Source organism: Trachinotus anak, unplaced genomic scaffold (genome assembly GCF_046630095.1).
Source record: "Trachinotus anak isolate AG129_WGS33_773 ecotype Australia unplaced genomic scaffold, CSIRO_AGI_Tana_v1 ptg000012l, whole genome shotgun sequence".
NCBI classification, from domain to species: Eukaryota; Metazoa; Chordata; class Actinopteri; order Carangiformes; family Carangidae; genus Trachinotus; species Trachinotus anak.
Genome location: NW_027273863.1, coordinates 7,035,010 through 7,170,000, shown reverse-complemented (window position 1 = coordinate 7,170,000; position 134,991 = coordinate 7,035,010). Strand labels below are relative to the sequence as shown.

At 42.2% G+C, this 134,991-nt stretch overlaps 6 protein-coding genes across 11 annotated transcripts; 4 read left to right on the top strand and 2 right to left on the bottom strand.

Moving 5' to 3' along the window:
- The first annotated feature begins 21,037 nt into the window (after positions 1 to 21,037).
- On the top strand, positions 21,038 to 26,914 carry LOC139629381 (kidney mitochondrial carrier protein 1). Its single transcript, XM_071491961.1, has 9 exons — positions 21,038 to 21,249; positions 21,364 to 21,511; positions 21,906 to 22,000; positions 22,255 to 22,340; positions 23,169 to 23,264; positions 23,368 to 23,492; positions 24,264 to 24,387; positions 24,957 to 25,037; positions 25,628 to 26,914. Exons 1-9 carry the CDS (start codon positions 21,186 to 21,188, stop codon positions 25,667 to 25,669), a joined length of 861 nt encoding a protein of 286 aa, XP_071348062.1. The 5' UTR covers positions 21,038 to 21,185; the 3' UTR covers positions 25,670 to 26,914.
- A 24,690-nt stretch (positions 26,915 to 51,604) lies between these two features.
- Positions 51,605 to 59,033, top strand: ednrba (endothelin receptor Ba). The gene is made up of 8 exons (XM_071490305.1): positions 51,605 to 51,869; positions 52,619 to 53,097; positions 54,007 to 54,119; positions 55,144 to 55,348; positions 56,270 to 56,419; positions 56,764 to 56,897; positions 57,017 to 57,125; positions 58,032 to 59,033. Exons 2-8 carry the CDS (start codon positions 52,654 to 52,656, stop codon positions 58,167 to 58,169), a joined length of 1,293 nt encoding a protein of 430 aa, XP_071346406.1. The 5' UTR covers positions 51,605 to 51,869; positions 52,619 to 52,653; the 3' UTR covers positions 58,170 to 59,033.
- Positions 59,034 to 65,608: 6,575 nt separating this feature from the next.
- Positions 65,609 to 78,802, top strand: LOC139628553 (ETS-related transcription factor Elf-1-like). 3 transcript variants are annotated; one of them, XM_071490302.1, is made up of 8 exons: positions 65,609 to 65,872; positions 69,618 to 70,026; positions 70,219 to 70,345; positions 72,864 to 72,971; positions 73,169 to 73,324; positions 73,415 to 73,489; positions 75,631 to 75,826; positions 76,680 to 78,802. In XM_071490302.1, the coding sequence occupies exons 2-8, from the start codon at positions 69,967 to 69,969 to the stop codon at positions 77,299 to 77,301; spliced, it is 1,344 nt and encodes a 447-aa protein (XP_071346403.1). In that variant the 5' UTR covers positions 65,609 to 65,872; positions 69,618 to 69,966; the 3' UTR covers positions 77,302 to 78,802. The 3 variants fall into 3 exon arrangements, with proteins under 3 accessions (XP_071346403.1, XP_071346404.1, XP_071346405.1); XM_071490303.1 differs by lacking the exon at positions 65,609 to 65,872 and adding an exon at positions 68,667 to 68,896; XM_071490304.1 differs by lacking the exons at positions 65,609 to 65,872; positions 69,618 to 70,026; positions 70,219 to 70,345 and adding an exon at positions 70,644 to 70,785.
- A 516-nt stretch (positions 78,803 to 79,318) lies between these two features.
- Positions 79,319 to 102,624, top strand: sugt1 (SGT1 homolog, MIS12 kinetochore complex assembly cochaperone). 4 transcript variants are annotated; one of them, XM_071490309.1, is made up of 13 exons: positions 79,319 to 79,474; positions 79,582 to 79,627; positions 80,356 to 80,446; positions 80,610 to 80,679; positions 81,109 to 81,179; positions 84,938 to 84,991; positions 86,194 to 86,222; positions 86,440 to 86,465; positions 86,782 to 86,878; positions 88,290 to 88,397; positions 98,395 to 98,485; positions 99,563 to 99,735; positions 101,813 to 101,915. In XM_071490309.1, the coding sequence occupies exons 1-13, from the start codon at positions 79,461 to 79,463 to the stop codon at positions 101,912 to 101,914; spliced, it is 972 nt and encodes a 323-aa protein (XP_071346410.1). In that variant the 5' UTR covers positions 79,319 to 79,460; the 3' UTR covers position 101,915. The 4 variants fall into 4 exon arrangements, with proteins under 4 accessions (XP_071346410.1, XP_071346411.1, XP_071346407.1 ...); XM_071490310.1 differs by having other exon boundaries at positions 79,320 to 79,474; positions 86,443 to 86,465; positions 101,813 to 102,624; XM_071490306.1 differs by having other exon boundaries at positions 79,321 to 79,474; positions 79,579 to 79,627; positions 101,813 to 102,624.
- A 960-nt stretch (positions 102,625 to 103,584) lies between these two features.
- Positions 103,585 to 111,405, bottom strand: LOC139629598 (leukocyte cell-derived chemotaxin 1-like). The gene is made up of 7 exons (XM_071492317.1): positions 111,261 to 111,405; positions 110,811 to 110,951; positions 109,253 to 109,393; positions 108,601 to 108,714; positions 105,765 to 105,915; positions 105,282 to 105,394; positions 103,585 to 104,585 (listed from the first exon to the last, which is right to left on the bottom strand). The coding sequence occupies exons 1-7, from the start codon at positions 111,330 to 111,332 to the stop codon at positions 104,361 to 104,363; spliced, it is 957 nt and encodes a 318-aa protein (XP_071348418.1). The 5' UTR covers positions 111,333 to 111,405; the 3' UTR covers positions 103,585 to 104,360.
- A 1,119-nt stretch (positions 111,406 to 112,524) lies between these two features.
- On the bottom strand, positions 112,525 to 116,576 carry LOC139629636 (protocadherin-8-like). The gene is made up of 3 exons (XM_071492380.1): positions 113,871 to 116,576; positions 113,498 to 113,723; positions 112,525 to 113,402 (listed from the first exon to the last, which is right to left on the bottom strand). Exons 1-3 carry the CDS (start codon positions 116,325 to 116,327, stop codon positions 113,050 to 113,052), a joined length of 3,036 nt encoding a protein of 1,011 aa, XP_071348481.1. The 5' UTR covers positions 116,328 to 116,576; the 3' UTR covers positions 112,525 to 113,049.
- Positions 116,577 to 134,991: the final 18,415 nt, after the last annotated feature.

Genomic DNA, 134,991 nt, shown 5'->3' with positions numbered 1-134,991 from the left:
ATCAAAATAAAGGCAGAAAGGTCCAGATATAACACTCAGCTCCTGAATGCCTCTGCCTGTGTTTGATGTACAAATTGTGTAAACACTGTGTGAAGTCCATGTGATTTACAGAGAAGGCATGTGAGAATCATTACATCATTTCCCATGGAATATAATCAACTAGGATTTTCATTAGTTTTGTCCAAACAGAGGCTGGGCTTGAAAATCCCATTCAGCACATCATGACATCTTATCACAATTGAGAAAAAACAGACAAACTCAATTTAAAAACAAAAACAACAAAAACAACAAAAAATAAAGAAATAACACAAAAAATGCTCCAAAACTGAAATACTTCACTTAGCTTGTCATTTTTACACTTCAGTAATTGTACAGATGAAACGAACAAGATATAACATGTTAATCATTGAGCTTCAGAGGTGCTGTTTCCAGTCTTTATGCTAAGCTAATCACCTGCTGGTTGAATCTATATGAAGCTAGTTCTACCTTTGTATTTACCGTACAGAAATGAGAGTGGTATCAATCCTCTAATCTAACTCAGCAAACAAGAAAACCAATAACGAAATCTGCCAATCATCACAAAACTCACTAAACTTGTTTCCTTTGTTTAACGAGGTCAAAACTGAAGTCTAAAAATGTCAAGTTTTGTTAGTAGGTGGTTTGTTTTTATCTTTGGACAGAGCCAGGCCAGTGGTTTCCCTCTGTTCCTACACTAAGTGATCTATCACAAAGACAGAGTCAAATCAATATTTTTATCAAAATATAGAGCAAAAAGTGTATTTCCCTAAATGTTGAAAAATGTTCTTTTACATGAGCGTGATATAATGATATATAATTTCGTATTATAAACATACCTGTATGTAAAATTATACAATGAGCCAGGAGGTGATGAATTACATCCACAGGTGAAGATTTGCATGAATCCATGGCTCTATACACAACAGTATTTTTCTATGTTTGCAGATTTGTTAATGCAGATTTACTTCCACTAGCATGTCTGATCCTGTCCATCCAAACCAAAAGTATGTTTGTATAATATTCCTGGCAACTTTTTCAACAAAATGTTTCTGGTATAACTAAATGGTGAAACTTTAAGCCAAGATAAACGTTAATGCGTGTCTCCGACATTCACCACTGATTGTCTACTTTCAAATAACTAAATAATCTTAACTGTAGCTACCTACCGCAGAAAATCATACAAAGGGTCTCCAGTTTTCTCACACCCTCTAATTTGATTCACATTAGCAGTTCATTTCCTCCATTTAGACGTCATGGAAATAGCCTCAACCTCTCTGTCTTCTTTCCTTCCTTCATTTTACTTCTCAAAATTATTGTGTTGGCACACACACACAAACACACACACATATAGAAACACATGCTGAACTGACACATCGGTTTATTGTATTTGCTCTATTAAATCTCTCTCTTGTTTGAGTCCTCGTAACATGAGCCAAGGGGTTTTACTGCTAATATTTATATTATTACAAATGCTGTACTTTTAATGTGAAATCTATTTAAGAGGATCACTCCAGCCTCTAGGCACTTCATTATGTGTGTGTGTGTGTGTGTGTGTGTGTGTGTGTGTTTCTATATGTCATTGTCGTCATCATAATCACCATCATCTTTGGCTTCATAGGCTCTTTTGCTTACTCTCCCCATTTTTCTGCCACACAACTCTGTGATGGAGCCGACCCCATCTGTCTCTCTTTCAGCCCATTCATCATTTCCTCACTCATCAACTCTGTATTTCTTCATTTTCTCTCCTCACTCCATCTCTGTCTCTCACTAACTCATCACCCATTTCAGGGGGTTTTTCATTCCACCTCTTCCTTCCGTTCCATCCATCTGCCTCTCACTTTTGTCTTTTCCCCGCTCCATTTTCTGCCTCTGTCGTTTCTGCTGGCCGTCCATCCGTAGAGGAAGATATTTTCACGAACAAGTTAGTAATGTGTGCGTTCAAGGAACCCTATGTATGAGCTCATTCGATCAAAGGATCAGCTTGTCAGGGCACCCAGTGATCAGAAAAAAGTTCAATAATTGTCTTGCTATTAGGAAATGAAAGTGATCTGTACATATCACTTGCCTTTTTATACCTCCTCTATTTTTAATTCTTGTGTTCTCTTTAGGGTCTTATTTATTTTATTTAATTTAGCATTGTTTGCACCAAGGGAGCAGCGCTCAAATTTCGTTGTACTATGTATAATGACAATAAAGGCGATTCTGATTCTGATTCTGATTCTGATCAATGAATCTGCAGTAAGGATACAAAAAACAGAAAACTTGTACAACAAGCTTTTAACAATTAAAAAAGACATACACATATTCACTCCATTTAAAAGTGCAAGGGAGCCATTTAAATGTGGCAAAATTTGGTTGCTCAGTATAAAGATGCAGAAGAGCGGCACAGCAGAATAGAAGGCAGATTAAACCAGATCCACAAGGCTGGTTTTACACCTTCAGGGGGAATTGCTTCAGAAAATATGTTTGTGTGAATGTGGAATTTCTTCTCTCTCACTCCTGCAGTACAATAATATTACAATTACTATTACAATAATAACAAAGTGGTGAACTTTGTTGAATGGTCAAGGATAATAGAAACAACATAAACTGCTAATTTCACATAGGAATCAAACACCGTTCTCCTGAGTTTTGTTCACCATCCGTCCACCCCAACCTCTTCCTGACATCACTCTATATCCTGTCCTTTGTCCTATATCCTTTGTCAGATGGCCATTTGGTGGTAGACATGTAGGTACAGTTGAATTTGCTAAAACCACCTGGCTGCTGTGGCTGATTAGTCTGATGTGCCCAGAAGCCCAAAACCAGAACAGTGAGCTAAAAGAGGCTAAAGGGCTCCATAGAGCTGAGGGCCTCTGCAGAGTTCAGTGATAATTCTCTGTGGGTTAGTGACTATGAGTGGACCTTTTCTCATTGCACAAACCATTTAGGCTTAGTCCTTACAGCAGCAGCCCGGGTTTGAGTCTGACTCTGTCTCTCCCCAATTTTCCTGTGTCTCGCTCTCACTGTCACTGTGATAAAGGCAAAAAAACAATAAAACAAAAAAATATTGATCAGCACAGCTTTAAAGAAACATGCTTGGGATTCAAAACAACATTTTCAGGTGCTTTACCATGTTTACATTTGCCTTCAGCGTGCCATCACTCACCAGCCCCTGTAGCCTGACAGGAGAGATGGTGTGGTTTCACCTGAGGAGGAACACTTTCTCCTCTCTCTCTCCTCCGCCCCCTCCCTCTGTGACGCAGTTGAGTGATGAAGGAATTTGAGTGACAGCTGAAGCAGCCATTTGAAGCAGCGTGAAGGAGAGAGGCCTGAGCAGCGGCAGCCGCTCAGCTGCATCTCCTGGTGAATCATGTGGCTGGGGGGGGGCAGGGGAGGGGGGGAGGATTTATTCCCCGGGCGCTTCAGTGGCACTGGCATGATTATGATACCATAACACAAGGTGCCATAAAGAAAATGTTGTCAGCTAAATGAAGAGCAGAGCGCTGAAATGTGCTCGGCATTATGTGATCAATCACACCTGTCAAGCACGTAGCCCTCGATCAAGAACGCTGTCACTGTCAGCTGTTGCCCGTTTCTCCCTCGTCTCTGACTTTCTTTAATTTCTGCATGTTTTCTGGTCGTCTGTGTGTGTGTGTGTGTGTGAGTGTGTCTCTGGGTCATTTTACCTCTTTTCCCAGGCGGCCACAAGTCTCCCACCCACAATACCTCATGTGAGCACTGATAAGAGGTGAGGAATTACCAAACATGTTGGCCACATGCTGGCGGAGATCACACACACACAGGGCCTCTTTCTAATATTTCACAGGGAGGAAGAAAGGAGTGCATACATCATTCTGACAGAGCCAGAATGGAGAGAGACATCCCTCTGTTATCTCCACACACACACGCACTGTCAGAGATTTATAGTACAAGGCTTTAATGGCGCCCTCACACACCTCTCTCTCTCTGTATACCTCTCCCCTCTCCCGCACAGACACACAAACACACATCCATCTATCATTCACCTTGCTCTTCCTTTGTTTTCCTCCTCTTCTCCATCTTTTCTCTATCTGCTGTCCATCTCACATCTCCCTTTACTTCTCATTTCTCTCCTCCATTTTCCCCTTTCTTTCTCTTTCTTCCTCCTCTCTCCCAAGACAGCTCAGCCCGTTTTCTCTCCCTTCACTCAGTTAATTGAAAGAACAGTAAAAAATAAAGATGTCAAAGTCTGGTTCAGTTGTAGATGCTGTCAGGTGAAAAGAAAGGAAAGCAAACCCGACTCACACTGTATGTGTTTTTATAAATAGCTTTACGTTCCCAATAAACAGCCTGCTGACAGCCATACATGACTCTCTCTAATGGGGAGTGGTTAAACCTTAAACACAGACCATTTACCCATGTGATTTATAGAGCACAGCTCGCAGCCACACTATGCAAGGTTGATCCCAGTTTGTCCCAGGTAAAAGTTGTTCACTGTCTTGCTCATATGGTGTATACATCTACTGTCTCTGGTTTGTAAGTTTAACACAAACATCATCATCAACTGTGTTGTGATTTCAGGAATTTAAATCCAAGATGTTTCCACTTAAGGAAATAGTAGTTTATTTTTAAGTAGCTGTAGTTTAACACATGCACGAAAAAGCAGATACTTTATCTTAAGATCCAAGATTCAAGATGGAGGTGATCCCATCAGTTAGATCAGTTTATAGAGGTAAAACAAAAGAGAGACTAAATAAGATACTGTGGTTTACATCCTTCAGTTTTCACAGTACGTCGCCTTAAAGGAAAAACAGTCCCAGTGAGATCAGTGGATACTAACTGACCTATAGTGACTTGAGAGGGTGTGATGACAAAATTAGAATAATAATTGACTTCCTGCTTCATCTATGACTAAAAACTTCATATGATGGTGGTTTAACATCAACGCCTGTGTGTTTACACGTACAGATACAAAGTAGTTAGCAGTTTCTGGCCTTTTATTTTCATGCTATGTAATTTTCATGCTATGCTCCAAACATCGTTATTTTTTTTATGTAGCAGTAACTCATTGAAGACAAGTCAGAAAAAAAGTTAAATTTTAGTTCATTTGTGGAGCAGAGAGTTGTAGCGAACGTCTCTGTGCTTCTGTTTCCGCTGCGCTCAAGCTGATGACTGTAGTGTAGCTGCACTGGAGCTGGGTACAGGGATGCGAAGCCAGATCTCATTCACAATGAAAAGCAGTTTTTGCTGTCCCAACTTTTTGAATTTGTATGTGTGAACGGCCCATAAAGGTTTTCTCTTCAGTTATTTTGTAGGTGGTGCAAATAACCAAGTTGTTGCACTTAAAGCAACACTGATCAATATTTTCATTTGAACAGTGGATCATATGGAGTGTAGCGTGAGGGGAGTCAGTAGTGACCAACTCACTCTATGGAGCTTTTTTAGCATCTTTAAGCTTATTGTTTTGATTTTCTGGCCTACAAGTTTACTGTATTGGTTTGGTCTCACATCCCTAATTTCAGACACAGCAGGAACCAGCTTTCTGATTAAACCCACAGCACAGAACCTGCCAAGCACCAAACAAGAGACAAAGTTAGAAATGGGTTGATCAGGTCACCTGAAACACAAGGATGCTAATGTTGTGTTAACAGCCTGTTGAACTGCCCCAAAAATCAGTTAAGGCACCAAGTACTTCAGTATTTTCATTATGTTACTTATTACTTATGCTTAAGTCAAATTTTTACTTTTACTTGTGATGTTGTATTTTTATATTGTGGAATACTAAAAACCCTGAGTGACTCTTACACTGAAAATAATTCTGATAAAATAAATTACTATAAAGTCTGGTTGAGCTTATTTCTGACAATCATAATATAATAATAATATAATAATCAAATGCACCTATTCACCTTCAGTGTGTGTGTACTGGCAGATGTATCTTGGTGTGCTATGATTATGTTTGAGTCCATCGCCCAGCGCTGCATAAAATCACTGGAAGGGAACAGTTGTTTCCTCTTGACCTTCTTTTACAGTGTTTATATAATAGCAAAGAGGAGGGTGTTTGTAACGTCCCCACATGAGAAATGTATCATCTGAACCCCTTTGTTCTTGCTCCTCATACCTGTTCACCCTTCATCTTTAATGCAGAGGTGACAGGAGGTTATTGCAAGGTCACCCTCTCCCTCCGTCTTTGTCTCCATTCACTCGTCCACAGCAAAGTCATAAAACATCAGTACAGAGCTGCTGTCTGGGAGGACAGCATCTCAACACACTCTGAGTTTTAGAGTATAATAACTGGTATTAATGACCCAGACTATGTGTGTTTTTGTGTGTTTTGTGTGTCAGTGTGAGTGTGTGAGTGCATACTGCCTTACCTGATATTGATTGGCTTCAAAATAATAATCGATCATCCATATTTCCTTTTCATTTTCACCTGAACATCAGGTTTTGTATGCAGGAGAGGTTCACACTCTCCTACAATCACACACACACACACACGCACACACACAGCAACACACATTTTACACTCTCACGTACACACACACATCCTCGCGCCCTTCAATACAACCCTATAATTTGCCAGATGCAGCGAATCGCTGGTTACTATGGCAACTACAGTGGGGAGAGTTTTTCGTTTTTCTCAATTTTGGCAATAGGGCTGCACACACAGATGCACACAGTCATCATGTGATCATGGCTGAGGTGCTGAGTGGAGGCATGAGTCACAAACCAGCTCTAAATCTGCAGCCAATGGATGATAACTTCAGATGTTGATGACAGCTGTGATTGGTCATGTGAAATCATCCCATAATGAAGTGAAGGGTGTTAATTTTCACGTGCAGGTGGACTGAAATGAATTTGCTTAATGGAAACACACACACATACACACACACACACACACACACACACACACACACACAAACACTCATAGAATGGAGGGTATCACCAATATGGATGAGGAAAGCAAATTCTTTGGAGGAGCAAGCTGGTGAAAACAGAATGAGCTGAACTGACACTAATGTTCTTAGACAAGCTCAGTGAGTCACTATACTCATACAATACACACTTACACACACACACACACACACACACACACACACACACACACTCACACATTGATGTTCTAATACAGTCAGTGGATGCAAAGACAATCTGATTAACCAGGAGTTAGGACTTTATAATGAATTTTCTGAAATGCCACTCTCAGATGTTTCATGTTGTAATTACTGCTGCGCCATTTAAAAGACACAACCTTTAAAATGTGAAAAAGAAACACTGCTATTTCTAGAATAAACCCCAAGTCATCAGCTTCACCAAAAAACGGGTTAGTGCTGAGCCAATAAAAGCAAGGCAAGGGATTATCCTCACACATGCGCACACACACACATTTACACACACTGCTGCATCTGGTTGGGGCTGATAAGGGGAATTTTCCTCCCCTCAGGGAATCAAGCAAAAGGAAAACACGATGGAAGAAGATGTGGAGTGAGGGGTCGGCCCCGTGGGGGAGGAGGGAGAGAAGAGTGGGAGGGTGACAGTTAAAAGTTAAAGTGTGAATGTGAGTGGCGCCCCCGTCATCGCCTACAGTAACACCAGGTCAGACACGTTGTTTCAAACCCACATCTGTGTGTGTGCATGTGTGTGTCTCTGCGTGTGTGTGTGTGTGTGTGAGATTACTGCTACTTTAGGCCTCCTCTCAGGCTGGTTTAGGGAAATGGCAGCTAATCAATAAACACATGTAGACACACACACACACACACACACACACACACACACACACACACACACACACAGCTGCATCCTAGTTTGGAAAAGGTATGGCTTTTATTTTGAAAGGATCTAGAATTATCTAATCTATAATAATAATAATAATGTAGAATAATGAAGAATGAACTGAAGTGTGTGTGTTATGTTGCAGTGGAAACCAAAATAATTTTGCCCATATCTTTGAATTTCATTTTGGGTGGCCCTTGAGATTTTGGACAAATCTTTACATCTAGAATTGAACATTTTACATGTTTTATGTGTAAAAGAAGATCATGAGGCTGTAGGTTTGTCATTGATTTGCCCTTCAGAAATCCATGACGAGGCCTCAAAGCCTGTGCCGCCCATACATGTTTTTGTCTGAATCTTGCGTGGGTGTCTTACGTATGTCTGACGATTACCACATCAGCTGACAAAAAGCTACTCCACTCTGCCTCCCCTTTCGCTTCCTGTCAAGCTATGCAAATTTGGATTTAAGCTCCCAGCCTCCTTTGTAGGGGCGTAGAGCTCCAGCCAATCAGGAACCAAACACTGTGGCAGGAATTTACATAAATCTGCATGGCTAATGTGCTGTGCAAATTGAAGGAGTGACACTGTGACTTCACCTTTTCTCAGTGATAATACAACAGCCTGACCTTAAACTAAAAACGTAATGGCCTGATAAATCCATTCATTTGCAGAGTGGAAAACAAACTGCATTTGTTTGTGTAATTGCCCATGAGCAGAGAGAGATGGAGGGAGAAGGAGATGGAGAGACAGTGTGTGTGTGTGAGAGAGAGAGAGGGAAACTAGTGAATAAACAGAGGAGATGGATGAGTCTATTAAAGCAGTGGCTAATCCAGGCTATTAGGAAGCAGAGTGAAGGAGTGTGGAAGAAGAGGATACATACATTGGGTTAATGGCTCTAAATACAGACCTAAACGGAGCAAAGGACAGTTAGAGATTATTATTAATGTACCCAAGGGCATCACTAGGAATTATGGGCCTTCTGCACTCGAGATGACACTGGACCGTCCCCCCATGTTCCTCTTTGTCATCGACTTCCACATGTGGAGAACATCTACATCCGACAGTCTGCAACTCAACCCACCTTCACATATTCACTCATGATCAACTCTCACCCACACGTAATTGAAAACTGCACCAATCAGCTGTTGCAATACTTTCACTGTACCTGTCTAAGGAGGATCATCTTTCTGTGAAACAAAATGACGTTTGCTGTATCATATTCTTGACATTTCATTTCATTTGAGACGTGTCGCGTCACCCTGAAACAAAACCATCGCCTTTGACTTTTCAGTAAAAAAACGCACTAAGAAAGTCTGTCTCTGTATCTGTCTCGCATCTGACAGGCAACATAAAGTTAAACCGACAGGTTTTTTTTTTTTTTGCCTTCATAGCTACTTCTGCAAACAGAAAACAGAAGTTTGCAGAAGTAACAGAAGTTCCACACAAAAAGATCTCTACACATAAATTTAATTAATAATAGCCTATGTTCTTCATGTGAGGCTTATTCCGGTTGTGCAAATTGGTTTGCACAACCGAGTCAGTCCACACAATACTTAGAAATGTCTCTTGTCCCTTGAGGCTTTTTTCCCTGCTCAGAATTCAGCACAGTGCTGTTAGAAAATGATGTTTTCTTTGTGGTCAATTATAATTCTTAGCTGTTTTCAGACTCTTGCCCTTTCACATCTTTGTTTTTTGAAAGACCTGAATGAAATAAAACCTATAAGCTTAGAATCGCACAGGGTGTTTTGGTCAAGAACAGAGATGAAACCACAGACATGGTTTTTGATAAGATGTTTTTTTCTGGGCTGAACCACCTATGTTTAGAACTATAACACTGGAAGGGGCCTATTACAGCTGGGACGCACTTGTTCAATGCTGTGTGACTATGAAGATGGCTACGGCTTCCTCACTTTTTGTGTCCCCTAGAAACACATTGTCTGTGCTGCACAGCAGGTATGTGTATTTGGTTGTGTTGTGTGTATTTGCAGCGCATGCATTGTCAAATTGATGAAGATGTTTTCTGAATTTGCTTGTGTTGTGTTTATTTGCATGTGTTTTCTAAAGCTGCAGTGCACTGAGCTCTCAGGGCCAAATCAGTTAGGACTGAAATCTTTAGGACTGGAGCTTTGAGGTGAGCACAGATTCTGCAGATGAACGGGACAGCAGCCTAGCAGTGTCACACTCTGCACATGCATCACACACATCCAAGAGATGTAACACGGAAAATACATTTTAAATATAAGAAATGCAATTGTTGCTTTGTCCAGAACTTCAGATAATAACAGCTTGTTCCCACCTATATCACATCATGTGATAATTTTGCAACCAGTCAATTACCTCTATTCATTTTATTTATGATGTTTCAGTCCTCTGGCCTGTATCAGATAAAACTTAATTGCATTAAATTGCAGGTTATTTTTGGTTCTTTCCCAGTCACAGTTCCTGTCTATAAGATGTTCTGGTTTTCAAGAACATAGTAGGTACTATTGTCTACTTTTAAACCTCTCTCTGTACAGCATGTTTTCTAATAGTTTCATTATCCAGAAATGTAATGCATGTTGTTGCTCACACTTCCTAAATCTCAAAGGAATCAGCACCTCAGCAGAGTTATTTGAGGAGAGCTACTCTAGTCACTTTCCATATTTCATATCTAGTCCTCAGACTCAAGCTGCTGACGTCACTGTCACCAGCCTGCTCCTCTTCAGAGTCAGTCGTTCTTACAAGTCATTAACTGGGGGTTGAGGTCAACCTTAAAGGCCTTGGCAAAGTTAAGCGTTCATTCTAGTTTCTTACAGTTTCTCCAATTTGAGCATTTTAAGAGAATTTTCTATCACTGAGCGACCTTCCACCTTAAGCTGTTTGGAGGCCTTGATAAAGGAGTACTGCTGACAGGGCAGTGACCCTGAGGAGGTGGATGCTGAGTGGACAACCAGAAATCTCAACCTAGGAATCACACAAAGCTTACTTCTGCAGGTGTTCAGGTGCGGTACTTTATATGGTTTCAATATGAATCCACACAAGCACTCTGACAGCAGGAAGTATTAACAGATGGAGTCTCAGTGATGCAAAGGGATTTGCGATGACGTCTTAGCCTAATTCCTTATATGGTGTCAAAATAAAAATTCAAACCATGGATGGGAAAAGAAATGTGACAATAAGAAATATAGGTCTGGAAAAACACTGTTATTTTTGCGTCACTGTGATGTGAGTGTTTTCTGTCGTTGAGGCTCACCTCTCATATTCAGTCTGGATGCAGATTGGAGGAGCAGGCAGGCCACAGCTCACGTCCAGCCAATCAGAATGCAGCATGTCACATTCATCATCGAAGCGATGAGACCATGTTCTCAGAGCTGGAGGGTGTGAGGAGCAGAGTGAGAGGGCCAGGGCATGGTAAACAACTAGGACACACAGACTCACACACAAACACACACACTAACCATAGTGGACAAGCCTTCGCTTCCCATTAAGTTCAGTGCTGCCCTGAGGATGGGGTAAAAATACTTCACCACAAAGAGCGGGACCAAAACACAGTGTGTGTGTGTGTGTGTAAGACAGGCAGTGTTCATCAGTGTACCTTGCACTTATTATCCTTAGCAAATAAATTAATTAAGGAAACACAATTATCACACTCTTGATGGGTTCAATTTAATGCTGTATTAAAGAAATGTAATATTCATTGAAACAAGAATTAAAATAAATTGTCATGTAACAGGCAAAAGCCTGGTTTAGTCATGTAATCTCTTTACAGTATCTCAACAATAACTGGATGCAATTAGGATTTCCAGGGCTCTCCGAGTCTGGAGGAAAAAGAGGAGCGATCGTGGTTTCCTCTATGTAGGACGTGTGTGGGTGTTTAAATCCTTCAGCATCAACGTGCCTTAACACCCCCGCCTGACTTCCATATGCGTCACCAGCATCAGCATATTCCCATTTTAGGAGCTTAAAGGAAAACTCAGATTTTATGGGAAATTAGCGTATATGCTTTCTAGCCGAGAGCAAGGAGGCGGTTAGCTTAGCTTAACAGTTAATCGAAGTGAAGTGCAAAAATGGCAAGTAGTGGTTTTACCAAACTAAGCTAGGCTAAGCTAAGTGACCCCTGGCTGTAGGTTCATATTAACCTGACAGACATTAGTGTTTTTTGTTTGGTTGTTTGTTTGTTTTTGTATGGATTAAACAAACAAGATATAATGTGTTAATTAGAGAGCTTTGGAGGTGCTGGTACTCAGAGTTTGTTCCCTTTGGACCAAGCCACGCTAGCTGTTTGTTCTTTGTGCTAAGCTAAGTGAAATGACTGCTAGCTGTAGCTTCATATTTCGCATAAAGACATGTAATGAGAGTGGTTCTCATCTAACCCATGGCAAGAAAGTGAAGTGTCCTTCCCAAAATGTCCAGAACTGTTAACTTTAAAGTAGAGGACATATAGTTCATATTTTGCATGTGTGTGTTGGCTACAGGGCTGTTTCGTACTGTTACCACAGCGTTACGTAACTGCACACTTTCTGATTGAGTCCACATACATCCTGCATCACACATTGTACTGTGTTGTCTTGTGATCACCAGTCACCTTAACTTACTGTCATATCTTACAGTAACACACACACACACACACACACACACACACACACACACACACACACACACACACACACACACACACACACACACACACACATTTCTACACAGAGATTTGGTGTAAAACACCAGTCAAGTGATGCGCAGTGACATTAGTACGATGTTCCTGCAGTCACTCATTGTGAGCACAAACATGCGCTCCCTATTTAGCTGACACAATAACAACACAAAGCACTTTCTGCCAGATTAGTGCTGTACACCAAAGTGTGTGGGTGTGTTATTATGTGTATAATGACATGAACACATGAAATTCACATTTTTGAAGCAGTAATACAAATTTTTCCCATATGTGCGCTTCCTTTACTAAGCATCACATCTTCTCCCACACACAAACCAATGTTTCTGAAGATCATGTCCTTGTTTCTAGACTCATACATCTCAACAGTGACTGTACACACAGGGCATGTGTGTATTCTGGTGTATTCTCAGTTCCATAATAACACAACTGTATTCTCCTTTCTCATTTTGTACGCCACCAAACACAGATGTATCCCCTCCTCTTCTATCCCAGGTTTGTTCTCAGGGTCCTTTTGACAAATCACCACATTAAATGCAGCCATTTTTAGGCGCACCTCACTTCCTCCTGCTTATTGGTTTCAGATAAAACTGCAATATTTCCATTCATCTATTTCCGTTCGTCGATGTTGTGCGTAGCATTTGTCTGCGTGCCGGCCACACACACTCACATGCATGCACAAAAATGTGCACAGTGATACACACAACCCCTCTTTCTCCTTGGTCGTTAATAATGCACTGATGGACATACTGAGGTTACTGACCCATAGCCAACCCATTAATCAAACAATACAACTAGCATATGATCATAATAAATATGCTCTAGATGAATGTCTTGCAGTCAGGAGAATAGACCCACTGCTCCCCAGAAGCTGAGACCAAAAGGACAAATTTGATAGAAAACAGATAAGATGAAGCTGAGGTATTTACACAAGAAACATTTTCTTGCTGTGGAAATCATTTGACAAGCAGAGCCAAAGAATCATGTTATCCATACAAATCCTACGTAGCCTGACCCTGTTTGTTGGTCACTGTCTGTTGTACATGTCCACATAGTCATTCAAACATATCTGTGTTTCCTAATTAGCTTTATAGATAGATAAAGACTTCCTGCCGTCTGTGCCCTCTCATGTAGCAGGGATTGATTGGTCTATATGTTACATATAAGTGGTTGGGTCACCATCACAGGAGACTGCAGTAGAGTCAATAGTTATCCTGAAAATTACAGAGGTGTTGTTCTGGCCTCTAGTGGCAGTGGGATAAAACTACAGTGGGACCTAGATGTTTACCTTGTTTAAAATAATTTCAAGTTTCTTTTTAAATGGTTTTGTAAATCTAATTACAGGTTCTCACTCATCATGTTCAGACATGTTTTTTCACCTGTGGTCTAAAAACATACTTAAGATAAAGTATGTGAATTGTGGCTTTTACATACATTAAGCTTAAATAGTGAGTTGTATTTTTTACCCACTTGTCTGTGAGTTTTCTCATATTTATATAATATGTTGGTAACATTTTATTTGGATAGACTTCCCACAAAGAGTTTACAGAGTATTTGTAACATTTCAAAAAGTTGTTATTTGAGATTCAACAATTCAACCCTAACCTTCACGCTAACCTTAACCATTTAAAGGTTTACTAAATGGTTGAACATTTGTATATACTTTGTTGTATGTTGAATTATGGTTTGATTCTTGGTATTACTCTCTTATGTAGTTTGTCTACAAACAAATGGCCAAGGGTCCCAACATATCAACACCAAAATGTTTACATACGTGAGGATGTACTTAACAAAGGTGTTGTTCCTGTAAATACAGCTGTATACTTGTAACTGTCTTCCATGAGGATGAATGGCTAGTGTTTATGAATGACCTACTATTTTTTGTACAAGGTTTTGCAAAGTACAATACATGTTATATTTGTTATGTTACTGCTCTTTTATGTTTTTAATTCACTATTAATATTGTTTATGGGTTTATGTCATATTTTATAGATTTTTTGTTTTGCACTCTTTTTGAAAATATGCTATTAAAACACAATTTGATTAGACTTGATTTAGCAAGACAGCTGGACAACAAACTCAGGACGCATCTGACAACATAACATTATGATGAAAAAAAAGTTGAAGGCCATGTGCAATCATATAGTCATTACATCACAATGTTCCCAAGATGTATTTGTCATTATTGGTCACACCCCCTATGGCTGTATGGTGCAAAGTCATATTGCTATTATATCAACATAATGTGATATTGGCACATGTTATTACCATTAAGACACAATGACATATTGATTCAGTGATAGTGTAAAGAGGTGCCATATTGGCAGACTGAATCTAAGGGGAAAGTGGTGTGTTGACTAAACAACTGAGTACAGTGTCTGTTGGGTATGGAGGGTTTCTTTAAAGATGATATTCAAAATGCTGTGTGATCATTATATAGTGGCAAGGATAAACATCTGGAATGCTCTTCTGCACAATGTAGTGGTATGAGGGGATTATTGAAGATGCTTGTCAACAGTCCATGATAACACATTTTTTTTTAACCTTTCTGATACCTCCAATGAGTTCATGTCCATCCTAATGAAAGACCCTGGAGCTCTGGCCTGAAGTATTCTGCCCCTTCAGTACATAGCATCTGCATCAAATATGACAGCATCACGTTGACCACAATAGGCTCATCAAGCATGCACAGGGACATCAGTGTTTATGGGGCTGTCCAGCTCGCCGTCCATGTTGACCCCAGGCAGTTGCAGATAAAACAGGACTTTCTTCTGCGTGATTGTGTTAAACATTTACAGCCCAAGACAAATGGTGTTAAGGGTCAGGGCCTTCCACATCCACCCTCACACTCCTCTTGCACTCTTGCCTCTTGTGAGGATGACTGAAGATGACTAAAGCAGGGTATGTTATGGTCATGATACACTTATTGTGGGCCTACTTGCATTACATGTCACGCGTCATTAAGGACAACTATCCTGCATGCTTTTACAGGCTGGGTTTTTTCTGTAAACACACTGTTGGATTTATTATGCTGGTTCATAATTCTGGGTTGTTTTGGGTATGAACAAACTGCTGAGTTGCTCTTGGTGGGTCAAAGGGGTTTTTAAGGGCTAATTTACAGCTAACCAGCAGGGTGGGTTACTTTGACCCAACTGCTTGTTCATTTATTTTCCCACTCGGATACTGTTGAACCCCCTAATGTGTAGAAACTATTTAGTAGTGAAGGCCTATATGTTTAAGTGAAAGTGCAAAATGTGTAAATATCTCAAGTCAAAATATTCTTTCTCCATGACGACCTGATAAAAACTTACAGTGTACAAGTTAAAGACAACAAATCCTTCCTCTCTTACTAAAAGATTATCTATGATACAATGTTAAAATGGGAAAGTGACCAAAAATGAAAAGGAAAATCTTTCTGATGAATGATGAAAGGTTGTTTTATGGCCTACAGTTAACATGGATCCAGTCATTTGAACTGAATGGTCAGTCGGTGCACAAATAAAATCTAAACCTGGTGTTGATATTACAGCTGAGTTGAATCTGTTATATGTCCTGGTATAAAACTGCAGTGAAGTATCAGATCAGTCTGCTCAGCTGCAGCGTCCAGTTGCAAAAAGACTTCTAATAAAAGTGTGCATCAGTCTAATAAAAATGAATAGATGGCATTAAACATGTTTTATATCTTTTATAAACTGCCACAGATTAGACGAAAGTAAAAGTAAATACTGACTCAGTGGAAAAAAACAGGTTTCAAAAGGCCGAAGAAAGTGTTTGACTCTGACTGTACAGTATCAGAACAGAAACATTTGCTGCCTCAGTTTAATGCAGAATGCAGGGGAAAGGTGGAAAGGCAGCTATGCACACTTTGCCACCACCGCAGTCATGAGCCTAATAACCATACCAGGCATTCAGGCATTCAGAAAGTATTCAGACCCATTCACTTTTGTCACATTACCCCACAATGACAAGTGAAAACAAGGCTCTCAGTGACAGAATCCTTATGTATGCCCAGCGAGAGGTAAACTGCACTTAGTGCTGGATCAGAATCAGAATCAGTTTTATTGCCAAGTATGTTTTCACATACAAGGAATTTTTTCTGGTGATTGGTGCAATTGATCAGCAACAGTGGGGCTCTCTAGCCTTGTTGATGAGGCTAATAGCAGATGGGAAGAAGCTATTTTTGTGGCGAGAGGTTTTGGTCCTGAAGGACCGCAGCCTCCTGCCAGAGGGGAGTGTCTCAAAGAGTTTGTGTCCAGGGTGGGAGGAGTCAGCTACAATCTTCCCTGCACGCCTCAGAGTCCTTGAGGCGTACAGGTCCTGGAGGGACGGAAGATTGCAGCCAATCACCTTCTCAGCAGAGTGGATGATACGCTGCAGTCTGGTAGATAACATAGCCAGATAACATGGCACCATGTATTTGTTACACTAATATGTCATGATCTATAAAAGCAAAAACAACAATTGAAAGACAGTTTAGATATATTTGCAATTACACTGTATTTCAGTCATTTCTAACAAAGAATCAGTTGGTAAATATAGCTTTGCTGTTTGCCTTACTGCTGAGAAAAGTATAGCTGAAGTTGGGCTGTAGTTGACCTATCTGGAGTATGTGGATCTTCCATTAAGTAGCTCTAAAAAGGCCTGTAAATGTCAGGATTGTTGGATTCACATGTCCTGCCTCTTTGCTTTACTCTTCTTGCTCTACCTCTATCTCTGTTGCAGTTCCAAACTTATGACCAAACCGTAAATTAGGAAAAAAAAAAAAAAAAAAACTAAGCAAAGAATAAAATCTAAAGAAACAAGTCGATTTAACTCCGCTGTCCATAGATAACCCTGTAGTGAGTACTGGAGTTCAACATGCAACTGTTTGATTTGGGGCTGATTTTTATGACAGCACTGTCTAATACCCTTAAACACAGGGGCATAACTGAGGTTACTGATGGCTAAATTGGTCTTGTGCTTCATCTACAGCCCTTCTAATAAGCACCAGAGATGTTCATCATATCCTGTGAATAGGACTTTCCAAACAATGAAATGTATTCACTAAAACTATGCCTGAAAGATCTGGTGTGTGCAAAATAGCTGTGTGGGTTTTTGTGTTTTAATGTTAATGACAATATTAACATTAAATTAATATTAAAAAATAATTAAATTAGTCCAAAGTACTATTTCTAAATAACGTTTATGTTTAGTTTACAAAGACTGATATTGAATACAGATTTGATTTGTTTGCCTTTCACATATTTGCATCAAGCCATATTTTGAAATGTTAATGTTTGCAATCAGTGGTAGTTAAGCATTGCAGCACTAAAGCCATGTTTTAGAACAAAACAGCAAAATCTAAACGTTAGTAGGAGAGGAAAGCAGCAAAGTTTCTTCCAGGCTTTTACATGAATTTCTGGTCTATATTATGCACCATGTTCAGGTCATTCCATATTTACCATAAATACAGTGCATCCGGAAAGTATTCACAGCGCTTCATTTTTTCCACATTTTGTTATGTTACAGCCTTATTCCAAAATGGATTAAATTCATTTTTTTACCTCAAAATTCTACACAAAATACCCCTTAATGACAAAGTGAAAAAAGTTTGCTTAAAATTTTTTTTTTTATAATATATTAAAAATAAAAAACTAAAAATATAACATGTACATAAGTATTCACAGCCTTCGCTCAATACTTTGTTGAAGCACCTTTGGCAGCAATTACAGCCTCAAGTCTTTTTGAGTATGATGCTACAAGCTTGGCACACCTATGTTTGGGCAGTGTCTCCCATTCTTCATTGCATTACCTCTCAAGCTCCATCAGGTTGGATGGGGAGCGTCGGTGCACAGCCATTTTCAGATCTTTCCAGAGATGTTCAATCGGGTTCAAGTCTGGGCTCTGGCTGGGCCACTCAAGGACATTCACAGAGTTGTCCTGAAGCCACTCCTTTGTTATCTTGACTGTGTGCTTAGGGTCGTTGTCCAAGGATGAACCTTCGCCCCAGTCCGAGGTCCAGAGCGCTCTGGAGCAGGTCATCATCAAGGATGTCTCTGCACATTGCTGCATTCATCTTTCCCTCGACCCTGACTAGTCTCCCAATTCCTGGTGCCGAAAAACATCCCCACAGCACGATGCTGCCACCACCATGGTTCACTGTAGTGATGGTATTGACCAGGTGATGAGCAGTGCCTGGTTTCCTCCAGACATGACACTTGGCATTCAGGCCAAAGAGTTCAATCTTTGTTTCATCAGACCAGAGAAGTTTGTTTCTCATGGTCTGAGAGTCCTTCAGGTGCCTTTTGGCAAACTCCAGGCGGGCTGTCATGTGCCTTTTACTGGCTTCCATCTGGCCATTCTGCCATACAGGCCTGATGGGTGGAGTGCTGCAGAAATGGTTGTCCTTCTGGAGGGTTCTCCTCTCTCCACAGAGCAACGCTGGAGCACTGTCAGAGTGACCATCAGGTTTTTGGTCACCTCTGTGACTAAGGCCCTTCTGCCCCGATCGCTCAGATTGGCTGGTCGGCCAGCTCTAGGAAGAGTCCTGGTGGTTCCAAACTTCTTCCATTTACAGATGATGGAGGCCACTTTGCTCATTGGGACCTTCAATGCTGCAGAATTTTTCTGTACCCTTCCCCAGATCTGTGCCTCGATACAATCCTGTCTCGGAGGTCTACAGACAATTCCTTGGACTTCATGGCTTGGTTTGTGCTCTGACATGCATTGTCAGCTATGGACCTTATGTAGACATGTGTGTGCCTTTCCAAATCATGTCCAATCAACTGAATTTGCCACAGGTGGACTCCAATCAAACAGGATGCACCTGAACTTAATTTTGAGTGTCATGGCAAAGTCTGTGAATACTTGTGTACATGTGGTGTTTTTTGTTTTTTGTTTTTAATATATTGCAAAAATTTCAAGCTAACTTTTTTCACTTTGTCATTATAGGGTATTGTGTGTATAATTTTGAGGTAAAAAATGAATTTAATCCATTTTGGAATAAGGCTGTAACATAACAAAATGTGGAAAAAGTGAAGCGCTGTGAATACTTTCCGGACGCACTGTATGATTTCAGCCCTCTGTTGCCTTGTGATGATTACATGAAAGCTATATAGGACTGTATTGATATCAACAGTGGTGTTGATCCCAAATATGGCACAGTCCATTTTTACATATAGGCCTATATACCCAACCTAAAAAAAAGCCTAGTACTGCAGAATTTATAAATAAATGAAAAATTAAACACATGTATAATTCAAAATGGCATTTCCCATGGAACATGCATTAAGGCAAATGCCCAGATGGACAGACCATTAGACAGACTGAATTTGCACTGAGAAAGAAATCCAGATGGAAAGACAATAGATAGGACGGGCATTTATCTTAAGTTAAACATCCCATTAATAATCTGTGGTGGGAATGTTGGTTACTTTTATACATAAATATATAGAATACCTTCTCTTTTTCTATGTGAATATTTTTCCGTCTTTATTAACAAAACTATCATTTTTAAGAAGTTAAGAAGTAGTTTTCAAAACCAGTGTTTTTTTGTGAACCGGGAAAAAAAAAATTGGTTTGTGAACTGCTGCTTTGAAGAGTTTGTAATTTGTCCATCACCATCTTGGTTTTTTGAAACCTGAAGAAACCATATTTGGAGGAGAAGGTGGAGCTGAGGAGGAGTGAGGGGTGGGTCTGACCTGCTCTGTACTCTGTCCTGATTGTCAGGCAGGTCACCATGTGTGGTGCAGTCTGTCAATCACACAGTAGCCCCGCCCCCAATGCACACCCTGCTTTATTTTCCATTTATGTCTAAATGGGACCATAATTTAAAAAATGAACATCATGTTGTATTGAAGAACATGTGAAACTAGCGAGTGAGACCAGAAACACATTAGGAAAATGTTTACAGAGGTAATAAATCAAGTGAGAAGTCAGCCCATTTTTCCATTGACTTCAATACAATCAGACTTCTTTTTGCAACCAGTGGCGTCGCCCCCTGATGGTCATTAGACAGAATGAAGACTTAAGGCTCTTCAGCATTGGCCTCATTTCTCAGACTCTGAGTCTGCATCTATTTAGAGTCTTTACAGTCTATTACAGGTTACACCTATGGTTACAGGTGATAATGTGTAATTTTAATGTTCACCTAAAAATGCTAAAATTTAACATTCATTAAATGCAGTGTAAGACAGCTAAAGATAAATTATTTCGTTGTAAAGATGCAAATACAATATTGTCTGTCATTACACCTTTCTATCAATTAAATAAAAATTTGCTTTTAAGCAGGATTATTGGATTGCAGGTGCACAAGCATCTCTAATTTGTGAAATACTTATATATAGGTACAGGAAACAGTATTTACATTTAGTTTGAGATTATTTAGCCTCTTCATGTATTAGTTTGAGTATTTCCATGTGATTTTGTTTGTCTGGTAGCTGAATCCTTGAAAGAAAGAGTTTGCCCAGCAATGTAATTACCGGTAAATGTTTCTTGTGAGCACATCTGCAGACATCCGCAGTCAACAGTGTCGCGTGTGTTGTGACCGCTTCACGGCACTGTCTGGCTCGGTCGCTCAGCAACAGGCCGCGGGCGGAGCTAGTGATGACACTGGCCGCGGTGGGCGGAGCTTCCTCTCAGCCCGGAGGCAGGAGGAGGGACGCGGGGCGGGACTCCTCAAACGCCGGCAGTGATTGAAACGTAGCTGCACCTTGAAAGCATTAGCTGCCGCCTTCATATTGGTGCCCTCCGCCCGCCGGCTCGCCTGGACGTTTCTGCAGTTTGAGTCGGTAGACGACTGGAGAAAATGTCTAACGTCAACTGGAAGCCCTTTGTTTTCGGCGGCCTAGCTTCTGTGACGGCGGAATGCGGTGAGTGATGTGTGCAGCGGCGGGGAGGCCGAGCTGCGGGAGGTACTGTTAATGATTGAATCCCGGTTGTGACTTAGAGTCTCACAAGGTCGTATCCCGTGCTTTGTGTTGCAGGGACCTTCCCTATCGACCTAGCGAAGACGCGTCTTCAAGTTCAGGGCCAAGTGGGCGACAGCAAATACCGAGAGATCCGCTACAGAGGCATGCTCCATGCTATAGCCCGGATAGGAAGAGAGGAGGGGCCCCGGGCACTGTATTCAGGGTCAGTATGGTGGATTTACATGCGTGTCTGTGTTTTGTGGTCTATCTCTTTGCCCTCCAAATTCTGAGTTTAACCCACTGTTTGAATATTATGTTTCTGTACTTTGTGTTTCTGTCTAACGTTTACACTTCCTGTTTTGGTACACTTCCTTTTTTTTGGTAACAGCCATCGTCCCACCTACTTCTGCCCCAACCGTTAGCATTCCCATCACTTCAAAGTGGTGGATCTGTCTTTGATTTGCCTGCCTCAAAGTCTTATTTGTTCTCATGTGCTGGGACTTTTGGGGGATTTTTTTTTCTTGTCTTTGGCAGGGACTAAAAGTGCATCTGTGCATCTTTAAACCCCACTGAGATATTGTGGTATTGGCTAATAAAAATAAATTTGACTTTTACAGAATAGCGCCTGCAATGCTGCGCCAGGCCTCCTATGGGACCATAAAAATTGGCACATACCAGAGTTTTAAGCGTCTGCTGGTTGACAGGCCGGAGGGTGAGTCCCAGTTTCTCTTTTTCTCTTTCTGACACACAATTCAGCGGGCTAGTCCCGCCCACTCATCAACACATGCACATTCCTCTTGAAGGTCACAGGGGAGACACAGATGTGTGTATGACCTATTTGAATATTTCTCCACATTTTTTTCCTACTAAGAGCTCACTGTAAAATTCTGTAAAGATAAACTGGCTGTTTGGTGTATGGTGCTTGTCCACAGTTACAATCTGCCTCCCACTCTTCTACACTTTCAGATGAGACATTGCTGACTAATGTGATGTGTGGTGTTCTCTCTGGTGTCATCTCGTCCTCCATCGCCAACCCTACTGATGTGCTGAAGGTAGCTTTTTGCACACACGAGGATTGTGTTGAATCTTGTTATTCTGATGAAGTTGCAGTCTAAAGCTGCAGAGCAGGTCTGACAGCATTTTAAACTGCACTGGGGCGTGCAGAAATGTTCCTCTGAAAAACACAGCAGTCTGCTTTCAATTTTGTTTTGTTATACACACAACTATGATTACACAGCCTTTAGCAGGAGTGGACTTAGGTACTGAGGGATTCATATTTTCTTTCTCGAGAACTTTGTAACGGCCCCGGGCTATAGATGTGATCTTTTGGTGGCATGCCTAGTGGAGTGAAGGGCATCCTGGTTAGGACCCCACTAGTGGATTATTTATAGACTGAAGCCTTAAAGGCTTAACATAGCGTTCTGTAAACGATATGGGTGCGTGAATGTAATGTCTGCTCTCATAATTATATAGCCTGGCTTCGTCTTGGCAAGCCCTGTTAGTTTACAGCGTGTATAGGGGGTTAACAGACTAATAGATCTGGCTGCAGGTTTGGAACATTGCGTTTTCATCACAGTGCTGCAGCCGCCAAGTCAACACAGAGCCAGGCTGTGAACCAAGGCTAATCTGTAAACAACAGCCATTATAAAGGAAAACAAGTCAAGACTGGGCTGCAGAATTCCTAGAAGCAAGGAAAGGGAGATTGCTTCTGGATGCTGAGCGTGTCAAAAATCCTTACTGACTTTTTAGCCTTTGCATTCCAGTGGGAGATTGACTAATACACCCCCGTGTTTGGCTCTGGTGAACACTCCACACTGCTTTTGCATGCTTTCATTGTCTTAAGTTCAAGTTTATGGACATTACATCTGTCTTTCTCCCAGATCCGCATGCAGGCTCAGGGAAATGTGATCCAGGGCAGTATGATGGGCAACTTCATCAACATCTACCAACAGGAGGGGACAAGGGGGCTGTGGAAGGTACAGGAAGCCTGAAAAATCCTTCATTTATGTTGATGAACAACCTCAAGTAGCACAGACACCAAACTTTGATGTTGCAATCTTCCCCCTCTCTTGGCATTAGGGCGTCTCTCTAACAGCTCAGCGGGCAGCCATCGTGGTCGGGGTCGAGCTACCTGTCTATGACATCACCAAAAAGCATCTGATCCTGTCGGGTTATATGGGGGACACCGTGTACACACACTTCTTGTAAGTTTGCCAAGTAATCTGCATCTTCCCTTGACATCTCTGCATGTGATGTTATCAATGGCAGGAAATGGCTTGTCAGAGTGAGACATTTAATAATACATCAACTGTATCCAGGTCAGAAAAATGAAGACAAAAAGCAGATTCATGCACACTGTTAGAAAGCTCAATAGCACATTATACAAGATACATACAAGATTATAGTTAGAAATGTGGTAAATAAATCAGGAATTTATAGACCTGTAGTTAATCAAAGTTTCTCCAACACGTAGATTTGCTGCCACTGCTGAGAATTACCTGGGTAATGATACATTTTAGTCACTCTGACTTCTTCTTTGCTGCTCACACTCAGCATTAACAGCCAGGGACTGTACTGTAACTGAGACAGTACCCGGCAGTGGAGGCAGCAGCCATATCAAAATACGCTGTATTTCTGGATATCTGAGGAGGGCTGCAGTAATGCTACATTTGTATGTCAGCCAACAAAAGCTCACTTCACTGTGTGTATTTATAGCAGAAAATACTGTGTGGATATTTAGACGTCCCCACTGTACTCTGAGATATTTTCTGTGAGGAGAAAGTGGCAATTACTTTATATAACTGAAACTTTCTTTCAACATTTGTAATGCACAATAGTTATTCAACCCATAGACGGTTAACTTGTGAGTGTGTGTTACGTTTGTGGCAGCAGGACACACACTGTGGTAAATGACTGTTTAACACCAAAGAAGCAGTTAAGGGACAAAAAGAGAACCTGTGCCTTGTGGCCCACAGGTCCAGCTTCACGTGTGGTCTGGCCGGGGCTTTGGCCTCGAACCCAGTTGACGTAGTCCGGACGCGCATGATGAACCAGAGAGGAGGAGCTCTGTACCAGGGAACACTGGACTGTTTACTGCAGGTCAGTTATAAGTCCTGACAGGAGAGGGACATGATTTACTTCTATCTTTAACATAAGATCTGATGATCTTTGGTCTGTAAATTAGATTTGAATGTTATCTGATTTAATGTAAAATAGTGAAATACAGTTCATTTCAGTTTTAATAAGTTTAGCACATTAAAATGTTACAGGCATGTGTTATATCAAGATACATATTGATATATTAATATATCCTTATATATTGTGATATTGATTTCAAACATACTGACAAGCTCAATGTTTTCTTTGTCAGGGTGAAAAAAAGCGTTACATTTTATTTCAAATAGTGCGGAAAAACCTGTATTAGGTTTTTTTGTGTCATAGTTATCAGTGTTTTGCCATGTATTAGTACCCGCATGTCTATTTGATTTTATTTTTTTTTTCCCTCCCTTGAATTTTTAAAATCACATACCGATGTTAAATATCTAGGTCAAACCTTAATGTCACTGAATTTGCAGTCCTAGTTAAAAACCACCCACAGGCGACTTTGGGGCAATTATCAGGAGGTAATAAGATAAAGTGGGTTTTTAACACGTTTGTTTTCTTTTCAGACGTGGCGCTCTGAGGGCTTCATGGCCCTCTACAAGGGTTTCTTTCCCAACTGGCTGCGTCTGGGACCGTGGAACATCATTGTATCCTTGAACCATCTCCTTAGTGCACCAGTGTGTTTACATATATCCTAGGTGATGCAATATCTTCTGAGGCAGAGAAATCAGCAGGGAAAGGTTGTAAGTGCTGTTGCGCGTTCGGTGACGTCTAGCATTCCAAACCATGCTTCAGTGGAGGAAAGCTCAGCTTAATGCTAACTAACACTGTTATGTAATTTTGAGACAACTGCCTCAGTACCCCACTGCCCCTGGTTAGAGAGGACGTCAGGGGTCCCTTGGTGGGGGGTGAGAGGAGGGGGGAAGGGCCGGGAGAGCAAAGAATGAAATCTGAGAGTCTTTCTGCAAAGGCCCAGAGCTGATTAAAGATGACTGAGTGGGGACAAACACACACTCATCCTGCTCCAACCAGGCCTGAAAAATGTAATCAGATTATTGACTTGTTACAGCAGGGTAGACTGAGGTAACAAGGAGGCGGCAACAAGGGACGCTTTCAGCCCGAGGACAGAAAGAGCCAAAATTTCTCAGTGCGCCTCACATTGTGCTCAACAAACACTTCTCCTCCTTCCACTCCTCTTTCAGCCTTTGGTTTCTGTGTTCCTTTACTCCACGCCCAGTTCTTCCTCACTTACGAACAGCTGAAGAAGATCGATGTGTGATTGGCAGAACGATGACAGTGAAGAAGAGACGAGTATGAGCACGCGCTCTGAGACGAGCTGAGAGGACCAAAATCGGGAAAGGCTGGACGGGGATGGTTTCTTAATGGAACCGCTGAAGGAAGGTTCACGTCAGCCCACACTGGGGGCTGTATGAGAATTTGCCTGATTCCTGTTTGGTATCTTAAATCCTGTGGCAAGTGTGGAGGGGACTGTGACACAAGCAAACACTCATCTGATGTTTTAAGTCGTATAAATGCAACTTTAGGCTAAACCACTCAAACATTGGCCCTTCAGATCCATGTTACTTAATTTATTGACCGAGAAATGGATGTTAGAATCCAACAGCAGTCCCAAAACACTTGTTTATTTCAGTCATAAGCTGTTTTAAAAATGGCTCTAATGTCACGAGGAAAAGACACGGGGGTTTTCAGTCTTAAAAGTGGTCTCCAAATTGAGTGCCTTAGTTTGTCGTACAGGCTGTTTACGCCTGAGTGGCAGAAGGACTGAGAATGTCGGACAGCAGCTGACAATCGCTGTGATCATTCCCGTTTGAAAAGAAAAAAATCTCAGCAAACTTTGACAAAGATGTGTTTTTTTTTTTTTTTTTTTAATTTTCTGTATTTCTAAATTGAGAAAGATGAGGTGATTTATTATTCCAACAGTCTCCATGGAGTATTTACTGAGTAAAGACCTAAGAACACACCTGTGTACTGTAATAAATAACAGTTAAATAAATAGCCTGAAAACCTGTGGGTGTGTGGACAGGACCCACATCACCTGCCCAAATGTGGCGAGACTAGTGCCCCCACTGCCAGAAAGGGCAGGTAGTAAATTTAACCTTGGGCAGCTGGGGGATCACACCACACTCCGTGGGTTCCTGTGTCATCGTAGAATCACAGACACATTATGTAAGACTAACTATTATATCTCACAGCCCTCTGGGTTTAGAGCACTGCGACAGATTAGAACTGCGCAGCCTGATGATGTTTATTGCTTGAAGGCACTAAATCCACTACACATGAACCACAGTTAACTCCAGGTATATGTTCTGATACTGTATTTGCACGCTGTAATGCTTTTCTGTGAGCTTTCATTGTAAAGAATGAATATGTTGGCTGGCTGTCTATATGTGTGAGCTGCCATTGCTGCCAAAGTGTAAGCCAATATAATTTTGTCATACTTTTGATGTTGGTGTAAATGCTGCTATAGGCCTGTATATTTGAAATAAAAGAGAAAAACTCAGTATGTCAGTATGTTTTTCTTTGCGTTCACCACAGTGTGGTGCTGTGGAGCTTCACACGCTCCCACCAGAACTCAACCCAGCTGAAACCAGTAGCTGTTTGAGTCTTCTTAAATTCCCAGCCCTCAACTTCAATGCCACAAATCTAGCACAGTTGTGTTGTTTCCGAGGGATTGCCCGGTTTCTTTCAAACACACATGTTCATGCAGCATCCCACACAAACAATGACTTATGAATTATTCAGGGAAATCTAAGATGTAATTGTTCTTTTTTTTTCTGTGGGTAAATTCCCAGTTTTCCTTCATCAGAGCTGTACTGAGGAGATGATGGGAGCTCAGGGGAGTGCAGAGGGAAACATTGTGGTGAACTTGTCGTCTCTGTGCGCGTCTGTGCCTTGTTCTTTTATTTAGGAAGCTTCATCATGGGACTTATTACTGTTGCAGTTGTATCTGCTTCATGAGTTGCACTGCCATGTTGTTGTTGTGACAAGCCTGCCACAGAGTGCGATGGAGGAGACAGGGGTCTGAATGCTGGTTTGAGCATGTGTACAGTACATACAGTACATATAGACCTGAGGGATGCTTGGCTTTGCAACACCAGCTGGAATCAGGGCACAAACACATCCCACACTGTCCGTAAGGCGAGTTGAAAAAGGGGAATAAGAATAATGTGTGGCTTGTGCCAGGATTTGGCATCTATAAGTTGGCATTATAGCCCGCTGCCTGGCATCACGTCCCTGGCACAGCCCTCTACAAGCTGGACAAGTACGGCCATGGGGGATTCCGGCAGTCACAGACATGCTGCATTATGGGCATTATTTGCTGTCTGCCCCAGGGGTGCAAGGGGGCTAGCTCTATTGTATTCCAGGGATCAGAGTGAGCTTTTGTGTCAGAGGGATAAGGCTCTAGTCTGCTCCAAACACCCAGCCCTCTTTCTCTGCTTCTTTTCTGGTCTTTCAGTCGTTCCTCAGATGAAAACGCTGCTCGATGCACCGCGCGGGTGAATAAATGATGGATAAATGGACGAGCAGATGGAAATGTAGACAAGGAGACAAATCTATCGAAGTCTGTTGATCCATTTGGGGCGAGGACTGTGCTGCTTCTGGGCTGCACAGTGCTGACAGAGAAAAAAAAATCACAGGCCTATTGCCATTTCTTTTTGCTTAGTATTGTAGTTGAGATATGGGCTGATGTACGACAGAACAATTTTTCTCTCTCAGCTTTTGAAGGATGAGATGGGTGCTTAGTTTGAGTAAAATGAATGATTTTCTCCCCTGAAAACACACTGTTTGCAGGCCTCAGATTCTGAGTAACATCAAAATACCTTGTTTAGGAAGCTTTCTGAAAGATCTTTCTCCAGGAGAAAAAAGTGCAGCCTTCTGTAATTTGAACCCGTGCCTGTAGTAAATATTTTGATAAATTGTACAGCTATTTCTGGTCTGTGAACAACAGGCTGACAAAGTGAGGATTTCAAACAAGGGGAGGCAATAGATCCTGCAGAGATGTCAAACGACGCTTTAGGTAGCCTGCAAAACAACAAAGGTAATTCTATAGTAAATTTCAGGAGGAGAAAAATCACAGTAAGTCCCTGAAGAAATATTAAGAATATCATAGAGATGGATAGAAGATAATTTAAAAAAAAAACACTGAGTAAAGAAACAGTTATGGGAAATTTGCTTTCTGGCTGAGTGTGCGATGGGAAAACTGATGCTGCTCCCATCTGGACAGTAAATACACAGATAGCAGTAAGCTTAGCAGGAGTAAAAATTATTTATTACTATGACTAAGTCAATAAATAGTTCAGCACATAACCCCCTGTAGTGTTTGCTTTCAGACTTCAGCTTTTCTACACACAAAGGAGATATGATGCATTCATTTGTTGCATTTTGTCTTGTATCGGCACAACAACTTTCTTACCTCAGCAAAACATAAAAATGTATATGTCAAGAATTTTCTTACGTTCAAACTGAAAATGTGCATGTAAGCAGTGGATTAAAATGCTCTTGATGAGTCCCCACTGTTGTGGTGTAGCATCTTTACACTGATATTTTCAGCTGGCTGTCTATCATCATTAATAAGAGACAATTTGAGAAAGGTGCCTCCAGTTGTTGTCTGTTACACCAGTAAACATGCTCAAGTGCCTGAGCTGAAGATTCATCATGACTGAAACATCCCATCCAAACAAACAACAGGCCCACTAAATCACAGCGCAGGCGACCTACATTTACAAAACACTGGAAGGGGACCGGGACCCCAGGGAGACAGGATCACAAGGATGAGCCGCTGGTAATGCTGCTGCATTGTTCCATTAAGACGGGAACAGGCCAACAGAGTGAATGTTAAAGGAGATAAAGTGAGGAGAGATTTGTTCCACATGTTGACTTCCTTGATTCTGTGACTCCAAGAGTCAGAGAAAGTTAAGTTGTGTCAGTAGTGAAGGCTCTTTAATGGCCCCGTGACATCTGTATATGACCTTTTAGTGAGTGTTTGTACTCTAAAAAAAGGCCACTTCGTTATTTTGGGAATATGCTTCTTTTCTTTCTTGCCTTAGATGAAAAGACTGATATCATTCTCATGACTGTACCTTAAAAATGAAGCTATAAAGCCACTAGACATTAGTTTAGCTTAGCATAACAACTGGAAACAAGAGGAAACAGCTCACCTGGCCAAAGATTTAACCCTAACCCTAATAGTACCACCTCATTTAAAGCTGACTTTTAACACATTGTATCTTCTTTTTTTTTTTAAAAAGTGGAAAAAAAACAGGTTGTGGTTTTACTAAGCTAAGCTAACCAAGTAAATATTGGAATGGCTTATAATTGCAAGAAGGGAATGTCCTACTTATCTCACCTTCAAGATAAACCTCAAACATGCACAAGTCAAATCTGTGGTCACTTTGAACTTAGTATTTGTCTATGATATATTTGTATTTTTGTCCTGTTGCCTGTGTAGGGACGGATGTAGATTAGCATTTTTGCTACAACCTGACCTGTTTACATTTTATAATCTATACTGATGTTCATTAACGTGCTTTGTCCTTCTACAAATAAACAACCAAAATAAAATAAAATCTCAACATTGCAATATTTGTATGGCTGCGTGTTAAGACTGTTAAAGGAAGCAATTTAAAACTTCAGAGGAAAAAAAATCTGAAAAGACTGAAAATTAGCAGGGAATCCTGCCAGTTTAGCCCCGTGCCCTTGTTAGATGTAATTCCAGAGGATAAACACTAGGCAGAGCTCATGTGCTTTTTTCCCTCCAAGACATGAAAACAGAGGCGTAAACACACAATCTGCCTGTCCCCAACCTCCACACTCTGACTATCTCTCCATAACCCGCTCTGTCACAGCTCCCTCATTAATATCCCAGCTTCTGATAAGGAATAAATATTCAAATATTCAGCGGTATCAGTTTCCTTGGACGCCTGATTTAAAATTCCTTGCCCTCAGGCACTGGATGCCAGCACAGCATGCACAATCCACAAAAACACACACACAAGCATGGGCCTCTGATGTGTGTTGGTGGCGTTAGTGGGATTGCTCACTGACACCAGAGCCCTCCCACATACACACTAGAGTCTGAAGCCGCTGTTCTCCACACTCCTGTTTATCTCTGGCCCTCACCATTTTTTTAAAGAGTGAGAGGGATGGAGGATAAAGTGGGAAGAGGTGGGAGAGAGAGGTCAAAGACTGAGGTGAGGAGTGGGGATAAAAATGAACTGATGGAATGATACGTTAGATGGTGTCAGTGGGGAGATAAGGAGAAAACTTTATTGGAGCTCAGCTGACGTGGAAACCAAGGGTGAGCGCCTGAAGAAAGAGAATAGAAGATGACAAGAAGAGAAGGGATCGGTAGGAGAGAGGAGAGGATGCAACACATGTCCTGATTCTCTGCTGTGCTCCAATTAGCATCCATATGAAGCCTCTTAGACAGTGGGTGTCAACTGCTGTGCCAAGGACTCGAGACACAAATGAGCAGTGAGACAAAGGGTTATTGGCCCTGACATTATTTGACTTGAGAACAGTATAAGAACTAGGTACAGCTGGAAAGAATGTTTTTTATGTGATGCCAGAAAATATTAGCCAGTGCAATATATACTCTCCAAATCTGCACAAATACACAAACACATCATTTAATACTCCTTAAAGAAAACACTGAGCTCATAAAATGCTTCTTCTGTGATTGTGAGGTACTTTGTTATCTGGTTAGAAAAAGCAGATCCTAGCAGTTGTTGTTTTCATATTACCATGGTGAGTTTGGTTTATTGGGAGATTTATGAAGCTCTAAACTCATGACATGCTATTTTGCAAGATGACGCATTATAGAGAAAAAAATCAATTTCACATATGAATTCAGTTTAGCAGTCATGAGGATTACTACTCATCTATGAAAGCAGTTACCAATGGCTCTGGAGGAGCTGTGACAAGTATGAGAAAAAATAACAGACAGTAAGTAAAGATGGACCAAGCCTCTGTGACGTCACCCATAAGTTTCTGAAGAGCGACTTTGAAGCTCAGAGTGAGCTGCTCCGCCATCGCCATCTTGGCAGTTCCTGACTCTGCCAAACTCCCGGCTAATCCAAAAATGGGCAAAGAGGTGGAGTACTCCGGAGCCGAGACTCCGGTGCATGTCAGTTTGTGGCAACCATACATTCGCTCACCTGTCACTCAAAGCGACACACCCTCAATTAGCCTTAATAAAATTTAACGGATGAGTTATATAAAAATTCACCCCCTGTCCAGTTGTCATAAAGGAAGAAATTAGCTATAGAGACCAAAACCATTTTTTGTACCAGGCTGTAGACATGTTTATTTCATTTTAACATTTTAACATGGGAGTCCATGGGGATAGACTCACTTTTGGAGCCAGCCTCAAGTGGTCATTTGAGGAACTGCACATTTTGACTTGGCTTCTTTTTTCAGCGCTTGGGAAATAACCCAAGTGATGTCATGATGATGTCATCAGGGTTATCTTGACTTTAACTTGGAAACAAATATATCACAGAAAGCCTGCATTACAAAGTGCGTGTTTGGAGTTTTATAAACATGGGGATTTACCAGGTGTAACAAAGATAAGTTGTTGGTTGCCTTATGGGAAATGTAGGACTGAGCATTTTTTGGAACGACTCACACTAGTACTTAATGTCACTCTGCTTTTAGTCTGTCTCTTTAAGTAAACCTTTATATATGAAAACTAATCAATGACTTTGGAAATAATAACAACCAAACAAACAAAAAAAGCACAAAGGTCACTTTTGCTTTTTCCAAAGCTCTGCAGGAAAACAGACCTGTTGATGTGAGAGCTCAGTAGCTGTTGTGATCATCCACAGCACTTTTAAAACAGACTGATGAAGACCATGTGACATGACTCAAAGCTCCAGAAAAAAGACAGAAAAAAAGAGGGTTCCTCTGTCACCGATGCTGTATGGTTTACACTATGTGTTTTCAAAGTCTCAGACTGTGGGCCACCATTCAGACAACCCTTAGAACAGACGCCTCCTCATCCCACCTTAGTTAATTTGCTGAATTCCTGGATGCCTATGGGATCATGATTATGTTATTTGATCCCACAGACACTCAACAATTGAGCCAAAAAAAAACTAATACTGCTGTTTGACATAACTTGAGACTAAGCCAAATACATTATTTATTAGTTTCTGACTCTGAGAAAGAAAACAGTAAAATTCCCCAAAACTACTGAACTATCACTTCAACCAGATCATTTGTTACCCAATGGTAATTCCAAACTTTCTTTCTTAAAAAGCTTTTCACGAGGTGTGTTTCTATTAACCTATGTAACCCGCAATTTGAAATTGCGAACTGTAAGTAGAAATGGAGTAATGGAAACACTAATACCATCAGACAATTTGACAAAGCAATAGTTCCCAAAACTTAAATGGAAACAGTTTTTTCGTATTCACACCACCACATCACGCCCCGGGGAGCCAGTTCAAACCGAGAGGCAGACTGCTGGAAATCTGTCGTCACATTTAATTAGAACGATATCGCGAGAGGAGAAAATACAGCTTTATTTACATAACATCACTCAGTGGAAACACAGAGTATTCACAATTGTGTTTGGTTGACTTTTCTAAAAAAAACAAAACAAAAAAATCGCTTCTGTTTTGTGCAAAACTCCAATGGAAACCTGACTACTGACTCATCAATAGACTGAAGACAGAGAGTTTGATTCACTGAGCCAAAGCCAAAGGCACCATCTGTGTGCTGCCGCCTATACAGCTTTAATATCTGCAGTGTGAGAGAGATTTCTGCACTCTAGTTGATGTATTTAAAAATTTCTCACTAAATCCCTCTGAGCTCCATGTCATCTGTGAGTTTGCTGTGCAGAATCACCACCTCTGTGTGGATAAGCAGCCACCTGCCTGCCACCAGCCGAGTTAGTGCGCCTCATGAGCACTTTTAAATAATGTAGGAGGTGATTTTATGCAGAAGTCTGAGTCTTATTGGTCAAATTAGGAATCTATTTGAGACACTTTGACAATTTTCTCACAGTTGAGAAGAAATCTTCACGGTGTGGCTTCATAGGTTCAAGAAGAGGCTCACCTCACTGTGGCAAATTAGCTGAGCAGGCCGCACACTGTAGGGGTTCACAGATAAATAATTACACACACACACACACACACATACAGAGGCAGAGAGATAGACACAGTGTAACTCTGTCCTATCTCAACCAAATAAGAGTCACATGTTCTCTGAAGGCATGAGGCTTCATATCACAGTAATCTACAGAGGGAACAATCGCACCACTGTTGCTGTAAACTGTCGGAGGTGAGAGGCCTATCACATCTCTCCCTCCCTCTCTTATAAAACACACATACTCTGCTCCACAGGTGCAGTCTGGCTCAGTCTGTGGCAATATGGCAGGAGACTCACATTTCAAAGAACATGCCAAAATGTGATTTGGGCAAACCGCTCTCTGATCACGCCACAAAATAACCTACTTATTCCACCCTGACTTTGTGTGATATGCAGACATCTCTGTAAATACCAGCAGTCATGTGAAGCTAGAAAATCATTACCGATCATGTTACAATAGAAGAAAATATCAGATTTGTGCTGGCGCATAGGAAGCATTAAGAACTCATCTTCTCTTGCTTTTGTGAAATGTTAATGTGTTAAGACAGGCCAGACAAAAGACACCAAGCCTCCTCCATCAGAGCTGTGCAGCTCTAAGAAACTCCATTCATCCGGACACACAGAAACAGATACACAAACTTTGACAGCAATTGGATTTAGTGAAACTATAAGGTCGCAACACCAATGAAAGTCAAACAATTACGTCCTCAGGCCTAGCTGTTTGACCTCTGCTCTCACAGAGGGTCCAGTGTGTTCTTATAAGAGGCTGAGCTCTTGCTCTTTCATGGTCGAGACACACACACACCAAGATGAATCTGTCACGCACGCTACGTGTGATATGTTGATATTTAACTGGGCTGCTGAAGCCAAATTAAGGCCTAATTCTGTTATTAGGTTAGGTTAACAGGGACACCCCTAAGTGTGTGTTTACTCCAATTTCTTTTACCCTCTTGACCTGAAGTTGCTCAGTTTGGCCTATATTTGATAAGTTGAATGACTTCTGTACAAAATAATGATCTACTCATTATCTACTAGCTACTGTTAGTCTTAAAAATTGCATTAACTGACCTGAACATTATGTGTTTTGGCCACCTGGGGACAGCAAATGTCTGTAAACACAATGCTTACATATTATCACCTTATATTTGTGAATTTCCCCACTGTGGGACTAATAAAGGCTATCTTAAAGTTGGTATAGTGAATGTGTGTCAGCCCATTTAACGTCACACAGACGTGTTTGAGATTTAGAGTCATATTTCTAGCCACTCTATCCATTGCCACTTCTTTTAGTTCTGTTTTTAGTATCCACTAACTCATGACCCTTTGTTGCTCAACGATTTTGTTGCTGTTTTGGTTCTGGGTAGCTAGCATACCTTGGATTCAAATTAGCTTTCTCCCTTAAAACCCAAGCTGCAAACAGTAGCCCACTGATGAGAGCCGTGAGACTGAATCAAAACAAACAAGTCACTGGCCAAAGAAACAAAACAATGAGCTAAAAAGCTCTACACAGCTGAGGGTAACTGCACTGAAGGTGATTCTATGAAGATTCCCATTATGGGAATTATCTTTGTAAGATTAAACACAGTGATTTGATCCATTTGATTATTTGATCCAGAAACAAAAATGTTTTATTGTAGCAGCTTTAAATTACTGTATACTAAATATACTAACTATGTAAAATTCTATATCTAGTTTATACTGTCCCATATGTATATAGGACATACGACCCAGGGTTATGTGTAATATGTGCATGTGCACATCTATGTTTTTTTGTTTTTGTTTTTTTTAATTTTCCTTCACAGAATAAATTAGGAATAAAACATGCCTGTGCTGACAGTCAACAGGTAACGTGTACAGGAAAGAATAGAAAAAACATTAACGTAACAGAGGTTGGGAGACTTTACCGAGTTAAGAGAAAAAAGTTTTAGGGCATGATACTGTATGACAAAGGTCAGCTTCTATTTTGTTTGTTTTCCCCTCCTGTTATTGATTTGCATTCAGCACACACAGATACACACATATACTATATGTAGATCAGTAATGAATACTCCTTCCCTGCACAGCTGCCTCTCCTTTTCTCACTAGTCCTGCAGATGCGCAGCTCACATGTATATGTATACATACATACGTATATACTCACCGTTTGTTTTTACTGTTGCCATCCTGGTGTTAATTCATAGTAAATATATACACAAACACAGACACACACACTCACCCACGCACACACACACACACACAAACACAGTCACTCCCATGGTGGATTTTTGTCCTCACGGAGAGGAGCTGTAATGGGAGGCATGCATCACCAATCTTGGTATTAAGACCCCATTCCAGTGTTAACCTACTTACAGCCTCTCTCTCCTCTGCTTTACTCTGTCTTAGTATCAGCCTGTAAAGATCAAAATGACACAGAACTTACAGAGTTATGTCTCTTCTGCTTTTTCACTTCATTCTGGGCAAAGACACTGAAAAACTGATCATGTTAGCTGGATTTGAGGTGTGAAATCTTATTTTTGGGCTTGGTTATGATCTTATTACGCTTTCATTGACAACTTGAAATATTACTTCATGTAACTCTCAGAAGAAAAAAACAAGTATCTGTTTTGCATCACCAGCTGATGCAGCAATGATTAACTAACAGTCAGTTTCCAAAAGCTTTGACACTGACTGTTTAAACACTCAGCCTCTGCTGGATCAATTTTCCCAGGAGCAAAATGCACAAGAAGAGCACAGATAGTCAGGAATTCACAGAAAAAGAACTGGCCAGCTAAGCATGAACAGCATCAGGGGCATGCAATATTTCAATTAAAGGGAATGCTTTAGATGTGCTGACTGTATCAAAACAAGACTGTGTACAGCCTTGCTAGCAGCTGAACTTGAGCTAAATCCTAGCACTGGCTAACAGGCTCAGAATAACTTTTTTTTTTACATAGGTTACTGGTGTTTCTTAGCTCTAGCTTACCACATTCATCTTGCATGTTAGCGTGCTAACATTTGCTAATTAGGACTTGATGGGAATGTCATTAGCTTTGCAGTGATTTGATGACAAAACAAAAGTATTTGACAAATCACTGAACAATTCATTTTTGACAAGGCACCAAGTGATAGTGCGAGATCAAAAGAAAGGCATCCACAGGGTTTTACCTAATAACTTTTCCTGAGGAAGAAATGAACGTCTGTGCTAAATTTCATGGCAATGCAGCCAAGACTTCTCAGTCATTCGAAAAGCTTCCCAAAGCTTTTTGAATTTAACAGCTACCCTGTCACTGACATGAACAAATCTGATTAGATCAAACTAGATAAAAGCCACTTTCCCGTTCTAATTTCTCTATTTAAATCTAGACCGATCCAGATGGAGAGGAAGAGGAGCAGACCAGTCACAGAAGGATTTTTTAAAACTAAACAACTGCGATGCAGCTGCTTTTGCACAAGACAAATCAATATCAGAAGGATGTTCCTGATACTTTATGCATTCAGCATATTAAACTCTCCCAAAAGGAATGCAGACATTGAACGACCATTTGGTTTGTGTTTCTTTAGCCCCATAAGATTACCATCTGTGGGTTTCACTCAGTTCTTTACCCAGACGTGAAGTTGAAGTTGAAGATATGTGGTATCACTGTGACTAAAGTACTGTATAAGTTGTGGACCACTGAATACATCTTCACCTGTGCCAGAGGCAAGTCAAATTTTTCAGTTACCCAGTGAAATGGCTCCACATCTGCCTGAATGATACAGATGTTCATGGTCCCCAGATGGTGATTCTTAGTGATTTTTGGTGATCCCCGACTTTTCCTGCATCATATCCATGAAATTGACATTTGTGGTTTTGGATGAAATTTGGTGCAGACATTCATGTCTCTCATTGGATTAACTGCAATAACCAATGATCCCTTGATTTCTCCTCCAGCGTCGTCATCAGGTCAAAGTTTGTAGGTATGTTTGACTTGAACGCGTCGCTGTTCAGCACTGACTTAATGTGAAACATGCTGGACTTAAAGCAAAGCATGCTGGATAGAAATTTTATCACATGACATTAAAACCTTGCAGGAGCAAGGCAGCTGCAGTTTTCTGGATGAAGCACTGCAGTTTCTCTCCTCCTGCTGCACCACCTGGAAACCACCTGTGTGACGACAGACCTTTGTCATAATTGGCCTAAGGCTTCACTGTTACACGTCACGTGTTCGACATATTTATTCTAACAACTCCAGATGCATATCTCTTGTGCTTACTTTTCCCAAAGGAAAGGACATTTATTTGATCTCCTTCCTCTGGCAGCTATTTTTAACATATGGACACCAACACTATTGTTTTAATTTACACAGAGGAAGCTGGAGAAGGGGTTTGTTATTGTAAAGAAAGTAAAGCTCTTGTAAGTCATATTCTTATCCTTTCAGCCTCCTGGCAATATGGTGGCCTTTGTTATTAGATTTTTCTCAAGTCTGTGGTTCTCAATAAAACAGAAATACATAAAAAATGGGATCTCTCTAAAAGTGTTGCTCCAGCAGGTATTTCATGTGTGACTTTCCCCCGATACACCTCCATGTTTTAAGGCATTACATCATTCACTTTCATGTGTGCTAAAAGACGAATGTAAACTTGTGTTGAAAATGTTTTAGAACAACATATTGTGATGAGTAAACTGTGTGTAGAGGTTTTCGAAAATAGTTTGACAACACTCTATTTTTTAAATATAAAAAAACCACAGGCCAGCTGTACTGTGGTTTCTATTGTGATGTTTTTCTGTTGTTTTTTTTGTTTGTTTGTTTTTGTTTGTTTTTTTCTCGACTGCATACCTCCAGGGTTTGAACTGCTGAATAAAACGAGAGTCCATCTTGCGACGCGATCGCACCAGCTGTGACACTCATTAATAGACTGATGTGCTGACCCACGTGTACTCAATAGTCATTAATACATTATTGCATGAGCACACTGTACACATGGGTCAGACCACACCCACCACACCCACCTTCATACTCTACGAACCTGTAAAGTTTTGCGAAGGTTGTGATGTCATCACGGTGACATAAATCATATCACAGCAATGCTAGTGTGGGTAATGGTTGTGGTTAGATTGTTTTCTGTTGGCTCTTGTGTTCACATGGTGAATTTATTCAGTTGTGCCACTTGTTGTGTGTTTAGTGGCCTCTTTCACTGGGCTCCGTGGCGCCTTGCTGGCTGAGAACATGAAGGTAGAGGGGGAAGGGGCTGTGGCCAAACGTAAGCTGGAGGTGTTAAGAGTTGTGGCTAAGAGTTAGAGCAACGTTGTTTGTGCTGTCTGTTTAAAATTTAACTGCGAAACATGTTCCCTGTTAAAAACGAATGAGTTCTGAAACACATCTTACCTCCTGAATCATCATATGCTTTTTCATAAATACAGTATTTCTCATGAAAGAGAGTTATTATTATTTTACCTTATTAGGTTGTAAGACACATGAACCAGATTCCAGCCCCTTCTTCACATGATTAGAGCTTATCTGTTTAGATCCCCAGATCCCGCGAAACATCCACAACATTTACAGAGCTGACTATGGACCAGTGCGACATATAACAGAAGAAGTTTTTTTTACATGTAATGAGATACAACTGAGTAAAATAAAATGAAAACACAAAGGCTTCATGATACCACGGGCCACAAAGAAGTAATAAAGAATGGATTTGTTTTTTCTCTCAAAATAACTTTATTTTTAGCAAATGTAATAAAAGAAATAAATATAAAGAGCATTTGCACAGACCTAATGTGAATACGCAGCAGATACAGCTTTTACTTGCATCTATTGTCCGACCCTCTCACGACTGGCATCTTGCCTATCGCAGCTTTGTCAGCTGTTGCTGGGGCTGTTTGGGAAGCAGTGTCAGGGCGGTCATCCTGTCATGAGTTGTACTCCAGATACGTCATTCCTGATCCATCTGCTCAGTACATCGGCGGGCAACCACTTCCCCTTTTGAAGGTCCCTCATACTGAGATGACAGGTCCCTGGGGACCGTGATTTTTTTTCAGTTCCCTTAATAATGAAAGTGTGGCCATTTTGCTCATGGTCTGCATTTTCATTGTAGTGCGTAACTGTACAACCTACAATAATAGAACAGCAAAATTGAATGACCCATAAGTTAATTTTGTCATAATAGCTATTACCCACTAATCAGTAACTTTGTTCCAAGATGTTACAAAATACAGTATTTGTGTTACTTGTACAACATTCATGAAAGACCATATGACAAGTAAAAAAAAAATGTGTAAACACCAACACAGTAGCCTTTAATTACATAAATAAAGCTGTCTAACCAAGGACTGACTATGCTGTTGGTTATAGTGAACGGACTACACATAACGAAGCTCCAAGTAAAAGGTACCTTGTACATCTAGGTTAGTCATCTTTTGTCTGCAATGCTATGAAATGAGAACAGTTGGTCAGAGAAGGCTGAAAAGTACAGGGGTGTGATCGGTTCAGCCACTGAGTTAACAGAGACCTACAGCTATTACAGTTTATAATCCTAAATCCAAATCCAGTCCAACACAATTCAAGATCTTGAGATTGGAAAACAGTCTGCATATTTCTACACCATTCTAGGTAAATGTGGGCCTACAAGTGATTAGCAAAACCATTTTTAAACAGTAACATTAGCTTGCAAGTTAGCTGAGGCTCTACAGCTGAGATACAACTAGAAATATTCAGATCCCATTTCTTCCATACCAATACAGATCCCGATAACTAAACTTGTGTATCAGCTGATACCGAGTACAGATCAAATACTAATACATGAAAATAAAAATAAAAAACTGCTGTATAGTACTAATACTTTGAATTTACCCAATGGATCAATAAAGTATTTATCTATCTATCTGTCTAACCCTGTGTAAAAAGGATATGATTGTTGTCATTGTTGTATGGCTCAGATTAAAACCTTCACAAAACTTGAACAAATACATGAAAACCATACATCAGCTGTTTATATAGGTCAAAAAGCTTGTGACAGAATCATTCCTACAAATACTGTTTTAATAATTTGCTTACATGAATCGAGAAGTTCACCTGCAGTGTTCATTTTATCCTTGATAGACTTTTTATTTAAATTGTGTCATATTTATCCTATGAATTCTTGAGTGTTTAGTGAGGTTACAGTGACCTTGACCTTTGACATTTGAACACCAAATTCTGATCAGTTCATTGTTGCGTCCAAGTCCACTCACTGTGTGTGTGTGGGGGGGGGGATTAAAGATGGAGACAGATGAAGTGTTTCAGAAAAGAAACAGGACTGGGTTAGAGTTAAATGTCTTTCTCAGTGATTCTTGTTCAGTGCACTTTTTTGTTTCTTTGAGCTCTGTATTTGTTAAAGGCCAATTTTAACTCGGTTGTGATTCCCCAGGAATGTTTCAATGCAGACGGATGTTGCAGGGACTACTTCAGTGGTCATACTGGTGTGATTTAATGCATCAAATGTTTAGTTGTGGTTTTATGAAGTGCTTTATTGAGATATACATTGTTTTACAGAAGGATAACAATGTATATACAATGCAAACAAGGCATTTCGGGCACATCAGGAGCAGTGTTTTCTGTGGGAGAGAAGGACTCCCTCAGTAACTTAGCCGACCTTTTACACGCACAAAAAGGTTATGTAATACACTAAGGGGAGAAACCCGAAAAGCCTAATATGGGCACAAAATAAACAGTCCTCCCTTTTTTTTTTGCACGTGCTCAGTTTTGATTTGGGTGGGTTTTAGTATAAACAAATAAAAGACAAATTGTGCTTATTATTCTACTATTCTGAATATCTAAAAGAAGAGAAGGGCACGAGAGAGAGAGAAAGTTGTGCTGCTTGTGTGAAAAATCTGCAAACATTTTCTTCTGCAAACACAAGCCTGAGAACTGACCATGCAGCATGTGTGAGAAACAGAAAAAGAGAGAGAGAAAGAGTGTGGAGCAGAGAGAGAGAGAGTCCTTTGTGGCATATTACGTGCACCAGGATGCTCTATCACTGCTGACACCATGTGAAGAGTATCATGCGTTAAGTTTCACTGCTAGGGGCATGAATAGTGTAATAATTATTTTTGATTCGGTTTAATTACTGTGAGGGCTTTGCTGAAGAACAAGATACAGAGGGGGAAATGGAGGGAGAAATTGAATTAGGAAAAGTCACATTCCCTCATAGTGGACCCTTTATAAATCACTTCTTTGCACAGTCCCGAGCAGATGTTGACACTCTCTCACACTGAATAAGATTACATTATTATGTTTTACAAAGATAAGCAGTGGTGACCCTAAGCTCATCCGAGTGCGTCTTAAATCGATTCAAACACTGTTGGTGCTGCTGTGTGTTTGGGTGTGAGGCCAGAGCAGCTTTCCAGGGAGGGGAAAGGAGAGCAGCAAAGACAGTAAAGATTTATCTTTCCATGACGAAGACACAAAAACAAGAAACAATATCCGCATATGGGAGGCAGGTGGTGTGATAGTCAGAAGGATGGTCGGAAAAGTGTGTGGAGTTCAGGAGTCCATGTGTGGAGGGAAGTTCATAGACTGAGCAGAAAGACGGAGTGAAAAACAGATTCACAGACAGTTTAAATCACTGCAGACGGGTTCTGTTGAGGTGGTCCCACGCACACAACACCACACAAGCACATACAGTATCTACACAAAAGCAGGGCACACATCATGCAAAAGCTCATAACATGGTATTGCTTTTTATCATAGCTCACATTTTGTCTTTATTGTGAGCATGAACATGTGTTTTCCTGCTTGTGTGCATCATTTGCACGTGTGTGCACTCACAGCAGGCATGGGTGCCAACCAGCAACATCCTTTCATGTGCAATATGTGGAATATTCCCGCTTGGCGTCATAATATCTACAAGAAAGAATACATGCATCCAAGCTACAGCACAATATTTGAGAAAAATGTTACATTCTTCAGAGAGATTTCTCTCTGTCTCTTCTTCTCTCTGGGTGGTGTTTGTAAAAAAAAAAAAAAAAAAATCAGCAGGTTTTCTCCAGATTATCTGTGTGTGTTCTCTTACGCTGCTCTTAGACAGTACATGCACACATTAGAGAGTAATGTGCTGATGTCAAGAAGGCCATTATCACAGGAACACGACCACACACAGAGAAAGGCCAAGAGGAAGATGGCCTGAGGAGGACTTAACACCCACACACACAATATGCAGATGATCAATAACACTGCACACACACAAGCACATGCAGCGCTGCATCTTTGTGAAGGGTGTAGCCAGAGGGCTGCGCTTTAGTCATTTCATTGGTTGTCATTGTCAGAGGGCTCAGCCTCTCTTTTTGTGTCTCTCAGAAGACGGGAAAGTCAAACCCCAGAGGTGGTTAGAGGGGCTGAAGGACACAGACGGGCTGTGTCCGGATAAAAGACGGAAAAAGGGTGCGGCAGATGAAAGGAAGATGAGAGGGGTAGATGAGAGAGGGAAACATGGACACATTTTACAAAAGGATCTGTGCAAGAGTTTTAATTACAATATGTTTGGTGGCTTTTACAGTTAAATCATTAGTCGTTTAGTGAGTAGTGGAAGGGCTCCATCTTTGTGACGTATTAGTACACATGGTGAAGTATTTCTAAGGAAGTCCAGTACTAAAGAACAATGTCTGAAACCCCTCCCCACACACATTAACTGGATACTGACAATTACTGCAGCTTCTAAACTGAAAATCTGGGCAGACAGGATTTTAACTTTCCTTTCAAGCTCTTTTTTTCCTCCTTTACACGACTATTTCTGGTACTTTTTTGTGTACAACTGTTACTCTCCTTTGCCATTTTGTTTTCAATATTGTACGTCATTCTTCCATTCAATAAAATGTCATTAAAGATGGGAAATAAACACAGTGAACAAACTAATTAGTAGCTGGTAGTTCCACCACATTTACATGTGCATAATGATTCATTCACTCATGATCCATTTTTTGTGTTGTTAATAAAACTACAAATACATTTTGGGCCATAAAATAAATGTGAATAAGTAGACAGCTTTTGCAAACTGGCATGTAACTTCTGTATCACTTGTTGTCAATTTTAGTTCAGTTAACTAAACCTTCTGCCTGTAGGTTTTCTATGCTGTAGTTCAACTTCATCCAGTGTGAAGTAATTGGTAGCTGAAAGCTGTGTTTTCAAAGTGGCTCCCCAACACTCTCCAACTAACAACAAGCTAATGGTCAGTTAGCAAGCTTGTTAGCTGCTCAGTTGCTAACAATTGACAATCAGTTCACACAGTATGTCAAAGAAACATATTTGTTCTATCAACTCCTGTCTCATAACTGTCTAAAAACCCTTGCCTGTTTAGTAGAGTAGTTTAAACTTGAACAGTAAAAGTGAGCACAACGCAGCTACGATATGCTAAACTAAGCTACTATAGAATCCTCTATTTTAGACAATGTTGAAAATTAGCAGGTCAAAGCTCCTTCTTCCTTGAACTTGACATGAAAAAACTTATCAACAAATCAGCCCAGTAATTGCAGCAGTTTCCTTGCCACAGTCTATCTGAATATTGTTGCTGACTATGTGCCTCCCTTTATGGCCACAGTTTTCCATCTTCTAATGGTTACTTCCAGCATGATAATGCACCATGTCACAAAGCAAACGTTGTCTCAAACTGGTTTCATGAACGTGACAGTTCAGTGTAGCTCAGTGGCCTCCCCAGTCACCAGATATGATGAATGCGCAGCTGAAGAAATCTGCAGAAACGATGTGATGCAGTCATGTCAACATGGAGCAGAATCGCAAAGGAAGATTTCAGACATCATGTGGAAATCTTGCCGAAAAGAATTGAGGCCGTTTTGAAAGCAAAGGGAGACCCTGCCCAGTATTGGTGTGGTCCTCATAAAGTACTCAGTTAGCGCATATATCTATAGGCTAACCATCATTGACTGGCTCTACTGGCTTGGTACCATAGGTTGGGTGTATTAACAGGGTATTAAGGGTCTTTACCTGCAGCACAACCATCTAAAGACAACTAACACTGTTTAGTTAGCATCAGTCTGAGACATATGCTACATTTGCTAGCAAAAGAAAATGTAGCAATGACTCTGTGCCAGTCATTAAAGCATCCTTACCATCAAACAATGGCGACTAAGCCAACACTAGCATGTACATGTTGTCCAATAGCTAGGCTTTATACATCATGTCAGGGTCATCTTAGGCCCTGTTCACACCCGGCATTGACATGTGTCTTCCCATCACAAGTGGACGACTGTAAGCACGTCAGCTCCCTGCATTAAAGTCTGTCTCTACATGTGTCTCCAGTGACCACTCGTGATTGTATCTCACTCCCCCACTCTATATGCAAATAAACACGCAGGCGTTTTTGTTTTTTTAGTCTTTTTATGACAGACAGGCCTGTTGTCAATATGTCTGTGTGTGTAAAAGAGAGAGAGCGGGGCAAGGAGGGGATAAGCAAATTATTGCTTTGCGCACAGCTCTACAATAAAATAAGATCTGACTCATTTGAAATAGTATCATATTTGACTGTTGTAGAGGACATCAACGCGTCTCTGGTGCATTTTCACCCGTTCTTACCTGAGACAGATGTTAATGCCAGGTAAAACGGTAGCCAAGGCAGGAAGCTGCCATTGCACTGCTCTCTGTGGGTTCAAGCTTTCAGCATGTCTCAACTCTGGCGACACAGTTGGTGAAAACATGTGCTCTTCCCTTGATGCAGATGGAACGCACACTGAAGACATTTATTAAAAAAATGCTGTTTTTATTATTCAAGGACAGAATTATATATATATATATATATATTATGTCCACAAGACTTTCATGTGCCTTTTTCTTTTTTTGCCAGAATAACTAAACCACCTTTAGGGTTAAAAAGATGAAGTCAAGAGCAAATGAGGTCACCAGCTGATGCAGGAGTGAAACAAGCTGCAAAACACACTAAAGTTTTATTAGGTCAAATATCCTCCATGTTTTTTCCAATAATTCTATCTTATGATATGAAAGAATTTCAATATTTGTTTGTTAGAAATAGAAGCTCCTTTCTAATTGGAACTTAAATGTACAAATACAATTTTGAGATGGACCCAGTGTAAATGAAAGGACAAAGGCACTTGGGAAACAAACAGAAAAAGTATTGATAGAATAAGGAAAGGACTCATCCAGGAGCTGCTTCGTTTATAGATCTAATAAAGTCGCAGCTAATTACTCTGTATTAATATATCATTTAGTTCACAAGGCCACAGGGCAAAGGCCAGTCATCCTGTTCTGACCCCTAAGGACAAGGACATATGGACACACACGCACACACACACGCACGCGCATAAAAACACAGCAGTGGGTATAATTCAGCATTAAAGTCAGTATATCCAGAAGCTAACAGAGCCAGCTCAGAGAATGTGTTAGGTAAGGTGCCTTCTTGTTGACAGTGAAGCCAATGAATCCCCACTTGTTCACAACAAGTCAGCCCTTTGTTGGATCTGGTGTAACTGAAGATGATTTTCTGCTTTTGGGTGGATGGTGGCGGGTGGGGGGGGCTCTCCACACATTAACTTCCACAGGCTAATGATCCCATAAAAAACACAGACAATGCTAATAGGAATGACTGAGCCCCTTTCACTCCCAAACAAGAGCAGTATAAGTCTGCTACTAATATAGGACATAATAAAACATGAGTTTGAGTGACAGCTATGTTTTTACCCTCTGATGTTAGGGATTCTTTGAGAGTAAAGGCCACGACCTACAGAGTTATAGACTGTTTTAGTTTTAGATGTCTGAACAGTGTTGGGTAAGTTACTTAAAACATATAATAAATTAAATCATATATTACTCGTTTACAAAGTAATTACATGACTTTACCAATGTAACCCTGATTTCTTGGTCGGTAGCGTTCTCCAGGCTCTGTGGGCTGTGGGTGACAAGTGGGATACAGTTTTCTTTTAGCTCTCTTTATAATCACCCCCAACATGACAGGACAGTGGACATACCTTTATTCTTCCCTCTTTGCAGTATGTGCATCCCAAAGACTGTCACATTCATAACTGTCCCCCTGTGAACAATGGCAGGTGGGAACCAAAAGTGCTCCACACTAAAGGCTGTTGTAACTAAGCAATTTAAATGTTACCTCTACAAAATATATATTACATTTAAAATAATAAAGTGCTGTAATGAAATTATATAATAGACTCAATTAAGTTATATGAATTAATTATATAAATAAATAATAGCACCTCTTAATAAACAACATATATTAATATATTAAACTTACAATTGAAATAACCCAAATGTGTACAGTTGCTAAGGTAACACTAATAACTCTACAGCCAAAGCAGTTGTTACATTACTCCTTTCTTTGCTTTCTTAACTCAGCAAAAGTGTCTTTTAAACAACTTGAAATCCCCCACACCCATATGTTACATATTATGTAATTAAAAAAACAAAGTGTTTGTGGTCTGTCAAGCTGCCAGCCTTTGGTTTTGGAGGTGCCATCATCAGTTAGCTTAACATTAGCCGCAGTGGCTGCATGAAGTCCTGTCCCTCACCCTCCGACTGTGAACTAAACCAGATGAGCCCTGAATGTGATGCTACACATGGTTTATGTTAGAAAGCCTGCCAAGCAGGAACTACATGTAAGTTGGATTTACTTGCACATTTCTGTTATTTTGGTGTCGGCTAACAGCATCCACACACCTAGCATAGAGCTATCAGACCAGTCTATTCAGTCAGTCACACAGAGACCAAACTGAGTCGACCCTCCATCAAACTATCAGTAAGACAGCAAATTAAGTCAACCCCCAAATTACTCAAAGATGTGGTGATATTTCTGTAACATGTTACAAAGAAATGCATCACAGCCCAGACGTAAAACTGAAGTCTTGATGCCAGAAGATAAACAGTATGTCAAAGGTATCAAACGCTCTTGAGGAGATTTTTAGCGCTAGATGTCTCTGTGTATTTACAGTAAGGGGTTATGTTACCATTAAAATATAATTAAAACTGTGATCCACATTAGGTCCATCAACATTACTTTTTTTTTTCCATGGTATTGTTTGCCCAAACTCTTCAAACTCTTGTAAATATTCCTGTTTTATTTGGAATTTGATGCTTTTCAAAATGTTTCATATAATGAAACTCATGTTAATGTAATGATCCCGAAAAGGGAATGTTTCTCTCTTCATTATAGACCAGATTTACTGAGTCATTTAGGGTTTCAGTGTTTGACGCCTGTTGCCTCAGGGGCTTGAACATGAGCCAGAACACAGTCTCCACACTCACAAGGCTCATTTACTGCTCCTCACATCTTAGGCATGATACTGTGGTAGCTTTGCCATCACATGGCATGTAGAACATTTCACAGTTTCAAACATGAACGCAGCTGCAAGCTGCAGGGAAAGGAAGCACACGTCAAAATGGTGACAGTGTTGTTAGAGGACAAAAGGTTGTGAGATAAAGTCTATGATAAACTTTAGGATATATATTTTCTATGAAAAACTAGAGGAATAAATAAACTGACATTATAATTTATAAGTGAGAGTGGAAATGATCTGCACCCAGTCGGCAGTAATAAATAAATACACATCTAAAAGTCCAAGTTTAGAAAAAACACCTTTTTACATAACTTACACATGATTCTTACCTGGCACAAAAAAGTGCTCAAGTGATAAGACTGGAAAATGTCATATGACTCACATCAGTCTGTTACCAAACTATAAGATCCAGAATTACCACCTTGCCTCCGTCAAACTTGTTCAGATTCATATAATTCTCGTAGTGAAGACTCTTCAACACAGCAGCACAGAAGATTTTCTAATTACAGTTTCACAGCTGTGGGCATCAAAGATTTGTGTCACCAATTCAGTATTGATCCAAATGTGAAATATGATGTTGAATAATTATGATGTCACAGTGAGGTTGACTTTCAACAGTTTTCTTCATCATTTTATCCTATAAGACATTGTGTTATGATTAGTGAATTCTTAGTGAGGTCATAGTGACCTTGACCTTTGACACAAAATTCTTATCAGCTCATCCTTGAGTCCTAATGGATGTTTGTGCCAGATGTAATGAAATTCCCTCCAGGTGTCCTGATGTATTAACAAGAATTGGACACACAGACGGACATCCGAAAACATAATGCCTCCAGCCACGGTTGTCAGTGGCACGGAGGCATAAAAAAACACTTATTAAAAACAGGAAGAGGCCAAATGACCTCAGATATTAATATTTATGTTATCATTCAGCTCTCTGAAATATTCTAGCAATCAACCTAATCCATTACCTAAACAACAGTTTAATATTGGCCTTAGAAATAGAAGCTTGACAAAAAAATCTTAGCGCAAGGTTGACTTGCTGAAAATTTTCTGAAGCTTTCGGAATTCATGTCATAGTGTTCATCAGAGGATGGAGTTAGCTCAGTAGAGATGGTTTAATTGTTATCACATGACAATGAAAACACCAGAAGAGTTCCAGTTAGTGGACCCTACATTTTTTTAAACTACTCCAAAAGTTCTTATCATAACAATAGTCTATAAACAATGCCTCAAAAATTACATACAGCACTGCCCACATTATTGTCCTACTAATATATATTATATTATTAAATTATTATTACTTATGCATTAATGTGGAAGTAGCAGTTTAATATTGTAGCCGGTCGAGGTGGAGGTAAATTTTTGTAGTTTATATACTGTTGGGTAGTTTAATCTATAACAGTGCATCATATTTTATAAGGTAATTACATATTTTATAAATTAAATATATATTTGTCAAATAACTGTAGTGTAATAAAGAGTACCGTCTGTCAAATGTAGTGGAATACAAGTATAAATTAGCATAAAATGCATATATTCAAGTAGGTACAGTATTTAAGTAGATGTCCTTGCATGAGGCCTAAACTGTAGCACATGTTAGGTTATATGACAAACTCTATACAGGTTTATGCTATATATAAAGACATACTACACAAAAAAACATTGCACAGATAGTTCCTAAGAAACTCTATTGAACAACTGAGATTAAAGTGTTTTAAGGTGGAAAATCTACTGACAGTAATTAATTGCCACGTCTATGATTTTGGGTAAGATTCAGTTCATCTTTACCATCATGTATAAGATTTATGTATAATATATGTATTAGATTTCATGTATAAGAATTTATTGTAACTGTAGATTAGTCATATTATAAATCATCTTTGCGCTGATGATTTGATATCATCAGTATTACAATATCCTGCCCTGTAATGATGCCCTCTAACCCCCAACAAATTTTCGTACAATCCCTAAGTCTATCCCATTAGCTGAAGTAAGGATAAAGACAAGACACAAAAGCTGAGACATAGAAACAAAGTAGGTGCTGGGTAATTTCTCTGACCGCTCACACATAACCTTCTCAGATCTGGTAGTAAAACAGACTACGTTGTTTTACTTTAACAAGGATAATTTTTTTTTTTTTCATGAACTCTCAAGTGCACATGCAGTAGACAAAGAGTAGAAAAAAACATAGTCTACCTAATACAAATTCTTAAGGCTCCACTGAGATGGCAATCTATCAAAGAGAGAACACATCTGGTGCTGATGGTTGTCTGGCCTGTGCGTCTTCTCAGAAAATCTGAGCCTCACAGGGAGGATCAACATTGGGCCAATACAGGTGTGGTCTCCCACATTCATTTCATCATACCAGCCTAAATATCTTAAAGACTCACCAAAAGACTGCAGATACTGTCAGTTACAGTGTATTTCACATAGTGTGTCACTGGATATATGTGAAAATTACTTTACAGTGAAGAGTGGAAGATGTGAAAGACACAGAAAAATCACTGCCAACATTTTCATCCTTGGCAGTAAACGCAAGGAGAGAAAACAAACACATGGAGTCACACTGAGGTGAGGAGGGGGATGGAAAAACAGCAACATCCCGTATGTGACAGGAAACAAAAGCTTTAATTGTAAGTGAGATTTTAATTGTATGTCTATAACTAACTATATCACGGTGGAAAGCAACACCAGTGTTGTTGTTTTGCTTCGATTTCTGTTACCTCTTTTATTAGCTGGGGTTAGCTGGCTAGCATGCTAATCAGCTAGCCCCAACTTGTCCACCACCACCTGCTTCTGGCTCTGTCCAATACTTTATGACTAAAAACACTTGTAAAGTCAATACAATAACAGTAATTCCCGTTAGCCTCTAATTTACTTTGTGTTTAGTGCTAAAAAGCAAATTTTAACATGCTAACATGCTGCAAGATGGTGAGCACACCTGAAAGTATAACAACTTAATATCAGCATTTTAGCCTTGCCATTGTGACCATATTAGCATGCTAAAATTAGCATTTAGCTTTAGCACTGCAAAGTCACAGAGCTGCTAGTCAAATAAATATTTTGTTTAAAAGCTAATGGAAATGTGTGTCTTACTCTGTCTTTTCAAATTAAAAATTTTAATGTAAATTTATTAAATTTTTCGATTTGTTCTAACTGTATTTTCTCGTACAATACTCTATACTCCTTTTCAAATACTTTCTTTTAAAACTGTAAACCGTTACGTTGTGTGGCCTCCACTTCAAACAGCTGAAATTAATGCTGATAACAATATTCAGCAAATACTTTAACCAAGTTTGGCAGCAAAAAAGTTGAATGCAGAAGGGACTAATGTGTGTCCTGCATTTTTTTAAAGGGGTTTTTCATTACAGTGAGTATCAGGTGGGCAAACATGGTGCGGTTACATGGTGCAGTTATCTACTATTTGACAGCACATTGACAGCCTGATAAAGTCCAAGTGATAGAATTGTTGTGAATGTAGATTAAAGGAAATGGTTCAATATCACATTCTGGTGACAGGGTTTTGTTTGACTATTTACTTCAGTAAAGAGAAGAATAATAAAGTAAAAAACAATGGCTATAGAAATATTAATGGATGATGCCACTGGGGGATAAAATATTGGCCAACTATAAATGTATAGACTCACCACTGAGTACCAAAACACATAATAATGCCTTATGCGCTGATTTATGACCTTACCATTAAACTGAAGGCACATTGATAAATGCTGAATAACTTGTGAACTTCCTGTCTGCCTTGTTCTGTCTCCCTCCACCCCCTCTTCTACATAAAAGGAGGAGGGGTTGGAGGACAGGGATCAACTCAGCAGACTCTTGAGACTGTGTACACTGAGACTCAGCAGCCAGTACTGCAGAGGACTTAACTACCAGAGGAGCTGACTGGAGCTTCTGGATCTCAGTTCTGGAGCTTTTTTACTTTGACACCAGTGCCAGAGAGGACTGCTGCTGTTGGAGATGACTGGACTGTCACTGCAGGAACAGCATCCTTCCACTTTGGGAACTCTTCTCTGTCCTGGAGGCTTGAGGGTAACTGGGTCTCTGATCTAAGACGCACAAACGTTGGAGAATTTCTACCTCATTCAGGAGTTAGGTAAGTAAGAATTTAAACTGTAGTGGCTGGATAACTTTAGGGACTGTATGAAAATTATTGTGTTGGGGAGCTGGGGCTCACTTCAACAAGGCCCTTCCAGAGTTATCTTTTTCTTTTTCCTTGAATCTTCATCATAGACTAAAAAAAACTGCAAAACCATCCCCACAACATTTAAAAATGATGTAACAGGGTTTAACTTCTACAACCTGTTTAATCACATACCTCTATTTAAACCGTAGTTTCTTAATGGAACCTCTAATGTACAACAATAATGTACACATTAATAAACCACAGAACTGTTGTCTTCTGAATATAGAAAAGTGCACCCTTATAAACCATGAAAAACCATGTCAAAGGTATCTTTTTAAGAAAGGCAAAGGAAGGCTGAAATTATAAAAATAAAAGACCCTACCCTGCTCTCCCAAAATTAGACTACCCTAATTTCAGCAAAAAGAGAAATACCTTCCATCTTTTAAACCCCAGCTCATCCCCTAATATGTTTTTGTATAGTCCCTGAATTGAAATTATTTATGTTACTGGAGGGTGGGTGTGTGGATCTTTATTGTGAGTTTTTAGTGAGTTTATATTGAGACAAGACAAGCTGAGAGCTTAAGTCACATAATAAGTCCTGGAGCCTAATATCCCCACTAGACAGGGCGGTTGTTTGATTTCATATGGTTAAATAACATTCCTGGTAACAGACACATGACAGGCCTACAGACAACACTTTCTTGGACTTTGTGTTCCAGGTGCATTCAAAGAGGATCAGCTGCAGCCCTGTTGAATGAAAGCCATTTTCATAACAAACTCCAGGATGAAGACTCATCTCCTTTGTTTGGAGTTACTCCTCTTGGTTGGTCACATCCTTGTGGCCAGTGGGCAGCTGGAGCCAAAGAAACAAGTACCCCAGGACCCTATTACTGTCACCCAGAGACCTGGGCTTGTCGAGAGGGATGTGCAGGGTCCAGTGAGGTCCAACATCACCATGCCCCGTCGCCGGCTACCTCCAATGTGCACCGGACCCACAGAAATCCGTGACACCTTTAAGTACATTAACACAGTGGTGTCCTGTCTGGTGTTTGTTGTCGGTATTATTGGTAATTCGACTCTTCTGAGGATCATCTATAAGAATAAGTGCATGCGTAACGGGCCAAATATCCTGATCGCCAGCCTGGCACTTGGAGACCTGCTGCACATCATTATTGGCATTCCCATTAATGTTTACAAGGTAAGTCAATGCGCAGAATAGGGCAGACTAAAAAAACCTATACTTTACAGACCTAATAACAGGTTTAAAATGATTTTCTGCTGAACATTACCTTTACTTTCACTGAATTTAAAACTCCATTAGCTTTCACAGCAATTTTTGTTGCACTCTTATTGTGTGTAATGTTCCTCTGAAGTTTATTAAAATAACTTTTTATGGCCATATGCAAATATTTAGCTGCATATTGGGCTTAAAACCCTCAACACACACGGATATGAGAGCACACACATACACACTCTTGAAAGAGGGCCTCCAAGTAGTTCTTACATGTTATTACTCTACTGGATCCTGAGCCCCTCTATATCCCTTGTGTCTTTGGCCTTTTATTATCTGTTGGGCTCATTTTGTGTGTGTATGTGTGTGAGGGGGAGAGAGAGAGAAAGAGAGAAAGGGGACCAAAGTGTCTGTATATTTGGGTAAGGGGGCAAGCATGTTAAAACAACTGGTCATGGTTACATACCAGAGCAGAGACAGGAGAAACAGAGTGGTATGGGGAAAGACAGGGCCACATGTGATTTCTAAAGATCTACACTCACATTCCAAAAGCTCATCTAAGGCAGGCATAAATCGTCCAACATTGTACAGGTTTAGCAGAGTTTTTGTTGTTTTCCATATGGTGCTACGCATAACCTAGGATAACTCTGTGGGTTACAGGTCAAACAGAGGCCTCATTGTGTTTGCAACAAATTACCAAAACTAACCTGAAAGGAAGCAAAAAAAAAAAAAAAAAAACATTCCCTGAAGTTCACAGAAAAACTCATAACTTCAGGGTCATGCACAAATTTCTGAGGCTGAGAACAACATGGAGCCAGACAATTTGCTTCAGTCCTTACCATGGTTTAACTCTTGTCTGTCTCTGTCTCTTTCCAGCTTCTCGCTGAAGACTGGCCATTCGGGGTGACTCTGTGTAAGCTGGTGCCGTTTGTCCAGAAAGCATCAGTGGGGATCACAGTGCTGAGTCTGTGTGCTCTGAGTATTGACAGGTAAATACAGCTGCAAACAATGGGGTATGGCTGGGGTATTGTTAAGTGCTTTAAATGATTGATAGACTAGAAAAATGCTATATAAATACAATCCATTTTTTATTTACCACTGGACAATCCAAACTCCCCCCTCCTCTGATGTTGGCCTCTGTTGTGACCTCTTAACACTGCTATAGTGAGGGATTACAGAATCATTGTCAGGCTTGACTTTGGACCTGACCTTTGACCTCCTCTATCTTTGTCTTATTCTACTGTCAACTACACTGTGAGCTACGAATGAAAATTAAATTTCTATTAAAATTAAGTTATTTTTAATCTTATCATCTTCAGGATTTTGCTTGATATAGTGCTACATATAATGCATAGTGTAGTGTTAGTTTTCAAAAAAGCTAAAATGTATGTTTCAGTTTTGTCAGTAAGAATAAAAGATGTGTAATACTCAATCTCAGAATTAAACTAAGATAGATCCTGTTAAGGTTTCTGAGAGTTAGTCGGACATCAAATCTGTTACACTCTAAAATGAAGTTAGGAAAAATAAATAAATAAATAAATAAATTTTTCGACACTTTGGAAAATGAGCTGTTTCAGTTTCCTGTCAAGAATGAAATGTGGGGATCAATTCTTGTTTCTGTACAGTAAATTTGAAGCTAACACCAGGAGATGGCTAGCTTAGCTTAGCACAAAGACTGGAAGCAAAGGAAAACAGTTAGCCTGGCTCTGTCTAAAGGTATCAAATCTGCCTACCAGCACCTCTAAAACCCATTAATTAGCATGTTGTATCTCCTTTATTTAATCCATTCAAAAACCAAACAGTACAGTAACAACACAGTTATCTTACAGCTAACTATAAGCTAACCAGCTGCTAGCTCTAGCCACTTATTAACTGTACAGAAATGTTAGCTGTATTGAGCTAGCCTAACTCTGAGCAGGAAAGTGTATAAACGCATTTACCAAAGAATTAAACTATTTCTCTAACTAATGTTAAATGGTTTCTGAGGTGATTGCATTTGTGATGGATCCTCAGGTATCGTGCCGTGGCCTCATGGAGCCGCATCAAAGGGATTGGAGTTCCAAAGTGGATGGCTACTGAGATAGTGCTCATATGGATATTATCCATCATCCTGGCCGTGCCAGAGGCAATAGCCTTCGACATGATCACCATGGACTACAAAGGAGAACAGCTGAGGATCTGTTTGCTGCACCCCATGCAGAAAACTGAATTTATGAGGGTGAGTTGAAACACACAGACTGTCAGAGGGCCATAAGTTTCAGTTTCAGTCAGTTTCCGTTTTGTGTTATTATTATTTATTTATTTATTTTTATTTTTATATTTTTATTATTGTTGTTATTGACATACAGTTCCATTGTTTTGGCAAAAGTAAAAAAAAAAGATAGGATGAGATATAGATAAAATATTTATTTATAAGAATGAGTATTTATGTCTAAAAGTAAAAGTGACTACTGTATACAACAGAATTGCATATTGGGTATGTGTAGCAGTCATGGTTGATGGTGCATTTTTTTATGTAAGCAGTTAATTAACAGTAGACAGTGCAAGCAAGCAAGTAAGCAAATATGTAATGTGAAATATTTAGATATGTGACTTAAGATGCCTCATGGCCTGGTGGTAATAACTCATTAAGTTTGGTGGAATGTGCTTCACACAATTAAGTGTGGAGACAAATAGTATGTGTTGATTCAGCTGCACATGCTGCACACCTGCACATGCACATATTGTACATACTGACACATACAGACACATACAGAGATGCAGATGTGCATCAGGGTTAAAGAAAGTTTACAGAAAATAAAGCACTGGAGAAAAGACAGCACATATTAAGAGTTATTGCTCTTGGCTGACAACATACTGCAGTGTTTGTGAATATGTGCGTCTATGTGTTCATGTTTCATCCATTTGCCTTAAAATAACAACAATGAACAGGTTTAATTCCACTGAGGTACCTTTGATGAATGGGTTTTTAAAGTAAGTCTACAATACTGAATCTGAGACACACCCTTGAGTCCCCCGCTCTGCTCCATGTCAGACAGCACATACCTGACACTGAATTTATGTCTGACGTGTTTCACCTTTAATCTCAAGTACAGATGTTTCTGCATATTCCAATGCCGTTCTCCTAATTTCTCCATAGTTTTATAAATCAGCAAAGGACTGGTGGCTGTTCAGTGCATATTTCTGCTTACCGTTGGCCTGCACTGCTATTTTCTACACCCTGATGACCTGTGAGATGCTGAGGAAGAAGAATGGAGTCCAGATCGCCCTTAGTGATCACCTCAAACAGGTTTGATGATGGTATTAATTTTATTTGGCCAATCTGTTTTTATATTGATGGTGTATAATTAAAGTGTGATACTACCTAACAAAACAATTCAAACATTTACAGAAAAGCTAAGGCAAGTTATGGCTTTTACGCACTAACCTTACTGCAGTTTGACTTGAGACTTTTTGATTTTCCACTTAAGTGTATTTTATTTATGATCACAAATCTTTCCACTTTCAAAAAAAAAATTTCCAATGATATGAGACTGCTTCACTACAGCCAGAATTTCACCACAGCTATTTCAGTGCCAAACTGTCAAAACATTGTGTTACTACACAGTGATATATGGGTGTTTGTGTGTTCAGCGGAGGGAGGTGGCAAAGACAGTGTTCTGTCTGGTTCTGGTCTTTGCTCTGTGCTGGCTGCCGCTCCACCTCAGCCGTATCCTGAAGCTGACCATTTACGATGAGAAAGACCCAAACCGCTGTGAACTTCTCAGGTTTGGAATCAAATACATTTCCCACAATGCACAGAAAAAGTAGAGTTGACAAGATCATTTACAGGAAAACTGAATCCCCATCCACCAAGGAAGACTGATGTGTCTCTGTAACCTTTTAGTTTCTTTTTGGTGTTGGACTACATTGGCATCAACATGGCATCCGTCAACTCCTGTATCAACCCCATCGCCCTCTACATGGTTAGCAAGCGCTTCAAGAACTGCTTCAGGGTAAGCAACTCAGCTGCAATGTGCTACGTGCAAAGTAAAAATGTATTATTATTTTTGTTTTCTTGCTGAGTATCAAATGAGAAGATTGATGCCACTCTCATGTTTGTATGTAGCCAATGTCAACTGTTGGCTAGCTTAGGTTGGCATGAAGACAGGGACAGAAACAGCTAGCCTAGCCTTCTCCGAAGATTATAAAGTCTGCCTAACAGTATCTTTAAAGCCTGGTAAATAACCCAATAAATCTCATTTATATATTCTGTACAAATAAAGTGTAAAGACAACATGTTGGTTACATGAAGGGTTATATAGCAATTTCTTGGCCAGGGCAGGAAGGTAAGTAGGTTACTTTATTTGTACCCATAGGTAAATTTGGTTTGCAGTAAAAAGCGTCATCAGTCTTACACATACACATTTAATACACAGTACAGACAACAAAAAATCAAAATAAATGGAATAAATAAATTAATTAAATATTACTTCTATGCAGCGTTGCTACAACCTATTCACATGAGTGATGGATGCTGGAACAAAGGTCTTTTCATATCGTTTTGTTCTGCACATTGGGACTATGAACCTTCGTCCAGAGGGAAGAAGCTCAAATTCACTCTTTACAGAGTGTGAGTCATCATGTAGTCGTCAGGATCTTCTTGTGCCAAGCTAAGCTAACCGGCCGTTAGACAAAGCTTGATGTTGAACAGATAGACATGAGAGTGGTATCAATCTTTTTATCTAACTCTTGACAAAAAAGTAAAAAAGCCCATTCCCTAGAAATATTAGTCAAGTCACAACAAAAAAAGGAACTACTGGTTTGTTTTCTCTCTTTCACCAAGCTGTGAATACTGTCATACTCTTATCTCTCAGGCCGCCCCATACAGTCTTTCTTACCACTATTTTTTCCTGCTCTAGTCCTGCCTGTGCTGCTGGTGCCTACCGGCTGAGATGCTGATGGATGAAAAGCAGTCGTGCATGAAGCTGAAAGTCACCGAACGACCCTCTGACCAGAGCAACTCCCGCATGACCAACAAATCTACAACTACAGCCTGAGGAGAGGACTAGAAGTGAGAAATTGGGAGATATGATGAAAAAAAAAACAGCAAAATATTGAAGTATGGCTGACTGAATGTGAATAAGTGCCCATTCTTGCTTCATCTACAACATCATATGGAGTCTCCTTCATCTCCTAACAGACGTCCCTTTACCCTTATGGGGCGCTTAACACTCTCTCTGTCCAAGAGGAAATAAGTATCAGTGCACTTCAAAAAACTGTATTCTTGGATAACAAGTGTGAGATGTATGAAGCAGGCAAACCGGTGTTAATAACACCAAATAGCTGAGCGGGGGCGAAGTTCAGCACAAGTATTATGTAAAATTAGCAAATTAGCGACAGCTCATCTGGCTCACTGCCTGGATAGTGAATGATACTTTGATGCTATGAATCTTGCGACAAGTTCTGCATTGCATATTAAATTGTATTACTGTATATATTCTGACTATATTCAAGTGTGATGCTGTTTTATGAATTGCTACCACACACTGCAGCAGCTTGGAAAAAGTTAAACCAATTTAATGCTCTTGTTTTTTTTTTGGTTTTTTTTGTATGTATGTCCTTTAAAATATATGTGAGCATTTTGCATACTTTATCATTTGTCACATTAGTGACTTTATATGTATTGTCATTTTCTCCCACCAGTTACCGAACTACTGATGTTGTGTGTTTAGGGCTGTGTACCCCTTCAGCTATTGTATTATACTGTTCAATATCGAGCCTGTTCATGAGGCTTTTTGTGTTTCGTGACTGTATTTGCTCAACATTGTCTTAAGCCGACTTGTACCTCAGCTGGTATGACAAGAGGTAGCATGTCTTTTTGCAATAAATAAAATATAATAAATATAATAAATTAGAAACTAGTCAATAATGTACTTTTCTTTTAAGAAAAGCATCGATTTTCTAGTCATTATCTGTTCAGACATAACCATTCATAACTACATGGCTGTCAATCTTTTAGCTTTGTCTGTCATTGTGGCCTGACTCTGTGTGTGTGTGTGTGTGTGTGTGTGTGTGTGTGTGTGCACATTTGCGCGTGTGGTTTTGATTTAAGTGTGACTGCAGGCGGCATCATGTGATGGTAAATGCTAACAGAGAACATTACTGTGATCTCTTTATTTTTCTCCCCATTCCTCCACTCCAAACACACACACACACACACACACACACACACACACTGAGCTCTGACCTGGGAATGTTCCTTCAGGCTAAACCAGTGTCATGCATGTCACATTAGCTGTGAATGAAGCTCTCTGTCCTGTGATCTCTCACCGCCCCTCCTTGACTTATCTCCCATCCGATCTCCTTGCCTTTACTCTCTCTTCTTTTTCTGCATGTTTTTTCTTGTTTTTCTTTTTTACATCTTCTCTTTCCTCTATCCCTGTTTCCCTACCCTATCTCTCTGCAGTTCTGTCTCCACTCCACCCTGTAACCCCTCTGCCTCTGTTCTTCCATTATGGTTTCAAACAATTCAGTGTGGTTTGACATTAAATCAAACCCACCGGTGGTGTAAGCAGCCCTAACTGAAAGAAATCACATTCAGTACATTCCTCCCTAAATTATCTCCTTTTCTATTCCCAGCGAATCTGCTTGCAGATACTGGCACTGGCCCTCCACTGGTACGATGCATTGTCCTTAAAGATCCCTGCAACGGTAAAATCACAAAAATTGCAAAGAGAGTTAATGTTGTACCGTGAGTTACTTACTGTCTATAAATCAAAGTCTAATTAGCTAAGGGTCAATTTAGAGTCTGTTTGAAATTAAAATCTTTTATTGGCCCTGGCAAGTGTGACTTATGGTTATTTAGGCGGCAGTAAAAGCAGCTGTAATCTATCACAGAGCTCATGCTAACAGTAAAAAGACTCCGTAGGTTAACCTGTATCTAAGAGGCTATTTGTACGTTTTTCCACCAAACATGGTTTCTTGATGGGAGCCGGTGATACTGATTGTTGCTTGACAAGAGCTTTCGCCATTGTTAAATTTACAAGACTAGAGGTTAAAATTGGAGGCTGCAGTGAGTCATTACCGAAATGTGACAAGATGGGTTAGGGCTTGCTGGTTAGCATGCTAACATAAGTAGAAGAAAGTGATAGAAACAAGAGTTATTGAGGCATTGAGGGATGTTGTGCTTGTGAATAAAGGAATGAAGTTTAATGATGGACTCACACCATTCCCTCTAGACTGGTACAGTAAGTGAACAGCTATTAATGCTAACGCTGGCTATGTTGCAATAGAAAAACGTACAAATAGTTCCTTTAAAGTAGCTATTGGCTATTACAAATAGAAGCATTTGAAGGAGGTGTAAGCTATTGGTTATTGGCTTTGCTGTTGGTACACAGCCAGTGTTAGCATCATAGCTGTTTACTTACCAGTCTTGGCAAGAGCTTCATCGTTGCATTCACAAGACAGGAAGTTATAATATGCCGTCAGACTGGAAATTATCAGAAAGTGACGAGACAGTCCAACTAGGCCAGGGCTAGCTGGTTAGCTATAGCATGCTAACTTTATGCTAACTTCAGAACAAGACAAGAAGTTACAGAAATAGAAGCAAAACAAGAGGGATGTTTTCCACCACTGGAGACAGCTCTTGGCAAGTAAAGGAATGAAGTTTGATGTTGAGCTTGCAATGTTTCTTCTAGACTCGTAGGCAAACAGTTGTTAATGCTTATGTTGGATATGTAGCAATAGCTAAACTTACAAATAGCTCCTTTAAGGGAATGGTTTCACACTTTGGAAATACATTTGCTTACTTCATGAAAGATTAGCCAGTTAGCTACGCATTGAGACTGAATAAAAGGGGGAACAGCCAGCCTGAAGGAAAGAAAATCTACCTGTGAACTTCCTGTGCTAAGCTAAGCTAACTGCCTGCTGGTGGTAGCTTCATATTAGTCCTAAGGTAAAGTGGTATAGAACCCTGTCAAGCATATTTAGCTAAATGTTAAACTATTCCTTTAAGGGCAATTATAAAAAGAAAAAGAAAAAAAAAGATACTACTGACTTTACTTTTTCTTTACCTAGATTTGAAAATTGTAATGATGGTAGGCAGATTTTTAGGCCTGCACGCCGGTGACAGCCAGAGCCGGAGGCATTATGTTTTCAGGTTGTCCTTCCATCTGTCTCATTCTTGTGAACGTGATATCTCAGAAATGCCTCGACAGAACTTCTTAAAATTTGGCAAAAAACGTTAATTAGGACTCAAAGATGAACTTATTAGAATTTGGTGACCAAGGGTCAAAGGTCAAGGTCACTATGACCTCACAAAACACGTTTCTGGTCATAACACACAAATTCATACACTGATAAAGACACAATTTAACTGAAATGTCTATAAGGATAAAAATAAGTGATAACATTTTACATCCAAATGGTCAAAGGTCAATTTCAGTGTGACATCAAAATGTTGTGCAAAAACACCTCTGGCTATTATTCAATGCTGTAACTCAGAAAGGAGAGATTGTGACCATATTTCCTGCAACTTCACTGGTTGGCGGAGGCATACAAGTGCAAAGCGGTAAATCTAGATCCCTTTGTACAGATACAAGGAACTCTCAACAAGAAAATAAATAAGCATATTTCCCAAAATGTCAAACTAATGGTTTGTGTGTAAATATAGACAAGATTCAGTTTAAATCATTCATCCATTTCATCTTATGTGCAGCTGTAACTTTCCATCTAGACTTCAATGCAATTAGTGGACGACATCATAGAGGAGTAAACCTCTCTACGGTTCACTTGCAGCTAACAATGCTTCAGCAGTCTATTGTAGAGAGTTAATGTCACCTTTTATTGCTATTAGGAGCCAGAAAATGAAGATTAAACTTGCAGCAGATTGATGCCTAAAGGTTAATGAGAGAAAGTGCCCTGTTTAGTAATAAAAACTACTGTAAACCTTTGGCAAACTCATCATGTTAGCTTGACTGGAAGCTTCTTTTCACTCAACCAAGACTGTGGACTTTTCTTTTATTAACTCCACTGAACTCTGGATGGAACGCCGAGGCTGTGTGTCTTTCTCATTACGTACAGACACACACACTGCCTCTCCAAACGGGAACACACACACATACGTGCAGTACGTTTGAACACCACATATGCACAAACAGACCCAGACATACAAGCACGCACAATTCATTTTTGCCTCCCCACAGTTTTAGAAGCCAGCAGAAAGTGCTGGAACGTGGCTGGACTGGAGGGTTGATAGTTTTGGGTCTGGATCTCAGGGGTTGGGGTGTGAACAGACCTGGTTTGGCTCCTCTCCGCTCTCTCTGTCTCCAAACATTCTTTCACATTTTTCTATCCTTTTTGCGCCATTTTGCATATTTACACAGCATGTTCAGCAGGTCGGTGCCAGCAAACTGCATTCAAAAACAATTTGCAGTATTTATATGAGCATGATGTTTTGCTAACTTTCAACTAGCCACTTTTCTTAAGCTTTTGGTGCACACTGAATTGTCATGCTTTTCATTTAAGCTGATATATAGCTGTTTCTGTTATCCTGTATTTTCCTCTACCTTCTCTGGCTGTCACACCTGTCTTTTGATCTCATCTGAATACACTGCTTCTGACAGAAATTTAATAATTTAAGAGCATATGCACAAGTGTTGCTGTATAAGACTTGCTGGATTCCTTCTTAGTTTTTGAACATTTCTTCTGGATTGATAGCACAAGGAGATCTTTAACACAGCGTAGCATAGCTTCTACTAACATTTGGGAAGAACAAAGAAAATATGCTTTCGTTGTGAGTGTGAAAGTCTGTCTGTGTTTAGCCTGTGTGTCGTTCAGCCATGGAAAGACTTCAAGGGAAAAATGCTGAACCAAACTCACACTAAGACCCTTACACTGTCCATGAGAACACAGAACAAAGGTATGTCAGCTGGAGTCCCTGTCAATGCATGTGCGAGTGTGGCCATATGCAAGAGAGTGTACATGTGTGCATCGCTGCATTTTTGTCTAATCCCATGTGCTGTTTTCCTTCACACATCATTGATTTCACACTTAATGGAATGGTTGATAAATGACACAAAAACACAACTCATCACTCACTTTCACAGATGTACAAATGTCACACACACGCACGCACACACACACACACACACACACACAGTGAAGCAGCAGAAGGTAAGCAGATGAGGCCAGCAGAAGGAACTCATCAGACTGACGAACCACAGACTCTGGAGCTCTTCTTTCATCTATTTCCCCCCTAGTTCTCCATCAGGGGGCATTCAAACTTTATGTCACAGTCCTACACTGTTAGTGTCCCTCCTTTTTATTGCTTGTCTTACAATGTGATGACAAATCTATACAGGCCAGAGTACAAGATCAACAATGATTTATCAGCTGCAGACACACACATGGTTGGCAGATTGGTCAGAGTCAAATACCTTCACGCCAGGTGAATGTCCAGCTATTCGGAGTTTGTCTTGGAGGTCAAATGTGTGAAAATAAAGCCATATCCATACAGTATAACAAACATATAGTATTAGGGCTGAAACTAATGATCATCATTGTTATTCTATTGTCATTATCATCTGGCAATTATTTTCTCAGATAATCATTTACTCGAAACAATATTAGAAAAAAGAAAAGAAAAAAGCCTGTCATAGTTCTCCAGATTCCAAAGTGACGTTTTCAAATTCCTTGTTTTACCTGATAAAAACCCAAAGATATGATAGTCAGTAAAAAAAAAACTACATGTTTACATTTGATAAGCTGGAGCCCATGAAGTTTTTACATTTTTAACAGAACTGTTGTCGTCTGCATCGTCACCTTTATGAACCAAAGTGCAAGTAAAAATTGTCTTCGATGTAGATATAAATATGAGGCTAAGAAATGCTTAAATTCAATATAAATTTCGGATGAGAGTCAGAGAAAGAGGGAGTCAGACTAACCTACCTTCAGCCAGAAGAAAATTTACAGTACCCTTCCAATTTTGTCTTCACTCTCTCTCCCTCTAGGAATTTTTGTACGATCCCTAATCGTTTCAGCTTTACCCTGTATGCATGTGAATTACTTGCCTGACTGGTCCCTGGGGTAATTACGTTATATTATCTTAATTAGAAAAACGTGCTTCTGTACCTGGTTTCAAACAATGAATAAAGATAAACTTAACACAACATTTTTGTGATTATCACATAAACTAAAACTAATTATATCTTAAATTAGATCACCTCCCAATAACAATACTATTCATCATCTCTTTCTCAAGCACACACACATATTGTTACAATCAAACCCTGCCCTCTGCTACTTTATAAAAACATTATGGGAGTTAACCTTATTTTTCAGCCAAACCAGCACATTCTTGAAGTTGCCTGCTGTTGCAGAAGTGAGGAAAAAAAAAAAAGAAATGAGAGGCCAAAGGGGAGTCTTGATTTATTCTGCCTTATCAGTCCAACTCCACCTCCTGATGTGGAATGTATACGGTTCACATAAAAGGTAGAAAACTCTAATAAAAAATGCTGCTGTTCCTTGGACATGTTTCAAGGAAGCAAACTCCTCCAAACCTAATTCTCTCATAAATTTGATTCTACGACATTCATAAATACAACACTATTTCTAAATCTGCCAGTCTTATAGTATTACATGTGACTTTCTTCTCATAGATCATGGAGTCTCAATTAATAGTGGGTTTTGTGAAAGAACTGATCACACTACGTATTCCATTTTTATTTATGTGTTTGTGTACAAATGAGGGTTGCGCACAGCAAGCTAGTTTCTCTCTAAATGAAGGTCACAGAGTTTGTAGTAGTTCAACCACCAGAGCAGGGAGAGTACACAGGGACAGCAGGAGTGGCTGCAGAGGGCCCCGTTCCCAACAGCTGTGGTGACAGTGATCAGGTAAACATGTACAAGACCTCTGAGTGTCCCTGAACAACACTCTGGATGGTTGATTGTATCAGTTTCTGTGCCATTTGTTGTTTATTAAAAAAAGAGAGAATAAGGTAAGTCAATGACAACAATCTGACTTGTCAAGGGTGTTGGTGCAAAGTTTTGCCACTAGGGAGCATCAGGGACTGGATAAAGGACAAGCTTATGCTCTTCTCAGTGTGTGTGTCTGCCCATGTGTCTGTCTGCAAGCCTTTATGTGTACGTGTATATTGTTTGTCTCTACTTTTCAGCCTATATCTATAGCATCTATACCTGTAACATTAACTGTAGGTGTCAAATAGAGCTTTATAATGTTTAAAATCCTACTCAGTTTAGTTGAAGCAGTCCTGATGATTTAATGATATTTAGTGAGATCATCAGACACGTCCACTGGCTGTCCACCCTCATATAAACTGCCGGGCTGTTTGCAGATCAGTCGCTTGCCTCTCTGCTGCTTTACATTGCAAATACGCCCGTGTTTACATTTGCTCCACACTGACAATGGTCACTATGGGTTACCTTGACTCACAACACAGGTAACCAATCAGAACTCACAGGGGGGGCAGTTCTCTGGAAAAAGAAGAGGAAGCAAGGACTGACAAGGACTGAAGGCAACAAGAAAAAAAAAAAATCAACACGAGCTACACTGATCTTAAGTCTGTGTGGCACCTCCTCTGGTGACTAGAAGTCCGCAAAAGGAAACTGATCCCAGGTCAGGTCTGTAAACAGATCAAGGTTTTGTGTTTGCCAGAAGGGATGAGAACAATTTCCGTTTCTCTCTTGGATCCTCCAGGCGGTTGCTGCCTTGCCACATACAGACACATGCTATAAACACAAGGTAAGCCTAAAGCTTTGTACTCTGTTTAACAGACGCATTACGCTTTGTAGTAAAAAATACTTCATACAACAAAAGACAAAGCAGTTAGCTCTTCGTGCGACTGTATGTTGCATGACATGTGCTGAAGGGAAAGTGAAAGTATTTTTTCAGAGAGTGTGTGTGAGTTTCAGAGCATGGCTGTTTGACACTTTTTAAACACTCTGTCAGAAAATGTTTATTTGAAAAAAAAACAGTTTATAATTTACTTTAAATGACAGCTAAACCACACGCACACACACACACACACACACACACACAAGGATTGTTGTGAAAACAGAGGTGTGTTGTGACCTCCTCCTCCATTCCCCCGATTCCCAATCTCCTCCTCTCCCTTACACACTCAAACACACACACAGAAACACACACACACACACACACACACCATATTTCACTGTGTTCATTTAACAAGGCCCGGTTACCCCAAGCAACAAGAAGAGCTTATCACCGCCTCCCTCACTTGCCATACTGTTATCAGCCTGGCCTAGTTCACACACACATACACACTCTCTGCCCCTCTCTGTCAAACACACCCGCGCTCGTTCTATCTCAGTCGTTGAGTCTCTGTCTCTCTCTCTCACACACACACACACACACACACACACGCGTACAAACTGGGGAATGAATGTTATGGGGGCTTATCAGTGTCCTTAGGGGTCTGGCAGACACTTCACAGACTCAGATCCCTGTGCCAAGGCCACAGAGACAAACATATGTGACCAGAGTGCTGATGAACAAAGCCTCTATACTGTTAGAGAGTCTTCTATAGAAGCAGTGCGCTCCAGGGCAACACTAACAATGAACATATGAACTTGGCACGATGACAGGCAGCAGCAGCTACGAGTCAAAGAAAGTACAAGCTCAAAAATACAGATGTTCTGCTCGCCTGTGACATCAGGTCAGTGACCTTTTAAGATCCTGTTCACGTCTACAAAATGCAACCTGAATACCTCATGTTTTATATTAACTCAACAATTCAATTAAACTTTATTTATATAACACATTTCATACAAACCAATAAAATAAAAAAAAGCAATAAAATGGTAAAAACTAATTTAAAAAAGCAATAAATCATAATAAGATAAAACAAACACAAGTGATAAAAATAACCATGAAAAACAGTGGTTAAGGCCGTAATATTACTGCAAATTAAAAGCCTGAATAAAAAGATATGGCTTTAGTTTCCTTTTAAAAATACCAAACAAGGTTGCCATTGTAACATCCAGAGGCTGTGTGTTCCGCAGGTCAAGGGCATAAAAACAGAGAGCAGCCTCTCTGGTACTTTTATGGGACACATGTGGAACATTTAAAAGAAAAGGTGTGAAGGACCTTAGTGATCTGGCTGGAGCATCAACTGAAAAAAGATCTCTGATGTAGAGAGGTGTAAGGTCATTTAAAGCTTCATGTACAAGCAAAAGAACTTTACAATCAGATGCAGGTAACCAGCAGAGTGTCTTAAGCAGCGGGATAATGTTCTGGACTGCCTGCCATTTACATAAAGACTATTTAGGTAATCTGCAAAAAGGGAAAAGGGAAACACAGCGACCTGCCTGACAATCAGGATAGAGTACAGAGCAGGTCAGACCCGCCCCTCACTCCTCCTCAGCTCCACCTTCTCCTTCAAATATGGTTTCTTCTGGTTTCAAAAAACCAAGATGGCGATGGACAAATAACAAACTTGGGGCTTCAAAATGGCTTCAAAAGTTCACAAACCAATGGGGGACGTCACAGTGGGTTGCCACTGGATCTAAACGGCTTGTAATGAATGAATGAATGAAGGAGTATTTCAGCATTAAAAAAGGCTGGACTTGTGTTTTATTCTCTTTGGTGAGACCACCAAACACTGAGTGGAGTTTTTCTCTTGCTGCTCTGGGTCCTATTAAAAGGTTCTCAGTTTTTTTATTAATTTCGTTTGAAAGGTTTTTGTCCATCCACACAGTAATGTCTGTGAGACAGGCAATAAGAGTGTGCTGTGCACTGGGGTCATTTGGCAAAACAGAGATGTACCATTGTGTGTAATCAGCATAAAAATGGTAATTGTACAACATTCACTGCCACTAAAATAATCATGGCAGCTTGCTACACTGTTCATCCAGAGCCTGATTTTCAGGTTAGGCAGTGGAAAGTAGCTATTAGCTTGAACAAACAACTTGACAAGAAAACACAGTCAGAGTAGGTGTATGAAAAAATCTGTTTATGTTATTTCATTTAAAGATATCCGTGATTTACAGTAGATGAAAAACGTCTCTTCTTGTGTTGCAACTACTGATTATTTTCTCAGAAAATAGTTTCAAAAATGTGAAAAATATGTTCTTGAGCTCAGGGTGGTATCTTCAAGTTGCTTGTTTTGTCCAACCAAAAGTCTATAACTCAACTTACAGAAAGCTAAGAAAACCGGACACTATTCACATTTAAGTTGATTGGCTAATCAATCAACAAATACTTTAGCTTTAATAAAAAAAAAATTAAGCATTGGATACTGAATACAAAACATTAGTGAAAAAATTGACAATTTCTCGTCACTGCCTCGAAAAGCTTACTATGCTTCAAAGAGTAAACTCGTCCCATGTCTCTCGTGTCCTGCGTAAATCATTGAGCGCCAAATGACTGCACACATCATAGGAAGTGGAAAATGAGAGGGCCATTGCTGGCAGACATGTTGGCCGTGGTTTGGCACAGGAATTCAGGAAGTGGTGCCTCCTAACTGAGCAGTGCTTCCTGTGTGATAACTGACCCAAACATGTTGTGCCTCTATTATACACACATAAAGACAAAGAAGCGCACATTCCCCTTCTGTTTGACAGCTGGGGTATAAAAGATATGAAAAACTATACCGAGGCTTTTCAGCCAAACTGAGGATTAATGGGATTAAAATGTAGGAGCTCGGTCATTAGAATGAACTCCTTGGAAGCTATTTGTTCGCGGCGTGAGATTTATGGTAAACAAAACCTAAATGCTGGTGTGATCTTCTACCGAAAGGAGCGGACGGTAAGTGCAGGTGTGTTATATGTGAGACTTGTGAGGGGGAGACTATTATGCAACAGCAAAAGAAGAGCTGAACTAAATTGATTGACTTCACTTTTAATCTGAGAATAACTTAAACATGGAGGACAGAGGAGCAGGGATGGTTTGCAGACTCAGGCAGGAAAATAAAAGAGAGAACTGAGACTGATTAAATGGAATTAACAGTGACGTGACAGCCAGAGAACAAGAGAGGAGGGAAAGAAAAACAAGTGAGGAGGAGAGACTGAAAGGGGGAGTAACCGAGAGGAGTTTCTTTGTAGCTTTGTTCTCAGTGACCACTTCACAGTCATGTTGTAAGGAATGTGCACACAAGGGCCCTGAAACCTTGAACGTTGCGCAAAGACATGATGTTTCAAGCTCAACACCAGCTGCCTCCCCCCTATTCGTACCACACACACACACACACAAACACACAGAGCCCAGGCACACATTGCAGTGCAAACGCTTCCTTCCTGTTGCTGGTTCAGCCTCTTTTAGAAGCAAGATAAGAGCAAAAGAATGAGATATATGAAAGAGGGAAGCAAACTGTGCTGTTTTCGCAGTGTCTCCGATCAGACTGACCACATTTCTTTATTTGGATATTTCATTAAAAAGTCTGACTTCCCCTGGCTGCCGTTGTGGTACTCGCACCGTGTGTTTCCCCTCACCTCACACACATTTGCTCTTGTTTCTCCTTCTCTGGTAGGTTCCTTTCAGACCACAGGACAGTTTAGCAGCCCCCACTTCCTCATCGAGACTCAAAGCAGAACGAGCGAACATGAGTTTCCTGTGACGCCCCTGTGGCTCAGGTCAATTAGTTTACTCACATCACTCTTCCACTGTTGAGTTACCCTGCTTAGAGAGACACCGGCCTCATCACTTCCCAGGGGAAGCTCATCTGGCAGATCTACACTGACGGCCATCGGGGGAAAAAAACTGGATCTGTTTTGGACACAAAAACACACCAGACCTGTTCAGATATTAAGCAGAGGAAAGCTGTGATGCTGTTTTCACACAGTTAAAGTTGTGTGTGTGTGTGTTTGGGATATTAAGCCATGCTACAGCAGTCAGAGCTCATCTTTGACTTTGCCAGCGACCATGTTAACCTATCGCAGGTGAGTAAATGTTGTGTCTTGGTGTGTGCTGGAAGAGAGCTGTGATGCATGACAAATTCCTAAGTAATGTGAGAATAAACTGTAATCTAATGCGATCTAATCTGATTTCCTCTTTGTGCGTGTCGAAGCAGAGTCTGAGGACTCTGACACAATTAATGCAATCTCATGTAATGTCTTTTGTGTGTGTTGCAGCTGGGGGGTCACTCAGATTACCCTGCGGTGATTGTAGAGCAGGTTCCTCATCCGCACCTGCTGTCATATGCAGGTCTAGCGTGTGAACAGTCACAGACAGAGGAGGATCACCAGCAGCTGCTCAAAGGTCAGTGCACACAACACACACACACACACACACACACACACACACACACACACACACACACACACACACACACACACACACACACACACACGCTCCAGCCACTCTTTACCTGTCACACTCACGTTTCATGATCACCTGCCGTCTGCTAGTGCGTGATAATGGTTTATTAAATGGTGCAACCTTTGCTCTTAAGTTTCTATTAAAAAGTAACACTCACAGGTCACACCAGGTATTAAAGAAAAGCCAAGGCCTGCACATGCGCAGTTGCAACCCACTCGCACATGGACCACCCTCCGCAAAAATTCAGGAAGTGAAACAAAACATTCCTGGCTTGTGCCTGGGAAAGACAGTTAATTAATCACATTAGGATGTAGACGTGGTCAACACGGGCTACAGCACACATGCTATAGCTTGTTCCTCACCAGTGCTGGGAATTAAAAGTAAGTCCTATCGCGGTATCCGGTTGTTTTTCCGATATTGTTCTGGTTGGAGGGAGCAGTTGAAAGTTGGGCATGGCGGGGCTCGGTGAACTTAGCTAACGGTAGCAGCAGCAGCAGAGCAGCACTCACAGCCAGACATGAATTAGTTACTCCACCACTACAACCTTTCGACTTCAGCAGCCCACCTGCTGCGCCTCTTTCAGCGCGGCCAGTTGTTTTGGCAGGTCTGTAGCTGCTTTGCTCGGCCTCTGAAGGTGTTGCGAGCTCACGGCAAACAGCTGTTAGCTAGTAGGTGTTTTGTGGCTCACCGCCGCAGCCTGGTCACGTCACAGAACAGCCGACTCCTCTCAGATAATGTTGTGCCTGAGGGACATGTGTGTAGCTGATACATGTGGCGGATCACACAGTCTCACAGCTGCACAGATTGTTTCATGTGGAGGTGACAGCTCACGTAGATATGAGCCTTTATTTACCTGTGCACAGGCGTTTATTGGGTGAGGTTCGTCTGTGCTGGCTGGAGCCAAAGACAAGTAACCAAAAAGAAAATGTTGCTCTATCATCTGTGGGGGTCCTTAAAGGGTCATGTCAGCCTAAATACAAAAAAACAAAAACATCTTCTCTTACCTGGAGCACAGTGATTCCCAGCCAGAGGACTACTGCAGTTACCTGTAGCAATACTTTGCAGGAGCCAGATGATAATATGAGCTATTAAGAATATTTAATTTGTTAATATAGCATGGGGCAGTCTCCCACTAACTGTGTAGTGACAGAAAAATCAAAATAGAAAACTAAGAGCAGTGGATAGATAAATGTTTGCAATGCCCAGCAGCTGCGACTCCAGGTGTAGTAGTACAATGCAACCTTCTTCAACCTTGTTAAAAAACAAACAAACCCTAAACTCTGCCAATTACTGGATCACTGCGTCTTGTATGAGTTTGTATGTGCAGTCACTGCTGTCTCTGCCATGAATTGCTATTGAACAATTCCAGGAAAGCCCATCCCATCTACTGAGGGGGCTCAGTGAGGGGGTGCTTGAACCTATCTGATAAGGCTGCAGGATTAATGTCACACAACTGAGTTGTAATCACTTCTCTGGTGGGGTCTGGTCATGTAGACAGTTTTGTTTAAATGCCCAGGTTTTCAGACATCTGTCACGTAAATGTCTGCTGTTTGAATTTCATTTGTGGTGCTTATAACTGGGGACAGATGATAAGAAAAAAAATGTCTATAATGACAAATGTAATTCTATTGCAAAATAAGTTTATATCATAACGTAGTATGTTTTCTGAAAGATTAACTCAGACTTTGTTAGCAGAAGAAATAACTGGACAGGAATGTCTGTTTTTGACTAATTTAGCATTGAAAACATTACATTTAAAAGTTTCAACAGCAACATTTAAAAACGACCTGGTTGCTTTAGATAACAAGCAGATATTTTGACATACAGTGAGGTCCAAAAGTCTGAGACCACTTCCCCATAATGGTTATAGCAGGAAAAGCACAGGTGTTTCTAGTAACATGAACAAAGTGTCTGGGGGTGACCGGGTGAGTCAACACCAGGACCCTGAAACTGAAGCAGCTAAATGGAAATCCAGTCGTCATTTATTTTGTTCTTTACACCTGTGTTTTTCCCACTGTAACATGTCAATATGTCTGTTCCCAGACCTGGTTTTCAACAGTTGTCAGGTGAACTACTTCCTACAGAAGTAATAGTCCCTAATAAAATGGTTTACATTGTGTTCTGTTGATCATCCAGGTCAGCAGGACATTGTCTGTGGAAAGATGTGTTGCTGTTTAGTCCTTTGAATATAGATTTGAAATTGGAATAAGACTTTGAGCACCACAAATTTAATTTGTTGTATTGTACGGCAGCAGAGGCACATATCTTAAAGTTAAAAATGTCTGCATTGCTAGATGTCACTACAGGAGAGATTTTATTTTCCTAATTTAGGTGAGCCGACCTTTTCAGTCCATCTTGATCCTCAGTGTTTCAGTGTGTTTTGATAATACCCTCCTCCTAAAAGCCGCTCTCGTCCACTTGCTGAAAGCGTTTTTATGTGTTACTCCCTCCTCTGTAGTGGAGCCATGTGAGAGTGGAGAAGAAGAGACCATGGAGACGCTGGTTGCTGCTGACTCGCTTCTCAACATGGACTGTTCTGACACCCTGTCCCTGGAACAACACTACTGTAAGCACACACGCACCAGCAGACACACACCTGAGTTAACATTGGTCATATGCGCACTAACAGAGTGAAGATGCCCCCGCGAAACCTCGCCCCCTCAGCTTTTTGATGTAGGACATGTTTGACTGTGGGATGTTATTTTTAGACATGACGGTCGCAGTGCTGCTCTCTTTCATTACATCTGTTTATGCCCCCTGCAGCCCAGACCTTCTTACCATCACTGGGTGATGTCATCACTGCTCCTGTTACCCAGGTGACTGTGTCAGCAGAGGGGATTGTGGGACCTGTTGACCAGTCACAGTGGCACTCGTTGCACACAGAGAAGCCTGCGGCGCAGCTGCAGTCAAAAAAGAGAGGTCAGTCATGTAATTGCTCTTATCAGGAAGTAAATTATAGCTGGTGTGGTTCTATTAAATATTACATGTCTGTATTCTTCATCTACTCAGGTAGAAAACCTCGACATCGGAGAGCAGAGTCTCCCACACCAGACATTACGGTGAAAAAGGACAAATACAACAAAGGTATTGTCTCACAAAAACATCAATTAAAGTGATAGGTCTGGTTATTTTATGTGGGGTTGTGTGAGGCAGTCATGCATAGTCAGTGTGCATAGTCTGCCAGTAAGGAGAGGCAGCAAAGAGCAGCGGCTCACTAGCGGAGAGATCTGCTGCTGTACACGGGGCCACAGTGTTTTAGAAGCTTATAAAAGACGGCCACTGAAACAATCCAATATCTGTTTAAATGAACACTTCATTTAGAATACTTCCAGCACTTTATTTAAGAAACTGATGAGAAAAGATATTTGGGGATTCACTATGAAAAGCAGGGGGCATCCTTTACACTCAAAATGGCCATTACTTGAGGCTTTTTTTTTTTTTTTTTAATCATTCAAAACAAGTGTAATGGCACATTATAGTGTCAGTTTATAGAGCAGTTATTTTATGACTATTTTACACAACATAATCATTTACATCAAACATTTTTACAAACTGATTCCCCATATCCATTAATTCTTCATATGATGAAATCTTGATCATTTCACCAGTCCAGTCCTTTGCAGTGGAACATTTAGGTTCTTGCAGTTGTGCAGTGTAAGTTTTGCCACTGAAATAACTTTTAAAACATTGAATTTGATATTTGTTATATTAGTTACCATTGTCTTATTGCCAAGGATACAAAGCAGTGGATGTAGGAGCAGAGTGAAACCCAGACAATTCTCCAACATCTCCAGGATTTTACATCATAATAGCTGAACCATGGAACACAATATGTGCCCAGCTCACTTCACCTCCAGCATCAATTGCTATCAGTAACTCCTATTTTGTGAAATCTAGTTGGTGTCCAATAATGTCTAATATCTGTTTATAGTGAATACATTTCCCTCTGACTTCTCTGATGTTTTTCCCACAGTTAATATAATATCCGACCTCTCCTTATCTTCATCATCAGTTACAAGGTCGTTCTGCGATATTATTTGGAGATTATTGCAGGAATCACCTGTGGACTCTTTGAACAGTTTGTAAAAACACTGAAGCTCAGTGAACTTCCAGAGGTAATGAGAAGCTCTCAGTTAGAGGGTTACTCAGTGATTCACTGTTCTTCAGTGTGCTACCTCAGTGATGAATATAATTATATTTCCCCTGAAGATCCAGATTTGACATAGATATCCCTTTTTCATACAAATCACTGAGTCTGTTTACTCCCTCGGGCTGCCATTGTTTCCAGTGTTGTAGGGTTATTCCAGAGTGAGGAGTACGACTGGTGTAAATGTTCTACAAGCTTCATGGGTTGTAGTCCACACACTCCGTCAGTGAGGCAGCAGGGGATCTTGATCTTTCTTGAAATTGATTGATTGATTTACTTTATTGTCCACTAATCTTTGATGTTTCCCAAAGAAAGAACTATAAAAAGACATACAATCCACATAACAAAACACACCATTAAAAACATACAACATTTACAACATACAATAATGCAAATGAGCGGGTAGCAGGAGATAAGTTAAGTACATTTTCTTTCCAGAGAGCAAATTGAATAAGATAACAAGACAAGTAACAAGTGTTACTTGGTGCAGTCATTTTGATTGTGAAAGGACAGGATGGTTATCATCAGCACTGCAAGGGCGTAGCCTGTTTTCATGTTGCACCATGCACAGGCGTAGAGGAAAAAAAACAATAGCAACCGCTGTGAACAGTGAAAAATCACAAACAAACAAACAAACAGCAAGAGAAGCTCAAGGTCAGCAGCTGAGCCTGGTTTGGTTATTTTGAAAACTAGATTATCGGCCCTGACATCCGGAAAACCTCATCCTCCTTTGTCCCTGTCCATACACATCTTACTCATTTTGATTCTGGGCTTTGTTTTATCCCATAGAAAGTCACAGATAATGTTACTGTACTGCTTATAAATCATACCAGGGGTAAATATACTACCATGTCTAAATAAAGCCATAAGGTATGTTAATGTAAAAGTCAGGAATGACAAAGCCAGCATTTAAACAGATGGATGGAGGCGGCAATGTTACAAATTCCATGTCTGAAAGGGGCTTAAGATGGCTCACAGGGGATCAGTCTCATTTATGACATAGCTTTTTCAGAAGTAATTTTCCATGTGGCATCTTCGTCTTTCCCTCTCCATTATGTTTCCTGTGTTTGTGCTTCAGGAGGAAACACACTGTACCTGTGGCAGTTCCTTATGGAGTTACTGCAGGATCGACAGGTCTGCCCCCGCTACATCAAATGGACTAATCCCCATGCAGGGATCTTCAAGCTGGTCAACTCGAAAGCTGTGGCTAAACTCTGGGGCAAACACAAGAACAAGCCAGATATGAATTATGAGACCATGGGCAGAGCACTCAGGTACACAACACTCAAAAATGACATCATTGCACGTTGATAGTTTTCATGCTCTTATCCTTACTGTGATGAAGGCAGATGTTCCACAGTAATAATTGACTGCATTTTTTTTTTCATGAGCATTTCAATGAGAATTAAACACTAAATTCTTACATGTGTTTCCCAAAGCAGCACATGTGCATGTTGTTAGGAGCCTTTGAACGTTGGATTTCTGTGGTGCTGAAGAGAATGCTGAACAACACTTTCATGTAACATGGCTTATTTAACTGGCTGCAAAATAGTGTCAGATATTAAAAATACATAAATAACAAAGAGTAAGTTTTGTAAACCACACCACAGAAACAGCTGCCACTTCACTGACTATCTCTAATTTATGACAGAACAAATGAATAAAACCAGTTCTTCATAAAAGTGTTGCGGTCAGTACTGTAATTATTGCTGTTACATGACATAGGTTGGCAGATGTAAATAAGTCAGTGGATACACAATCTACAGCTAATTTGGCCCAAATGAATAGTTGCTCAATTTATTTGTATGTTATCTTCTTATTTTATATGTATTAATCATTCTACTCAACAGAGCGGGTCAGTGATCATGATAAAAGTGAAGACTTAGAAAAGGATAAAAACTTAAATGAAACATGTAGGTTTAGGTTCCCCCTGTGAGTTTTAGAGCTTCTTAAGACGCTCCTGGCTCTCCTCTCTGTGAAACGATTTCTTAAGCTCGAGAGCGTTTGTAAGATGGATTTTACGATCATCTATGGGAAACACGGCCCTGATGATTTAAAGTGTCTGGTTTGGATCAGATACGATGCTTGGTTTGTGTTTGTTAATGCTGGATGTTTGTGTTCATGTAGGTACTACTACCAGAGGGGGATACTGAACAAGGTTGAGGGCCAGCGACTCGTCTACCAGTTCACCTCTCTGCCCAAAGACATGATTTATATCACAGATGGAGACGGCACCAAAGAAGAAGATGATGATCACGACGACAATAGCGGCAACGATGAGGGTGTGAGCGACGACTCTGACGACAGCGCGATATCTTCTAGTGACCAGTCGGTGGAGGATGAAGATTCCCACCCACCGCAAAAGAAGACGTCACCTAGTAGCTCTGTCCGAGCCCCAGCCACCCAGCGAACCAGGCCGGCTCCCAGGCCATCAGGCCAGCGTGACACCGTCCTGCGGCCTGCCAGCACCAGCCTGATCCAGGAGCAGCATTTGCCCATTGTGTCTGCTGAGATGCTGCGGACACTCCAGAACCTGGAGAAAGTCCAGTCCCTGCAGCCCACGGGTCACGCCTCAGTCTTCAAAACGGCTCAGCTGCTGGGGAGCCTGTACGAGCGACAGGCTGCGGCTGTGGTGGCTGTGGACAGTGAGGGTGCACCTGAGACACAAGATAAGAAGTCACACGGAGGGCAGAAGACTTCACAAGTAGAGACTCCGCAGCTGGTGCCTTTAACTAGCTCTGACCAATAGAACAGACCAATCTACCACCAAAATACACACATACACTCCACTGACTCAGGACCAGTTACAGAGCTGCACTTTGCTGTGGCAGTGTCTTCACACCAGGGCCTTTATTTTGTAAATGTGTCAGAGTGGGATTATTGATCTAGGATTATTTTTGTATTTTAGATTTCTTTTTTTATAAGTTGGTAACAAAGGTAATTCTAGATCAGTCTTTTCTTACTGACATCTGGGTTGGGAGAAAATTGGCAGGAACCAAAATCTCACAGCATTGAGCAGTTTCTACGTTCTAAGTAGACAGGCAGACTATAAAAACTCATGTCCTTTATTTCAGCCTCCTGTTATTATCTGTATCTCTTAACTATACACAACACCAAAGACAGACATGCACTGGAATCAGCCTCTCTGCACCTTCTGCAGACACCCCCGCTCCTTGCACCTCAGCTCCAGTATCATGGAGCTAATTATCTTATCAGCACACTGTGCTCTCCTTCTCTGCCTTTACTCTCTCTCTTTTTTTTATTGCCACATGCTGAACCATTCCTCTGCCTTGATGCACTATTACCCCTGCTGTATGTTTATTCTCTTAAGTGCCTGAAGATCTTAAACCATCCTGTCCCTGCTTCCGCTGTTCCTGGTGATCATGAGGTTATTGAGGGAAAACATTCCATATTATTGCTATTATTTTTTATGATTACTGAATTATGTTTGTATTGTGAAATGTTGAAAACAAGGGATCACTGTATTTCTAGAATAGGAATTTAGCACTGCTGCTCTCTATAGCTGAAGTATGTACACAGTGGACCTGCCTATGACAATCGCCAGTGAAATGGTCTCATAGCCTTTTACTTCAGCCACCGTCAGAGTAGCCTTTCTGCAATGCACATATTCTGTGTAGTTACAACACATATATACATTAATTGCTTATCTGGACTTTTAAAGCATATCTTTGTGTATTGTGTGTTATATACTGTATGCTTGTGAACATGCTTGACTTTGTGCCTTGTTGCCATTTTCTCCCTCAGGTTTGTAAAAATTTGTTTTGCTGCACAAATGATATACTCTATGCAAGGAGTAGAACAGCTGGCCATTTGCAATGAAGTAATGTTAAGTTCAGTGTTTTCTTTGCAGTTGATCTTGGTCTCTCCTCACAAAGCCAGCTGACAAAGTTCACCTGACTTCAAATGAAAACCAAGCTTGTAAGATTTAGGCTGTGAAGGTTAAGTTGGTTAGGAGATGTTTAGAACTGTGCCTTTACCCCCCAGGAAAACCCCTATGCAAAACTGTTTTCACTTTATTACTGAGTAAAACGTTTATTTTGAAATCCCCTCACTTTGCTTTGTCTGGAGGTGTCTTGATAATGTAAGTTTTTTATTGATGCAGATTTGTAAGCTTGTAGCAGAGGGAGAGGTGGAGTTTCTGTTGCTTTTCTTGTTGTGTTTGCTGTCATGCAGTCCTGAGGTGTTGAAAAGATAATGGTCAATATAAAATAAACTTAATTTTGTCATCATCTGCGTGAAATTCATCCTTGCTCATTTATTCACCCACCGTTGGTTTACTAGTGTCTCTGGTGAAAGTCCATTTGCCCAGTCATTTTTATTCTACCATACAATTCTACTGCACCACAGAGGGAAATACATTCCCGCTGCATTTACAACTATAGTCACTCCTCCACTTGCAAAACATGTATTCAGGCTGCAGAATATGGTGCATCGTTATGGTTGAAGCTGCCAAGGATAAAATTTGCTACAACATTAAAATGCTGCCTCCACATTACTGCATTAGAGCTAATAATCCAATAGTTTAATGTTTATAACTGACATTGACTCTGGCCGTTTTGATTACTTCAGATACTTACAGTAAATTTTGCTAGTATTATACTTTCAAATGCAATGTATAATGCAGGACTTTTATTTTTTCTTTATTGCTGTATTTCTACACTGAAGTTTTGCCGCTGTTGAAGCACCCGGTTGCCTCTGCGGCCGCAGCCGGGCAGCGCTCCTCCGGGCCGGTAGGCGGAGGAGCGGCGGTTGGGGCGGCGTGCAGCCGGATGTTGACAGGCCTGTTCCTCCGCCTGCTGTTGCTATCACGTTTCCAGCAGTTTCCAGGTCTCCACGTCTAGAGCTTTCCTGCGGCCCAGGGACGCTGTCCACAGTCGCAGCAAACCCATGGCAGCCGAACGGCAAGTTAAACTGAACACTTGGTGTAGTTTTTGTTTCCTACATTTGTTCGATCCGTTTGTTTCTGCTCCGCTGCCCTAACGGTCGGTCTCTGCCTTTGCTTTAGCAGCTTCACCGATAGCTTCATTGACGAGGACCCACAGAAAGCTCTGGAGGTAAACTCAGCCGTTTGCTAACCATAAACAGATCTCATCAGCGACTTTAACCTGCCTCCTTCTGGTTATCGTTTTTAACTGTGTCTGACTAGCTGAAATGGAGTGTGGTGACACATGATACTGATGTTTATTACTAGCCAGCAAAGTTAGCTAACGCTTCCTGCTAGCATCACTTTGCAAAAAGAGCAGAGCATCATTATCCTTATCTTGAAGTATCCGTAACGTCTCAGAAATAGAGCGTTATTTTGTGGTGGCTGAGCACCATTTAAAAGGCAACATTTATAAGTCATGGGGAGTTATGAATAGATAATAGTCGTGCTTTAGATATGTGAGGCTGTCAGCAGGTCAAGCTTGCAGTGTCATCTTCAACAGATTTGAACAAACGTCAGTGACTAATGCTGTTTACTGTTATTATTGACTCACATTTAAATACACTGTCCTTTGATTGATGTGACTGCTCTATGAAAACTACAGGAGGCATCCCAGTTCAGATAATACACACTCACAAACCCTCTCATAATTACCTCTTCCACTTCCAGATGGATTCTTGAATAAGACATTGTCTTTAAAATAGTTGTGTGTGAAAACCAGAATTGCAGAGAGGGGTCAGTCATGTCAGTTTCAGTGTCAGCATTTGCTAATTGTTTCTTTATTACCACTAACACAACTCTGTCTGAATCAAAACCGTACAGTAAGCTGTCTGCGTAATGCCTTCTCTTTTCTTCTAGGCAGTTAATGAAGCCCTACAAGGAGACTCCGACAACGCTGAGTGGTTTTGCCAGCGTGCTTATGCCCACCTCCTTCTGAAAAACTACAGCTGTAAGCCTACACAGTATAATGTGTTTTCAAACATGATTAGTAAATTATAATTTAGCTCCTCAAACTTCATAAACAACTGTTTAGCTTGTGAGGTCCAGACCTCTAAGTGACATAGCCTTGATGAATATGTACTGTATAATGAACATAGTGTTTTCTTCCACAGGTGCTGCAGAAGATGCCAAGAAAGCACAGCAGCTAAATCCCAGCCTTCCTCTTGCTTTCATGCGAACAGGGTGTGTACTTTGACATAATAAAGAAGATGAGGGATAATTGCATATATGTTACAGTCTATAAGCTCATCTGAATGACCCAAATAATTCTGCGTCATTTGGCAAAAGCTGTGGTTTAAATTTGATCTATTGACATTATTGGTCGCATTTCTTAAATGACATGTCAAATAATGTAGCACATCTGCCTTTACACAATAGTTTCAGGTACGAAAGTTGAACAGTTTTCCTGTTGCTTAAGCTGGAAGTTATGTTTCTGATGTTAATATGTTGTTCTGTGATTTAGAAATTCTGACTAATGAATGTCAACTTGAAAGAAAATTCAATACAAATTGAAAGAAAAAGTTGGAAGAAAGAAGAAAAGAGGTCACCTTTTTTTTTTCCAAGATTATCCAATCTAAGTGTGTGTGGCCTGTTTTTCTCTCCCAACTGCAGAATAGCAGAGTACTACCTTAACCATTACGCATCAGCACATGCAGCCTTCACGCAGGGACATCAGCTGGATGGTGAGTACAGCCTATTTTGGCCTCGAAACTCGTGTACAAACTTCTAATCATCCCACTTGTTACCAACGACAGTTTCCAGCAGAACCCTGGCTGCTTCACTCTCCTCACTGAATACAAATGTCTAAACTTGCATCCTTTACCTTTAGTGAGAACATATTTACAGTATGATTTATTCACATACAGATTTTATTCATTACAATGACCGCACAAATACTCCCTTCTGATTGTTTAGCAGGTATCTTTAAACGTAGTACAGGATACCTCAAACATTTTCGTCACCAGTTGAACCACTATACTAAATCAGTGCACAATATTCTGTATATTTAAGTGCGGGTAACATGGTTTTAGCATTTTTACTCCATTACCAGTAAATTCACAGATGAAACTAACCTAACTGCGGATCAGTCTGCCGACAAACAACCAGTTTGAATGTTGCTTCTTGTTTTTTGAGTGGCTGGGATATAGGACTGATAATACCCTTCACATGGTACCATAACTCTTCTTCACCCACTCTATTTTTTATATCAGGTGACCTTGTTGCAGACCTGCTAACCCGTATGCATTTTGCGTAGCAGGTACATCAAAGTACGTTGGTACGATTTGTCGCTATGATATAAGCAAAAAGCTGGTGGCGCCTGTGAGTTCAGTAAGTTCAGTGAGTACTCGAGTCTAACAGCAGGGGCAGCAGCGTCGAGTCTGCTGAGTACAAGAGGAAGAGCTCGACCAATCATTGCACTGGGTCCAGACCCCAAGACGTCAAGCAGAGATAACTGACAAAATAATGTCAAGTGAGTGATATTATCTGTGTCACAGATTGTTTAACGTGACTTTTCATAGTACCGTGCTCCAGAAAATACGTTATCTAGAAAGTAACCAGGAAGTGTGTGACCGCCTAGCATTTCAAATGAATGTGATGATAGATGAGCAAGACACAGGCACAACATATGTTTCTGTACCTGAAAATAAAAACATATATTACAATACAATATAATTGAGTGAAGTCGGTGTCACACCTTTCATACAATAAAATATTAATCATGAAAACAATGGATTTAAGCAGCTGTACTAAAACTTTTGCCTTTCACTGTACATTATAATATAGTCCAGTGTAGAAAAACATGGCCAAAGTTTGAGCCACAAACAGCTGACTATTCCTACATGTGAATGTCCTGCCACTAGAGTTTTTCACGAGAATTTTTGATTTTTATTGTTTTCTTCGCGGCTGATTCATACTTGGTGATATGTTGATGAATGACTGCGTGGAAAGCGAAGTCATGTGAATGCATGTGAACTCAGCGTTACACTGTTATGGTCCTCAAAATATTTTCCCAAGGTTGGTAGGTCTGTTGGAGTTTATATATTTCATGTGATCATTTTTGTTTTTACATTTTAATTTTTAAATACAGGACTTCATTGAAGTTGAAATTGATATTTATATCATCGTCTTAAGATGTTTAACAAGTGCAGCAGTAAACAATTGTATATTTTTGGACTCAGTTGGACAAATGAAGCGAGGAGTTTGTTTTTGGTTTAATTTAACTTGATAGATCCATGTGGTGTCGTACCAGATGCACTTTCATGTTGGCTACTTTTAACTGATATATTTCACTTTGCCATGACAGAGTTTACAAATGTCAAGTTTATCTTTGAAGCTTTACAATTCAAATTTGCACCACAACATCTTAAATTGCTTTTTTTGTGGTGTATCAACATCTTCCGTGTTTGTTTTCACATTCCATTCAGATTGCATTTGTTCATAAACAAAAATAGTGCACTTTTATTATTGTTTGACTTGCTTTGAACATAGCAAATATCAGCTGTTCATATGCTTCAAATTTGCAGACCAAAATAACCTTTTTGGAGTGATTATATCAATGAGCCAGTCAAAGAATCTGGATCCATAACAGTCATAATTTGCCAGCCTATTCTCTGTTCTCCTTGTTTTTATTCTTCTAGTGATTATTCCTTATCAGAGTTTTCCATAAGTGTCAGCTGTAGGCTGGATAGCCAGTCATTAAAACAATTACTTTAAGTAACTTTAAGCCAAATGAAGCATTTTAGTCATCAGACGTCTGGATCTTAAGTTAACAGAGAAACACGCTGAGCAAACAGTCCCTCCTGATGTTCTGTGTCTGCCCGAGAATGTCGGAGAAACACTGATTTTTAATATGATGCTGCTTTATTCAGTGTTTTTACCTGTTTTAATTATTGGGTCAGTTTGTTTTGGAGAGGAGGACCCCTGTAGATAATTCAGCTCTGGGTAAAAACCTCCTGAATAATAAACACTGAAGGAATCCTAATTAAAAAATAAAACGACGGTTAGTTGTTTAACAGTAAAGACAATACCACCCCCGTGATCCCACACTAATTCATGATGTCATAAAACTCCATCCTGTCATTGTTTTGACTGACTCCTTAGCAGCAGAAAAGTGCATTGAACTATACTTTGTAAATGTAATGCAGTTTTTTACTATTTTTATTTAAAATTTTAAAAAACAGCTGGACATTGTGTGCACAAGTGGAAACCCTGCCTTAAGTGTTTTCGTTCTGGTAACATTTGATAAAACTGTACTTTATATACATGCAGTGGTGTCGCAAATGTCGGAGATGATGACAGATACACAATAGAAGGAAGGCAAAACAGGAAAAACTGCAAATATCCTTCAAATACCCTCAAGGAAAGTTTCAGTACAGCTTTATTAAAATGAATATAAATGGCTAATTTAGAATCATTTTTTTAGCTAGAGATGTTGCATCATATCCCTCAGCAGGACTGAATAGGTTAATGACTTAGTTTCTAATTTAATAACGTCATGTCCCATGCTAACAGTGCTACAAAAGAGCAATTGTGCATTTTGGTTTTGTCTTGAGGGATTCTTCCAAGATGTTTAAAACCAGTAACTATTAATGTTTCTGCTGTTCCAAGTCATATGAGCTGGTGAAATCACTTTTAGTCCACATTGGTTGCACATTGTCAACCTAGACACTGTTACCGCCACTATCAATATACAGTCTAGCTGTGAAATCTCATGAATTTCTTCACTGTAGAGCTACAGTCTCTTTAACGCTGTCCTCCAATCTGAACGTCACTGAAAACCAGCTCATCGCACAACAGCATGTATATTGCAGAAGATAAAACAAAAAAAAAATCCTGTTGTTACGACTGTAACAGCATCACTGTCAGCAAGGCGTGAATTGATTTTAATGGACATATATTTATATATTTATTTCATTATAAAAAAAACTGTCATTGTGTTACAGAAGATGTGGGGTTTTTTCCCTTCTTTGGAGTGTTGACCCTACAGGCTTTATTTGCAATTGGGCAAGTGGCCCAAATTTAGTCAAGAAACATTCAATGAATCTGAAGTCAGAATTAAATTGATGGGATGGTGCATAAAGCCAACAATTAGGCTTTTTTTTCTCTCATCTCTTTTGGGCTGCTTATAAACCCCACAACAATGTATAAAACTATTTTACTGAATTTTACTCTCCCCGTATGCCCATTTCCTTCCAAGTAATTTCAGCTTAGGAAACAAACCTATTAGAATAATGACTTCAGCCTTCTCCAGCACTTAGTCAAACCACTGCAGACTTCATTAGCACCTCACTAAGACCCTTAAATCTTTTTACTTAATTCTCTAATTAATGCTGTTTTTTTTGTTTTTTGTTTTTTTTCAAATATAGGTTTTTTGTTTTTTGGGGGTTTTTTGTAACAAAGCAAGACAGAACATTTTCTATTATTTTTGTGATTTCCACAGTTTCGGACAAATCATTTGAGATCTGGATAAAGCGGTGTGAGGAGATGATGACGGGTAAGTAGCTGAACTGAGAATTCTGAAGCTGATCGTTAGGACATTAAGCAGTCTTTTTCTTTCTTTTTTAAGGTTAACAGTTACACAATATTTCCTTTGCAGGGTTTACTTGAAAAATGTCAGACTTTCAAATCCATTACCAGTTCCACTCAAACATCTATATACTGTTTTTTCCCGTTAACACACACTGAGCTGAACGGCACAGTCTGATCGAACAAATGAGCATGCACGCGTCCATGAACCCAATAAAATATGCATGCCATGTCTGGGTGGTGTGTTTCTGTTTGCTGGTGATGCCTGGGCCCTCTGGATCATCTCAAGTAAACAAGAGCATGAGTTTTGACAAACACGCTTCACACCCGCGTGCACACGTACTCCCACGAGCAGTATGATTCATCAGAGTTAACTTTACTGATGTTTGAAAGCCCCCGATGAGACCCAACCCCTTCATAAGCCTGCTCAAAGACAGCACACACACACACAGACATGCACACACAGACAAATGCACACCAGGGTGAAACACCAACCCCCCCCCACCCCCCCCTCCCTGCAACTTGAAAGTACCCTACTTGCACTTGCTCATGCTCACACCAGGAGCAGTCATCCTTTTTTTTTTTTTGGGTGACAGTGTGTTTACCACCAGCCCACACACAGACACAGACGCGCCACCTGGTTATTCCATCACATGTGGCTCCCTGCTTGTATGGAAACGCACACACACACAGCCTTTTTCCCTTAACAGCCCTGCTCCTCACCATTTCAAACGCGACCTCATTAAGACAACATTAACACGCCTCCTATCATCTCATCTCTCTCTACCCTCTCTGTGCTCTCTGTGCTCTCTCTCTGTGTAATGAAGTCAGTGAATAATGTATGATAGCACGCTGGTAAACGGTGATCAGGCTTGCTTGGGCTCACAGGGCTTATAATGGGCGTGGATGGACCAGTAAACAAACTGGTGGCAAGGCAGGGAGACTCTGTGTGTGTCTGTGTGTGTCTGTGTGTGTGTGTGTGTGTGTGTGTGTGTGTGTGTCTATGTGGACGTATATCTATGTGCTACCATTTATCTGTAAACAAGTGTGTGCTTGGTTACAGCTTTTTAATCATTACATTTAAGCAGCCAGAGTTTGGTTTAGGCAGTTAAGGGGTGTGATGAATTCGTCCACCTGCCACACACCCAATTTTTTTCTCTCCCCCTCCAGATCAGACACAGAATGGCAGCGTCAACACGGTGAGTTTCTCTGCACGGCCACCTGGGGGCAGTGTTGCTCTCAGCATCAGTAGCCAGAATCAATCTTGTGTATGTTCCTGCTTCATAGAGGGAAGCTTTGCTAAGCTGCTTTTGTTATGTTTTGACTTATTTGTGTCCTTCTTGTTTTGTCCCTCTGCCTTTATCACCACACCTTCCTCTCTAATCATCATCCCGTCTCGGGTGCTGAATGACCCAGCAGACAACAGCAGGGCCACATGTGAAGTAAGTGTACAAATGTAAAAAATCCTTTTCTAGGTATCAGTTTTATGTTTTTACTGTGTGTTTATTATACCAGTTTAATATTTAACCAAGCCTCAGCGCATCAACCAGGCCCATTCTGTATTTAGTGCATAAAAACAATACAATGTGCATCAACAATACATGTTAATGAACTGCTTTTTATTATGTGATTTTCTGGGTTCATGAATTGTAAAAGTCAGATTTGTGGTCATAATAGAAGAAGTCCTCTCAAATCAGTAGGTCGTGCTTTGTTCAGACTTTTTGATCATTTGTGTTTGTGTGTGTGTGTGTCTCACAGACATGACTGGTACCAAACAGAATCTCAAGTCATCGTCACAGTCATGGTGAAAAACATACCCAAGGATGGCGTTTCCATCAAATTCATGGACAAAGAGGTACAAACACACACTATTGTGTAGAGAGAAGAGTGTGTGTGTGTGTGTGTGTGTGTGTGTGTGTGTGTGTGTGTGTGTGTGTGTGTGAGAGATGGGTTAGCTCGTGGGCGTTTCCTCAGGGGGGCCCATTAGATGGGTCTCATACACACACACACACACACACACACACACACACACACACACACACACTCCCCATGGACCCAACTATGCCTCCAGTGGTGCCTTGTTAACATTGCCCCTAAAGTACAGATCTAAGAACAATTTACCCTCCCCAGCTTCTCCAACCTCCTAATTGTCTGTAGATAGAAGGCATAACTGATCTAGGATCAGCCACAGAGCCCTCCAGGGACAAACCTCTTTCTTTCTCTTTTTCTCTTTTCCTCTCTGTCTCTCCCTCTCTCAGAGGGGTAACTGCAGGGCACCCCAGGGAATGGCTTTATCTTTCCTAATAGAATAACAAACTGAGTTTACCCCATTTCTGAAGAAATAGTTCACTCGCTCCGAATCACACAGTCACTTGTTAAGCTGCCTCTATGGTGCCAAGCACAGATAAGTTCATATATTTTTTACTAGGTCAGTATATACAAAAGAAATTAAAGATGAAAGGCAGTGGTTTCGGTTATTTTCCCTGGTGACTGAGCACACAGCAGCTGTGTACCTACAGACAGAGCAGGAATTCAACTGGAAATGAATATTAAGGCTTTGATAGCTTTGTGGAATTGCCCAACAGCTACTTCAGTTAACTTTCTAAGCTTTTATCCCTGATGAACTACTTCCTGCATTAATTTTATCCAAAATCAGAAAAGTCCACTTTTAGTAAAGTAGCAGGTGGTAAATTACACATTGCAGGTTGAAGTGAAGTAGTGGTTCTCCAAAAAAAATAAAAAAAATTCTTATACATATGAAAGCAGCATTTACAAACTGATGAGTGTGTAAGCGGTGTGAGGATTTGGGCCACAGCCGACCCTATGTCCCTCTAAACCAACAAGGCCTCCTACCCACCCGGTCATTGAGTGACAGGCTGTTAGGAGCTGTCTGACCCCCCCTCGTCACTGGTCACTCTGTGGCTGAAGGGGACAGGGCGAGGATACTCCTGGCGTCACACCAGCCACATCAGATGATTATTCTCATGGACGTGCTGACACCTTCACCCCCTCCTCACTCCTCAACTTTCGCTTTTTTAAAGACAACGGTTCAACAAAATCAAAAGATTAGTGCCACAATTTCAGCACAGGGATTGTTACATTTTTATCTAATCTTATAAGAATCATGAAAATGACCTGTCTGATTAGATAAAAGTTTCTTTCCATATTTTTATGTTTTCCTACTTGTTTACTACTAAACTTCATGGCAGACGATGAGGCAGACAATGAAGGGTAATGACTAATATCTGGTGTCTCTGTGTCTTCAGCTCCAAGCTGAAATACAGCTGGCATCAGGGGAGAACTACAACTTCCACCTCTACCTTCTGCACCCCATCATCCCTCAAAAGAGCAGCTTCAAGATCCTCACCACCAAGGTACCACACCCATCCAACTCAGTCATCTTTATTACAGCCTTTAGAGCTGAATGTGCTGTAGAAATTTCAAAATCAACATTTGCAGCAGCATTAGCAGCTATGAATAATTTACATCCTGGCATCATTTTCTATAATTTGACATGTTTTTGACAGGCTTAGCAGACGTTTTACTGAGACAGATGACATGCTCACGAAGCAGGAACAAACAGCACGTGTCAGAGCTGCATGCTTTCAAAAACACCCGTGTTAAATGGTACATTGTGCACTAAGACACATCAAAGCTTTGTGATGTGTGCACTCTGATGTTGGAGCATGCGGGACAGAAAAAAATTCTGGCTTTTGTCCTTCCTGGTGTCACAGTAGTAATAGGAAATATATGTCTTGCTTTGTTACAAAATAATATACATTTGACAAAAAATACAGTATTAATCGAGAATTTAGTTAAACAGTGACCATAGTGAGGTCAAAAGCTACAACTGACCAAACACTGAGGTGAAAAAACGTATGCGGTGGTATCTGTCTTAAGCAGGTAATGTAGGTGCCAGCATCATCATGAACACATACAAGGTTGTGACCATTTCTGGAGTGTACTTGAAGGTGAAGCCAGGAGAAAGTCAGGAAACATGATACTAACACTGGGCCTGTTGTGATATAATGAGGGACTTTACCAAGGAGTCAGTTTACAGAATGTAATGAATAACCTGTTTCTCACATACACTGGTATCAGATGATGGTTCTCAGATCTTTTGCTCCACAGTGAGCCCAGCTGTAGTGGAAAATAAATCTGTTTACTGCTTTTCAACTTTTCAACTTTTCTGAGCTGAACAACATAAACAAACAAGAAAGAAGAAACAACATTTTTAGGTCATGGAAACACTTCAGCTGCAAGTTTTTGAAAGTCAATGAAAAGTCATTGAATCTTGCATGTAGCCTTGTCATCTTTGTAGTTACTCTCAACAATAAAGAAGAGGACTATTAAACATGTCAGGGAACATTTTTTATGTCGCTATAAAGAAAATATGATGTAGTCGTGTCACACACTGGAGAAATGCAGGCACTTCTCTACTTTTCTGAACTGAGGTTTTACCAAAGAGCATCAAATGATGTTAGTTTGTCTGTGTATTCAGGCTTTTATTATCTTAATAGATAAAAAATTAAAATAAATGTCAGATAGCAATAAAATAAAGAAGAAAAGCACGCTGATGCGAGTTGAGGCAGCTCACTGAAACTGTAACTGATCATTACTTAGGTTACCACTCTGAGATTAACATCGTAATCTCTTCAATAATTTAACGCAGTATAAAGTAGGCTGTCATCACCTATAATTCCTTAATGCTGGTAAAGCTTACTGTAGCTGGAGTAGAAATGAGAAAATCCACTCTCACTGTACACAGTCCAGCTCCTGTGGAGACGTTAGCGCAGTTCATCTGAGAAGCTAACAGGAGACTTGCCATATGCACACAAATTATCACTCCTACACACACACACACACACACACACACACACACACACACACACACACACACACACACACACACACACACACACACACACCGTACACGCACATTTATTAGAGCTGTAGTCTCAGAGAGTTCCTCAGCACTGTTTAAGGTGATTATGGGCCTAATGAGTAGGTAGGGCACTTTTTACCATAGACTAATTAGTGTGTATTATAGAGGATGTGGGCTAATGAGTGTGCTGGCTAAGTGTGTGCTGATTCAGGGTTTAGCCCCCTGTCAGGTTTTAGCCTACGGATCAGAAGGCAGGTTCTTGTGCGAGTTGTTTTGATTGTTATTTTAGTCGTTAAGGGGAGGGGTTTGGTTTTTTTTAGGGCTTCGATCAGCCCGGCCTTGTCAGTACAGTACAACCTAAATCTCTGCTTTCGTCCTTGGGATCCTGTGTATCCTTAGAAACTATTCTTCCACAGTTTTTGGACATGGCATCTTCAGAAGCAACCCTGAATGAAAAGCCTTTATAAGAAGTTCAACAAAGACATTCCCTCATTAGATTTTAATTTTAGTCAGTAAAAGGATACTTTGAATTTTAACCACTTAATGTCTCCTTACACAGGTAGCAAACGCATAATTCATATTTAAACACAGGGCTGGGTGTCAATTGTATCACTTATTGATGCCAAGGTCTGTTGAATGTCAGGGCAGATTTGGAATCTGGTTTACTCGCTTTCAGATCGGATAATTATTTTTACTTAATTTAGGACAGATTTGCTAAGAACATGGCATTTGTGCTGCATGTCTCAATGAATTTGCAGCTTAATCTTTGTATATTTATCTTATTATTTACCAAAGCAGTGGCTCATTACACACTCAGGTCCTGGACTGATCCTGGGACTGCCCTTCAGATACAGTTAAGCCTCGTGATTTCTCCTCATGTCTAGAAAACAATGACATTGCTGTGATCTTAACAACATTTACTTCAATCAAAGTAAAATCCCACATGAGAAAAAAAGTTTATGACTCATGAAACTATTATATTCCAATCTTCAAAATTATTTATCTTAATTCTTAAGGTTGACAGACGACCTCTATGGGAAATGAAAATGAGGTGCACAAAATGTGCACAAGCTCCTACACAAGTGGAGAAGGGTGGAGTAGACATGGTATCGATACAGCTGACGCGTCACTAGAATACTGTGGTGAATGCAGTCACATGCCTTAGACAAATACCTTGTGCATTTGCATATTAATGTCATTTATGAAGACAGAACAGTGCTGTAGGTATTTTGCAATACAAATATCATCAAGTTCATATTCAAGTTTTATGAACGTAAGAACACAAGAACTGCAACAACCTGCCCCCTGTTCATGTTCATGTGATGTTCGAAAATAATCATAATCCTCTTTAAGAATTATTGCCCTATTTTTCTTTTTAAGAGTCACGTTTGTTATATGTGGGTCTATATTTTCATTAGCTTATTTATTTATAGATAACTTATTCAGTTCAGTGCTCGTGATATTTTATGGTCCAATCACTGTTCACAGTTCCTCATGGTTCTCTGCTTTTCAGAGCTGGAGAAGTTTATTGACTAAAATGACTGTGAAAAAAAATTACATATGTAATCAGCTGTGTTAGCATGTTTCCTCCCATTATTCGTGCAACCTTTCTTAAAAATGCATATGCTGTACAGAGAGAGACGCGCCTTGTAAATATTTGCTAACACGATACACAAAGTTCATCTCCAGCCTTCAGGTGCAAACACTTAAGTAAATCTGACGTTTTGACTGTTTCTTCTTAAAGAATTAATCAATCAACTGCTGCGCTCTGTCAGCACTTGCAGAGAATTTATTATTATTTAAGCTACGACTCAGGCAGCAGGTTGCTTGACCGAAATGTAGCTATTTAATAAATTCAGCATCATTGTCAACAGTGCGTGGGAGCTGAGGGATTTTTTTTTGGTTCTGCATGATTGCTTTTTCTCCTACGCACCTGCAGATGTGCGAAGACTACCTCTTCTTTAGCTTAATGAAAAAAAAAACTGAATATAATAAAACAAATATGATAACTTAACTTACTAACAACATCAATATGTTGTAAATGTATCAGATGTAACGTACAGAATAGTTTTCATCTACATTCTCAATTAATCTTATAATTGTCTTATTTGGACATACTTGACATTGGAGACCATAGACTTGTGTTATGAAATAAAAAGGGGTTTAGTTTAAGAAAAAATAGCTTTACATTTTTGAGTAAGGGATGAAAAAGGATCATTTTAATATGCATACTGAAACTCTGAAATTTTTTACCAGCAGTATAAAAAAGTCAGACAGTGCTCAGCCTTATGTATGTTTTGTATTCGATTTATTCTTCTCTAACATTTGTGAGCGAGCAGTGAGAAGTTGTTATATAACCCTATGTCTATACTGTGTGCTGTATATCCACTGGCTACACTGTGCTGAAGAGAAGCTGACCTGCACAGAAACTGCCCCCTCTCAAAAAACACTCACTTACTTTCTCACTTTTCCATGGCAACAGCAGACACTGCATACCAGAGGCGCACGTGGGTTGCAGCTTAAACAAGGGCTCAGTCTTAGAGAGACCACAGCTGAAGATGGTCTTAGACTCTCTCTCATCTCTCTACAGCCACTGTTTTTTTTCTCTTTCTTCTTCATTTACCTTCTTTGTATTTAGTTTGTCGATCTCGCTGTGCCCCCACACAGACACACACACACCGTCTGTCTGTCTCTCTGTCTTGCGCTCATACATACACACACACACACACACACACACACGCACACACGCACCTCTAGGATAACGAGAGAGAGTGTTCAACCCTCCTCCTCTCCCACAAAGCTCTGACTGTTCCCTGGTCCACTGGGCTCCTCGGGTACACATGGACCCCGCACACACACACACACACAGACACAGACAACACCAGGCTCATGAGTTCTTATCAGTAATTGCAGTATTCAGAGGTTCAAAAACGCATAAAAGCTCCTAACTCTCAAACTACAGGTGAAGTGCACGCACACACGTGCACAACAATGTGACAGATCCCAACAAACTGAGCAGCTTTCTCGATGCAGGTCTCATTTAAATTTTTTGGAGCTGTTTCATTTTTCGGAAGCCAAGGAGCCACTGGGGGGAAAAAACATTCAAATGAACAACGGCATCAGCAAATCAAGTTCCTCCAGATTGGCATGCATCCCTAATGAACGCTTTAAAAAAAATGCATTGCCCTCGGAGCTGTTGATTCCCAACCAATGTCGGTCTGTCTGTCTCAGTAATAGCCTGCCCTGCACTCTTCGCTCCACAATGTTTACGCTTCATCTCCTCGCTGTCTTTAAAGACAACTTAGCAGGGGAAGGCTAAGCCGGGCATGACCGTGCACGCGCGTCTACACACGCTCGCCAACAAATGCAGAGGCTGAACAGTAATCTTTCGACACACTTGTGCCATCTACACAAAGAATTTGCAGTGTGTGTGTGTGTACGCGCATGTGTGCATGAGTGTTGTCTGTCGCACATTATCTTCAGTGCGACCTCCTCCTGTCCTCCACCGCGACAGACATTCCAACCGCAGGGGTCACCGCGACAACAGGGAGCCAATTACACACCAGTGTGTTTGATCAGAACAGACGGCTGACACACACACGCACTGGAGCGCGTGCAAGCAAACACACTTCTACGCAATTTTGAATCCGCACTCGCTCGTTCATTCAGTTCCAAACTTATCTCTTTTCGGCAAATAGCTAAAGTGGCGTCTCCCCTCTTTAATTTGCACGCCTGTCAATGTCTAAGAATGTTTATATTTATTTCATTTATGCGTCTTTTTAGATGAGTTTGTTTTGAAATCCACAGGGATCTGGAAAAAGAGGGAGTGCTGGGTGAGGAGTCATGGCAGGAGGGAGGGGGGTGATGGTTACAAACACATGTGACAAGCGACACGGGACCCCAGTGCCCCTCTGTAAATAGCATGTGTGTGTGCCCACATGTGTGTGTGGTGTGTGTAGTGCAGTATTGTGTAGTCCAGCCCCTGGGGTCCTGTGGGTGGTGGCCCCTGTATGTGGCTCTGCTGTCACATCCCTTTACGAGCCATCGCTTCGCCTGTCACACACATAGAAACGCACACAGAGAGACACACACACGGCGCCTGGCCTGCCATCTCCCTTAAAAGCCAGGACACACAGATGTGGCAGCAGATTAATGTTGTATGGCCCAGGAGCACGCATAGAAGCACACACACTTCGACTCTCACACAGAGCCGGGGCTTGAGTTCTGCTGCACTTCGCACCACAGAAACCTTCAAGACAATAAGTGGCACCTGCAGCACTGGCTGGTAATATTAAGACGATAACATTTAATTTGCCTGGTCTGCAGTGTTTGGTTCTTTTCTGTCCATAAGCTTTCTGTGATTAGGAACAAATCCAGTAAAACAGCACAACAGGCCTATGATTTGCTTCCTTGTTACAAGCCTCATTAAAACCATGAACTTGAGCAACTGTACTGGATAGATAACTGGACTCAGACTATTTCAGAGTTAATATCAGAATATAAAACCGTATCCATGGGGGTACCAAAAAATCTAGACACATAATAAAAAAGACTGTAGATCTAACATAATTTTAATCAATATTACATCTACTGCTATAACAGCCATATTAGCCTGAACTCTAATTAGCACCTTTTGAAAGCCAGTAGACATGGCTGGCAAATCAACACTTTGATACCTACTGAAGTCTTCAAAGCAGGAGACCCCTGACAGAGCTGAAAAGATCTGTGCCCAGATGTCAGGTGCATCTGTCAAAAAACTAAAAATCATTTAATAAGCCAGCAGTAACCGTCTCAATAATGGATTGAAATCAGTTTATCAAACACAAACTGCTTTGGCAACCCTGACAGCTAATCAGCAGGGTTTAATGAATCACCATAGAAACAGTCTCTTGGATAATTAAACAATACCACATATACATGTCAAGGCAAGAAAACTATTTATTTTTATTTTATTTTTTTTACATCAATCTGTGTTACCCATGACTCTCAGCCACTGTTGCCATGGAGAAGAAGCCAATCAGATGTGATTATCAGAGCAGTAGCAAAACTTATAATGTAATTATAACTTATAACTTCAGTCCACACTAGATTTTAGACAGAGAAAGAATTGAACTTCTAACCACACTCACCATCACAGTAAATGCAGGTATGTTCAGCTGTGACCACAACTGTGATATTACAGTGCCAAGGTACTAAGGCTGCAACTAACAGTTATTTTCATTATCAATCAATTTGCCAGTTATTTACTTGATTAATCATTTTGTCTGTTAGGTGTCAGAAATTCATGAAAAATACCCATTATCATATCCAGCAGTCTAATTATTAATTGACAAATAGTCCAAACCCATTTCAGTGTATTTTGACAAAGAAAACCATGAAATTCTCACAGTGAGAAGCTGAAAGCAGGGAATGTTTGGTGTTTTTGCTTGAAATATAGCTCACAGGATTAATTAGTTATCTAACTAGTTTTCTGTGATTTAACTTTTTCTTTACAGCTCTACACAGCATATCACTGCTGCACAGGGTGTTGAAACAGCGTGTTGTCCCCACTAGTTGCCACAGCAAGCCAGGTTATCAGACAGGTTGAAGTTACTCCTTAACAAAACACAGCACCATAGTTGTAGTTAATTTATCAGTAATTCACTCAATGATTTAAGTTGATTCATGTATTAGCAGCATAAACTTTCTTCTTGCCATAAGTGGTGCAGACAACAAAACTTTAAGATCGGTGATTGGATGTTTCTGGCTGAAATGCACCAAGGAAATTTTAGTGAACGTATCCTCTTTCAGTTTTATGAACACAGGTTCGAATGTATAGTTGTATATCTATGTGTACTGTACAGCCATGAGGAACACTATATTTTGTGATAATGAAGTAGACACGCTTTTATTAAAAGTCTTTGTTTTCCTTGTGGCTCAGCAAAGTGTCAGCTCAATACATGAGACAATTTAAAATTTTATCAATAGGCTGCTTGTTTTGTTTTCAGGTCATCATGGTGATCTTTTCGACTCAACTTTCTGGACTATGGAGGATTTTCACTTCGCCTCGCCACCTGTCCCTGTCTTTAGCATTGCATTGCAAAGTGTGGCTCTTGTCGCCTAGCAACCTTGACAACATGTAACTTTCAACATGTAAAGACCTTTAAAGTTTGAACAGTTGTACCATTAGCTGTTGAACTGAACATTGTGTAATCCTCGGGCTCTCTGTCGGTGTTGTTTACTGCCGCATTATTTCCATTACCAGTATGAAATGAATCTGGGGATAGGTTGGACGCCAAGGATCCACCTGTTAGAGGATTCGTTGGAAAAAAAAGTCCACATTTCTCGGCCACATTGGAAGGAGCTTTTGAAATAGGAGAGCCGAGGTGCACCGCTGTGATGCAATCGGTCTTAAAATGCAGCTTCCAAAGGATGTGGCCCCTGAACCAGGACATGACTTATATTTGGTGTTGTTTCCTTTCTAATACGTGTCATGATATGCGCCACAGCTGTCATCCATCTGGCTTGTAGCCTACAGCTCGCTAAGCTATGTTTTTAGCATCTTATACCACCAAAGTATCTCTAATTTGAGGCATAGATATTTTTCTTGCTTTAATCCATGTTTTATAACACAGTTGCCCATTATCTGTGTTGATGATTCAGCCACTTCAGTCATTTTGAGGTGTTCTCACAGTCTATCCAGAAAATGAATCCTGGTCGCTCAAAATAACTTCTTCCACCTCAACTCTACAGGGGTTGACTAATATGACCCATCTTTGCAGACACATTGTCTGCGGTGATTTAGTTACTTCAAAACTAAACTCCTTTTCCATCACGTTTTTTTTTTCCTTTCTTAAGTTACGCTTGAAGGAACTAGTTTGCACAAAAGGTTGCCCGACCTCATCGAAAGGCAACAGTGTTGGTAACTGTTCCAAAAGGCCACATTTAAAGGAAGGTTGAAATGCCAGCCATCATAAAGACAGGCAAGACATAGCACACATTTTCATACAGTCTCTCCCTAAACTTGTTTTCACACACAAAAAGCAACAAATGGAACTTGAGAGAGAAGTGCATGTGAATGTTGGACGTTCAGTTTCGGAAAGTAAGAGAAGTTGTTGGATACAGCCCCTCAGTTCTGACAGCAGCAAGGGGAGGGGGGAGGGGTTTCTGAAGCTGTTCAGCCATCTGACCGGCCACACTGGCCCCTTGTGTATTTAAGTATGTTAGTTGAATAGATGAGAGACATGTTGCACTTGCAGTAAAAGATCTGTTGCAGCTCATGTTGATATGCGACACAACTTCCCTCTTATAATTAGGTGAGCAAAATATTTAATTAACACACATCCTGACTCTGTGCAGAAACTTGCACTGAGAAAAAAAATGTCATGTGACGCACACTTTGGAAGGATGAAAATGAATTATTCGGACAGTACCCTGTATTCTCAGCAGAGATCTTTTTTTAGCTCCTCAGCCCTTCGCAGGTGAGCCAAAAAGTGAATTTCGGACACTGCACAGATGCTTCGCTGTGCACGAGGCCCTTTGTGGGCCAGAAAGCGCTGACACACACCAAAGTGATCTATCAGTCCACCGCCACTCGCACTAGCTCATCACCCCGCCAGAGAAGGTAGCAGCCATCATGCTGTCTTATTTCCCTCAATCTGCTCCCCTCACTCACGCTCCACTCGCTGCCAGTCACCCTCGCTGCCTCCTCGTCTCTAACCTTGTCTACCTCTTGGTTCGCTCTTCTTTTCTGGCACCCTCATAAATGAATCATCACATCGCCCAGCAGAGCAGAAATGTTCCTTAATTGCACCGACATTACCAGTGCTGTCTTTCATATCAAACCTACACTAACACACACACAGACACACACCATTAATGGGTGGTAGGGGGGTGGCGTGGGGGAACACATAGCGCTGCAGCTCGCGTGTTTGGCTGGTATGACCCTGTCAATGTAGCTCAGTGTTATAAATGTGTGTCCATGTCCTTCTTCCACTCATTGTTTTCCTCCTCTCCCATGTTCTCCCGGTGTAATGATTTGGATCAGATGCTGCTGTGTGGAATTAGGATCCCCCCCACCTCCTCTTCCCCCCGCTCCGTCTCTCACACTGGCCCTCTGGCTGACAGGCATCTCATTAGTGCAGTATGTCTGTCAGTGAGGTTTGAGATTGAGTTGTACCCCCGCATATCCCTGATGTCTGTCTCTCTCTCTCTCTCTCTCTCTCTCTCACTCTCACTCTCTCTCTCACTCTCTCTCTCACTGTCTCACTCTCTCACACGCACGCGCGCGCGCACACACACACACACACACTGGCAGGCTGAGTTGACGGCGGCTCTGAACAGACAGTCTCTCTGGCCTCAATAATGATCTGATGTCCTGCACTTTTAAGATGTCACTCTAATGGAAGCGTTATTTTTGTCCCTCGCACCAAAGAAGGCCATTCTGTTAAACGTTGTTATCTCCCTTGTTCCCTCTCTCGTTCTTTCCTCCCCTTCTCCTCTGTCAGGTGGAGATCAAGATGATGAAGACAGATGCCATCAGATGGGAGAAGCTGGAGGGAGAAGGACAGGAGTCCAACATCAAACACTTCAATCCTAGTCAGTCCAAAGCTTCAGCACTCACGCTCCTTCCCCCAACTATCTCCTGTCGATGTTCTCATCACTCTGCTTCTCCCTTTCTCCCTCAACTGCTTCTTATATCTCTCTCTCTCTCTCTCTTTCTCTTTCTCTTTCTCTCTCTTTCTCTTTCTCTTTCTCTCTCTCTCTCTCTCTCTCTCTCTCTGCAAGGATCAATATTAGTGCTTGTGTTTGTCTTTTCATCGCTAAAATGAGAGTGGGCAGTCAAGCCCTGCTAGAGTCTTTCATTAGTCTGACGGCAAAAGTAGGCAGGGAGAGGAAAGGTATGACAGCAAAGAATGAGTCAGTTTTTTAGCCCACACATTCCTATTACTGACAGGATTAATTACTTATGTAAGGGGGTGTTTGTTTGTGTGTGTGTGTGTGTGTGTGTGTGTGTGTGTGTGTGTGTGTGTGTGTGTGTGTGTGTGTGTGTGTGTGTGTGTGTGGAAGGTGAAGCAAAAGTCAAGTGGGCAGCCTCCATGCAACCATCTCACCCTCTCGCCCACCCTGTTTCCAAGCGCCTTCTTGTAACTCGGGCCAGTTTTATATGTAAACATGATATTTGACGTCTGACTTTATGGGATCACATTGCTGTATGTCCACACTTGGCCTGAATCTGTCTACTGTGTGTCTGGTGCTATATTTATGTAAATCTGTGTCTGGATTACATTTCCCGCTCTCCCTCTCCATCTCTTGTTGGGATTATAGTGGGCGTATTGCATCCCAAAAATATAGAAATCAAATCACAATGTGATCCATCAGCATCTTAGTGATGGTAATGAATTCAGTCCTGCCAGTTATTACATCTTGGTGTGATTAGATGATCAAATTCAAAGTATTGACGAACACTTGCCTTGTTTCTTAAAAGCAATAATCTGTTTGTTTCAGTGTTTTTTAGGAACTCTGCTTAATGTCTTGCCAAACGCCTCTCAGCTGGTTTTCAAATTTCTCTGACGCTGTCATAACTAAAACTGTACGGACTGCAGCCGTTTGCAGTTTGCTTTGGATAAACGCCTCTGCCAAAGCAGTAAATGTAATGTTTCGTTTCTCCATAAGATCAGTACCCATCGTCGTCCCACTACACCTGCAAATGGGACAAGATAGTGGTGGACCTCAGTGAGGAGGAGAAAAACGAAAAGCTGGAGGGAGACGCGGCGCTCAACAAGCTCTTCCAGCAGATCTACACAGACGGCTCAGACGAGGTCAAGCGAGCCATGAACAAGTCCTTTGTAAGTTTCAGCCTCAATCAACTGGCATTTTTTTCACCAGTATTCACAGACCCATAGTAACCATGTTATTTACACACCAGGAAGCAGTGGGATTAAATTGACAGGTACTTCAGTATAAATAACTACATGTTCTTCAGGTGCATCTTTGTTAAGTCACAAAAGAGGTGCTTTCTATTTATGGGTTAAAAAAATAAATTTAAATTTGATGGAAATCATTTCAAATGCTTTTCTCACACAGAACAGCACAGAAACGATCCTTTGGTCTTTTCATCCACCAGGTTTTCAACAAATGTTTTGAATGCAGCAACTACTGATCATTAAAGATGTGTTCAGACTGAAAGCAAGGAAAATCTTTTATCTTGTGTCATTCGGGCAAATTTCTCTGCTGGACCATTTATTTGCCCCAAACAGCCAATTTATCAACTGTACAGACGTTAGCTGGGTAGCTAGCAACAGACACAGCAACAGTCTGTGGCAGTGCGTCTGTGTGTTTGTGTTCAGCTCAGCCTCTAACTGAACGCTGAACTTACCACAGGCTTCCCATGGGTCCTTTAAATCCTTTAAAAGTAGTGGGTTTTTGAAAATAGATATAAATTGACATGGATACATTTTTTTTCCCCTAACGTCAGTAAATAGGCTCTGTGTCTGCGTGTTTCTCCCGCCGTCTCTCAGCTCTTCAGGTCTCTATCTCTGTTGCTGAGATTACACATTATATTGTTTTGTTGTGCTGTGTTACAGAAGGCAGGAGACCACATAGTCTGCTGCTGCTTGTAATGCAGCACAGTTAAAGACCTGTTCACTCATTCAAGCCTCTCTCTCTTTTTAATTGTTGTCTGAGCTTCTGTAAACCCCGCTAGTTCTCATTATAAATCATTCTTAGTGTTGTAACAGTAATTAACCTTGATCCGTGTCTCAAACTATGCCGTGTTGAGTCCTTGAATTTGAGGGAATTGGGCGTGGAAAGTCCTTGAAAAGACCTTGAGCTTATTGTTTAAGAAGGCGTGGGAACAATGTTACCAGCAACTCAAAAACATTTCTAAAATTAGTTTTGCTTTCTGTCTGAACACAGTGACAGGTTCCACTCTTTGATGGAGAAAGTTTTTCCCCTCAGTCAGTTGTATAGAGCAGTGACGAGGACGCTCCTCTCTACTTCATTTCCTTGTCTCTTCTCCATGTGAATGAGCTCCTCGTCTGTTTACTGTAGAATAATAAATAAATAGGCTCAACCATCAAGCTGAAATGACTGAGTTGCAATTGTCCTCATAATAGCCCACAGGATAACCAGCCATTACACTTTTATTTCTTTACCACTCAATAATGTAAACAACCTTCTCTTGTTCACTACATCCTCTCTAGCACATCCCCACGCTCTCACATTTGCAGTTGCAACAATATATTTGATGTTTCCTCAAACTCTGCAACAGAGGGGCTGAGTGCAAAGGTAGATGTCCTGTATGCAGAACGGTCACTAGTATGTGAATAAGAAAAATACTGTCAATTATAGAGCTATGTATTAGCGCCTGCATGATCCACACATACTTTTAAGTGAGAGTGATGCAGCAGTAACTGACTGTCTAGTTAATGAGCTTCCGTAAGAGTGTATTTATTTGAACGGAAGGATGTGATTGCAGCTAAATGTTGATTGATGATTGGGGTGAATCAGCATTCTGTGTTATTAACCTCTGATCTCAAGATGCCGGAGTACAGCAGTACACTTGAAAAAGGATTGGCTGTAATTTCCAACATAAAAACTGAAGCTGATGCTGTTTTAACATTCATGTCAAGTAGTCATTTCTGCATTTGGTTTAAACAACCCAGAGCAGAAGACCTTTAGGAGAATAAAGGTCAGCTCATATGGAGATGAGCACTTTGAAATCTTTGACTTTTCAGCTTATTATGAAAAAAGTAGAGAATTCAAATTAAAAATTGGTCCAAAGAAAAAGCTTCTCATCAATACTTATGGAAAGTTGCTGCAGTGGTCTTATCTAAGCATTTTTAAGCAGGGAGGTGTTGCATAACTTCTAACGTAATGACAGACCGTTCCGCTGCTCTCCCTCTGTCTCTCCTCCCCGTGCAGATGGAGTCAGGTGGTACAGTCCTCAGCACCAACTGGAAAGATGTGGGCAAGAGAACAGTGGAAATGAACCCACCAGACGATGTAGAGTTCAAGAAGTACTGAGCACCCCCACCCCACACGCTTTTGTTTGGCATCATCTGTCTTCACATTTGCCCATCTGAGCTCCAGCGGGAGTCCTCGTTGCTCTGCAGTCCCGGTGGCCGTCCACTGACCTCCTCTCAGTTATGTTTTTGCTTCAGTGTTTTCACTCCGCCTTAGTGCAGGGAGCCTCAGTGTTCCCACTGTCACTACTTGACCAAACCACACATGGCCTACTCTCTGCAATAGCTTCCTACCAGATGGAGTCAGTTAATATGAAGAATCTGTTGAATGGATTGATTTGCATTATCTGATTTTTAAAGGCTAATGGCTCAAAAGGGAACAAATGTCTGGATTAAAAACCTGAAATGCTCAAATTCAACCATCAGATACTTTTCTTTCTCTCCTTTGCCTCTCATAGTTTTCTCAAATTGCCCGCAGCCTTTCTATTTGGGAGCTTTTTACAACCCTCTCTCTCTCTATTATCAGCACTTGTATAAAAATGTAAAAAAGGAAAGAAAAAAAAGAACCAATTGAGATGTTTAAATAATTATGAATGCATTTCTTGGCTTATACAGCTTTTGTTCTGTAAACTAGGAAGTCAACAGCAATACTCCACAAACTGACTAGTGTGGAAACTGTGTGACGTGTCAGCCAGTGGCTCAGCACCAGGAGTTCCCTCAGTGTGATTCCAGCTTCAGTGTAAATAAAAGATTTGTTGTTTGGCTCACAAACTTTGTCGCATGCTTTATGGTTTGTTGTCTCTGGAAACTGTTTTGGACCGGTTGGAAAATCCAAAAAACAGCAATACATTATGACAGAGAGCCATGTTCTGTGATTATGTGATTCTGTGCTGGGGGGGTGAAATGTGGCGTCAGTGATATGAGTGCAGGCGGTTGAGATATGGTTGACAGCTTGAGGATGTGGTTTACGTATCGCAGTTCGATCGGTATCAAGGCACAGAGCCCTGCAGTTGTGTGGCAAGCAGGTGAGGATGCAGCCCTGAGGTGGAGCGGTGATTTACAGTCGGAGATGCGGGAGAGCAGCCACCTCCCGTTCTCCAACCACATACATGCAGCAGCTGTAGCTGTGAGGGGGCGTCCTGCCAAGGCCAGAGCATTAATATGGATCAGCCTCCTTAACCGCATCATCAAGCCTCTCACACTGAGTTAAGTGTTAAATTCATCACACATCGTTTCATCTCTCGTGACGATCAAACGCCCATTTGTGGCTCTGGATGGAACTCTCAGCTTCATAACACACTCACACACACACAAACACACACTCCTCCACTATCCCTGACACACACAAACACACCGCCCCCATCCTTACCCCCTACCCCCGCCTGAGGCGGCTCTGTGACATCAAAAGGAGCTAAGCGCTTTGCATCGTGGGTAAGATCTGGGAGCGTGACGGCTACAGAGTCTTTAGTCTCATTAAAGAGTTCTAGAGCTGCAACTCTCACATTAAAGAACTCTGCAAACTTCTTTCTGCTCATCCCTTTGGAGCAGATACGAGATGTGACACTCCTCAAAACTGAAAAGTGTCTTTGAGTCTAAATGTGGGGGGTTGAGGGGGGGGGGGGGGGGTTCCTAAATAAACCCAACGCTCTGTTATAAGCAGTATGTATTTACAAATAGGACATAAAGTCATTCGGTCAAAAGCATAAAAAAAAGAGGGGTGAGACTTTAAAGTTTACTTAAAAAAGTTTATTCAGTGATATTGCACTTTGAGATAGCTTCTTCAATGCAGATAAAAATACATTTAGATGAAAGATTGTGAGAGGAAGGATACAGTACATTGTTTTAATGAGAGCTACTCATGAGGACCGAATAAGGAAAGAGTTAATAACACAGGAGTCAAAAATATTTCTCACTAGAGCTGATGAAAACTTAAACAACAGATGCTGTTTAAGCCAGCGGACTGCTGTAGAAACACTATGCGCCCTATACATTTATTTACATCAAAAAGCAAAGGATGCAAGAAAAGGTCAGCCCTATAAACACAATCTCACCCGCTTCTCCCACAGATACACTCGGGGCGTCAATAGATGTGAATGCGTTTGATTGGAAGCAGGTCTGTGGGATGTGGAGTATCATAACCTACTGTATGTTCTCTTCACAGCGACTCGTGCTGTAGTTCAGAAGGATCTAAATGGAAAGCAGGTATGTTTTTTTAATAAGAGAAGCTGTGCAGTGTGCAGAGGCTGCGTACTTTTACGTGTGTGTGTGTGTGTGTGTGTGTGTGTGTGTGTGTCCTAGATTCTGTACCACGCATTTATAATGTATGGACACTGTTGCTGGTGCTGTTCGTTTTCTACTGATCTGCTCAGAACAACAGGTTTCTAAGGTAAATGAGAAACTTTTCCCTTCATCTCCCCCCAACCCCCAACCTCCCTCCCTGCCTTGTTGCTTCAATTCTGGACTCCACCACCTCTTGGACCGCATCTCCCAGGGTGGGGGCCGGTCGTCTACACGAGACCCAGGATGCGTGCCACCCACCAGTTGCAGGGCATGATGACTCTACAGGCCACCCTGCAGCCTCGGTAGTGGTACGGCCACGGGTAGTAGCCTCCCAGCGGCTCACAGATCCTCTGGCAGTGGGTGTAGCTGCGGCGGCACTCGGCGCAGCACACGCCCTGGTGGTCCAGCATGGGGTCGATGTTCATGTTGCCCTGCTCGCCCTCGAGACCTCTCTGAGAGGAGACAGGAGGAGGACAGAGGTCAGGCTGTAGTGTGCAAGTGTCTGTGTGGCATCCAGTCGTGTGGTGCTGTGTGTCTGCGGCGGCGGAGAGAGCTCATTCCAAACCAATTAAAAATGGATTTCCGACGGGCGGGAGGAGGGGGAGGGGATGTTGTCAGATGTGGGTTTTTGTTGTCAAATATTTTCTTTTTCAGCGCAGTGCTTGCTGTTTACCCCCCTCTGTGGTTGTCAGGAGTGTGTTACAGGGGGTTGGGGGGATGCTTAGAGTGTGAAGGGAGAGGGATTAGGAAATTGGGGCCCGGCATACGGGGTGAGGATGGAGGGTGTATGTATGGGAGTCTGTGTGCAGGGCAAAGGGGCCACAGGAGGGCGGGAGGGGGGGAGGGGGGGGGGGGGGTGTTGTGGAATTATTCATACAGCCTCAGTGCTGAAAGGAAAGCTTTGGACAGCCTCACACAGGAGAAAAAAAAAGGCATACACAGAAAACACACCCACGCATACACTCAGATTTGCAGTGACAATCCGGGCCCCTGCGCCGTGACCCCGGCATCTGCTGCCGCCTGCACAGCTGTGAGAGGCTCTCCTCGGCCGGAGCCTTCTCAGGTGTCCCTCAGATCTGAGCGGACAGTTGTGAGCGCTGTGCACAACAGAAGCAGAAGAAAAGTGTGGGTTTGTTTTTGTGACTCACCTGGTAGGGGTTCTCCGGGTTGAACTCTGCCTCCACGTCCTCCTCTTCCTCCTCCCCGGCCCCGGCTGCCTGGCGGCGCTGGCGGGGGGCGGCCCTCCTCTTCCTCTGTCCGCCTGCACACATCAGAGTCTCACTATCTGACAGCGGACCAAATTTAGGAGCCGAGTGGCACTAATGTGGCTCAGCTCCTGATTGCACAGCCGTTTCTCTGGCAGCATTTTGAAGTCTTCAGATGAAGTAGAATAAAATTGTGTTTTCAGAACTTTTGACCTCCCAGCATGCTAAAAATTGTACACTCGGTGGCTCGGAAACTTCAAAAGGACTTTTCTTTTTAGCTTGTTTTTCTTTCTGGGGCTTTAACAACTGCAACGTTAAATGAAAATACTTGAGACCGTTTGACCCACATCCTCTTTGTTTAGTGAAAAACAGCCTTAAAACTTGAGAGTTTAACTCAACTTCACTATGAGCCATCTGATTGCTTACTGCTGGAGTAGGTGGGACGGAGCCAAAAGATTGGCAGGTCTCCGCACAAGTCCTTGATCTTGCTGCTGAGGAAGGCGGAGTCCGAGAGGGGCGTGTCGGCCGCCACCCAGATCAGGTCGTCCTCAAACTTGGCCGGCATCACCTCGTCCTCCTTCAGAGGGCGAAAAAGGTGAGAGGAAGTGAGCCGACACCCAAACAAACATCTCGGCGTCTCTTGTTCATGTGTCTCGTCTTGTCACTGGCCTTCCCCTTCAAATATCCCACACTCCTCGCATTCTGTCCAAATCCAATCTGCGTTAATGCTGCAATGTTAATGCTCCTTAACAACATAAAAATCAAGCAGTAAAAAGGAAGTCCTTGAGGCTGTAGTATGCGTTTTCCCTTTGCGCCAGCATTTAGCTGTGCACACAGTGTCAGGACTCATCAACATCTGAAGGGAAGGGGAGCTTGGATGGCCTAAATGTACAGGTTTCCACAGATCAACTAATGAGGTTTCCAGAGGAGCGTCTGTGTAAACACACAGTACGTCCTCTGTATCCACAGCCTGCAGGTAAAAGGGGAATTCTGTGGGGATGATTTTGCCCAGAGGCATTTGTTCCTGAGGGCTGCACTGCACTAGCCACAGTCATGTTTAGGGAATGTTATCCTCCAACCTTTCAGAAATGCTGCTGCTGTTTTTTTTTTCCCCAGCTCAAATGATTTGCTGGAGGGACAAATAAAAGCGGGGGTCCTTCTCCAGCGCTCGACTGATAAGAGTTTATCTGACCCACTCTCTCTGGATGGGGACGCGCGTGTGTGTGTGTGTGTGTGTGTGTGTGTGTGTGCGCGCACTTATCTAACCCATATTTGCCATCACTCTAAATTATAGCAAATGACCAGCCTGCAGCAACCATTATAACAACATCTCCCTGTCTCCACACACACACGCACACACATGCACACACACACAAATGTGAACCAGACGATCATTTATGAGGCAAAAAGAGGCAATGGCACAAACACACACACACAAAAGCACAGACGTGAAATAAATGATCGTTCATGAGGCAGAGAGAGGCAATAAGAGCAGCCCTGCGTGATAATTAAATGTGTGCTTGTGCGTGCGCGTACGTGTTCACGAGGGCAATTCTGGTGATGTGGATTTATGTGGATGTGAGGCTTATGCAGAACTAAATGATTTTAATTATCAGACAGCCTCAATTGAACAATCACAGGCGGTGGTTTGTGTGAGTTGTGATAGCAATCCCCACACACATATGGCGCTGTGTATTGAGTGAAGTCCTTTTTTTTTTTTTGTTATCTTAATAAAGTCCACCAAGCTGTTAAATGACAGGAACCCACATGTGGAAAATGAAATTACCTCAGTGTCCTGGTATGTCACTGGTTCGGGTGAATCATGGTAATACCACTAACGTTAGCATCATATCAGAGGTGAGAAATTGTAGTCGAAGTTCAAACGCTCAGCAGAGATTAGACAATGCTGTGATACAACTTTTAGTATCAATAAGAAAAAAACTGAAACTTTTATAAGTTATACCTGCTGGCTTCAGCAATGGGCTGATTAAAGATTTAGGATATTTTTGCCTCATAAGTCAGTTACCAGCAGTTTTTTAAGCCCTGTGTTTGGCTTGCCATGTTTGAAATATCCCTTGATTTACATCCTCCACTTGCATAATTTGTATTATCTTTTTGACAAAGGCTTACTAACGTTTGTATCTTCTGATTTAATGCTTTGTTAGAAAGTGAACAAGTCATTAATAAAGGGGTGGTGGGTGCTTCACGTTATACACCGTCAGGTCTGCAGGTGTCAAGGTGTGTAAGTCATTATTAAAGGGCTCTTCCACTAAAGTGATCCATCCTATCTACTTTGCCTGCAGCTGTTTTGCTGGAGGTGAGCGTTCACTGTGCAGTCCACACCTGGCCACAGCAGGGAGTTGAGTGAAATGTTATTGTCATCTGGCTAACATGCTCACAGTGGCAATGCTAACATGCTGATGTTTAGCAGGTATATAGATACATAGATATAGGATACATATAGGTTTGCACTATGTTTACCATCTTAGTTTCGTGTGTTAGCATGTAAACATTTACTAATTAGCACTAAACAGAAAATAGACCACAGAATATCAGTTAGATATCATCAGAGAATACCATTAGTTTTGCTGGTATTTGATCATAAACCTATGTAAAAACTGTGAAAAACTCAGATAATCACCAAAATAAGAAGGATTCATCCTCTGGGGATCATGAGCAATCATGGCAATCTGTCCATTTGGTGTGGAGCTACTTTGATCTGGACCAAAGTAGAGGAGCAACAGAACTGACATGGCCATGCCTGGAGCCATGGTGCTAAAGACATAGCAAGTATGCCAAAAATTCTTCTTTTTAATGGCTTAGTACTTGTCTTTAGATGATAAGTAGGTTGTTTGGGTATTTGTTTTCTGGTGTTCATGATGCCATTTTTTTTAAATGAAGTACTTAATAGTTGATACATGTTTCCCTTTTCCATCGCAGAAACACAACAGAAGACATGAACTATCACTGGTTCCTGTTCATCAGCCACTTTGAGGACAAGTTCCTGGACTTAAATATGGGATCTTTTCATGAGGTAATGCTACATCCTGGTACTTTCACCCCCCGGTGATGATGACTGGTCAAGCAGATGTTTCATCACATCACAATCAGAACGACTACAACAGTGGAGCAATTTTTTTTTTTTTAAACTAGCAGTGTGCTGGATGCCAAAACATCCTAACATGTAAAATACAATGTAAACACGAGGACAGACCTAAATCCAAAACCTTGTTCTCATATAAGACAGACTGGACCAACCCACCAGATCAAATGTCATGGAGTCCTTGTTGAGAGTCTCCACATCAGGCAGACGAGCCTTCACCTGCGTCTTGATGTAGCACTTCTCTCCTCCTGAAAAGCGAATCCCTGTGATCCCCTGGAGAGGGAAGAAAGGGAAAGGGGGGCAACCAAAAATCTGTAACTTATCTCTTAACTCCTCTAAATGTTTGTATTGTCCTCTGGGGCTACACATCTGCACAATAAATGCAACATCACAACTAACATCTGTCTGATTGAACATGGTGGGAGCGGGTCGTGTATTATAGACTAAAAAAATTACACTCACAGGGACAGTATGATTAAAGGTCAAAATTGTAATTGTTAAAAGGCCAAAACCGCTGCTTCACTAGTCTGATTGGCCTGATTGGGCACTTTAATTAAAGGTCAAAACCACCAGTCTGAATTTAATGAAAATTGCAGGGTCACTGAGTCTTGACACTGATTGGCCCAAAGGGGGATAACATGTCCACTTGCCTTTAATTTTTCCACTGCTGCAGTGAGCCAATGTCCCCACAAGGGCCTTTAAAGTTTCCACAGATCTGATCAACCTCTTGAAGAGAGCTGATCACTGCGTAGATGAGTCTGGTTTTCTGACCCCTCTGATGTTATTTTTAATTATTTTCAGTCCAACTCACAATCTCAAAGTCATGGACCTCCACAGCCTCGTCTGCCCCGCTGCCGGTGCTGAATCTCTCCATGTTATTGGCTGTGTCGATCTCCATTGAACCCTCCTCCACTTTGCCATTGATGCTCATGCTGTAGTGGACATTGTAGACCTGCACACACACACACACACACACACAAAACACACACAAGGTTTCAGACTGGCATGTAAGGTATGAGAGTCCTGACAGTCACCCCACCCCACCCCCATCCCTCTCCCTCTCTCCCTCCCTCTCCTTCCTTCTCCAGTCTTACCCCATGACTTCTCCTCACGTACAAAGTCTCTTTCTCAATTCTCTCTTTCAGACACACACATCCATTCAGGCTTGTTTAGAAGAACACAATCCTTACACCTCTGGGTGATGATGACCCTTCTACAGAGCCTTTTCATCATGTCTTAATAACATTTTCAAACTTCATATTGGAAAAAAAAAAGCACCCAGAAAGCTACATTTTCCCTCTCATCTCTTACACCTCTTGCCCCTGGAGCATCAGCCGGACCAGAGAGCCCCCACCCCCACCCCCACCCGCACCCCTCTCCACCCTGCCACGATCCTCCAACACACACCACATACACACAAGGGTTCCATTCACCAAGCTTTACCTACCATGAAAATGTGGTGTTTAATTTACATTTTACTGTTTGCCTACACTGCAAAAAAAATCCATCTTGAAGAACCGCTTTAGTCTATTGAGTCATTTTAATTCAAACAAGTTCAAAAAAAAAAATCTACCACTGGACGAGATAATTTCACATGTTTCCAATTCAAAGGAGCTTGTTTCAAAAATTTCTTCAATCAAGTGACATAATTTTTTATAGGGTCTGAGTATGAGAGCTGTTTTCTTCTATCGTAGTTCCACTTATTTTAGAAAAGTTTTTAAAGTAGAGAAAAGTGCTTTGAGAAAAGAGGGAATTATCTAGCAGATCAGACTGACTTTGATTTGATTTTCGATTGAAAGCCTTAAGGGGCTGTGTAAAACTTTCTGGGGTGGTGACAGGGGCTGAGTATCGTGTTCCACTGTAAAAAGGCGAGATGCTCTGCAGGGTTTTTACTGGTTTCTTAGAAGTCCCCTCTTGACATGAAAACTGCAACAGCCTCCACGCAATATTTCAAAATAATAGAAGTGTGTAAACTTTGTACAACTTGTTTAATCATGTGCCTTGATTTAAAACTTAATATCTTATTGGCACTTCCAATGTGCACAGTAAAACCCTGGCACAGAGACAGACCTGCAGAGAGAACCATGGTCCATGGTGCAAGCAAACAATGTTGATGTAACTATTTATGTAACTGTTGGGCTAATTATAGGCTGTTGCAAAGAGTGTGGCTGAAATAAGAATTTAGAAGAAGGAAAGCGAAAAAGACCTTTGCCTGGTTTCCAAGAAAGCCCCCTCCTCCACCGGCCCCCCAAAACAAAAAAAACAATAAATGATTTTTGTACAGTCCCTCAAAACACACTTGCAGACATGCAGACACAAACATGAAGTTAGAGGTAATGGTTTCGTGTAAGATAAAATATCACTCTTACGTGTTTTTCATTGTTGTTCCAGAAGTAGAAAGCTCCAACTGCCCCCAGCAGAAGCAGCAGGGCTCCGGCGATGAGCACCGCGATCCCGGCCTTCAGGAGGCGGCCGGTGGCGGCGGGCTTGACCGCCACCGCGGAGTAGGCCTGCAAGGTAAAGCATAGACTCCGGAGTGACAACATGACCATATACTAGCCGGTGATCAAGCATCTAATGAAGCCTGTGATAACTTCATTATACTGGAGCCCACTGGACCTGAGATGATGCACATGTTATGATAAGGTGACAGAAGTGACAGAGGTGGTTTTTGGAAGTTCGCCCTTATGCAACTTTTGAAAGGTCAAGAAACAGACACAGTCTCGGGTATTTGAACCTTGCCCCCCCCCCTCACGCGGATGCACAGCAGTCGGTCTCCCAGTGGCTTTAAATGAGCCATAAGCTGTAAAAACACTCACCGGAGGCATAAACTGCTGCAGGTCCTCTGGTCCTGCCGAGGCGATCGGTACTTTCTCTGAGCTCCCGGCCATGACTGGAGCCAAACACCTGAGGAAACCCCACTCCACTGACTGCTCTCTCTCTCTCTCTCTCTCTCTCTCTCTCTCTCTCTCTCTCTCTCTCTCTCTCTCTCTGGAGAGGAGGAGGAGGAGGGTCACTCCTGCTCACTCATACCTTCCTCAGTTTTGTGACTTTAAACGCTGAGGTGAAATAGAGCCTCCAGCTGATGAACCACCACTAATTTAAGTCAGCTCTGCTTTTCTGTCAGAGCATTCATCATGTTTTCCCTTTGAAGATCACATGCTGCTCATGCAACTTACATGAGTTTGATTCCCGCTATGATCCTCAGGTTTTTTTTATATATCATTAAGCTTTATGGCAACCTGAGAGAGACTGAGATCTATTCAGCAATTAAGGAAATGAGGCTGTGAGGTGAGGCTGTCTCCTCGACCCCCCCGTGCCTCCGCAGACTGTCTCGGGTCAGAGGTGACTCTGGCGGAATGTGGCGTGTTTTCTGTGTTTACACGACAGGGTGTAAACGGCGACAGACCTCGGTCTCCCCTCTGTGTATCTTCTCTCCGTGAGCTCGGCGCCCGGGTCCGCGGTGATGGGGGGATTACGTAAGGGGCGCACCGTGCGCATTTGGCAGACAGACAGAGAGCATCCCGGGAGGACAGAGCGGGGGGGGGGGGGGGGGTTATTCACAGGGACTTCGTGTTCTTTAACGAAAATCACCTGGATTTGTGTGCCTATCACACGTCCTTAGTTAGACCTCCTGTAGCTGTAGCCCCCCCCCCCCCCCCCCCCCCCCCCCCCCCCCCCCCCGCACATCAGGTGGAAATGATTCATGTGATTTATGGAAACCTGGCTGTATCTTTAATTCTTGTATTAACACGCAGGTCTCAGGCAGTAAAACACATCTATTAAATCCGTGAGGACGGAAAGAATAACTGAAGGTTACCGCTCCTGTTGTGCGTGAGTGATTTGCTAGAAAACCTTGGCGTCTGCTCTGGCGTCTCACCAGCAAAACCACATTCACAAAAGAGAGGAAAAAAAACCGACTAAGCTGACCTTCTCCAGTGGACTGCAAGGACAGAGGCGCACTCCTGCAATAACAGCGCCGCCTGTCGGCCCTCAGTGCGCCGGCTCCGACTGACGGGCTGTTCCTGAAGCGTCCCTCTCACCTCGCCCGGATCTCTCTGAACCAACACATGACTCACTTGCTCGGAACAATATTTCAAAGTTTATTTTCTCTCATAGTGCGATGATAAAAAAAAAATCTGTACAATTACTTTTTATTGCATTCAAATAAGTTCGTACACCGTTATCAACTTGATACATTGTGGGTCACCCGCCCTCAAACTGAACAGTTTCTGGGGGCTTTTTTTAAATAGTCAGCATGCTTAAAGATCAATAATTACAATTCATTTTTACATAGCTTTGCTTAATTATTACTCTTATAAAAAATAAAATCTCTGTATGTACAAAACTTGCATATGATACACTTCATGTCCAACAAGAATGTGTGATTGAATGGACTTCAAATGTGGCTTTTACAATCAAACAAAAACACACAAATATTAGGATATAAACTTCTGTGCACACTCTCCACAGCAACAAATAACCTCAAAGAGTTACATTATTCTCCTTGTCAATGAATCATAAATTAAACATTTGAATACACTATACATTTCTTTGAGAGTGAGCTTTAAGTGTGTGTGTGTGTGTGTGCGTGCGCAATTGTCTGTTTTAGATGTCGTTGTTGGGGCAGTGTGTTGGGGTGGGGGTGTAAACGGGGATGGTTATATCACTAATCTCCTGGACCCTCACAGGCCTGGGTGGGGTGACCAGGACGTAGTCGTACTCTCTGTGCAGGACCTTCTCGTACACGCTCTGCAGCCCCACTGTCTTGGGGATGTGGGCCTGGTAGTAGTTGTCCCTGCGGTGGGGGTCCCGGGGCAGGGAGGCCGTCTTGGAGAGGCTGTTGAAGGAGGAGAGGGTCGGGGCCGGAGAGGGAGCTGCGTTGGCTCTTACTGCTGAGGGGCTCCAGCAGCGATCTGAGTGACCCAGGACCTTACACTCACTGGTGCAAGCCCACAGACCTGAGAGAGGAGGAGAGAGTTAGAGCCAAAGCCTTTCACCAGAGTGACAGTTTTACGTAGTGTCCATTCAAATGTGCCAGTTGTTTTGTCTTTACCATTTTGGCCGCCGATGGGAGGAACCACTGCCCCATCTTTCTTCAGGCCAGTGTCTCCGCTGACGTCACTATCACTGTCATTGAAGTCACTGTCCCCCTTGCCACTGTCTTTGCCGCTGAAGGCGGGGTCCCTGGCAGAGATGGTGGTGTAAGAGTTCCCCTTCCAGATGGTGATGGGCCTCACCGCCTCCTTCCCGTTCCCATAGCCAGGCAGAGTGGAGTAGCCCTGCAGGAGCAGAGAGGAGACAGAAACAGAGGTTAATGTCTGCCGGGTTAACACATCGCACAGTGCTGACTTGTTGTGTGCCACCCCACCCCCACACCTCCCCCTCCCCGCCCCTACAAAGCTCGGTGTCCCCAAGGTGCGTCTCACCTCGTGTTTGTTCCCACGGAGCTTGTTGCTGCTGTCGGACTCGAACACACAGGGCGCCTCGCTGCCGTCCTCTGAGGCCGAGCACATGTCGCTGCCCCCGGGGTGAGCCGAGGTGAACCCGCCGGGCTGGCTGCTGTACGAGTGTCCGTCAAATCCCGCTGCTCCCCCGGCTCCACGGAGCGGCAGCAGCGGGTTGTCCGCCACATGGTTCCTGCCCCGCTCCAGCGTGTCCTTGTCCCCGTACGAGTCCCCGTCCCCCCCGCGCTTGTCCCGCCGGCTCCGGCTGCACGTGGAGGCGATGAGGATGATCGCGAGCAGCAGGAGCGTGCAGCTCCCCGCGAGGACAACAATGATCACCACCGACAGGTCCCACTGCGCGTGCACCTCCCCCCCGCCGCTGGACTCGTGCACGGTGCCGTCGCGGGGCGGGGAGCCCGCGACGATGAGGAAGTGGAGCGTGGCGGTGGAGGTGAGCGCGGGCCGCCCGTGGTCGCTCACGGTCACGGTCACGCTCAGAGTCTCGTCCACGTCGTGGCTGAGCACCTGGTTCAGGTAGATCTCCCCGGTGGCCTTGTTCACGGAGAACACGGAGGGCTCCCCGGTGGCCAGCCCGTAGGACAGCTCCGAGTTCACGCCCTCGTCTGCGTCCCGCGCCTCCACGCGGGTGATGACGTAGCCGGTGGGCGCGTCCCGGGGCAGCGGGACCTCGGCGGAGCCGTTGTTGAGGGCCGGCTGCGTGATGACCGGCGCGTTGTCGTTCTGGTCCACGATCCTCACGCAGACGCTGGCGCCGCCGGACAGCGGCGGGGAGCCGCCGTCACTCGCCGTGATGCGGAGCTCCAGCTGTTTCATCACCTCGTAGTTGAAGCTGCGGAGCGCGTAGAGCGACCCGCTGGCCGGGTCCAGGGACACGAAGGTGGAGATGGGGGAGCCCATGAAGTAGGTGTCCGCCAGTTTGTAGCTGACCTTCCCGTTTGACCCCATGTCCATGTCCCGCGCCACCACGGTGGTGATGTACGCCCCGGGCGCGTTGTTCTCCACCACTGACACCTCGTACACCGGTTTGCTGAACACCGGAGCGTTGTCGTTCTCATCCGTCAGCCTGATGGTGTACTGAGTGATGGTCCTGAAGGGAGGGGAGCCCAGATCCTCCGCCACCACTGTGAGGTTATACTCGGGGATCTTCTCCCGGTCTAACGGGCTGGTACTCACGATCATGAAGCTGTCCTCGTACGCCTGCTGCAGCCGGAAGTGGTCGTGTCCGTACAGGGTGCAGTGCACCTGTCCGTTAGCGCCCGAGTCCCTGTCCGAGGTGCTGACCAGAGCCACGAAGCTCTCTCTGGCCGCCGCCTCGGTGATGTACGCTATCCCCGCCGTGATGGACGTCATGGGGGTGATGGAGATCTCCGGTGCGTTGTCGTTAACATCCTGCACCTGCACTACTATTTTGCAGATGGCCGGGCTCGGGTTCGGACCCAGGTCGGTGGCCTGGACGTCAAACTCATACGTGTTCTTACTTTCAAAGTCAATCGGGCTCTCCAGGGTGAGCCGTCCCGTCTTCCTGTCCACTCTGAAGAGTTGTCGTATTTCTGGGGGCACCTGGTGACCGAACCCGTACACCACCTCACCGTTCAGCCCCTCGTCTGGGTCCTCGGCGTTCAGGTCCAGCAAGAGCGAGCCCACCGGTGCGTCCTCGGGCAGGTCCACGGAGAAGCTGTTCCTGTCAAACACCGGGCTGTTGTCGTTGTAGTCTTTCACCTTGACGTTGATGCGCGTTGTTCCGGTGCGGGACGGGTTGCCTCCGTCCATAGCCACAAGCTCCAGCGCGTAAGAAGCCTGCGTCTCCCGGTCCAGCTCTTTCATGAGCACCAGCTCCGCATATTTAACCCCGTCGGCCCTGCTGAGCACGTCGATTGAAAAGTGGCTGTTGACGGAGATCTGGTAGCTTTGGATGTAGTTCACCCCAACATCCTCGTCCACGGCAAAGTCCAGCGGGATCCGTGTGCCCACCGCCGTGTTCTCGGAGATCTCCAGGCTCGACTCTTTTCGGGGGAACTCGGGGGAGTTGTCGTTGATGTCCTTGACCTCCACCTCGACGTGGATGAGTTTAAACTGCTCTTTAGAGAAGCTGACCACGTCGAAAGCGATGAGGCAGTGCAGGGTGTGTTTGCAGACGCGCTCCCTGTCGATCCTCTCTCCTATGCTCAGCTGCCCGTCGCTCTCCCGCAGCCGGATGAAAGAGGAGTTGAACTGTTTCATCATCCTGAAATTGGTCCTGGAGCCTCCCGAGGAAGAGGGAGTGGAGGAGATGTCCTTGGCCAAGTTTCCAATCACTGTCCCCGGTGCGTCTTCCTCAAATGTCTGATATTTCACCGTCTTTCCTTGTGTGACAGCAGAGAGGCTCAGCAAGGAGACGCACACCAGCATCAACAGCCCGTTCCACCCTGCTTCTCCCATCTTGACACCTTCACTCCAAAAAAAAAAAAAAAAAATCTGAAATTCAGCAAACTGTCCGTAATGAGTCCAGTTTAAAGTTTAAACATAACACACCTGGAAAAAAAGCTACTCCCTCCCGGCTCTCGTCGACTCTCCGGGGCTGTTTTTTTTTTTAGTATGAAGCCTGTAATAAATATTCCATATGTCTTTCACTGCGCGCCCTGGATGCGCTCCGCTCTCTCTCTACTGGAGGTGTGCTGCTCTCAGCGCAAGAGGGCTGCAGTGTCTGCAGGAGCGTTTATACGGCGAGGCATGCAAATGAGCCGCACTGTGACCAATCCGGGCTTTGAGAGGGAAAAAAAGGGGGACTTCTCAAAGACCTCTAAACCCTGTTTAGAGATTCCTGGACTGTGCGGAGAAACTTGGCACCCAAAATGTGGGCTAAACGCGGGGCTTGATTTAATACTGCTATAGTTTCCGCTGCTTGTTTATGTTCCTCGGGCAGTTAAATGAGTCTGCGCACCGACACACGGGGGGAGCACAGAGATGCGCAGTGTCCCTGAGATAGAGGACAAAGCATTTGAATAGGAGTGTCTGCTCAGGATGCTTCACCCTATATAGGCGTGTAGTGTAAAGAGATTTATGCTTAAACACTGGCTGTTCCCCACGCGTGTGTGTCCTGTGTAACCCACCCGGGTAAAAGCAGTCACCTCTCCGCCTCTCACAGGAGAGTGACTCCATGCAGAAATATGACTTGATTCGTCCTTCCCTCCAACCCCACGGTGCCCTGACCCACTCACCCAGACAGATAACATTTCATATGATGTACTTTGATAGAGCCGTAACGCTGAGACAGCTCCCCACGCTGAATCACTACAGAGCCAGAGATTAAGAATAAATAAATAAATAAAAGGTGTAACTGGTGGAAATAATCATTTTATTCTCATTAATAAATTCCATAAATTAGCTCTATTATTCGCCCCCCGGAGTGTTGTAGTCCAGTGACAGAGATCATATCTGAGGCAGGAAACAGGACCAAACCCACTCAAACCCTTAAACACTGATCTCAGATCTGATTCTGATCCAGTGTCGGCTCACGAGATGTCTTGTGCGCGCGAGAGAGGCTTTTTTAATTAAAGCCGGTGTCACGGGCCGGTTTAACACGCGCCCCTCCCTGGCCTCGGCTGACGGAACACACATACACAGACACACACAGACACACACAGACATACACACACACACACACACACACACACACACACACACAGACAGAGACACACAGCCTTCCACGAACCCGTTACCAATGGGATTGGCTGTCAACGCAGGGGGGATTTATCAGGATTTCAATAGTGAGATTATCTCAGAGGCGTATGAAGCCCTCGTTAGTAGCGGAGGGATAATGGCGTGGCAGGGTCTCTCTTTACAGCCGTCCACGCCGGTATTGTGGCCTCTGAGCCGGTCTGTGGGGACCCTAACCCCCGCTGCCTCTATGCAGCCCTCTGCCTAACTGCAGCATAATGAGGCAGAGCCACATGCAGCCTTTGTATACCCCCCCCCCCAGACCTGCCCCGGTCCCGGCCACAACTCCTTTCATTATGGGGAGATGGGAGATGAATTGGCCCGGACATCAGGGTCCCTCCTATTAAAATACATTTAGAGAACGACCGGGGCCCGTCACGGCTCTTTAAGAGATTTTCTCATTCTTCCCATTGGACTCTGTGTTTCTCTCTCTCTCCCTCCCTCTCTCTCTTTCCCTCTTTCCCTCTCCTCCTTATTCACCCCCACCTACCCCTCCTCACTCACACACAACCAGCGTTTTCAGGGGCAACACTTGCCTTGCAGTAGAAGCTAATATCAGTTGGCATGTCCTATAAAGAACCCATCTGCCACAGAAAGTCAAATAAAAGACACCTGAACGGACAACATCTAGTCAAGCAGCTTGCATAGTTAGACACAGTCAGGCCTGTCCTCAGGGATCAGTCAGTGATGAGGGCGATCAAAACTAAATTATCTGCTTTTATACGAGTGTTATAGAAATATTGGTGCCACTTCCCAACCAGACACCTAGAGTTTATAAACTCTTAAGTAATAGAGTAATATTATTATTATTATTATTATTATTATTATTATTATTATTGGTTGATAATTGATTTACTAATACTTTACTCTAATACTTTATAGATCAGTTAGACTATAGCCTAATCCATTAATGAAAACAACCTTTGGGTTGCCAGGTTGTGGAAAATCCCTTACAGTGACTGAGCTGAATGACCACTTGGGGGGACTATATGAAAATGTGTGTGTGTGTGTGTGTGTGTGTGTGTGTGTGTGTGTGTGTGTGTGTGTGTGTGTGTGTGTGTGTGTTTCCTTTGAAACAAAGCTTTACATCAAAATGAACAACTTTCACTTGCCATATGGTTCCTAAAGGAGCACTTTGCCACACACAGACACTGACAGTTCTCTCAGTATCGGGATTTTATTGACGTGTAGGCAACGACATTAGAAGTTGTGTGAAGATGTTAAGGTTGTAACTGAGGCAGGCACCATTAAAAAAAGCCATGTTTTTTTGTACCTCAACAGGAGAGCGAAGAGAAAACAATGAAACGATGTTTTTTCAAAGTCAAAGAAGTGGAGAGTCTTGCTTTTTCTTGCTTTTCCTTTCTAAAGCAAAATATACAGTCCCTTCTCTTGCAGACAATCTGGATCCAGCTCTAAAACTGATGGAGTGTTTAATAACACCAACATTTCTTTTATGATCTGAAGGTCAACAGCAAAGATATCAAACCATGAGATGGGGAAACTGATTCATTTGTTGCAGCTACAACAAGAAGTCTGATCCTAACGATGTTTCACTCGCTCTCCAGCATCGTGAAGAGCCCACTCCGGCCACGCTGAGGGCAGAGTGGGCTCCGCTCATGTGTTCACTGCGGGGCCGGGACAGGATCCTCCTGCTCAGTCTGACGACTCTGTGTTCAGGACTCAGGCCTCCGCTCCGCGTCCTCACACACACACACACACACACACACACACACGATCAGAAGCACAGGAGTCCGGCCTGGCGGAGTAAAACCTCTGCACGTGCGTGTGCGCGTGCATTAGAAGAGAGGAGGGGTGTGTGTGTGTGTGTCTTTTTCTTTTCTTTTCTTTTCTTTTCTTTTTCTTGCAGTTGGACCGAGCCCCCCCCTCCCCCACTTGAAGGACACCCACCTCAGAAAATGATTCTCTCACGTGACCACCGTGTCAGTCTCGCCCGTCTGCACGCGAGTTCAACAATAGCAGAATCAGGACCCCCCCCCCCCCCTCTCTATTCTTCACGGGACTTATTAGCATTTTCTTTAACATATATAAATATCTCTTTAGAGGACCCCCCCCCTCTTTTCTTCTGCATTGTGGCCCCACTTGCTGCACTGATCCCGGGTACCGGCTCGGAGCCGCGGCCTCTTGTCGGGGTTTAACTCATTCAGATGGAAATCGGCGATTTGGCCTCTTTTGTCCGGGAGATAAGCGGCGGAGGGAGAAAGTGGGGAGAGAGAGCAGGAGGGTGAGAAAGGAGGGATGTGTGTGTGTGTGTGTGGGGGGGTTGTCTAAAATAATCGATCAGATCACTGAGCCCCCCCCCCCCCCCCAACCTTTGCTTAACTCGCGTGCCATCACAAGCACAGAGTGCTGATTGGTTCCCAGCACTAATTATCCAATTATCGCCCCCCCCCCCACCACAGAGGCTCACTCCGGGGCTCGTCTGGGTAATGGCCTCATCCTCTACACTATTGATGAAGATGATTAGGAGTGAATGCGGCCCCTCGGCTCCGGAGTGCAACACTTGAGGGAGCCGTGTGGCGGCCTCGGTGTGGAGGCCGGTGGCTCTTCACTCACACATTCAGCTGCTATTCTTCCTGAACTCTTATCGATTGAAATGGGCTGAATCCATGATAAAGTGGTGCGCAGGTTAGTTAGGCTCTTTTGTGCGTGGCTTTAATGGTAAAAGAATGAATTCAAATAAAGACTGTAGGTGGAGCTCCTGTGTTATGAGGTCATATACGTATATCTGCTTCATTGTTTGGCACAGAAGATGTTAGATGATGTAATAAGTGATAAAATGCGCCTATTATAGGATGAAACTGCACCAAGTGGCTCAGTAAATATGCGCGCTTTAAGGAAAACAACATAATGCTGGATTAATGGGACGCGTTTACAGACTGTTCTGCATTGTGATGGAGCCAACAGGCGACCAGCGGTCTGCAGCGCTGCAACAGGCAGTGGACTGCGGAGAGCCGGATCTGAGCAGAGCAGCAGGCCCGGGCTGGCACCAGAACGCCACCAGATTGATAACGTCCAGTTACATTAAACATTTATTCTCCTGTCTCCGTCTCTTTTTCTCTTAGTTAACTTCTGCTCCGACCCATCACCTTCCAGCCCATCTGTCGCTGATAGCTGCAACACTTTGAATAAATTCCTCCCGACAAACAAAACGGTTAACATCTCATGAATACAGCTTTTTACACCCCACACACAGATTGTGGGGAAACTTTAGGGCCAGTGGAGTAACTAGTGCAAAGAAATCTGTCCGGGGACACTCCCTCTTTGCTTCCACTTCATTACCGGTATTGTGCTCGGGAGCGCGCAATCTGTGCGGCCGTCTCCGCCAGAACCCGTCCAGCTTTCTAATGAGTTTCCGATGATGATTTAAAGGCTCGCACGGACCCCCCCCCCCCCCCCCCCCCATCAAAACTCCTCCCACCTCCCCTCTCATTCTTCCTTTCACTGCTTTTGAATCTCAACTGCTTTTGTGTAGAGCTGTTTCCATCACTGTTTTCTGGAGCGGGATTCAGGGGAGGTCAGTAGGAGCGCACATAAAGATTCACACATCAGGTCTGAATAAAGGGAGGATATATAGGGGAGTTACATGGGACCAACTTTGGGCCCCGCTTCAGTCTCACAGTGGGAGAATCTGGGGGAAAGATCCTCCCATCTTTGTGTCTGGTCTGAGGATGTTTTGTGAATACAAGTTTCTCCAAATGCTTCATTTCCTTATTTTAGAGATAAACATGCACTTAAAGTTAGCAGCGAGTTAATGAAAGGCTCCGGGGCTGCGTGTGTGTGCACACCTGATGGTTGCACTGTGCCAGATTGTGTGTGCTTTGGATGAACAGATGGGGGTGGATGAGTTAAGAGAAGCATGGAGGGAGGGAATGGCAGACGTCTGGATATCACTCATGTGAAGTTATGTCTCCCCTTCTTCTCTCCCCTTGCGTGGTCCTCCATGTGCATTCAAAAGTAGGCATCAGCATGCAGATGAGCTGCATTTGACGTGCAGAGTTGCTGTTGCCAAAAGCAGGTTGGTAGCCATAAGTGTCTGTGATAATCCATCAATCAATGGGACATTGTCTGAGTCTTATAGGGATCTATAGAGAAGACTTTTACTGGGCAAATGGTTCACTTAACATCCTTGTGATTAGAAATTAGTAAACATGTAGACACAGCAGTAACAGATGCATAGCACAGCATTACTTCACAACAAAAGATGGATACACAGCTAAACTGTGAGCATTAGGGCAGTGTTTATATAAGAGCATTAAAGTAACACTGTAACTTCAGAACAGCTGCTCCAGAAACAGATCTGCTCTGTCACACACAGTTATTTGGAGCTGACAAGTGTGAGACAGTCACTGGAAAATCAACACTGGATACATTGTGTTAACAGTTTGTTTTTGTTTCTTTTAATAGCTGTGTGGCTCTATGGTAATGTCAGTCTGTTGGTCCACCATCTGAAATAAATCAGGCTACCATATTTAGAGATCCATGTTCCCAGATTTTCCTCCAGCACCAACAGTAGGTCAAAGTCATCACTTACCCAGTGAAACATCTACTAGATGGATTGGCTGAATTTTGTACATTCATGGTCCAGAGAGGACATGTCCTCCTGACTTTGCTGGTTCCCTCACTTTTGCTTTAGTGCCACCATGAGGGTGACAGTCGTGGTTAGTACAGTTCAGATTACCTGGTACAGATATTTATGCAAAACTAATGACATCATCGGTCTCAGCTGCACTTTGTGTTTTGCATGGTGACATACTAAACATGGTGAGCATCGGCTGTGAGCATGTGAGCATGCTGACACTAGCATTCAACTCAAAGCCTTGCTGCGCATAAAGCTGCTACCATGACAGCTGACTCTTGTCGGATGATTACAGCAGTTTTTTCAGTATCTGTGTTGGAACATGGAAGTTTATTCTTGGCCATTGCACCACTACATGTAACAAAATAAGCTTAAAGGAGGTATCTGTAAGTTTTACTATTGCTACGTAGCCAACATTAGCATTAGCAGCAGTCAAGAAGAAATGTTGTGAGTTCAGCGTCAAACTTTACTCCTTTACTTGCCGCAAGCTGTAACATGAGTGTTAACTCTGTGTTAACTTTCTTCTACTGAAGTTAGCATGCTAACCAGCTAGCCCCGGCCCATCTCGCCACTTTCTGATAGAAACTCACTGTGGCCTCTAATCTGCCCTGAAGACGTAGTGTTGCTCAGAGATCGTATTATATCCTCTTATATTACAAAGACAACGATTAACAAAGCCCATGTCAACCAACAATCACAACCACCCACTCGCACCAAGAAATCACGTTCTGCAGCAAAGAAAACGTACAAATAGGCCCTTTAAGGTCCCCTTTTCAGATTTCAACCACATCTCTCAGTCTCCTCATTAAGCAAATGGACTTGGTTCAGGTGTCATCACATGACCAAAGTATTTGTCACTTCCTCCATCATGACAGAGTGTGACCTGCCACATAAGTCAAACTACAAGGCACTGCTCTGCTCTCTTCTTTATACTGATCAGAGACATGAAATGATCAAATGATCAGTTCCTCTTCGTGAGATCAAAGGATTTAATCTGCAGTCAAACAAACAGTGTGGGCTCATATCATTTTATTTTAATGATACATTTCATTATCACAGATAAACTCTGCAACAGACTTCTTTGCTTCCAAATGATTCCCATCATGAATAAAAACATTTTGAGGCTTATTAGCTCTTTAACTTTGAGCAATAACCCACTAACCTACTTTATAGACACTATGAGTCACACAAGACAATCACCGACTGCATAAGGAGCCAAGGTGGAAATGCTTCTTAAACTTGCCTATTTGAGAGGCAACAGAACTCCCACTCTCACGCTCTTACTTTGTGATTCCTCTCTCTTATCTGTTCTCCCACTCCTCTTCCATCTCACCTTTTCCTATACCTCTCTTTAGTTCTCTACTTTTTCTTGCTGTTTCATGTCCCCGCAGCGCTATTTAAAGCATGGCACAGAGCTATATTAATGTGACTAAAGAGGATTGCACAGGTAACACAAGTCCAGCTGGCTGTAAACTCAGCAATGCGGTTCCTCTCTCACAGAGCATTAAAGCTCCCCCTGTTTATGGAGTCACCCTCCATAAACAATACTATATAATTCTCTTTGAACGTTACAGCACATGCCTCATATAACACAAGGCAAAATATGAGGGGACACCATGCACACCCACACATGCAGCACACACACACACACACACACACACACACACACACACAAATGCACAGAAGGTAGGCTGTAGTGCACGTGCACACAACCACAGTGATCAGTGTGTCCTCTCTGCATGTGGCAGCAAGACTTTGAAGGGAAGGCATTGTTTTCCCTTGGGAGTAAACAACCACTGAAGACAACGAACTATATTCAACAGTCTATATGCACCAAAACGCCCCACACCAGAAAAAAGGCTATATATCTAAACTCACTATAGAGCTAATCAATATTTCAGCAACCCAGCCTTGATTGTTCATGCAGGCCATGAGAGGGCTAATGAGGCGAAGCTGCAAAGACAATGTGCTCACCAAAGTGGGCTATCTACTAAAGGACAAAATTATCTTTCAGATCTCCTGGATCAGTCACGCTCTGCCCAGGATGAGATGCTACAGAAGTGAGCCACTCGAGACCTTCCGCTGCATGACAGCTTATGAGTAGGCATATCTGTCTGAGAAGTGGTTCCCTCTGATCTGGTGTGTCAAAGTCCTCACACCTCATATGCTGTTTGTTGTCAGAGCACTTTGAATTGTACCTAATGTGGGAAACGTGACATGCAAATAAATGGTGCTTGATGGGCTGACCCTGAATTGAGGTCTTGGGAGTTATGAGGTTTTTTTTTAGGAGCCATCTGAGTTTGAATCGTGGCTGGATTGCTGAACGTTCCTACCAGGAAGGGGCCCAGGTGTCCAAGGAGTCAGGGGGCCCCTGGACCAGAGCCTCTGTATGAAGCGACTATAAACATTTCTTATTGGAAAGTCAATCAAACAGCTGCAAGGGGATACAAAATGGCCATAAAGAGACACAAAATTACCACAAAGAGATACAAAACAACTGCATAGAGGTGTAAACTAGTAATTTGTGTATCTTTTCAGTCTGGGGGAGAAGCGCCCAGGGGCCCATTGTATCCTAATCCATCCATGGTTTGAATATTTAAGAATTGGTACATAACTGTTTTTATAAGGGACTGTACAAAAATGATAAGTTGGTCAGAAAAGGGGAAAGTTGTTGTCATTTTTTCTTTCTTTTTCTGAAGGTAAGATAATCTGACTTGTTTAGGAGCTCTGGGGAGGCTATTCTTTTTTTTAATTTAAGCCTTCATTTGCAACATATTTAATAGTGACATATACAGATGCATCAAATACACTTGATGGCATGGTTCATAAAGGTGCACAACCAACTTTATTGTTTGTCCACACCCCCTAAAATGACAGAGAGGTGACAACGCTGTGGTTATGGTCTGGTTTCACAGAGGGCCATTGTTTGGCTTAAAAGAAGTACTTTGTTATGGTTTGGGGACCTTTGTTGTCATGGTTACAACAATAACCACAGTCCTGCAGTTACAATCGGCTCTGTCTCTGTATCAGGTTTTATCAGAGTGTGCGTTGGTGGCTCACATTACAAGTTCCATGAACACACGGGGTTTGAAGTGGGATACACCATAAAATATATTGTACCAGTTTAACACAGTTATTTTATTTTGATATGTGAGGGTGTTGCAGTTCTTTCAGTCAAGAGGAGGGATCAAAGGAAATACTTATAACCCTTATTTATTTTTTTTATTTATTTTTTATTTTGTCAAAAACGTTTTGCTGCGCTCACTACCAAAATAATTTTTGTGCAGTCCCTAAATGTGATGTTAAATCTTTGATCCCGGAGCTGCACTCCACACAGGGAGAACCTTTTGTCTCCACACTTGTGTTATGAGATGTTGTAATAGAAATTGTTGTGGTTGCAGGACGAAGTGATAAAGTTATGAAAGGCTGTTAGCATGATACATTTTGGTTTTCCATTGCCATCAAAGAGAAAAAACAAGCTATGTAAACAGAGATCCTCGCAGGCACACAAACACACACAGCAGGCAACACCTAATTATCTTCGCTCACAATAAATGAGAAATAGTCAAATGAGTGTAGGGGTCTAGGAAGCATCTTCATAGATTGGAATAGAAAAACAGAGGAAAACATCTTCACTCACAATTCCTCACAGACCCTCGACACAAAGCCAAATGTAGGCTATTTCATAAAACTACAACCCCATGTCATCAAAGCTTTCCCTGCGGAGGCGTTATTCTTGATCGCTCCTCCTGTCTAAGCGCCCTATTTCTCCACATAGTCATCTTTGTTTGCAACACTTGTCTCGCGTCACTGAGAGGAAAAAGCCCGCGTTCGATTCATCTTAACAGTTTGTGTGTCACTGGAAAAAAAAAAAATGGGTGAAACTTAAAAAAATTCAGGCTTTGTTGCCAGAGAACAGAAGGCTGACAAAGTTTTATAGAGGCAGCCATGAAGTTCTGCCTCATTAGATAGAATAGCTGTTCTATATTCAGGGTCTCAGTGGGGCTAACAAACGCAATGAGTGGGCCAAACCCGGTTTGTTCCGCCAGAGCAAGGCCCTTTTTGTCTGTGTTTGGTGGGTGGGGCTGGCTGGGGTGCAGGGGCCAAGTGGGCCCTTCAAAACCTGGATTTCACCACAGCTGACTATGCTGGGCGGAGACTATATGTAATGGACTACATAAGAAACCCTGTAGGATTTCATCTTCCACCACTTGTCCTCAAATGATCTAATCCAGTTAATTATATCACTGCAGACCCAGATTGATATCGACTGTGAGGTGAGAAGTACCACAGGTGCACATGTCACACTATTTTCCCACAGTGACATATTATACTTGTTTTTTTCTATGTGGGTCTTATTGTTGTAGCTTTGGTTGTCGTTTCTCTCACCAATGATTACATTGTACTCACCAAGTTATTTGCTGAGATCTGGGAACCAGGGCTGTCACTCTTTATTTGAACATTGTTATCCAACATGGATTGAATATACAGAGCAGTCAGGAAGTATTCAGATGGCTTCTTTTTTTCATATTTTATGTTGCAGCCTTATGCTAAAATCATTTAAAGTCATTTTCCCCCTCAATCTACACTCAGTCCCCATAGTGACAAAGCAAAAACAGACTGTTAGAATTTTATGCAAATGTATTAAAAAGTAAAAACTGAAATATCACATTGACATAAGTATTCAGACACTTTGCTATATAACACTTGAAATTTAGCTCAGGTGCCTCACATTTCTCTTGGATCATCATTGAGATGATTCTACATCTTGACCGTGTAAATTCAGCTGATTGGACATGATTTGAGAGGTCTCAGAGCTGACAATGGAAATCAGAGCAAAAACCAAGTCATGAGGTGGAGGGAACTGCCTGCACAGCTCAGAGACAGGATCTGGGGAGGGGTACAAAAACATTTCTACTGCATTGTTGCCAAGAGCACAGTGACCTCCATGATTCTCACATGGAAGAAGTTTGGAACAACCAGGACTCTTCCTGGAGCTGGCTGCTCAGGGGAGAGAGGAGGCCACTCTGGCTGAGCTCCAGAGCTCCTTTGTGGAGATTGGAGAAACTTCCAGAAGGACAGCCATCAATGAAGCACTCCACTGATCTGAGCTTTATGGCAGGGAGGCCAGATGGAGGCCTCTGCTCAGTAAAAGACACATGAACGCTACAACGAGTTTGCAAAAGAAGAAAAAAAAAACCTCAGACTGTGACAAACAAGATTCTCTGGTCTGATGAAGCCAACTTTGACCTGCTTGTCCTCAACTCTAAACATCACATCTGGCGGAAACCAGAAGTCATTGTCCTTCTGCACTGCACTGTGCAGATGTGTTTGAATTAGTGCAAACAAATTATGTGCCAGTTCACATTATTCAAACATGACTTGTTGAAAAAGTGACAGCCCAACCGGGAAGATTGCAAAACTGCGAAATGTAACATTGACAGAGGAAACACAGGCGGTCAAACACAGAGACATACAGGATGTAAACACACTGGCAGTTTAGCCAGGTTGTCAAAATCACATGATTTGAAGGTAAAACCAGACGTGAGCACACACAGAAAGTTGATAAGAATTCCTCATTACACAGGAAAACTGTGTGTGCCCAAGATTATGGTAAACATGTATGTCTTATTGTGTCAGAGTTGAAGCAGGAAGTCAGTCCACCTTCATTTTCTCTTTTAAAGAGTTTGGTTACCCTGGGGGTTGTTTCAAACCTGTCTAAATGTCTGACAGCGTGTTCCCAAACCTGTTTAAGATCCAACATACAATCAACCGAAACTACCTTTTAAAGCTGCTATATCAAGAATGTTATCTTGCATATAGTGAAAAAGTAGTTCCTTGCTATGGCATTTTAATATCTTTCAGCTCATTGTTTTGGTTTTATAACCTAGAACTTTACTGTTTTGATTCAGTCTCACGTTGCTGTGTCCAGCAGCGGCAGGAGACGACCCTACACCTGTTCAGCACCAAACGGTGAAACAAGACAGTAGGAAAACACATGATATGCAGTGATACAGCAAGTCTGGGACCTGCCACCATATCACCATCTTAATTTAAAATACAGGACCCAGTGTATGATGACAGGTTCTTATATAATAAGATCTGTTATTAATAGTTGCATGAGATTCAGATAACCCTGTTTGATTTCTTCAATTTAAATGACTTTCATCAGTTTCAAATCGCACACAGCAGGCCAACCACAGCATCCAAAGAGCTGTGACCATATGATTTTTGTTGGCTTTAGAAAGAGAGTATAGTGTGGAGCCATTAACATGCAATGTTTATTTTTCACATGGATTTATATTTTTAAAAGCGACTCTAAATCCAGAAGGCAGTGGCAGTGAATATTTTTATAAAAATCCACAGACTGAGTTTAAGGACACATCTCAGAGTTGTCCTCCTAAAAAAGATTAGAGGATTAGGAAACCATCGAAGTTGCTGTTGCATGTCTGTGTCCTAGATTCAGCTTGATATCCTTTGATTGCACAAAGAGAGTCACTCAGGCTGGGGTGCTCTGGGCCAAGATAATGGGGAGAAATTTGCACTGTGTCGTTATTTTCATCTTACTCTGTAGCAATCATCCATCATAGGCGGTATTTCATTGATAAATTCAGCTTTGTCTGTATTCACGCTGGCTCGCTCATTAGAGGCTCATAATGCAAATGTTATACAGGCTATTAGAGGTGTTTAGCAGGCTTGTGTCTGAAGACGTGGGTATTTGTTGGGCAGATGGACGCAGCTCCGGGGCTGCCCTCACCCCTGACCCCCCACAGATGTCCCAAACCCAGCCAGGGCTCCTTCACGAAGCAGCGGAAAATCAGTAATCCACCGGAACCGACTCGTCAATGCGCAGGACAATTAGGCGCGTTGGAGCGGCGGCTCTGGCTGCGCAGCGGCGCCCGCTGCTGCGTGAAACACGCACTGATTACAGCGGGATGAAAGAGGGAAAGAGGCCATAATGGGCCTTTCTGTGAAGGCCTGCTTGACCGATGGCTCTCGGCTGAATAGGGCTCTGGTGGTCATACATAAATTAAGAGGTTAAGTGAGCCATCAGGAACAAATGTTTGCATTTATTAACTGAGCATAATGGCTCCCAGCAGTGAACCCGCAGCCTGGCTTCTCTCTGTGGATTCTTAAGCATATACGAAATTACCTCCAGATATTAGTTGAGGCTATAGGCCAGTCTATATCTACATCAGTCAAATCTAAAGGATCCCCACAAAGACTGACACTCTTATGCTTAAATGACAGCGGGTCAGTTTATCAGAGGACAGAACATCAGGCTGTTACATACACATGTGGGGCTGCTGCAGCCGGTCCGCGTGAAGGAATCACAAGGAATCACTTGTATATTCATACATGTAAAAACAACAATAAGCTGCGACTTCATTGAGACATCCGAGACTGAGTCCTCCTTACACAGAGCAAACATTCCCACTCACATGTGAGGGGGGGTCCCGCAGGAATGCGTGGGGCAGGTGTGAGTTTAAACTGTTAATGAGGCGCGTCAAAAGCATCAAAGGCGCCTCATGCTGAGCGAGACAAAGTCACCAGAGAGGTTTCCACGCAGAGTGGGTCCGAGCAGCGGGAGGTTCACTGTGGCCGCAGACTCCCGTGGACCGCACCGGGCGAACCAGCCGAGTCCTACGGGTCTGACTCTAACGAGACAGATGAAGCGTCGACTGTTTCCGATAATCAGACATGGCTGCCGGTGTGGAGATCCAGTTTGTTAGGGTCTGACATAATTACTAGTTATACACACCTGTCTCACAGTTGTAACTTGGGCCTATTTAAAACACGACTTATCATGTTTTACAAATGTAGGCCCGATGGGATATATATATATATATATATATATATATATATATTTTTTTTTTTTTTTTTTTCAGCAAGATAAGCCTACTTACTACCAGAGGATGATTGCTGATGCATTAATGTGTGAGTCGGTGAAGGTGGAGCTAATTTGAAAGGACTAGTTCACATTTTTAGAAACACACTTTCTCACTGTCTTGTCCAGAGTTTGATGAGAAGATTTATATCACTCTCATGTGTTGAGGTAAATATGGAGCCACAGCAGCTGGTTAGCTGAGCTCAGCATGAAGACAGGAAACAGCCTGGCTCTGTCCAAAAGTAACAAAATCCACCTATCAGCAACTTTGAGCTCACTAATTAACTCCCTGTGTTTAATCTGCACAAAAACTAACAATATGTTGTTTTATAGAGGGTAACGTGCCAAACTATTTCTTGGCCAGAACCTGTTTCGAGGCAAAAAGCTGGATCCAGTGACTCCCTGAGGTTACTGGAAATAATCCATCATATGACCACTTGTGAAATCAGCATAAAAAGGCAAAAATGATTATTTACACCTAAGTTTGTGTATGAATTAAACAAACCAGCTATAAAATGTTTTGTTTGTTTGTTTTTTAACTTGTGGACACAGCCAGACTGACTGTTCCCCTTTCCAGTGTCCATGCTAAGCTAAGCTAACTGGCTGCTGACAGGTTGGTTACATTCCACCATGTAAAATCCATCATTGCACCTTGATCCCCTAACTCAGGCCTTCAGTAGCGATCAATATTAAACGTGACCATCTCTCTGATCCAGAAACTAAGGACAGTGTTCTTCTGGTTTATAATAATAGACCAGTGCACCACCTGAAGCACCTCCTTTGATGAAGTGCAGGAGAAACTAACTTGCTGGAATAATGGAATATCTTTTCATCTGAATGAAATTTACATCATCTATCACTCGTGAAGCAGAAAATACACTGTTATCTGCAGGAAAGATCCCTTTCATATTGCCAGAGTGACCTTTCCCACTTTATTTTCCTGCATCAGTGTGAATCCACAGATGCATGGGAGCGGAAAACTTTTCTATCTTGTTTCTGGCGATGGAAACCGGTCGTGAATGTTCTCTAATACACCGCAAATTGTCCTGAGGCGCAGGAATAACATATTTGAATGATGAAATCCAGCACGTTTCCCTTTGGCAGGCAAATTCCCTTAAATCCTTGCATCTCAGCAGGCACGTAGGGCCGGGCTTTGGGAAATTAGGTGTATGTGCGTGTGTGTCTGTGTGTGTATATCTCCCCGAGGGCTGATGGGAGGCTTGCATGAGTATTTGTGCGCTTGCTGTAGGTGGTTGCAAGCGTGCGTGTCGTTTAAATAAAAGACAGCTTATGCAAATGAACTCATGTGACCAACTCGAGGGGCGACGACGGTGCCTCACGCAGAGTTTCACTTGTGCAGCTGTACCAGCGTTTTACCCGACACTAACGAGGCACAATGCGCCATCAACGCTGAGCAACAGTGATGGTAGCCATTAGACAAGTCAATGGGCCTTATGAGAGGCGACACAGAGGGCCCCGGATGAGGTGCAGCAGGAAGATTTAGCAGCCGTCGAGTCTGTGGCCCACTTCTGGCCTTTGGAGACGTGATGGGTGACAACCAGAGTGTGTGACACACTGGCATGGCAGTCTGCTGTTTGTGTGGATTGTGAAGGGTATAACAAACAAGGCGGGGGGGGCTGTCTCCTTCTCCTCTTCTGTCCTCTCCTCTCCTCTCCTCTCCTCTCCTCTCCTCTCCTCTCCCGGCTTGTCAGTCATTTTTCATCCGTAGGACTGTGAAGGTGGCGCTCCTCCAAAGCGTGGCCTACTTTCCTGCTCTCACTCAGAATGGAAATGAGCTCAACTTATTTCTTTGTGAACGTCTGTCTGATTTTAATTAACATCACAGCCGTCGTGATACAACAGCACTCTGTCTATATCTTACAGCAACGAGATCCCACATCCGCCTTCTCTGTGTGTTTGTGTGTGTGTGTGTGTGTGTGTGTGTGAGGGAGTGACAGAGACAGCGAGCTGAAATCCATAATTTAACCGAATGCCCACGAGCTGCACACAGCAACAGTGATTTCAACACGCTTCTCTCAGGTCTCACATGAACAAGTGCTGCTGTGGGTGTTCTCCAACACACACAGACACACATCTGCACACACACACACACACACACACACACTAACACACACACACACTCAACCTACTCCTGTATTTTTAATTGTTGTTCATGTTCTCTCCTCCCCCAAACATATAGCATCACAGAGTTCAGTGTTTTGCAGCGCGGCACTCTCCCTTTCTTTCACTCAGTGTGTTTGTCGTACGGCACACACAGTGTATTTATAGCATATTCTGTCAGACAATGTAGTGCATTTGTGTGTATTCATTTGGAAATAATAACATTGACAACTGCTTGAGAGATGGCGGGGTTGAGAGAGGGAGAGGGACTCATTTTGAGCATGTACCCACTAACGAGCTGTATTGTGCTCCAGGCAATGTGTATGATAGCTTCAAGCCGCTGTGTGTGTGTGTACAAGTGTGTGTGTGTGCGCGTGTGTGTGCCTACTTATTGGCAGCTGAGGGATCTTAACAGTCTCTCATTTTTTCTAATTCTTATGTGCTACTCTCCTCTCCTTTCCCCTCTGCCATTTCCTCGCCATTTCTCCTCTCCTTTCTCCTTTCTTCGCCTTCCACCTCTCCTCCTGCTCTATCTCCTCTCCTTCCCTCCTCCATTTTTCACACTCACAAGTAGGTTTTGTTCTATTACAGCCCAAACTCTCTCTTCCATGCCATTGTTTAGAGTGTAATGCATTATCCATCTCCATTCCACTTTGTTCACTCCACTTCACCTCAAGTAGCTGCAGCTTATGAGCAATACACACTCGCACATGTACACACAAACACACACAAGCACACGCGCACACACACACACGTATGTGGGCACGCAGCGACACGATCCCATTAGCTTTAATATTTTAGCAGCGTCATAGAATTCGCCAGTGGCCTTGTCACCGCCCGTTCCCCAGGGACACAGATCCTAGATCAGCCCAGCTTGTCCTCGCCCACCAACATCACCACCAGGACGGAGGGAAGCACTCAGCCGACCTCGGAGCTGATCTTGTGCAGTGCCCAACATTCCCAGGAGCCCCCCCACCCCCTCACCACCACCATCCTGTCATCCCCCAACGCCATCGCCATCGCTGCCATCTCAAGGGAGGAGCAGGAAGAGGGGAAGGGGAGAAAAGGAGGTTGTGGAAGGAGGGGGAGAGGGGGAGAGTGCAGAGGAAAATCCGTGGGAGGGGGAGCAGGAATGAAAATAAGATGAGCAGAAGAGAGGTTGTGTGGGTGGGCTATGGGGTGCTGATTAGGCCCTTGGTTTGAAGTGCTCAGCGGCTTGCCCTTATGGATGTGCACGCACACTCTCACACACACTCACACACATTGTTTCACACTGTCTTTATAACTCATTCAGTGTTACAAAGGCTTCAGAAGTATACGGTGAGGACAGTGCGCCGCGTTCAGGCATTCTGTCAGAAATCCTCTGCTCTTTGAGGTGGAACATTTCTCTTTTGTTCTGAAATTCATGCCTGTGATCAATTGGATGGAGAGGTCTCCTGCATAATAGAGCTCCCTGTGTATATGTGTGTCTGCATGGTATGTATGTAGCTGTGTTTTTATCTGTCTGCCCCTGTCTGTCCATCTGTGTGCGAAGAAAAGAGCTGAATGGTAAGAATGGAGCTCACCTCCCCGATTGGCCGGGCAGAAATTTGTCTTTGTGCTCACCTGAGGCATAAAAAACCTCATCACAGCACAGAGGCCTCTTTTGTACTCAGACTACACAATGCTCTCCAACTCCGCTCCGTTCCTTTCGCCAAGGTCTCACCACTCATCGGCTATATGGAGGCTGTGAAAGCGCGAGGACACAAATCCAGTCGCACACACACCCAAACAGCAGAGGCTATGTCCTGGGAGTTATAACTCATGCATGATCACTAAATGGAAACATTTGTTATCTCCACAACAATACAGCCAGAGGAACTGAATCTTTTATGGCTCCCTTGCCCCCCCAGCACCCACCCCCCCACCCCCCCTCGAAGCCCACACACACACACACACACACACACACACACTCAAACAGTGACGCACACTATAACGCACGCACAGAAAGGTCTGCCACACGTTGGAGCTCACAGGTCGTCCTCCTGTGAATAAATCCAAGGAGGACGCATCGAGGCGTAAACAACCACACAACACCTCCCTCCTCAAACCTCAAACCTTCATCAAACATTAAAACTGGGGTGGGTGCGCACACGCCTATATGCACGCGCACACACAAACACATGTGGGAGCCTTCACGCCTTGATAGTCGTATGGTTATGAAACATTAACACAACTCTATCCCTATTGTTTCGCAATGAAACATTCAGGTCCTTGTTCAGACTGATACACGATGCTCTTCCTCTCTTCACTTGGACTAAACAGTCACTTTCTGGCTGAAGCTTTGCTCGCTCCTCGTCCTCCTGCGTCTCGACAAATGTCTTGCTGACTTCCTGACTTGTCTCGTCCGCTGTTTGGTTAAAAACCCTTGAAGTTCTGACCTACTTAGACATGCCCACTGTCAATTCATCAGTCCCCGTAAAGAATCATACCAGTGGTTTTGCATGTTTTATTCTGCCGACTTAAAACAGCATAAACTTTTTATTACCACTGACAAAATGGAGTTGAAAGTTGTCAGACTGATTTCTTACCTTCCAGGCAGCCACTAGCTTCCAGTCATTTCGCTTCAGTATGAATATTAACCTTGAAGGAATGCCTTGAGATATAGACGAGTGATAAATTAAAGAAAAAAACCTGAAAAGTGTATGGAGAAATGACAATGCTCCCATCCTTAGGGCACGAGGGGTCACTGGCTGGTTTGATGTGTATGAAAATGATGTGAATCATGAGCTGTGGCCTTC

Coding starts and splice junctions, on each gene's coding strand:
- LOC139629381 (XM_071491961.1), top strand. CDS start 21,186: ATGTCTAACGTCAACTGGAAGCCCTTTGTTTTCGGCGGCCTAGCTTCT. Junction 21,250..21,363: donor TTCTGTGACGGCGGAATGCG/GTGAGTGATGTG, acceptor TTTGTGTTGCAG/GGACCTTCCCTATCGACCTA. Junction 25,038..25,627: donor TGGGACCGTGGAACATCATT/GTATCCTTGAAC, acceptor CTCCACGCCCAG/TTCTTCCTCACTTACGAACA.
- ednrba (XM_071490305.1), top strand. CDS start 52,654: ATGAAAGCCATTTTCATAACAAACTCCAGGATGAAGACTCATCTCCTT. Junction 54,120..55,143: donor TGTGCTCTGAGTATTGACAG/GTAAATACAGCT, acceptor ATGGATCCTCAG/GTATCGTGCCGTGGCCTCAT. Junction 56,420..56,763: donor TTAGTGATCACCTCAAACAG/GTTTGATGATGG, acceptor TTGTGTGTTCAG/CGGAGGGAGGTGGCAAAGAC.
- LOC139628553 (XM_071490302.1), top strand. CDS start 69,967: ATGCTACAGCAGTCAGAGCTCATCTTTGACTTTGCCAGCGACCATGTT. Junction 70,346..72,863: donor TCACCAGCAGCTGCTCAAAG/GTCAGTGCACAC, acceptor CCTCCTCTGTAG/TGGAGCCATGTGAGAGTGGA. Junction 72,972..73,168: donor GTCCCTGGAACAACACTACT/GTAAGCACACAC, acceptor TGCCCCCTGCAG/CCCAGACCTTCTTACCATCA.
- sugt1 (XM_071490306.1), top strand. Junction 80,680..81,108: donor CTTGCTTTCATGCGAACAGG/GTGTGTACTTTG, acceptor TCCCAACTGCAG/AATAGCAGAGTACTACCTTA. Junction 88,398..98,394: donor TCAAGATCCTCACCACCAAG/GTACCACACCCA, acceptor CTCCTCTGTCAG/GTGGAGATCAAGATGATGAA.
- LOC139629598 (XM_071492317.1), bottom strand. CDS start 111,332: ATGGCCGGGAGCTCAGAGAAAGTACCGATCGCCTCGGCAGGACCAGAG. Junction 105,395..105,764: donor CCGTCCCACCTACTCCAGCA/GTAAGCAATCAG, acceptor TGATGTGTGCAG/GCGGACAGAGGAAGAGGAGG. Junction 104,586..105,281: donor ACCCGGAGAACCCCTACCAG/GTGAGTCACAAA, acceptor GTCTCCTCTCAG/AGAGGTCTCGAGGGCGAGCA.
- LOC139629636 (XM_071492380.1), bottom strand. CDS start 116,327: ATGGGAGAAGCAGGGTGGAACGGGCTGTTGATGCTGGTGTGCGTCTCC. Junction 113,724..113,870: donor TCCGTGGGAACAAACACGAG/GTGAGACGCACC, acceptor CTGCTCCTGCAG/GGCTACTCCACTCTGCCTGG. Junction 113,403..113,497: donor TCCCATCGGCGGCCAAAATG/GTAAAGACAAAA, acceptor CTCCTCTCTCAG/GTCTGTGGGCTTGCACCAGT.